Source organism: Heptranchias perlo, chromosome 1 (assembly GCF_035084215.1).
Source record: "Heptranchias perlo isolate sHepPer1 chromosome 1, sHepPer1.hap1, whole genome shotgun sequence".
Taxonomy (NCBI): Eukaryota; Metazoa; Chordata; class Chondrichthyes; order Hexanchiformes; family Hexanchidae; genus Heptranchias; species Heptranchias perlo.
Genome location: NC_090325.1, coordinates 33,101,626 through 33,245,804, shown reverse-complemented (window position 1 = coordinate 33,245,804; position 144,179 = coordinate 33,101,626). Strand labels below are relative to the sequence as shown.

The 144,179-nt window shown below is 43.8% G+C and overlaps 2 protein-coding genes across 2 annotated transcripts; one reads left to right on the top strand and one right to left on the bottom strand.

Moving 5' to 3' along the window:
* Positions 1 to 27,381: 27,381 nt before the first annotated feature.
* Positions 27,382 to 66,702, bottom strand: ska1 (spindle and kinetochore associated complex subunit 1). Its single transcript, XM_067989147.1, has 7 exons — positions 66,575 to 66,702; positions 58,408 to 58,527; positions 57,688 to 57,812; positions 55,095 to 55,189; positions 41,706 to 41,840; positions 33,830 to 33,999; positions 27,382 to 27,744 (listed from the first exon to the last, which is right to left on the bottom strand). The coding sequence occupies exons 2-7, from the start codon at positions 58,493 to 58,495 to the stop codon at positions 27,596 to 27,598; spliced, it is 762 nt and encodes a 253-aa protein (XP_067845248.1). The 5' UTR covers positions 58,496 to 58,527; positions 66,575 to 66,702; the 3' UTR covers positions 27,382 to 27,595.
* A 241-nt stretch (positions 66,703 to 66,943) lies between these two features.
* Positions 66,944 to 127,921, top strand: cfap53 (cilia and flagella associated protein 53). Its single transcript, XM_067989016.1, has 8 exons — positions 66,944 to 67,188; positions 86,625 to 86,851; positions 97,087 to 97,260; positions 103,275 to 103,578; positions 107,251 to 107,469; positions 113,046 to 113,262; positions 117,259 to 117,361; positions 127,487 to 127,921. The coding sequence occupies exons 1-8, from the start codon at positions 67,117 to 67,119 to the stop codon at positions 127,716 to 127,718; spliced, it is 1,548 nt and encodes a 515-aa protein (XP_067845117.1). The 5' UTR covers positions 66,944 to 67,116; the 3' UTR covers positions 127,719 to 127,921.
* Positions 127,922 to 144,179: the final 16,258 nt, after the last annotated feature.

Genomic DNA, 144,179 nt, shown 5'->3' with positions numbered 1-144,179 from the left:
CCATGTTGCAATATTGCACTGATTATTTTCAATCACAGTTATATTACTGTACATAGTAATACTAATATTACATAATATATTGTCTAATATTTTATTCAGAGATTAATAGGTACCTGAGAATGATTACAAGGCGACAACCTTATTGAGCTACCTGAAAGTAACTTTCAGATTACTGCAATACCTGTCATGCAGTGGGAGCATAGTCAACTGCCACAACTGGTGCTTAATATGTTCTCTCTAAATCAAATCACCTTGATTTTGCGACCGTATTGATGGTGCTCAACAAATAATGGTAAGGAAACTAACTTTATTTGTCCTTCAAATTACCAATCAAGGTACTTCTTATACAAGATAACAAACGTGTGGGTATGAGTTAGTCTGCAACCCAATCTCAGGGATTCAGGTGATGTCTGCACACTGGTGAAGCATGACCATCATGCTTTATGGCATCACCTCACTTCACCATAAATTGTCTCTCCCTCCCTCGGGACTAATACCCTATATTTATTCCTTGCCTGAAGCCCTCCTGGACGGGCAGAGAACATTATAGGCAATCTTTCCACACAAAAGAAAGCTATGTGTTGTATTGGTCAACCAATATGCTCCATTATCCTACACCTATTTATCACTGCCTAATACCTATTTATCCACTTCAGCACATCATTGTTTGCCTGCCTCAGTTCATACTCTACCTTTGTGTACATTATAGATGGTTAGGTGCTGCAGGTTAAGAGCAGTCTTTGGATCAGCAACACTTAGGCGGTAACCAGTTATGAAACGGCATTAGCTATACCTCCTTACCTCAGAAACTTACCAGCAAATGCAGGCGATTTATTTACGAAATATACTTACTGTAAAGGAAAACATCCACATGCTCAGATACATACACAAACACTGCAGAACATACTGCACCTGTGTTAATATATTATTTATGCACTTCCAGTTTATGTATGATGCACTAAGAACCCGAACCTATTCTGAACACAGACACAGGTACCAACAGGGACAGAGCCACTCGTTCAGTAATTAAGGGGAGACAAAGACAAAGTACTGAGCAAATATACGTTCTACTCCATCCCTCCCATTAACCAGGACCGATTGTGTATATTTAAATATCCGCGCATCCTTTCTTCTCGCAGCCAGCTTCAAAATTTTTGATTTTTTATTTATTTTAGGAAGCCTGCGTTATACTGCGATCAATACACTGCATCGCTCTTTGCCAACTGAAAATGCTCCAGAAAATGTCTTTGAAGAAAAGGACGAGGTGTCAGTAATTAATTCTCTGGCATTGCTACATGCAATGGGAAATGAAACTCACCATTAAATAAATCTCGTCGGTGTGGTCGGGATGGTTTTTCTGCGGCTGAAGGTAATTGGCATTTGCCAGGTCAAGAGGAGGCTCGGCTGGGGCTCGCTCTGTTGCTGGAGGTGCTGAATGGATGATATCCGAGCTCTGACTGTCCGATCTGATTCCCTTTCTCTCCTGGTTAGAAAATGAAGCCAGTCTGAAGCAGCGAGAGGGAGAGCGAGGGAGCACAGCGCCACGGTACTGACGTCACCGCGGCTGTCAATCACACTACAGCCACCTGATGTACAGCGAGTGTAGGGTGCTAGACCTTCGAGGAGAGGCTTCTGAGGGAGAGACTGCAGCCACCTGATGTACAGAGTGTATAGTGTTATATCCAGAGAGAGAGAGAGAGAGAGAGAAAAAACCCCCCAGAAACAGACACTGCTGCAGCCTGATCTACACAATGTGTATAGACTCACTGAGCAATAGAGAGAGGAGATGCAACAGAGAATGAGTGTTACAGCACAGGAACAGGCTGGTGTTTTACTCTACCAGCTACATAATCGAATCCCACTCATTTGCTCCATACCCTTTAACATTCCTCTTTTTGAAGCTAACATCTGCTTCAACAGCAGTTTGTCACAGAATTCCACATTCTAACCACCCACTGTGCAAAGATTTGTTTTCTAAACTCCCCAATAATTTTTTCTGCAATTATCTTAAGTTTTTGCCCTCTCGATACCAAGTACACGAGACAGGTGGGCAGGTGGACCCAGAGCTGTGTAATATATAGGGAGACACCAGCTGGAGCACCAATGAATGGGTATCAAACCTATTTCAGATGGTTGAGATCAACAACTGGTTGCATAGGATCCAGCTGTAAATTGTTGTGGAGAGGTACTGAATGGAGGCTAGGCACTTCAGTACAGGTAGGAAGTTAAAGAAAAAAATAATCTCTTATGATGGCTCAGTGAGGTTATCCATTCAGTAGCTAAACCATCCAGACTAGAAAAAACTTTTTTAAAAAAAGCTTGGAATGAGTGGTCCATCACACAAGATCCTTCCAGTCTGTGCAGGGAGACCACAACTATAGATTTCCTCTCCACAAGAAGGTCTCAAGATTGATCCCAGGTCTGTGTTGAGTTAGCTAATCTGAGCAGGGACAGTGATAGAGCTGTATCAGTATGCATATTGTACCAAACTTAATGAGAAAATCAGAAAGATTGACAGACAGTGAGTGAGAGACAGAAATACAGAGAAACACTGTTCTCCTGATGTACAGATAATAATGATATACTTGCATTTATATTGTACCTTATCATAGTGAAAAACCTTTGTCACCAGTAGATATTTCCTCGGGTTCAGCATCACTGGTCACACCTATAGGTGGATTTATAATCTGGGGCGCACCTTTTTCTGTCCAAATATCCAATTACACTTATTTTCCCTTCCTTGGCACCGTCATCTTCGAGTAAGAGGGACAGACTACACTAGAGTATGTCTCACCACACATGTTCTCCTGCCTTTGTGGAAGGTTGACTGAATAAGCATGGTATGGAAACAGAGATTTCAGACTTTGAATGACTGGTTAATTTATATAAAGTATATGAACAATCAATTTTCACAATGAGAACATCTATTCCCTGGACTCCTCAGTGTATGAAAACATCAAAGATGTAACTTACTTTCTAAGCGTGGACCTTAAGACAGAAGACCACTTACTCTAATTTAGCTCTTTAAAGCTAAGCTGGCTCAGGCTTTAAAAATACGGACATCATTTTGCTGCTGGCTGCCAAATCCACATAACTCTGTGCCTGAGAGAGACTGAACCTGCCGTAAGAGAGGGAGTCAAGGCCTGTATCCACTGAGCTGTCAATGACAGAGGGCTCCGGACTGGTCCCTATCCTTAGAACTGTGGGTAGACAATATACCTGTCATGATTTAATTAAACCAGAATGTCTATTCATCAATATTGAATGAAAACTATCTCTAATGATGGCCTAAAATGCTTGTCAGTGAATGTGTCCATTCCAGCTAATTCCCACCTGGGGATTTTTCATTGTTCACAGCTCCAGTAACTCGCATAAGTAAGCAGTGTTAATGCCAACATATCTAGAGTTGAACTGCTACGACTGCCCCCTTTGAGAAACCTTGGGTGACATAAATTTACCCCCTTACATACTGATCCTGGCAATACAGAAATATTAAAAGTTTAAAAATCTAACAAAGACAACACAGGCAAAAATCCATTTGGCCACAACCTCAAAGCACTTTATGCAATGAGTAACTTTTGAAATCCAATAACTGTTTCTTATGTATTCAAGAACAAGAAAAGATCACTGGCTCTGAGAAGCCTGGCTAATTTTCACAGATCAACTCCACCTATTCAACATATCAGGTGCCTGCTGAGTACTTAGACAATTTAGGACAGTTGGCAAATGCAGTTCAGTGTAGATAAATGTGAACCAGTACATTTTGGGCAAAATAATAGCAAATGGAAATATAACCTGAATGGTAAAATTCTCAATGGAGTGGAGGAACAGAGAGATTTAGGGCTACGGAACCACAGATTTTTTAACAGCAGGATCGCAGATGGAAAATGCCATAAAAAGTGGTATCCTAGTTTTTTTCAATTAGATGCTGAAATGGGAGACTGTGGGGTCTTTCTGGATGGATGAATTAAGATGGCCCGAATGGCCTTCCTCATCTGAAATTATTTTGTGATCTTGCGAACAGAAAACTGAGTGAGGGGAGAGTGTTTAGAAGGAGGTGATTGAAGGCTTTGTCGAAAAGATGGGTTTTGAATATAAAACCAAGCAGTGGGTGATGAATTTGTGCAAGACTTGGTTAGGCTACAATTGGAGTACTCTGTGCAGTTTTGGACACTCCAATATTGAAACCATGGAAAAGGTGAAATTTTGATTTATTAAGATAATACCAGGAATGAGAGGATATAGTTATGATGATAGACTTTAAAAAATAGTATTGTATTCATTATAACAATGACTTGCACTTATATAGTGCCATTAATGTACAAAATATATATAAGCATTTAAGGGAAAGCTAGATTAAACACATGAGGGAGAAAGGAATAGAAGGTTATGTTGATAGGGTTAGATGAAGAAGGGTGGGAGGAGGCTTTTGTGGAGCATAAACACCGGCATGGGTTAGGTGGGCTGAATGACCTGTTTCAGTGCTGTACATTCTATGCATGTAAAATGGCCCAAGGTGCTATACATTGTAATAATATTCGACAAAATATGTATGTGGGTAAAAGAATAGCAGATGAAGTTTAATGCATTTGCACATGAGAAGGAAAAATAGGCAACATACATAATCCATAAATGGTACTGAAATGGCTAAGGAAGAAGTTGAAAGTAAGCTAGAGGTCTTAGTAGACTTGACACTCAACATGTCCAACCAATGCAGAGCAGCAATCAAAACATCCAAAAGAATGCTGAACTACATAGTCAAAATACTAGAATACAAGTCAGAGTAAATTGTGATTACAAAGAATTATAAAGAATTGTAATCTGCTATTCTTCTGCCCACATATATATTCGGCCCAACAGGTCCATGCCGGTGTTCGTGGTCCATGTGAGCCTCCTCCCACTCTTCTTCATCTAACCCGATCAACATACCCTTCTTTTCCTTTCTCCCTCATCTGTTTATCTAGCTTCCCCTTAAATGCATCTATGCCAGTCGCTTCAACTACTCCTTGTGGTAGCAAGTTCCATATTCTTACCACTCTCTGGGTGAAGTTGTTTCTCCTGAATTCCCTATTGGATTTGTTAGTGATATCTTGTATTTATGGCGTCTAGTTCTGGTCTCCCTTCGCAAGTGGAAACATCTTCTCTACGTCTACCCTATTAAACCCTTTCATAATCTTAAAGACCTGCATCAGATCACCCCTCAGTCTTCTCTTTCCTAGAGAAAAAACCCCAGCCTATTCAATCTTTCCTGATATGTATAACCTCTCATTTCTGATATCATCCTAGTAAATCGTTTTTGCACCTTCTCCAATGCCTCTATATCCTTTTTATAATGTGGAGACCAGAACTATTCAAAGTACTCCAAGTATAGTCTAACCATGCTTCTGTACAAGTTTAACATAACTTCTCTGCTTTTCAATTCCACACCTCTAGAAATGTTTTGTTTGCATTTTTATGGTCCAATTAACCTGCGTCGCTACTTTTTGTGATTTGTGTATCAAACCCCTGAATCCCTCTGCTCCTCTACCCCGTTTAGACTCTTATTTCCAAGGAGTATGTGGCTTCCTTATTATTCCTACTAAAATGTACCACCTCACACTCATCTATATTGAAATTCATTTGCCAATTACACACCCATCTGCAAGTTTATTAATGTCATCCTGAATTTTGTCGCAGTCCTCCTCGGTATTAATTATACCCCCCAATTTGGCGTCATCCACAAATTTTGAAAATGTACTTCCGATTCCCGAGTCCAAATCGTTTATGTATATGGTGAACAGTGGTCCCAGAACCAATCCCTGTGGATCACCACTTCCCACCTTTTGCCAGTTTGAGTAACTACCTTTAAACCCTACACTGCAGCTCGTACAGTGCCTCCATGACCTCCCTTATGCAGCAGTGCACTGCAAACTGCGAGATGTTGCACATATCGCCAGCAGAGGCCTGAAAGGATCCAGAGTCGTAAAAGTTCAGTGCCACGATTATCTTGACAGCCATGGTCAATGCTGTCCTTGCCCTGCTCTGAGGCTGTAGCAGTTGACATATCTCTTTGGTGAACCGCAGCCGTCGGATGCACTGATCTTCGTTCATGTTGAGGTTAGAGTATTGTTCCCTGAAGACCCTAATGGGATATGGCCACCTGCTCTGTGCTCTGTGCCCTGTGCCTCGCCTCCTCCTCCCTCTCCTTGTAGCTTGACCTACTCTAAATGCTCCCAGTCGTATTCTATGCCCAGCGGGAGCCCGAGCAGGCCCATGGTTGTTCAGCAAACTGTTGTAGATGACACCAACAGTAATGCAGGACCTGCCTAACCCTAGAAGGACAAGGGCAGCAGGCACATGGGAACACCACCACCTGCACGTTCCCCTCCAAGTCACACACCATCCTGCCTTGGAAATATATCGCTGTTCCTTCATCATCACTGGGTCAAAATCCTGGAACTTCCTACCTAACAGCACTGTGGGAGAACCTTCACCACATGGACTGCAGCAGTTCAAGAAGGTGGCTCACCACCACCTTCTCAAGGGCAATTAGGGATGGGCAATAAATGTTGGTCTTGCCAGCGATGCCCACATCCCATGAATGAATTTTAAAAAACTCTTTATGTACTATAGCAACTCTATCCAAGTATAGGAAACTTCAACAAACACGTACAATTGTACCGGCAGCCAGTAGCAGTAATCCAGCCACTTATAGGAACATAGGAACAGGAGTAGGCCATTCAGCCCCTCGTGCCTGCTCCGCCATTTGATAAGATCATGGCTGATCTGTGATCTAACTCCATATACCTGCCTTTGGCCCATATCCCTTAACACCTTTGGTTGCCAAAAAGCTATCTATCTCAGATTTAAATTTAGCAATTGAGCTAGTATCAATTGCTGTTTGCGGAAGAGAGTTCCAAACTTCTACCACCCTTTGTGTGTAGAAATGTTTTCTAATCTCACTCCTGAAAGGTCTGGCTCTAATTTTTAGACTGTGCCCCCTACTTCTAGAATCCCCAACCAGCGGAAATAGTTTCTCTCTATCCATCCTATCTGTTCCCCTTAATATCTTATAAAGTTTGATCAGATCACCCCTTACTTAACCTTCTACTTACCACTTACCTGCAACACCTGCAGGATCCTTTTAAATAGTGCAGGTGGGGGATCCTCAAGGCCACCTAAGACATGTTCAACTGCTCGTGGTTAAGAAAGTTAGTTGGCTGGAGTGTTGAGTGCTAAAATGGTGTCTATCCCTTCAAATCAGCGTTTTCCTACTTTACTTGATGATAGCGTTCGTTATCTGGGCTTGTGCAAACGCCTTTACCAAAGTGATATCCGGTGCACGTCACGCTAGAAGCGAGCGCGTGCATGCGGGACGCTACTTTGGGTCCTTAGGAGTGTAGTGCCTGAAAAACGGACGCTACAGGACCCAATTTCTAGTCCCAAGTGTCTACTTCAATGGTATTCCCTAGTAATATATTTCATAAGTCTACTACCCTTTGGGTGACAAAATTCTGCGTGACGTCCCTTCCTACTTGTAGCTTACTAATGTTTAAGTTGTGTCTCCATCATTTGAACTCTTCACCATAATTAACAATACATCTGGATCAATTTTATGAATTCCCTTCGAAAGCTGAAGGTTAGATCCTTGTATTGGGCCTTATTTTAGAATTGTACAAGGAGGAACTCTACTTAGACAATTGGTACCACTTAAACAGGATTTAATTTCCAACAATTTGAGGAAAACATACAGGAAATAACGTGTTTAGCAATCTGTATTAGACAAGTGATTTCCATAACCAACCCAGAACCCATGGAATAGCTGAGTGTTAAAATTAGACATTAAACTGAGTCCCATCTTCCAGGTGGATGTAAAGGATCCAATAGCTCTAATAGAAGACAAGTGGGGGATTTCTTTCAGTGCCCTAGCCAATATTTATCCGTCAACCAACAATACCAAAACAGATCAAGTAGTCATTTATCTCACTACTGTTTGTGGGACCTTACTGTGCTGTACAAATTGGCTGTCACATTTGCCTACAAAACAACAATAACTATATTTCAAAATTAATTTATTGGTTGTAAAGCACTGATGGCATGAAAGCGCTATATAAATGTAAGTTATTACTAAATTGATAGGTAAGCCCCATTTAAATGTATTCACCAATCCTACTGCCTTCCAACTGCAATTTTAATATTAATTGAGCAAGCAGACAGGACCTCACCTTAACATCCCACAACATTACAACGTAGAATGCTTTCAGTACCGGACTGGAGAGTGAGCCTAGATTATTTACTCAAGTTCTGGTGTGAGGTTCAAATTCACAACATTAAAGGCTTGAATGTTTTCCTTATGTCTTCATAAGCAAAAGTGAACACGACATATCCACTTCAAGAGCTAGTCCAAATTGGGGACTGCTGTCTTGAGGTAAGATGTTGGATGGAAAAGAATAAGTATTTGTAGCAACTCCACAGCTGATCGTCAAACACTTCTCAAACTGACACCTTGAGGTTGTATTTCCATAGGTTTACACCATTTCTTCGGATTTTCCGGTGGACCTTCCGTCAAAGTTACGGCAGAAGACCGGGAGAATCCCTGTGGAAATTCAACCCCCAAATTTTTAACTGGAAAAGGCTATTTTGGTCCATCTGGCAAGTTCTAAAGTTCAAAAGCAGAATATGCAGTTCAGTACCTAAATTTGTCAATGCTGAAAGAGAGAACTAGACTGACATTTTCTTCTTTATATATCATTTGCATATAGTTGTAATAAATACTCGGTTGCTAGTATTTATGAGAACAAATGTATCTTAGACGGTATAAAACAATGTTCATCCTTTCCATTAATTTCAGTGGAAAGGAAAATTGGGTGGGGCATATATCGGGCAGCCAATTGGCTACTGCTCATTTTGCACCGCCCACCCCCCCACTGAAGTTGAATTTCACCCCAGTGTCTTGCACACATGAGCCTCTCTAATCTTTTTGATATGCGGAACTGGTGAACACTTGGTAAGATGAGGACAAATAAAAATTGTTAAGCCACTTTATTTCACTGACAGCAAGTGAACATACAAAGCAACAGTTATGATCAGACTCACTTAATTCAATCAGTTCAAATTTCAGGTTAGAAATTTCATAGTCCCCGTGCCAGGACAGGTAGGCCCGAGGCCCGATCAAAATTGGGCCTCGGGCATCATTTAAATTAGACCGACATGCTGCGGACGTCTGCTGCGCGTTACCAGACAACTCGCCAGGGAAGCAGGAGGCCAATTTCAGCCTGCTGCAAAGACTTACCTTTTAGGTGGCAGCCTCCTTTAAGGACCAGCTGGTTAGGACACATGTAGACTTGGTTATCTTGAATGCAGCTGGCCTGGTGCCGTCTGTGTTGCTGTTTATTCTCCACACGAGTAGTAGTCTTAAACCCATGTGCCCGCTCCGTTCCCATGTCCCATTATCCCCCTCTCCATCAACCATCTATCTAACCTATTCTTAAATGTTGATATGGTCTCTGCTTCAATCACTTTCCAGGGATGAGGGACTTTAGTTACGTGGATAGACTGGAGAAGCTGGTGTTGTTCTCCTTGGAAGAGAGACAGTTGCGAGGAGATTTGATAGAGGTATTCAAAATCATGAAGGGTCTAGACAGAGTAGATAGAGAGAAACTGTTCCCATTGGCGGAAGGGTCAAGAACCAGAGCATAGATTTAAGGTGGTTGTCAAAAGAACCAAAGATGACATGAGGGAAAACATTTTTACACAGTGAGTGGTTAGGATCTGGAATGCAATGCCCAAGGGGGTGGTGGAGGCAGATTCAACCATGGCCTTCAAAAGGGAACTGGGTAAGTACTTGAAAGCAAAAAATGTGCAGGTTTACAAAGGATAGGGCAGGGGAGAGGGACTATCTGGATTGGTCTTGCATAGAGCTGGCCTGGGTTCGATGGGCCGAATGCCTCTTTCCGTGCTGTAACCATTCTATGATTCTACTACTCCCTTTTTCCCTGCCCAGCATAACTACTGTGTGTAACCATTTCTAATGGCTTTTGATTTAAAGCCAGCAGCAGTAGCATTTTATTATAGTTGGCATTAAAGTAAAGATTATCTCAGCAGGGTTTCTGAGGCAAGATTTTAAGAAAAGTATGAAGTATCAGTGTTGACTAGGGTAACGTATACTTACCTGCAGCGTGCAATTTGGTGGGTTTTAAGTCAATATAAAAACATTATAATAAATTCAGGTCACGTGGTGCAACATTAAAGTGATAAGTGAAATGTTGGCACTACTTACTCTCCCACAAAAGTATGAAATCAAATTACAAAAAAACAAAAGTTCCATCAGTTAATCGTGGTTTTTCTGGGTATTAACTCTGATTGATTTAGATATTAGCAAAGTGAAAAATAAAAGTGAATGCAATAATCAACGCAACTGCACTCGGGGTAGGGATGAGAAAAATCAGCAAGAATTTGACTTGCCGATCACTGTGCACAGATCCCTGGTGAGAATGGGCTCAGCTGTGATGCCTTCCACTATCAAATAGCCTGTCGCCACTCATTGTCTAGGTTCATGGATGAGGAAGAGACTCCCTGTGAGAAATGCTGTCAATAGGCACACCCTGAGGTCCTTTTGAGGCTTATTATTGTTCCTCAGGCTGAATCACCGTCGAGGCTCAATTATGTCATCGGACCCTGATTAGCACATGTGAATTGGGACCCTGTCGGATCGGAAACAACCGGATCCGAGTGGCTTTCCAGGTGAGTAATAACCCGGGGCATTTTAACTGCTCACCCACCTGGTGGAAACCGGGCAGGTTGGGTTAAAATCCAACGCCCGCCCCCTGTTTTTGTCAGGCTGGACTACAAAGTTTGCAGCCCACAAGAACATGTTCGACTGGGGTATCAGGGCTGTGCTCAGTGACCAAGGGGAGAATCAACTTGTTGTTTACCTGAGCTGCAAGCTTTTACCATGTGAATTGGCACACTTATTGATTGAGAAGTAATATGCTAGCATCGTGTAGGCATTGCAAAGATTGCTGCTATATCTCTGGAGCATTTTTCACAGTATATTCTGATGACAACCCACTGGTTTGGTTGAATTCGACACAGGACAAAAATGCATGATTATTATGATGGAGCATTGTGTTGCAGGTATGACATGCACATCATTTATTGCAAAGGGGTGGCGAATGGTAATGCTGATGTGTTATCTTGCCTTGAGTGACTCATGGGGCATGATTTTTACCTGGAGTCGGGAACTCAGCAATCGAGTAGATAATCATGTGTGAAACCCGGAAGTAAAGTGAGTGCATCGGGATCTGTGATTGCAAGTCAATTGAAGGCACTTAATTTTACTTTCGGGTTTTGTGTCGCCAAGCTGCGCAGCGGGTGTACTGCGCACCCGAATGATGCGATCTGAAGTCCATTATTTAAAGGACCAATGCAAAAATGGATTTTGGAGGAGAAAAAAGGAAGTGAAGGTATGGATTCACATGGAGCAAAGGCAGCACCCAGTTTCAGATGCATCGCTTAAAAGACTGCTGGGTCCTTTGAGAACCAGAGAGAGGTCATTTACCAAAGCAATAGGAGAAAGAAACCTGGTTCTGCCACCAAGAAGGCGTGGATGGAGTTGGCAGAAGAGGTAAGCAGCAGGAGCACAGTGCCCAGGTCTTGGCTGCAGTGCCTAATGACCTAACCAGGTCAGGAAAAGTGAGCACACTTGCTGAATCACCCACTTAAGAACATAAGAAATAGGAGCAGGAGTCGGCCTCATGGCCCCTCGAGCCTGCTCCTCCATTCAATAAGATCATGAATGATCTTCGACCTCAACTCCACTTTCTCACCCTATTCCCATATCCCTTCATTCCCTTAGTATCCAAATATCCATCGATCTCAGTTTTGAAGATACTCAATAACTGACCGTCCACAGCGCTCTGGGGTAGAGAATTCCAAAAATTCACAGCCCTCCGTGTGAAGAAATTTTTCCTCATCGCAGTCCTAAATGGCTGACCTCTTATCTTGAGACTATGACCCCTAGTTCTAGACTCTCCTGCCAGGGGAAACAGCCTCTCAGCATTTACCATGTCAAGCCCTAATAATTTTATACGTTTCAATGAGATCACCTCTCATTCTTCTAAACTCCATAGAATATAGGCCCATTCTACTCAATCTCTCCTCATAGGACAACCCTCGCATCCTGTGTTGTACAAGCGCCCCCCACCCCCCTCACTCTATTTTGGCGAGCCTACTCCATCACATCACTCCTCACATCCACTTAAGTTTCAGCAGCAACCATCCTTCATGTTCTAAACACTTGCTCACCTCCCCATTTATGCACCCACCACTGCCAGTCACCCCAATCCTAATGCAATGTGATGTATCTGTCCAATAGTTACCCTCTGATGCATCTGTATGATAGTCGGCCTCACCCAAAGTAATGCATCCATCGGGTGAATACAGCACCTTCAGTCACTCACAGGTCTGTTCTTTCACCCCTTGTAGGAGAAGAGAGTGCAAAATGCAAGGGAGAGGACGAGGACTGGAGGTGGACCATCACAAGTAGACCAGCTCACAGATGCAGAGGAGGAGGCCATGGAGATAAGTGGGAAAGATGCATCCCTCTCCATCAGAGATGAAGAGACTGGGAACTGGCAGATGTCTGGTCATAGAACTTAAACATCTCTCATACACATGATGAAGTTATTTCCTCAATGACTAAACTCTGACAGATCTCAGTATGGTGATTGGCAAGATTTTTACTTTGCCAATGACTAATTCATATCGCTTTCTGTTGTCCTCCAGGGCCTTCACGTGCACAAGAATGAGGCGAGATGGAAGACATCGATTCCTCAGAGGACCTCATTCCTTCTGAAGATGCACCGTCACAGAACATACAGCCATGCATCAGCACAGATACTCGCACTTTGGTGGGTCCTGTTAGCCAGATAGTTGGGCTATTACCTGGTGATTCACAACTCACAAGTAAACACGAGTAGACACTGGTGGCAGGGTCAGCTGTGGAGGGTCCACGTCAAGGGGGCGCACTCCTCTCCAAGCTCTGCCCAGCTGAACCCCAGGGGCCATTGTTGAGGTACAGCTGCACCTTTGTGAAGTACTGGAAAACGTGCCATGCACACTCTTCACAATAACGGAGAGGATGGGGGCGGGGGGTCCAACTTGAACATTAATGGATTGATACCGCAGGTAATTGCGAGAACGTCTGCTATGGAGAGAGTGGCCGCCTCCATGGAGCTTCAAATGAATCTATGCAGGCCATGACCACGGCCGTGCATACTTTGGAAGTCAGCATGTCTGCGTGTTTGAAAGACTGTTTTATGCAGGGTGGGGTTGGGTGGGGGGGGAGGGGGTTGGTGGTTGTGCTAGGCGGTCTGAGTATCTCTATGCCTTTATTGTGACACTTTTATATTGAGAGAGATGAGAGCATCCCTGGCAGCATTTTGCTTGGATGGTCTGGCGATGGGTGTCCCACCTTCATCTTCCTCCTCTTCTTCAATGTTGTTGCCAATAGAGGTTGATGGACAAGCGCCTTTGTTCTCCTCCACCATAAACTCTCTGCTGTGCTATGTTGTACAGGATGCAGCACACCACAATTTTTCTGGTGTTCCTCGCTGGCAAATACTGAAGGGTGCCTCCAGACCTATCCAGGCACCTGAAGCGCATCTTCAACATGCTTATGGCTTGTTCAATGACACACCTGGTGGTTATGTGGCTCTGGTTGTATCATTCTTGTGCCTCGTTGGTGGCATTCCTCAAAGGTGTCATGAACCATATTTGCAGGGAGTATCCCTTGTCTCCAACGAGCCAGCCCTTAAGTCTGTCTCCCGTTTGGAAGAGGTCTGGAATGTTGAACTGGTACAGAACGAACAGCTGCCATGGAATCTGGCGCACACCTGTAGAAATCTCTTCCAGTGGTTGTATACCAGCTGTGCATTGATGGAGTGATAGGCCTTCCGGTTTATGAAAATTCCTAGCTCATGTGTCAAGACTCCTAACTCATGCCCTACACGCGTGGGAAGCCTGCCAGATGTGAAACCCACTGCCCACTCATTCTGGCTGATGTTGTTGCGAGGGAAGTTCACTTAAGCGGATGCCCTGGCAAACGACCCATCCGTTATCTGCCTTATACACTTATGTGCAGACAATTGAGACACCCTGCAGACGTCACTGGTGGCACCCTGGAAGGACCCAGAGGCAAAGAAATTGAGGGCAGTGGTTACTTTTACTGCCACGGGCAACACATGGCCACCAGGCCCAGCCAGGAGCAGCTCTTCCTGGAGGAGGCTGCAGATGTCTGCGACTACCTGCGGACTCAATCTGAGCCTGCTGCTTAGGCACTGCTCCTCAGAGAGATCCAGGAAGCTCAGCCTCTGCCTGTAGACCCTCTCACATGCGTCGTGCTTCCTGTGGAGTCGGCTCCTGTTGGCCCTCTCTCTGCTGTTTTCCAGGTCCTTGTTGCGCACCGCTGTCTTGTGCACCAGCAAATCCCAATACAGGACAACATGGCTGCCATGGATGGTCATTTTCCTCCTCCTCAGATGTCTCCTAGAATACATTCATTGCGCTCCCCCTCCTGATCTTGTCAGTTTTCCTGGAGCTGTCTCAACACAAGAACTCTCAGCCAAACTTTTGTCTGAGAGAACTGAGAGATCAGCTGCAATGCCTGAGCTTTTATTTATATCTGTCAATCACAGGTTTAAAGGGCCAAATCAACCTTGGCTGCATCTTGTCTCCGATTCAATAGCGAGATTCCGAAGCCATGGGAATCCTGTGCAGGTGAAGTAAAATTCGTTTCAGGTTCAGAATCAACATAAAATTACCTACCTCAAGTATTTCAAGTAGACAAATTGCCCCTTTAATGATCCGCCCACTGGCTTCCGAGTTTTGGCTGTGCGCGCATCCAAACGCGGCCACGTTCAACCCGGAAATGGGCGCGTTGGAGGCAGGTTGTGGTCGCGCTTCAAAAAGCTATTACTTTAACCTCCCACCTGCCCCCCCCAACCCACCCATTCTTTGGGGTTAAAGTTATCCCCGTGAGCCCCTCCAGTAATGAAGCAATCCGAGCCCGCGTGCAGCAAGACCTGGACAACATCCAGGCTTGGGCTGATAAGTGGCAAGTGACATTGGTGCCAGACAAGTGCCAGGCAATGACCATCTCCAACAAGAGAGAGTCTAACCACCTCCCCTTGACATGTAATGGGATTACCATGCCGAATCCCCCACCATCAACATCCTGGGGGGTCACCATTGACCAGAAACTTAACTGGACCAGCCATATAAATACTGTGGCTACGAGAGCAGGTCAGAGGCTGGGTATTCTGCGGCGAGTGACTCACCTCCTGACTCCCCAAAGCCTTTCCACCATCTACAAGGCACAAGTCAGGAGTGTGATGGAATACTCTCCATTTGCCTGGATGAGTGCAGCTCCAACAACACTCAAGAAGCTTGACACCATCCAGGACAAAGCAGCCTGCTTGATTGGCACCCCATCCACCACCCTAAACATTCACTCCCTTCACCACCAGCACACAGTGGCTGCAGTGTGTACCATCCACAGGATGCACTGCAGCAACTCGCCAAGGTTTCTTCAACAGCACCTCCCAAACCCGCGACCTCTACCACCTAGAAGGACAAGAGTAGCAGGTACATGGGAACAACACCACCTGCACGTTCCCCTCCAAGTCACACACCATCCCGACTTGGAAATATATCCCCATTCCTTCATCGTCACTGGGTCAAAATCCTGGAACTCCCTTCCTAACAGCACTGTGGGAGAACCTTCGCCATACGGACTGCAGCAGTTCAAGAAGGCAGCTCACCACCACCTTCTCAAGGGAAATTAGGGATGGGCAATAAATGCCGGCCTCGCCAGGGACGCCCACATCCCATGAACGAATTTTTAAAAAGTCAGTTTCATGAAGCAATTCAATGGAGGTACCCTGTGAATCTTTCCAAAGCAGGGACAGAGGAAGCAATGTAGCAGGACTCAGTGCTCATGTTACTGTAAGTTTAGAAAGGAGTAAGTCTATCCTTCTATATGGTTTAAGTTCTCCATATAAATTAAAAGCTAAGGCAGATGTAGTTTTGTGCCCAGAAACCTTAGGATGGCCAACAGGTACCAGTTTGTCAGGACTATGATAATGCGCTTTAACCAACATCACTAAAACAGATTATCTGGTCATTATCTCATTGCTGTGGGACCTTGCTGTGTGCACATTAGCTGCCGTGTTTCCCTACATTACATCAAAAGTACTTAATTGGCTGTAAAGCACTTTGAGATGTCCTGATGTCATGAAAGGCGCTATATAAATGCAAGTCTTTCTTTTTTGTTCTTGATTTGCAGGCTGGCTTGATAAGTTAACTGAGCCAGCAAGACACCCATCTATGTATAATCCACTCTGAATATGACAATTAAGTCTCTATCTTGGGGACTGTTGGGAGAGAGAATGAATGATAGGAAAGAACAACAGCATCCCTGGAAACTGGAACAAAAGTTTGTGTTGGAATGAGAGACAGCCTCATCGTATAAAAGACTACATACCCTTTACTGCTGAAGGAGCAAAGTGCATCTTGTAAGGTCTGCGGGTTTAATAGCGAGTTATTGTGTAAAATTGTGCTGTTCCATTTGTACTTTTATTTGTGAAAACTACTGTGAATTAAACTTAGCAACTCAGTTTAGAGCTGAAAGGAACCAGAGTGTGGTAAATTGGTATTCCAACCTCTGGAACAAAAATGTTGAATGATTTTGCACTGGCATACTACAATTTGTGTGAGTCCAAAGGGAATTAGATGTTAACAGGTGGTAGAAATGGGAGGGGCTTAAGCTTTTGTAACATGGGGGATGTGTGGTCCACTGAATCAACTGAAAAGCAGAACAGCTCATTAAAATATTCTAAAGCTTTAAATACAACACAAATGCCTATTAGGTAGACCAATGTTTCCCTGTCCACTGCTGATTGTCCAAGAATGGATATTGTGACAACTGACAAGTACTGAGTGCAGTCTCCTGCTTTCTTCCGAAGGATAACATGCCATTTTTTCCAGTTTGGAAGAATAAAATTGTGGACAAACCTGGTCAGGATTCAAACTCAGTACCTTCTGCCTTTGAGTCTAGCACTCAAGAAATTGAGCAACTAATTCTGAACTAATCATAAATAATTCTCTTTTATTCCTGTTTCCTTATTCAGTACACTGAACAGCCACAGTCCATCAATCATCCTCTGCCCAGAAACAACTTGTGTGAAAGATTAGATTTTGAACAAGAGAAGCATTTTGAATTTAGATTCAACTCCACTCTGACTGATTAAATGGACTGTGGTACCAGTATTATTAAAATGGTTATTATTTTCTAAGTAATTTATTGGAATCCTGATCCAAATGAAATTCTGACCCAATCATTAAATCTGCTGATGAACTGTTTATGCATTCAACTCCACCTAACATCAGTAACAGGTAAAATAATCAAACCTATTCTAAGGGATATGCTGGCGACGTATCTGTATATAAGTAACTTAAATAACAGCCTGATCAACCTCCTGGTGGATTCATCAGATGGTGGATATCCATAATGTTGTTTATTTGAACTTTTTGCAAAGATTGTGACAAAATTTCACGTGAAAGACTTCTAATCAGATTAAAACCACAAGAATCTAGGGTAGAACATGGAACTAGTTAAGAAATTGGTTCAAAATAGCTAACAGAATACTTGCAAGAGGTGTAACATCAGACTTGACAGAAGTGTTGAGTCGTTTCTTAAGAGTCAAAACTTGGATCCAAGCTATTTTTAATCCATGTTAAGAACAAGGATATTGAAACCAAATATAAACTTGTCAAATTTGCTAACAACAGCAAAATAATGAAACTAAAGATTTGCAGCAACTGAGCAGATAAAAGAAATTAAATTTAATACTGCTAAACATGAAATATTATAATTGGTCAAAAAATGTGTATCCTAAGTATACAATGCATGAAATGGAATTGGTGATGGAAGACTTAGAGCAGCACCTGGGACTGATATAAGACTTAGTAATTTCAGTGTACAGACAATGTGGCAAAGCAAATTCAAAAAATGAATAGAATACTGGAATATATAGCCAAAACAATAGAGTAGAAATCCACAGAGCTTATGCTAAGGCATTACAATGCAACATTTTGAATACTGTGTTCGGTTCTGTCACCATGCTGCAAAATGTGTGTGTGCATTGGAGAGGGTGGAGAGCAAAACAACATCTCAAACTGTAAAGGGATCACCTATGAGGAAAGATTAGGCATCAGCTTTACAGTTTAGAAAGGAAGTGATTAAGGGTGAACCTCATCAAGGTATATCAAATAGTACATAAGGTAAACAGGATTACAACAACTTGCATTTATATGGCACTTTGCAGAGGCGTAATCAGAAATAAATGGAGCCTGAGCCAAAGAAGATATTAGTAGGGGTGATCAAAAGCTTGGTTCAAGAGGTGGATATTGAGGAGAGGAAGGTAGAAAGGGAGAGGGACATAGGCAGGAAATTCCAGAGCATGGAGCCTAGGCAGCTGAGGCCACAAATCTGGGATGAAAGTGTGTGTGGGGCGGGAACCAATGTAGGTCAGAAGGACAGAGGTAATAGGGGACTTGGTGTGGGATAAGGGGAGCAGATTTTTTAAATGAGCTGAAGTTTATGCAGGGAGGAAGATGGGAGGTGAGTCTGTAGGTGACAAAGGCATGGATGAGAGTTTCAGCAGCAGATGGGCTGAGGTAGAGGCAGAGGCATAAGATGTTAGGGAGGTGGAAGTAGGCAGTCTTTGTGATGGAGAAGGTACAGGTCAAAAATGTCCCAAGGCATTTTTCAGGAGCGTAATCAGACAAAGATTTACACTGAGCCAAAGAAGTAGATATTAGGAGGATGACTAATGCTTGGTCAAAGAGGTAAGTTTTAAGGAAAGTCTTAAACTGCCAGGCAGGGCAGTAGAGAAAAAAAAACACTAGGGATGTTTAAAATGCAACAAGATACTATATTCGGAGACATAGGGTACCTGCGGAATTAGCTTCAATAGGCCAAATGGCTTTTTCTAATGTTCTTATTTGCATTTAGCTGAATGAGGCAGGTTGAGTTTATTGTGAAGATATTTTTAAAACTGCACTTATGAATGTCAGTGGACCTAATCTCAAGTAGGAGACAGATAGAAATTAGATTCTTTATCTATTCACCAATAGTTTAGGAGGACAAAAGCTCAACACAAGCACTAATATAATTGAAATGGTAAAAACTAGAGGAACAGACTCACTAAAAATGGGGAAAAGGTGTGGGGGCTGTTTCACAATTATACAACCCTTTCTTAAGAGAGGTTTATGTGAACTGGGTGTAATTTTGTCGAATTGACAGTCACCCTAAGTTTCCAAATACCTTCCAGCACACTCCCATTGTAATTTGAGCCACAGAGGGCCTGGGAACCAGATGGGTCTTGGCCTTTGCTACCAGTTTCTGTGGGGTCTTGTTTGGGTCAGACCTTCTGTCTGCTCACGTCAGATGGGTGTGGCCAGGTGGAAGAGAATCCAAGACTGTAAGTTTCCTCGACCCTCCGACAGATGAAGTAGTAAATCTGCTAAGGGGACACAGGTGAGCGGGAAGGGGTGGAGATGGGCTACAAGTGGCGCTGGTTTAAAGTGTTAGGCCAATAAACAGAAGTAGTAAATAAGTACTTATTAAGTGTAGTGGTTAGTAAAAAGACTAGCCCAAAAATTGATCAATGAAAATAGAACAGTAACTCACAGGTTGAGCAAAGAGATGTGAGCATAGTTATTTTCAAGGTGCAGAGGTGAAACAAATATTCCTAATGGCATTAAAAAGATGCTTCAGCTTTTAAAAAATAATTAATGATATCACATTCAGCTGAATTCCACTGACTACTTCCCCACAAAACTTACCGTTTTCCTCATACAGCAGACCTGAAAATGGATGGGTTAGTACCATTGAGACTGCCACAGCCAATATAGTGCTGAACTAGTAGCTCTAAAAATAATCTAATTGTTAATGAATGTTGAAATGTGGACTGTAAATCTACATGACCCAGCATGAACAAGTGTAGTGATGGACACTCTATAACTATAGCAGTACTCTATTTAACTCACATTTCCAGAACATGCTCAGAGTGTATGTAGGCAGAGGGCAGCAGGCAGTGACTTCCTTTATTTTCATGGAGGGCTGTTTCTAGAGCAGATCATGTTTTGCAATTCACTAAAAATATATGAAATTAACAACTAGCAACAGTTTTTAAAAGGGGGACATTACTTTTTTTTGATATTTCTACGAAACTATAAAGTATCTCGACATTCTCCCTTCATTCGATCACAGACCACTCACAGCCAAGAGTGTGTCAGCTTGTGAGTGAAAAATGGCCCTTTGAATGGGGTTCCAGAGAGCAACTGGCACCTGTGGATCCAGACCTCAGTCTGAGCCAGCACCTTCAGGAGAGAAAATTTGAAGGAAAAGCACATTTAAAAAAAAAGCCTTCTGCATAGTTCCCTGGTAAAGGCCAGACCATTACTATATTGCGATGTAGGGGGTACCTTCCCAACTTCTAAACAGTGAGCTTTATTTCAGGTCGTTACAGTATTACACTTATATAGTGTACAGACATATAAAAGAACTGTAGTTCTCAGAACACACTAGTGTTGCAGACATGCTGCTTCTTTGCAGCTGAAGAGCAGGATTATTGAAAGAGCATTTTGAGATATTAGGCATGCATTCAATATTTTTCTTGCTGCCATATAAATGCAAAATACTAAAATTCATTTAAGATTAAGTGGCTCACTACCATAGTTCTCCACTCTTCCAGGAAAAGAGGCTATAATGGAACTGAGTGCTATCCTGGCATAGCTGCTGCCAAATGGGATATTACAATTACGTGTTCTCATTTAAAATCAGCTTGGAGAGTATAAATGATTGTTATTTATGCATTTACCTCCTCCCTTCCCTCAAAAGAAAATGCCCACCATGTGCACACTCCATGCAATGATTATGCAAAGACAAATAAAGGAAATGAGTATTCTAATTGCTTTCCTGCACTTTACTTGGTCATTTGAGACCAGCATCAATTAGATACTATTGTAGCTTTCATCTAACAAACAATAAACAAAAGTTGCATCAAAGATGCTAATACTGTATATGGGAATACATAGGAACATAAGAACAGGAGTAGGCCATTCAGCCCCTCAAGCCTGTTCTGCCAATCAATTAGATCATGGTTGATCTGTATCTTAACTCCTTCCACGTGCCTTGGTTCCATAACCCTTAATACACTCACCCAACAAAAATGTATATAGTGCTGCTGACACTGTTTTAGTAATGACAATTGTCTGGAAAAAATGTTTCCTATACTAATGGTCCAGTAGCTAAACGCAACACATGGTGTGGTACTGTGATATACCAGGACGACCTCAGATTCAATTCCTGGTCTATGCTGAGTAATCTGATCTTAAATGGGGTAGTTCTGAGTGGGCAGTGGGCACGGGTTTTGCCTTCAGTATCGTGGGCTATGGAAGGTGGGGGAAAAAAATCCTGCTGCTGATTGTTATCCATTAATCCCCATTGAAAATATGTACGTGTGAAGAATTATGTAGGGGTAAACTATACAAAGCCCTGGTTAGACCACACCTGGAGTACTGTGGTCAGTTCTGGGCACTGCACCTTAGGAAGGATACATTGGCCTTGGAGGGAGTGCAGCGTAGATTTACTAGAACAATACTTGGACTCCAAGGGTTAAATTATGAGTAGTGATTACACAAACTAGGGTTGTATTCCCTGGAATTCAGAAGATTAAGGGGTAATTTGATTGAAGTTTTCAAGATATTAAAGGGGAACTGATTGGGAGAAACTATTTCTGCTGGTTGAGGAGTCTAGGACGAGGGGACATAGTCTAAAGATTAGAGCCAGGACTTTCAGGAGTGAAGTTAGGTTACACTTCTACACGCAAAGTTTGGAGGAGTTTGGAATTCTCTTCCTCAAACGGCAATTGATGCTAGCTCAATTGTTAATTTTAAATCTGAGATTGATAGATTTTTGTTAACCAAAGGTATTAAGGGAAATTGGGCTAAGGCAGGTACATGGAGTTTGGTCATAGATCAGCCATGATCTCACTGAATGGCGGAACAGGCTTGAGGGGCTAAAAGGCTACTCCTGTTCCAATGTTCCGAAGGACAGCATCAGGCTTAGTGCCCCAAACCCGCATCCACCCACCCCTCCCACCACCCAGAACAGACTGCCAACACTCAACATATAGACTCATATGAAGAACAGCATCTTGGCAAGGTACCAAAGCCCTTATTTCTGTACTTCAGCATTAATCACTACTCCTGAAATTAAACCATGGGATAATTGCATAAAAGCACTTAAGAGTTCTCCTGAAATCCCTCTTTCTACTATTTTAGCAGAGATATTAACACAGATTAGCACCTCTACTAGAATAGCAGAAAGTGGAATTTCAGAAGAACGAATCAGGCATTCGTACATAATTATCCCAGAGAGATTTCAGGGCACTGCCTTCAAAAGAAAATCATACAAAGGTTACAGCACGGAAGGCAGCCGGCTCTCTCCAACAGCAATCCAGCCAGTCCCAATCCCCTGTCCCATCCCCGTAGCCCTACAATTTTTTTCCTTTCAAGAATTTATCCAATTCCTTTTTGAAAGCCACGATTGAATCTGCCTCCACCACCCACTCAGGGAGCGCATTCCCGATCATAACCACTTGCTGTGTAAAAATGTTTTTTCTCATGTCGCCTTTGTTTCTTTTGCCAATCACCTTAAATCTAGGTTCTCTGGTTCTTGACCCTTCCACCAATGGGAACAGTTTCTCTATCAACTCTGTCTAGACCCTTCATGATTTTGAATACCTCTATCAAATCTCCTCGCAAACTTCTCTGTTCCAAGGAGAACAACCCCAGCTTCTCCAGTCTATCCACATACTAAAGTCCCTCATCCCTGGAATCGTTCTAGTAAATCTCTTATGCACCTTCTCTAAGGTCGTCACACCATTCCTAAAGTGCGGTGTCCAGAACTGGACGCAAACACTCCAGTTGTGGCCGAACCAGTGTTTTATAAACGTTCATCATGACTTCCATACTTTTATACTTTATGCCTCCATTTACAAAGCCCAGGATCCCATATGCTTTCTTAACTGCTTTCTCAACCTGCCCTGCCACCTTCAACGATTTGTGTACATATACCCCCAGATCTCTCTGTTCCTGTACCCCTTCTAGAATTGTACCCTTTAGTTTATATTGCCACTCCCTGTTCTTCCTACCAAAATGTATCACTTCACACTTTTCTGCGTTAAATTCCATCTGCCATGTGTCCGCCCATTCCACCAGCCTGTCTATGTCCTCTTGCAGTCTATCACTATCCTCCTCACTGTTCACTACCCTTCCAAGTTTTGTGTCATCTGCATATTTTGAAATTGTGTCCTGTACACCAAAGTCTATATGTACATATATATATATACACACACTATATATACACATATATAACTAAAAGCAATGGTCCTAGTACCGACCCCTGAGGAACTGTATACCTCCCTCCAGTACGAAAAACAACCGTTCACCACTACTCTCTGTTTCCTGCTACTTAGCCAATTTCGTATCCATGCTGCTACTGCCCCTTTTATTCCATTGGCTTCAGCTTTGATGACAAGCCTATTAGGCGGCACTTTATCATGCGCCTTTGAAAGTCCATATACACATCAACCACATTGCCCTCATCGACCCTCTCTGTTACCTCATCAAAAAACTCAATCAAGTTAGTTAACATGATTTGCCTTTAACAAATCCGTGCTAACTTTCCTTAATTAATCCACACTTGTCCAAGTGACTGTTAATTTTGTCCCGGATTACAGTTTCTACAAGTTTCCCCACTACCGAGGTTAAACTGACTGGCCTGTAGTTTCTGGGTTTATCCTTACACCCTTGTTCAAAAACAGGTGTTACATTTGCAATTCTCCAGTCCTCTGACACCACCCCCGTATCGAAGGATGATTGGAAGATTATGGCCAGTACCTCCACAATTTCCACCCTTACTTCCCTCAGCAATCTAGGGTGCATCCCATCTGGGCCAGGTGACATACCTACTTCATGTAAAGCTAGCCTTTCTAGTACCTCCTCTATCAATTTCTAGCCCATCCAGTATCTCAACTATTTCTTTTATTATGACTTTGGCAGCCGCATCTTCCTTGGTGCAAAGATGCAAAGTACTCATTCAGTACCTCAGCTATGCCCCCTGCCTCCAACTGTAGATCTTTTTGGTCCCTAATCGGTCCCACCCCTCCTTTTACTACCCATTTACATGTCTATAGAAGACTTTTGGATTCCCTTTTATGTTAGCCACCAGTCTATTCTTATACTCTCTCCTTGCCCCTCTTATTTCCTTTCTCACTTCCCCTCTGAACTTTCTATATTCAACCTGGTTCTCAGTTGTATTATCAAACTGACATCTGCCATACACTCCTTTTTTCTGCTTCATCTTACTTTCTACCTCTTTTGTCTTCCAGGGAGCTCTGGCTTTAGTTGCCCTACCTTTCTCCCTCATGGGAATGTACCTAGAGTGTACCTGAACCATCTCCTCTTTAAAGGCCACCCATTGTTCAATTACAGTTTTGCCTGTCAATCTTTGATTCCAATTTACCCGGGCCAGATCTATTCTCATCCCACTGAAATTAGCCGTTCTCCAATTGAATATTTTTACTTTAGAGTGGTCCTTATCCTTTTCCATCGCTAATCTAAACCTTATGATACGATGATCGCAGTTTCCTAAACGTTCCCCCACTGACACTTGCTCCACCTCATTCCCCAGCAATGCCTCTTTCCTTGTTGGGCTGGAAACGTACACGTCAAGAAAGTTCTCCAGAACACACTTCAAAAATTCCTCCCTCTCTTTGCTCTTTACACTATTACTATTCCAGTCTATATTAGGATAGTTGAAGTCCCCCATTATCACTACACTTCGGCTCTTGCGCTTCTCTGTAATTTCCCTGCAAATTTGCTCCTCTTTATCCATCCCACCAGGTGGTGGCCTATAGAATACACCCAGTAATGTAATGGCACCTCTAACTAAATAGATTGTGTCCTTGACCGCCCCAGGACACCCTCTCTCTCCAGCATTGCAATATTCTCCTTAATCAATACTGCCACCCCGCCCCTTTTTTTCCCTGAACACCTGTGTCCAGGAATATTTAGTACCTAATCCTGCCTTTTTTTGAGCTAGGTATCGGTTATTGCCACATCATAGTCCCATGTAGCTAATTGCGCCTGCAGCTCACCAACCTTGTTTACTACTACTACTACGCTTGGGAATTAAAAAACAATACACACTGCAATTTTATTTATCTTTTATAAAACCTCCCAGTATAAAACAGCTGAAAAAGAGTGGTGAAAAAATTCTAACAGCTACAGTTACATTGCTTACCTGGTAAGCAGTAGAACTGGAAAGATCTAAACATTTGACTGCCATATCTGCACATTATATTAATCCAAACTTCAAAGCCTTGTCTATACTATGACAACATAGTCTACCACCAGAGTGCACTGACACTACCCCATTTTGTCAGATTTTTTTTTTACTATTAGTTGATCTCATTGCTCAGGGACAAAATATATAGGTTTATTATGACAGAGTGGCAGTTACAAATTAATCAATATAGAAATTCTATTAGTTTATAAAGTATATTTAATATGGATTTTTAAAAATTTAGTGACTAGTGCTATAAATTCTTAAATGCAGCAGATAACTGAAATTTAGTTAAACTTAGTTACAGTAACATTTGTAGATGGGAAAATTTTCAAGTAAAGAGCATTAAAATTTAGAATTTTAAAGTTTTCACCAGCTGCAATGAATGAGTTTTAAAATTAAAAATATTTTTTTTTTACAAATGTACCTACAATTGCAATAACTTTATTGAAAAATAAAACTCAGGCAGTTGTAGTGATTGATATACTGAAGCAGATTTTCGTGTTATTGCAGGTGGGTGCATGCGTTGGATTATCTAACTGCAGCGCATCAAGGATAATTGACAGGGAGGATCACACACCAGTAACAGAATTCATCCGATTATCCATCCATTTAAATTTAAGGATGAAAAAAATCAGCAACGTTTTTTATGGGCATGCAATTCTCCCTCCCCAATTCCCTCTATCTGCTGAACATAGGCAATCCAGTACACCCAAGGACAATAACAGGAAAATCTTCCCATTAATTAAGTATATATATTGTGGCATATAGTTACAGGTCACTTTCCCAATACTGAAGTGAAGACTCCAGTTGAGAACATGCGCTGCTGGGTTAGCATCAGCTTCATTGAGTTGGATTTGCCTGTATCTTAACCTTTTGCACGGCCAGGGCCACGTGAAGAATGTTAGCTATGAGCCAGTGTCCCTACATGTCCAAATTGAAGCTTTTGGTCACCCTCATAATCTCTCCTACATGGCTTAGCATCTATAAACCTTTTTTTTCCCCCCTCTACCTCCTCTTGGGGCATTTTCTATGTTAAAGGTGGTATAGAAATGCAAGTTGTTGTTGCAGCTAATAGATCAGCACACTGCACTGTTACATTGTACCAGGATTTTTAAAATCTGCAATTCCTGCACAAGGGTTGGCATGAGGTTACTTTCAAAGATTAGATAGGCAACAAAATAAACCAAGAAAACAAAGTATTAATTGGTGGACCGGGCAATTTCAGAGCCAGGAACACAATTTAGAAAATTATTCCAGCAGGAACAGAAAAATTAAGTACAACATATTATGTACAGACATAAAATCTAAACACACAGCACAGCTGACTCAAAATTTTTTCAGAGAATCACACAATTGGAAAATCAGGTCAGGTACTGTAGATTTTGCTAAAAAAAAAAATCTGGAATCACATTCAAGAGCACAGGCAGAAGAATCTTTTACTTAATTTAGTAGTCTTCCATAGGACTGCTTGTAGACCTCTATCAAAACACAGACAACCAAACATCTGTTAACTTTCTAATGTGGTGGTACTCAGAGGTGGCCATTTTGAATTTTTGTGAAATGCATTTATATTTAAATCTATACACAATAGCAGTATGAGGAGAAATTTTATTAGCACTACAGATGCAACATTTTACCTTTTGTCTATCCTGTATTCCCCCATTCCTCAAGGAGGCTCAAGGCTTACATCATTTGTAGATTGTATCAAGTGGATTCAGGGCACCTGTTCCATACTCTGTCTTTAATGGGGGGAGTTAAATGCAGTAACTTTTAAAGTAAAGGTGCCGAGATAACATGATGGTGTACTGGATTTCAGTTTAGATACATGGGTGGAAGCCTGGGAGCAGCCTATGAAGAAACATGTGTGATATCAGAATATCATGAGGGACGCAGGAGAAGAATTTTTTTTTTAATAAACTTAAATGTTATATGATTCCTCACAATGTAGCACAGGTAGGGTATTGGGAGTAGGCAGGCTGCCATCTCCCACCAGAGGAAAACCATCTTACAGTGAGAGGGTGGACAAAATATAATTAAAGCAAATACATTTTTCCTTGCCTAAAATAACTGGCATACTGTTCCATTAGACTTTAGGATTCATGTGGCCTAAGAATACTGAAGTAATTCACAATCTCCTTAAAGTAGCACATAACGGACAAGGTGACCCCCACGGACCTCCCGCAATCGGTGGCAATGTCGCAGAATACTGAAGATTCCCTGTAGCTTCTTGTCGACCTTGAGACGTGTGAAGTCCTTTAGGTCAGTTTCCACAAAGAAATACTGATCTGCAAAAGACAAACAAAAAAAAAAAAATAGCAAGTAACATTTTCAAACAAGCCCTCTGGTTCCAGTGAGAGAATAGAAAGCTGTAATTGAAATTAGATAAAGCTGGAAATCATAGCAGGTCCATCAGCATCTGAAAAAATAGCTTCGCATTTTTGGTAGAGAGTTTTTGCCAGAACGGAATACGGAATAGATTACATGACTTGCCTTTGTATAGTTACCACATGGACTGCAGCGGTTCAAGAAGGCGGCTCACCACCACCTTCTCAAGGGCAATTAGGGATGGGCAATAAATGCTGGCCTCGCCAGTGACGCCCACATCCCATGAACGAATAAAAAAAGTTAGTTTAAAAGTCTAGCTCAGAAGCCCGAGTAGACCTCAAACTTAACTGTTCATTTTAGGTAGTTTCAGTTTATTTCCCCCCCAATAAACTGTTTTGTGCAGCATGTTCAAGTGTCAGCTTGCTTCAATTGGTAGCTTTCATGTTTGAGTCAGAGGGTTGAGAGTTTAAGCCTTGGTCCAGGACCTCAGCACATAATCTAGGCTGATATTTCAGTGCAGTTACAAGAGTGCTGCATTGTTGTATGAGACATTAATTTCCACCTGAACCACTGGAAAAGATAGATGAGACGTCAGTTCAATGACCCGACCCTACCAAGGAGAAACAATTCAGAGAATTTAAATGGTGTTAATGGTTGGATTGCTTTTTTCTAATAGTTTGTGTAATTGTGTTAAAACAAGAATTCTTTGAATAAAAAATTACAGCAAACCTTTAATACGGTCTCTTTATTGGAGAATAAGGAAACTAACAAATTACAGAAAGGTGCGCTGATACCCTTTCATTTGTGTAGAACTTGCTAGAATAGAGATTTAATACAACCATTGTTACTACTGTTAACCATCACTCTGTACACACTATATTAAAGGAGAGCTCTTCAGTAGATCTTTTAGAATTTAATGCTTCAGAATACACTCCAGTTTACAATCATAAAAGGTGCTGAATGGCTATATAGCATCTCCACTGCTGCATGGAATTGTTTGTTTTTGTTTTTGGCAATTCTTATTATACTAGCACTTTATATACATAAGAACATAAGAAATAGGAGCAGGAGTAGGCCAATCGGCCCCTCGATCATGGCTGATCTGATCCCAACCACAAATCTAAAGAACACAAGAAGTAGGAGCAGGACCCGGCCACTCAGCCCCTGGGCCCTCTCCGCCACCCACAGGGCATTGACCGATCCGAGCTCAGCTTCATGTCCAATTTCCTGCCCGCTCCCCGTAACCCCTAATTCCCTTTACTTCTAGGAAACTGTCGATTTCTGTTTTAAATTTATTTAATGATGTAGCTTCCACAGCTTCCTGGGGCAGCAAATTCCACAGACCTACTGCCCTCTGAGTGAAGAAGTTTCTCCTCATCTCAGTTTTAATTCTAAGATTATGCCCCCTAGTTCTCGTTTCACCCATCTTTGGGAACATCCTTACTGCATCCACCCGATCAAGCCCCTTCACAATCTTATATGTTTCAATAAGATCGCCTCTCATTCTTCTGAACTCCAATGAGTAGAGTCCCAATCTACTCAACCTCTCCTCATATGTCCACCCCCTCATCCCCGGGATTAACCGAGTGAACCTTCTTTGTACTGCCTCGAGAGCAAGTATGCCTTTTCTTAAGTGTGGATACCAAAACTGTATGCAGTATTCCAGGTGCGGTCTCACCAATACCTTATATAACTGCAGCAATACCTCCCTGTTTTTATATTCTATCCCCCTAGCAATAAAAGCCAACATTCTGTTGGCTTTCTTGATCACCTGCTGCACCTGCATACTAACTTTTTGATTTTCTTGCACCCCCAGATCCCTTTGTACTGCAGTACTTTCCAGTTTCTCGCCATTAAGATAATAACTTGCTCTCTGATTTTTCCTGCCAAAGTGCATAACCTCACATTTTCCAATATTACATTGCATCTGCCAAATCTCCGCCCACTCACCCAGCATGTCTATATCCCCTTGCAGGTTTTTTATGTCCTCCTCACTCTCTACTTTCCCCTCCCATCTTTGTATCATCTGCAAACTTTGATATGTTACACTCAGTCCCCTCCTCCAAATCGTTAACATAGATTGTAAAGAGTTGGGGACCCAGCACCAACCCCTGCGGAACACCACTGGCTACTGGTTGCCAGTTCGAGAATGAACCGAGGCCACCATACAAAGCCATTGGGGATTCTGCAGGGCAGATTTGGGTGGCGTGCCAAGATATAGCTGGGATTTTAAATAGCGATTTTGCATCATTCTTCACTACTGAAGATGATGCTAAAATTAGATGCATAGAAGTGGATACAGATATAGTCCTTGATTGAGGTCTTCATTGGTTGAGGGAGAACCTTCACCACACGGACTGCAGCGGTTCAAGGTGGCTCACCACCACCTTCTCAAGAGCAATTAGGAATGGCCAATAAATGCTGGCCTTGCCAACAACGCCCACATCCCATGAACGAATATAAAAAAAAATGAAGAGGATTAGATTTCTGTCCAAGTGGATGGGTTATTTGAGCTTGATCAGCAGGGAACAATTGGAGGCATCAATAAAAATTCCAAACTCAGAGCTAGTTTAGACATCAGTAAGTAATTATTTTCACAACCTCTGGAATAGATTGCCAGTGCATATAGGGCAAGCGTGGATTCTCTGCAGGGAGATGGACAAGTTCCTCAGAGGTCCCGCCTGATTGTTCAAGTGGATGTAAAAGATCCCGTGACACTAGTTACAAGAGGGAAGGGAAGTTCTCCCAGTGTCCTGGCCAATATTTATCCAATATTTACCTCGCTAAGGCCATCCCCACGCCTCCACTACTCGACTTCAAACAGCCACCCAACCTCAAACAGACCATCGTTCGCAGCAAATTACCCAGCTTTCAGGAGAACAGCATCCACGACACCACACAACCCTGCCACGGTAACCTCTGCAAGACATGCCAGATCATCGACACGGATACCACCATCACACGAGAGGACACCACCCACCAGGTACATGGTTCATACTCCTGTGACTCGGCCAATGTTGTCCACCTCATATGTTGCAGGAAAGGATGCCCCAGAGCATGGTACATTGGCGAGACCATGCAGACACTGCGACAACGGATGAACGGACACCGCGCAACAATCGCCAGACAGGAGGGTTCCCTCCCAGTCGGGGAACATTTCAGCAGTCAAGGACATTCAGCCACCGATCTTCGGGTAAGCGTTCTCCAAGGCGGCCTTCGAGACACACGACAACGCAAAATCGTCGAGCAGAAATTGATAGCCAAGTTCCACACCCATGAGGATGGCCTCAACCGGGATCTTGGGTTTATGTCATGCTACATGTAAGCAGGGAAAAAAAGTTATCTGTTTTTAATACAACTGGACATTCTCTCTCTCTCTGCCTTTCGGGTCTCTTTCTCTCTCTGGCTTTGTAACCTGACCCATTGTGTATTCAGAACTGTTTTCTGTGGCTAACCTGTCTGAACACCAACGACACCTTTGATTGGTGTGAGCGTGTCCCAGCCTAATATAAGATATGCGATTTGAGAACCTTTCACTCACTCACTCACCTGACGAAGGAGATAATCTCCGAAAGCTTGTGATTTAAAAATAAAATTGTTGGACTATAACCTGGTGTTGTAAGATTCCTTACATTTGTCCACCCCAGTCCATCACCGGCATCTCCACATCATCAATATTTATCCAAACAGCACCACCAAAAGAGATTAAGTCATCATTAATCTGATTTGCTGTTTGTGGGACTTTGCTGGGTGCAAATTAGGCTGCTGCATTTGCATACATAACAATGGTGATAGCACTTGAAAAGTACTTCAATGGCTGTGAAACACTGGACATGAAGGGCACTATGAAGGTACAACATGCACTTAGCACTGTATTTAACATTAAAAAAATAAGCAGTTAATTGTCATTTAAAATTGTGCATTAATGTTAAGCTGTTATCTGCTGCCCCTTCTTACAAAAATAAGGCTTCAGAAAGCATTTTTAAAAATCTATCTACCCCTTTGTGATGGGAGAGGTAGAAATATCTTAAATGGCTTATAACCATTGATATACAGTGAAACCTGTAAATAACAGCCACCTTAGAGACTAGCATCAGTTGTCTTTTTTTTTGCAGGTATCCTTATTTTCAAAATGGTCATTGTATGTACTGTAAAAATTCTCAGTAGAATGGGGAGTTCTTTACCCAGCATCCATAGCAGCAGAAAACCCTGGGATAGAGCAATGCAATCATTCAATCTCAGAGATAGAGCAGTTTCTCTGCCACTATGGATGCTGGGTAAAGAACTCCCCATTCAACAAAAGCCATTTCTATCACAAAACCCGTTGCCGCCTCGTGCTGACTTTGAGAATTTGGGGGCAGAAAGGAAACAAGTTGCAAGGGGATGTGCCAGTGATCCCGACTCAGTGAAAGTTTCAGATATAACAGGCTATGTCCTCTGATTTAAATTGTAAAAGGGCTTGGTGCATTGAAAACTGTCTGTACTTCGGAATTTGTGAATGCCCGTGGTTTCAGAGTGCCTCTTGTACATTTTACCATGCAAGTTATTTGGGTCTCTCAATAAGAGTATGTTTTTTGGGAGTGTCTGTTTATACAGGTTTCACTGTAGTCAAAAATATAATCCCTTGTTACAAATTGAACAATGCCTGCTCTTAAAAGTATAGAGATGAAAAAAAAAATCAAATGCTGAAAACCTGAAATAAAACAGAAAATGCTAAAAATACAGATCTGTCAGCATCTGAAAGAGGAGGCAGTTCGGATGAAGTGTCACAGCAAAAACGTTAACTCACATTTCTTTCAGATATTGTGCATTTCTACCATTTTCTGTTTTTATTAACTGTACTTAGCTCATGTGTTCTGGAATCATATTTCTGTTAACACTAACTGTTTATCATTGATTTGCCTTCATACTTTAAGTACAGTACAAACATCCCTTCATCTGAGGTCAGGCTATAAATTGAGCATTAGATGAAACATAGAGAAAGACAGTGTTTTGCCATAACCAGCAGAATAAGCTAGAGTTACAGGCTGGAATTTTCTATTTCTGTTCTTACCAGCCTGTGATTTTCCTGTCCATTGAAATGAATTGGAGGTGGTGGGGGGAGAAGATTGTGGGCCGGTGAGTGCACAAGTGGAAAATCCCAGCTGTTGCATGTATTTATGGTATATTTGTTTTGAAGTTGAAGTCTGACTTATCGTCTTCCTTCATATGTTGCACCACCCCATCAAAAAAAGCATTAGCACAATGGGAAGTTAGGAACGTGCTGCTTCCACAAATCATCTACAGTTTACCTTATTACAGGCTCCATTTCATCTATTTAATCTGCTGAGAGAAATTTGTTCACAAATACTTCTTAATCCCTGAAAGGTAATTAAGCAAAACTCTTCAGTATTCATTGATCGCCATATCTACATTTTTCAACTCTGGCCTGTTACTACCCCTCCCCCCCGCCCCTAAAATAAAACCCCATCAAGCTCCACTAGCATAGTAACCATGATGTCCTGTGAAGTTATTTACCATCTCAGTCTATATCCGTCCCTATGACCTTATTTCAGAAACTTAAAATGATTTCCCAAACCATGCCTCCACTTCGCTGGGTTTGACTGTCCTGAACATTGACCAATAGTGTTGCATGTGATAACTAGGCAGTGATTGACTAATAGGACACGGGTCCATTAACTGCTTTCTTTCTGCTCCCCAAAAAAGGGCCACTCCAATGCTCCCATCCATTGCTCACTCAGTCTGTGGGGTAAGAGGTGCCAAATTTCACCATACTCAGCTAGGAACAGGAATGCTGTATGCAGAAATTAGCACCTCAGCTCAAACTCTTGTCAAGATGGAATTAGATTTACTGAAGTGAAAAGCTCTGGAAATTGTGCAAAGTTGAGACTGACTCTCATTAACATTACATCTTCGCCAGAACAGATGGCACTCTAACTTTTAAAAAAAAATGAAATTGAGAGAAACAAAAAAGGATGCAAATAAAGAATTTAAAGTAGAGCATGTCGACTCATCTTGTTTCTGTACATTTATTTGTTTTTGTACCTTTGGTTTCCTTAGTTTCTTGTTCTTTGAAAGCATGGTACTGGTTACGAGTAGTGTTAGTCATGGATTTCAATGGCTGGTTTAGGATCTTGTACTTTGCTTTCACAGTGGCATTAAGCTCCTGAATCACAGCGTTGATCTGATCATAGGTCATGCGACCTTTCATGTACCTAGAATACAAAACAAATAAAAAGGAATCAGGGTCTAAGACTATCTAGTTGAAGTGGTAAAACACATGCATGTGCAAAAATGATCAGACAGTCAATATGATAGTAATTTCTATCCAAGGTTACTCAATGAAAAAGTGAGGCTTTCTTGTGGAGTTGTGGAAGCAAGAGCAGAAACTTACAAAACATGCTGTCCTGAATCTTTAACTGATGTTTTAGCAAGAACCAAATTTTTTCCCCTGCATTTTCCCAAAGCACAAGAGAAAGGAGACCAGTAAATTGCTCCTGGGCCTCCACCAATGCTACTCTGAAGTTGCCGAGGTAGATAATGGTGTCCACTAACAGGACGTGAGAAAACAAGAAAGTAAACACAGACTGCCCTCCCATTCAAAAATAATAATTAATTTAATAATTTCTTAACGTTCATAATATGAAAATGCCTCAGTGGCATTGTGATGGTAGTGGATAGTGATGAAATATACATTGTCTGAATAAAAAACTGTACATCTTGTGATATTTGCACCTAATGTCAACATCAGGTACTCCCAAGATGAAGTTATAGCAAATGGGACTCTTTCTCCCCCCCATCCCACTCCCTTTCACATAGTATGTACTTCAATCTCTCACCTCGAGTACATAACTCAAGGGATATGGGGATCGGGCAGGAAATTGGAGTGGAGGTCGAAGATCTTAATGAATGCGCAACAGGCTCGAGGGGCTGTGTAGCTTACTCCTGTTCCGTATAACAAGGCAGTTAAACAAAAACTCACTTCAATACCTTTTCATGATTTTCACTGGAAACCTCAAGGACTGAGCAATTCATCAAATTGAGGCTTATTGGTCAAGTAGCATATTACATGGGGTGTGGGGGGGGTGGAGGGTGGAAATCAGCTAACGAGCACTTTACACTTGAAACCTCTATAGATTTGTAAGATAATACCCAACATTCATCTCTATTTATAAAATCTTCACCACTAATGGTGAGCGCCTTCTAATTCATCATTTTGTTAAAAAAGATTTATGCAACTACTCAAGATGTAATTGACAGCTAGATGAAAAGCAACGTTCTTACAAGATAGGATTATAAAAATAAAATAAGCAAATCATGAACGAAATATGCTAACGATAACTATAAGTACTATTTTAAATCAACTGTAAGAGGAGTGAAATCTGCTATTAGAAAAAGGAACAGCATTTTTTTTTAATAAAAGCTCTAAATGTAATATGCATTTTCGACGCTTATAAAGAGACTTACACAGACTCAGTTCAAGGGTTTGAGAATGTAAAGATGTGATGTGCAGAATAACAAATACCTCTAAGTGAATTACAAACCTTCAATCCAAACCAAGGAGTTCTGATGAAAGTGAAGTAAAAGTAGTTTGTTTGCCACTGCAATGCATAGATTGGATTTCAATTTTAAATGCGCACATATGATGGTAAATTACTCGTACAATTCTTTTTAGCAGTATGGTTCTCCCTTTCTATTTTTGTCTAAATTTGTATGACACAGGATCTGAAGGCATGTTGGATTTGTGCTAAAAAAAAACATGCTGTACTATAGGAAAGTTGACTATCATATCTATTCTGCAGAGAATATTGTAATATGCATTTAGACTTAACTTTTCACCTCATGATATGAAGCTGAATTGGTACAAGTAAAATTGTGACACCATAATTATTATTTTTGAATGCTTCTGCCCCCCAGTGAAGGTATACATTCTCTCCTCCCCCTGAATAAGATTAGGTAACCCCTTCGCTGAACATCTCCTTTCTGCTGACCCTGACCTGCCTTTGGCTCGCCTCATTAATTCCTCCCCCCCGAACCCAACATCCTGTTCCTGCTCTGACATCTCCCTCTTTGGGTTCCTACACTGTTCCAATGAAGCTGAACACAAGTTCCAAGAACAGTATCTCATCGTTGTGTTGGGCACTTTGCAGCCATCTGGTCTTAACATGGACTTCAATAACTTTAGACCGTAGGTATAACCCCCCCATTTTCTTCACAACAACAGGTGCTTGTGACATGGGGAGGAGGTGGCCTTGGTCAGAGGACAGTGTTGGCAAGGTTCTGAGTCAATGGTGTGGAACGTTTTTTTTTCTCCCATCTCACAATTGGCAAATCTATCATATTTTGCTAGCATTTTCTATTTTCATTTCATATCTGCTGTATCCACAGCTTTTTAAAAAAACTCTCATGCATTGACCTCTTTTGTCTCTGCTCGCCCAACTATTTGAGCATTCTTTTGTCCTTTCTATTCGTCTGCATAATCTCACGATCTTTTATATCACTTATTTTCTATTTAGCAATTTGCAGGTCATTTAACACATCAACTCCTTCTGCTCTCCCCTATCCCTTTTTACTCTCTTTTTCCGGCCTTATTAAAATGCCTATTTATCTCTTAGCCTTTGGTCGAATGAAGACTACACACCTGAAACATAACCGATCATTTCTGTTTACAGATGCTGTCTGACCTGCTGTGTATTTCCTGCATTTGCATTTCTTCCTTTTTAATTAGTCAAGCATCATTCTTTAAAAACAAAAAACATTAAATAACTTTGAATTGAGGAATTAAATTAAAAAGATAATTTATTTTTAGCACTAAATTCCCACTTTGCTGATACCTCAGTGTTTGTCTTATTTGACTCCGAGCCGAGTTTACGAACCCATATCCTCTCCAGGACAAAGAATGCTTACGTTCACTTTTAACATTGCTCACCTCTGCCCTTACCTCAACTCTTCTGCTGCTGAAACCCTCATCCATTTCTGCGATCTCTGGACATAACTATTCCAATGCTCCCCTGGCTGGCCTCCCATTCTCCACCCTTGATAAACTTCAGCTCAGCCAAAATACTGCCGTGTGTATCTTACTCTGCATCAAGTCCCACTCATCCATCTTCACTGACCTATGGGGCTGGAATCTTAGCGAGTTGCTGCAATGCATCCTTTAGACAGAACATATTGCGCAAGTGGTGGACGTTGAGATCAGTGGCAGGGTGGCAATCAAGCCTCTCCACCATCTACCCAGTCTCCGGTCAGGAAAATGATGAAATACTAGCGTTGCCGAGATGGGTGCAGCCAAACTATATTCAAGAATGTCAACACCATCTGGTTACTAATCGGCCCCCGTGCCACTGGGCTCAATATCGACACACTTCATCACTGGTGCACTGTGGCTGCAGTATATACAATTTACAGCAGTCACTTCAGGAACTCGCCTAACTTACTTCGACAGCACCTCCTAGCCTTGTGACGTATACCACCAAAACAGAGAAGGACAGAAAATACATTTGCCACCCTTCCTGTTCTAAGGATTTTTGGAAATTGATTACTACTTTCACCATCTCCTCCCCAACCTCCTTCAGCATTGTGGGAGATGCATACCATCTAGACCTAGTGATTTGTTTCATTTTTAGTCCCATTAACTTTTTATAGTTTACTTTCAAATATTTATCTCCATTAGTGACTGACATTTCCCGCTTTCATCTTCCTCTGTAAAAACTGATGCAAAATACTCAAGCATTCCCACAATTCTCTCTCAACTACAAAGTGGCCCCTTTTGTCTCAATCTAGTTCCATCCCTTTTTAACTATCTTTTTACATTTTAATGTGCTTATGAGAGCTCTTGCTGTTTTAAAAAAAAATTGACCATTTCTCTTTCATGTTCCCTCAAACCTTCCTAACCTCCGTTTTTACATTTTTCAGTTTTCTTCTATATTATCTCCCTTATATTTATCTTATGCTTCTTTTTTAAACCACTATTATCCATGGAAGCCCAGTCTTTGATGCACACGCTTTAGTCCCTGTGGCGCATTTTGGTAGGAAGAATAAGGAGGCCACATGCTGCTTGGATAATAAGAGTCTAAATTGGGTAGAAGAGCAAAGGAATCTAGGGCTACAGATACACAAATCATTAAAAGTAGCGACGGAAGTTAATAAGGCCATTAAAAAAAGCAAACCAAGCACTGGGATTCATTTCTAGAGGGACAGAATTGAAAAGCAGAGCAGTTATGTTAAACTTGTATAGAACCTTGGTTAGATCACACTTGGAGTACTGTGAACAGTTCTGGTCTCCATATTATAAAAAAGATATTTAGGCACTGGAGAAAGTGCAAAAGAGATTCACAAGGATGATATCAGAACTGAGAGGATACACTTATCAAGGAAGGGTGAACAGGCTAGGGTTCTCTTCTCTAGAAAAGAAAAGGCTGAGGGGTGACCTGATAGAGATCTTTAAGATAGTGAAAGGGTTTGATAGGGTAGATGTAGAGAAAATGTTTCCACTTGTGTGAGGGAGTCCAAAACGAGAGGTCATAAATATAAGATAGTCACTAATATATCCAATAGGGAATTCAGGAGAAATGTCTTTACCCAGAGTGATAAGAATGTGGAATGCGCTACCACAAGGAGTAGTTGAGGCAAGTAGCATAGATGCATTTAAGGTAAAACTAGGTAAGCACATGAATGAGTAGGGAATAAAAGGGTATGCTGATAGGATTAGATGAAGAGGGGTGGGAGAAGGCACGTGTGAAGCATATACGTCAGCATAGACCAGTTGGGCCAAATGGCCTATTTTGGTGCTGCAGACTCTATGTAACTATCTTTGAAAGTACTGAATATGTACCTTATTCACCTCATTATTTAAATATCCTTCACTTCTGGTCTGCTGTTTTGATGACTTTTTTTTCTAACCAATTAACCTGGAGCAGATTTTCTTTCATCTAACTGAAATTAGTTAATAACTAGCCCAACGTCTTTACCTTGGATCCCTCTTTTTCGTAACCTGTTTTCAACGTGAACCTAATGAGGTTACGGTCCCGGGGACCAGATGGTTTCCATCCCAGGGTTTTAAAGGAAGTAGGTGAGCACATTGAAAGATTATAGTTAGGGCATCTGCAAAGTTCTCTAGATTCAGGAACCGTCCCTCTAGATTGGAAAATTGCACATGTCACTCCGCTTTTTAAGAACGGAGAGGGAAACCAGGAAATTATAGACCAGTTAGCATAACATCTGTCGTGGGGAAAATGCTAGAGTCTATAATTAAGGATAGGGTGACTGAACACCTCGAGAATTTTCAGTTAATCAGAGAGTCAGCATGGATTTGTGAAAGGTAGGTCGTGCCTGACAAACCTGATTGAATTTTTTGGAAGAGGTGACTAAAGTAATGGACAGGGGAATGTCAATGGATGGTATTTATACGGACTTCCAGAAGGCATTTGATAAAGTCCCACATAAGAGACTGTTAGCTAAGATAGAAGCCCATGGAATCGAGGGAAAAGTACGGACTTGGTTAGGAAATTGGCTGAGCGAAAGGCGACAGCGAGTAGGGATAATGGGTAGGCAGGATGTGACTAGTGGAGTCCCGCAGGGATGTGTCTTGGGGCCTCAATTATTCACAATATTTATTAACGACTTAGATGAAGGCATAGAAAGTCACATATCTAAGTTTGCCGATGACACAAAGATTGGTGGCATTGTAAGCAGTGTAGATGAAAACATAAAATTACAAAAGGGATATTGATAGATAAGGTGAATAGACAAAACTGTGGCAAATGGAATTCAATGTCGGCAAATGTGAGGTCATCCGCTTTGGACCAAAAAAGGATAGAACAGGGTACTTTCTAAATGGTAAAAAGTTAAAAACAGTGGATGTCCAAAGGGATTTAGGGATTCAGGTACATAGATCATTGAAGTGTCATGAACAGGTGCAGAAAATAATCAATAAGGCTAATGGAATGCTGGCCTTTATATCTAGAGGACTAGAGTACAAGGGGGCACAAGTTATGCTGCAGCTATACAAAACCCTGGTTAGACCGCACCTGGAGTACTGTGAGCAGTTCTGGGCACCGCACCTTCGGAAGGACATATTGGCCTTGGAGGGATTGCAGCGTAGGTTTACTAGAATGACACCCGGACTTCAAGGGTTAAGTTACGAGGAGAGATTACACAAATTGGGGTTGTATTCTCTACAGTTTCGAAGGTTAAGGGGTGATCTGATCGAAGTTTATAAGATATTAAGGGGAACAGATAGGGTGGATAGAGAGAAACTATTTCCGCTGGTTGGGGATTCTAGGACTAGGGGGCAGAGTCTAGAAATTAGAGCCAGACCTTTCAGGAGTGAGATTAGAAAACATTTCTATACACAAAGGGTGGTAGAAGTTTGGAACTCTCTTCTGCAAACGGCAATTGATGCTAGCTCAATTGCTAAATTTAAATCGGAGATAGATAGCTTTTTGGCAACCAAAAGGTATTAAGGGATATGGGCCAAAGGCAGGTATATGGAGTTAGATCACAGATCAGCCATGATCTTATCAAATGGCGGAGCTGGCTCGAGGGGCTGAATGGCCTACCCCTGTTCCTATGTTCACTGTTTCCCCATGTATTTTCATACTTTCAGGTGATTTGTCCTGCTTCTTTGCCCAAAATCAGAACTAGCAATGCATCCTTCCTTGTTGGACATGCAATATGCTGATTAAAGAAACTGGTCTGGAAGCATTCTAGAACCCCCTTAGGATAGTTAAAGCTCCCAAGCTGGATGAAGCTATTATTACAACTGTTATTATTGCAAGCCCCTCTAAATTACCTACAAAACCTCATTTACTTTCCCATTGCTTCAGCACTTCTCGGCTTAAGTGACAGGAACTCCAGATGGTCAGCACAATGAATGCTTAGACTGTGTCTTCATTATATCAATTAAAACAAATCAAGCTACATCTCGGCTTGTCTGCCTCTGAACTAGGAATCTCCACACCCTACTTAGAGCAAAATGCATTTGTTTGAAATATTTCTAAACACTGCAGAAGTGACTGACTTTTTTTGAATAAAGTATTGGCAAGTAAAGTCGTCAGCAGTAGCAGCTACCAAACACCCTGCTCACCACTAGCCTGTTTCAAGCCCTTGCACTCCTGTTCATATCACAATCATTTTTGGAGACTTACTTACACTTCACTCTTCTACATTATATTAAAAAAAACACAAGATAACAGAATTTAAATATTTGAATGCACCAGCTATCATCTGGTTATTACTTTTTCTTTTTAAATTGTACAAATATCACCACTGAACCTGTACCACTTGCACAGCACACCAAGTAGTTCAGCAAAAACGGAGCATGTACCACTGAAACCTGGCTGACCCAAGTTCCCTGTTGAAGAGTGGCCTCTAACCGGTTAGTAATACCACCCCAATGTATAAAACTGGGTCAGGCCTTCAATGAATCTGCAAGTACTGAGTAATCTTAGAAAGTGTGTAAATTTTCTATAACTCAATTTATTTTTTAAAAAAAAGTGGTTTCACTGTTTATAGCAAAAGCTGCACTTGATTAAAGTTTGCAGGAAGCACAGCTGGTTTATTTTAATAAGCCCTGTGGGGATGGGGAGCTTAGAAGAATTTGACATCTGGTTGAGAAAGCACAATACCGTTACTAAGTGCATGGTGGTTATATTATTCTTAAATATTATCTACTATGATTGCTCCCATCTTAAGTAGATTTGCAGTGCATAAAATTCCAGAATTTGCAGATTTTTCTATTTATCTAGATGTACAATTCAAGTTTGAGTGGAATACACAAGAACTGAGAATAAAACATTCGATGATACACAGTAAAAACATCACTTATTCACTCTTTGATCCAGTTATCATGGGTGTAAAGTAACCCTACACAAAACGATCTTTAATTTGTTTCAGACTGGAACTGTTTTGTGAAACTTACCCAGGGACATGGTTAAATTCCTCCATCAAGAGGTACTCTATTTCACGAACAAAATGTTTGGGCTTGGCAGAATTCTTTGTAGGTTCAGGTTTAACAGGATCCTCTTGGACCCTTTCATCTTTTGAATCTGCTGTGCTGAAAATATACAAACAAATAATCCCGTCTGTGTTAAATTACAAATCGCACTGGAATAGACATGGATGCTATGCTTTAAACCAAAAAGATATCAACTTTCAAGGGCTTCTCTCAGACTTAATCTAGGGTGATCAATGTCTTTATTTTTATGTGCTATTAATAAATTTGTAGACATCCAAAAGCATCAAATCACAGAGAAAGTTTTTAAGTTAGTAAATAGTATTTTACAACTACTTAGCTGAATTGGAGGAACAAGTGTCCCCACAAATTAGTTGTCTCACACTAACACATTAGTTGCCCAACACTGCCGTCACAGAACTGTATATCAGCTACAAAGAGCACCATAACTTTCCATGCCTTTCAGTTCTCAGTTTCAAACTAAAGCATCCGTGACTGGAACATTCAGTAAAGATGGGCACTAAATTATCCAAGCTCCATTACCTTTTGATTGGGAACAAAAAGGCTGCCAACCTGGGTGGAAAGCTATGGAGCTGAGCTCAGATATGACTGCATGGAGTTAGGTCTCTACCCTGTCCTCTAGAGTGAATGAGGTATGCAGTAGAGGGAAGCTACAGGAGGCAATGAGTTGTGGGTGGTGGGGGTGGGAAGAAGAGGCAAAGAGAAATGCACATTACCATTCCCCCACCACAAAAAAAATTGCCAATATATATTTTAAAACGTCACAATTACTTTCTCTGTCTTTTCCCTTCGGGCATCCTTCATACAACCTTTCCCACTCAGTGTGAAAAATACATTCATGTTTTTCTTAGTTGTATGTACTGCCCTCTCCAAGTGTTTCATTCAGCAAACTTGCACAAAATGTTAAGAGGTCAATGCGAATGATTAATAGAATGGTGATACCACTCTATTGATCAAATAGCTCAGGACATCATTGGTTGATTGAGGCTATTCTATTAGCCATATTTAATAGCCATCCACCTAATCATTATTCCTTAAAAAGCGATTACCATAATTAAATTTGAGCACCACCAGAAAGGTGGCAATGGAATTGTCGGAAAATAAGAGACTAGATTGAATCCAGTCTGAAGGCAACAATTGTAGCTTGTAAGAAAGAAGATTCCATTTATATAGAGTCTTTCACAACATCAAGACATCCCAAAGCACTTCACAGCCAATGAAGTACTTTTGAAGTGTAGTCACTGTTGTAATTTATGGTAACATGGCAGCTAATTTATTTATGCACAGCAAGGTCTCATGAACAGCAATGAGAAAATAATTTGTTTCAGTGATTTTGGCTGAAGAATAAATGTTGTCCAGGACATCAAAGGGACTCCCCTGCTCTTCTTCAAATAGTGCCATGGGATCTTTCACGTTCACCTAAGGAGGCAGACGGGGCCTCGGTTTAAAGACTCATCCAAAAGGCAGCATCTCCAACAGTGCAGCATTGAAGTGTCAGCCTAGAATGTGTGTTCAGGTCTCAGGAGTGGGGCTTCAACAAACATTCTTCCTGACTCAAAGGCGAGAGTGCTATCACTGAGCCAGGGTTAACATTTAAACTTATAGCAGATTACCCTACCTGTTAAGGCATTGCATTGTATGATGGGGAAAATCCCACTGCAGATGTGTCTCGCTCTGGTATGAGATTTTTTAAAAATTGTTCTTGGGATGTGTTTTATACTGGCAAGGCAGCATTTATTGCCCATCCTTAGTTGCCCAGAGGTGCTCCTGGTACTTCTCCTTGAACCTCAGCAGTCCTTGTGGTAGTGGCGTTCCCACAACGGTTTAGTTAGGGAATTCCGGGATACCGACCGGTGACAATGAAGGAATATATTTCACAGTCAGGATGGTGTGTGACTTGAAGGGGAACTTAGTAGACGACGGTGTTCCCGCAGCATTGCTGCACCCATCCTTTTTGGTGGTAGTGGTCATGGGCAGGGGGAGGATGCTGTGGGAATAACCTTGGTGAGTTGCTACAGTGCATCCTGTAGATCATACTTAATGCAGTCACAGTGCGTTGGTGATGGAGATCATGGATATTGAGTCCAATGGCAGGGGCACCAATCAAGCAAACTGCTCTGACCTGAATGGAATTGAGCTGGAGTATTGTTGCAGCTGCACCCAGCCCATTACGCTCCTGGCTTGAGGCTTGTAGATGGTGAATAGGCTTTGAGGGGTCAGGAGGTGAGCTACTAGTTGCACAGTGCCCAGCCTCTGCCCTGCTCTTGAAGCCATGGGGTTGACATTGCTGGTCTAGTTAAGCCTCTGGTCAATGGTGACCTTTTAAGATTATAGATGCTAGGGAACTTGGTTATGGTGGTGCTTTTGAAGATCAAGGGAAATGGCTGGGGTTTCTTTTGCTCAATGTGATCATTACCTTGTATCTATGTGGCTTGAACGTTACTTGCCACTTATCACCCCAAGCCTAAATGTTATCCAGATCCTGTTGTAGGCTGACATAGGCTGCACCATTAACCCATTATCCAACAGTTGTAAATAAATTACCATGCCTGCTAAAGAGGGTTGACTTGGTTTCCAATTTCCATCAAAATGTGGCATCTTGGATCCACCTAGACCCTAAAGAGATCCTGCTTATCTTTCCCTCAAAAAAGAGGATCATCATTCTAGTTTAAGCCATCGCTTGGCCAAAAGCATGTATCGGGAAGTCCTCAAGAACATCACACCATAAATACATGTGTCTTGCCACCATCCTTCTGACCACAGCATGGAAGCTTCAGTTTGATTAGCGACAGAGAACAAATCATTGGCCATACCATCTGCCATCAAGACCATTCTATTGGGAGCCACACCAATCTAGTTCTAGGCTTTTTGGTTAAAAATAGGAGCAGGAGTAGGCCATTCAATATGATCACAGCTGATCCTCTATCTCAATACCATATTCCCGCTCTCCCCCCATACCCCTTGATGCCTTTTGTGTCTAGAAATCTATCTAGCTCCTTCTTAAATATAATCAGTGACTTTGCCTCCACAGCCTTCTATGGTAGAGAATTCCACAAGTTCACCACCCTCAGTGAAGAAATTTCTCTTCTCAGTCCGAAATGTCCTACCCCGTACCAAAGTAATGATCATATTGATACTGGTTGGCAGTATCTTTTTTATGGCCAAGCTCTGTGGCCTCATCACATACAACACCAAGGCTATCGGACGCTTCGACTTGGCAGTCCCCATCATGAGGCATCCAAGAGCTGCCCTTTTGATTAAAAAAAATCACTCAGGATGTGGGAGTGTGTCATGGCTGGCAATTTTTGCCCATCTCTAGTTGCCCTGAGAAAGTGGTGGTGAGCCGACTTCTTCAACCTTTGCAGTCTGCGTGGTGAAGGCACTCCCACAATGCTGTTAGGTAGGGAGTTCCAGGATTTTGACCCAGCAACGATGAAGCGATTTAGGAATAAGTTAGAGAGATGGTTGATGTAGAGGATAAACACCAATATGTACTGATTGGGCTAAGCGTGACAAAGGTAATAGAAGAACATAAGAAATAGAAGCAGCAGTAGGCAATACAGCGCCTCAAGCCTGCTCTGCCATTCAATTAGATCATGGCTGACCATCGACTTCAACTCCACTTTCCCGCCCGATCCCCATATCCCTTGATTGCCCCGGAGTCTAAAAATCTATCCATCTCAGCCTTGAATATATTCAATGACTCAGCATCCACAGCCCTTTGGGGTGGAGAATTCAAAGATTCAGAGAAGAAATTTCTCCTCATCTCAGTCTTAAATGGCCGACCTGTATCCTGCGATTGTGCCCCATAGTTCTAGATTCTATAGCCAGGGGAAACAATCTCTCAGCATCTACCCTGACAAGCCCCCTCAGAATCTTATATATTTCAATGAGATCACCTCGCATTCTTCTAAACTCCAGAGAGAATAGGCCCATTCTACTCAACTTCTCCTCATCGGGCAACCCTCTCGTCCCACGAATTAATCTTGCGAACCTTCATTGCGCTGCCTCCAAGGCAAGTATATCCTTCCTTAGATAAGGAGACCAAAATTGAACGCAGTACTCCAGGTGAGGTCTCACTAAAGCCCTGTACAACTGTAGTAAGACTTCCTTACTCTTGTACTCCAACCACCTTGCAATAAAGGCCAACTTGCCATTTGCCTTCCTAATTGCTTGCTGCATCTACATACTAACTTTGTGTTTCTTGTTCGAGGACACCCAAGTTTCGCTGAAAACCAACATTTAATAGTTTCTCACCATTTAAAAAAATATTCTGTTTTTCTATTCTTCCAACCAAAGTGAATAACCTCACATTATACTCCAACTGCCACCTTTTTGCCCACTCGCTAAACCTGTCTCTATCCCTTTGCAGACACTTTGGGTGCTAAATTGGGCCTTGTAGCACCCATTGTTTCAGCGCTACACGGCCTCTCCAACATCCAAGATGGCATCTTGGATGCGCACGCACGTTTCCTGCGTGACATGCGCCAGACGCCATCTTAGTATAGGAGTTAGAGCAGGCACAGATAACGAAGGCTGGAATCATATGAAGTAGGGAGAAAATAGCTTCAGTGTGCAACACTGATTTAAAGTGCGAGGCACCATTTTGGGGCTTAACGCACAGTCTTAACCCTGACCATCTGAATGTGTCTTAGAGTGCATGGAGGACCTCCCACCAGCGCTATTTAAAGGGACCTGCAATAGTTACAGGTTAGTGGCTGGATTATTGCTTCTGACTGGCAAGACATTTGTAATTGTTTTTGGAGGTCTCCTAGAAGTTTACAACATGGAAACAGGCCCTTCGGCCCAACATGTCCATGTCGCCCAGTTTATACCACTAAGCTAGTCCCAATTGCCTGCACTTGGCCCATATCCCTCTATACCCATCTTACCCATGTAACTGTCCAAATGCTTTTTAAAAGACAAAATTGTACCCGCCTCTACTACTGCCTCTGGCAGCTCGTTCCAGACACTCACCACCCTTTGAGCGAAAAAATTGCCCCTCTGGACCCTTTTGTATCTCTCCCCTCTCACCTTAAATCTATGCCCCCTCGTTATAGACTCCCCTACCTTTGGGAAAAGATTTTGACTATCTACCTTATCTATGCCCCTCATTATTTTATAGACTTCTATAAGATCACCCCTCAACCTCCTACTCTTCAGGGAAAAAAAGTCCCAGTCTATCTAACCTCTCCCTGTAAGTCAAACCATCAAGTCCCGGCAGCATCCTAGTAAATCTTTTCTGCACTCTTTCCAGTTTAATAATATCCTTTCTATAATAGGGTGACCAGAACTGTACACAGTACTCCAAGTGTGGCCTTACTAATGTCTTGTACAACTTCAACAAGACATCCCAACTCCTGTATTCAATGTTCTGACCAATGAAACCAAGCAAGCTGAATGCTTTCTTCACCACCCTATCCACCTGTGACTCCACTTTCAAGGAGCTATGAACCTGTACTCCTCGATCTCTTTGTTCTATAACTCTCCCCAACACCCTACCATTAACGGAGTAGGTCCTGGCCCGATTCGATCTCCCAAAATGCATCACCTCACATTTATCTAAATTAAACTCCATCTGCCATTCATCGGCCCACTGGCCCAATTTATCAAGATCCCGTTGCAATCCTAGATAACCTTCTTCACTGTCCACAATGCCACCAATCTTGGTGTCATCTGCAAACTTACTAACCATGCCTCCTAAATTCTCATCCAAATCATTAATATAAATAACAAATAACAGCGGACCCAGCACCGATCCCTGAGGCACACCGCTGGTCACAGGCCTCCAATTTGAAAAACAACCCTCTACAACCACCCTCTGTCTTCTGTCGTCAAGCCAATGTTGTATCCAATTGGCTACCTCACCTTGGATCCCGTGAGATTTAACCTTATGTAACAACCTACCATGCAGTACCTTGTCAAAGGCTTTGCTAAAGTCCATGTAGACCACGTCTACTGCACAGCCCTCATCTATCTTCTTGGTTACCCCTTCAAAAAACTCAATCAAATTCGTGAGACATGATTTTCCTCTCACAAAACCATGCTGACTGTTCCTAATCAGTCCCTGCCTCTCCAAATGCCCGTAGATCCTGTCTCTCAGAATACCCTCTAACAACTTACCCACTACAGATGTCAGGCAATTCCCAGGCTTTTCCCTGCCGCCCTTCTTAAACAAAGGTACAACATTTGCTACCCTCCAATCTTCAGGCACCTCACCTGTAGCTGTCGATGATTCAAATATCTCTGCTAGGGGACCCGCAATTTCCTCCCTAACCTCCCAAAACGTCCTGGGATACATTTCATCAGGTCCCGGAGATTTATCTACCTTGATGCGCGTTAAGACTTCCAGCACCTCCCTCTCTGTAATATGTACACTCCTCAAGACATCACTATTTATTTCCCCAAGTTCCCTAACATCCATGCCTTTCTCAACCGTAAATACCGATGCGAAATATTCATTTAGGATCTCACCCATCTCTTGTGGTTCCGCACATAGATGACCTTGTTGATCCTTCAGAGGCCCTACTCTCTCCCTAGTTACTCTTTTGCCCTTTATGTATTTGTAGAAGCTTTTTGGATTCACCTTTGCCTTATCTGCCAAAGCAATGTCATGTCCCCTTTTTGCCCTCCTGATTTCTCTCTTAACTCTACTCCGGCAATCTCTATACTCTTCAAGGGATCCACTTGATCCCAGCTGCCTATGCATGTCATATGCCTCCTTCTTCTTTCTGACTAGGGCCTCAATCTCCCGAGTCATCCAAGGTTCCCTACTTCTACCAGCCTTGCCCTTTACTTTATAAGGAATGTGCTTACCCTGAACCCTGGTTAACACATTTTTGAAGGACTCCCACTTACCAGACGTCCCTTTGCCTGCCAACAGACTCTCCCAATCAACTTCTGAAAGTTCCTGTCTAATACCATCAAAATTGACCTTTCCCCAATTTAGAATTTTAACTTTTGGGCCAGACCTATCCTTCTCCATAGCTATCTTAAAACTAATGGAATTATGATCACTTGTCCCAAAGTGATCCCTCACCAACACTTCTGTCACCTGCCCTTCCTTATTTCCCAAGAGGAGGTCAAGTTTTGCCCCCTCTCTAGTCGGGCCATCCACATACTGAATGAGAAATTCCTCCTGAATACACTCAACAAATTTCTCTCCATCCAAGCCCCTAATGCTATGGCTGTCCCAGTCAATGTTGGGAAAGTTAAAGTCCCCTACTATTACCACCCTATTTTTCTTACTAGGAACCGGGGACACAGCCTCACATTTAAAGCCAGGACGTGCAGGAATGAAGTTAGGAAATGCTTCTACACGCAAAGGGTGGGCGACGTTTGGAACGCTGTACTGCAGACAGCAATTGATGCGAGCTCACTTGTGAATGTTAAATCTGAGATTGATAGATTTCTGTGAACCAGGGTATTAAGGGATATGGGGCTAAGACGGGTATATGGAGTTAGGTCACAGGTCCACCATGATCTCATTGAATGGCGGAAGAGGCTCGAAGGGCTAAATGCCACTGCCACTTGCTGCCTCTTGATATGCACCACCTTCTCCTGCAAGAAAGCGGGACGTGTGTCTGGGTGATGTGCCTGTCATGGTTGAATAGCTGTCAGTGTGTGTGTGGCCTGAGAGTTGTGGGTGGGCGGCTTGAAACAGTGGTAATGTGTAAGGGTGAGAGGAAGCATCTGATTGGATGAGTTGAGTACTGATGGAAAGAGTTTATTGGTATGTAGGGTGAAGTGCGTGGTGCAGTTGGTAGGAGACGCCACTTGACAGTTGACCTCACTCACCTTGACCACTCATGTCAAAGCATTGAACTTCTTGCACTGCATCCATGTTCATGATGCTGTGTGCCTGGCATTGACTGCATCCCCCACTGCCTCTTGAGTACATGTCTGGAGAGCCTCTTGCCCCTCCCCCATTGCAGATCTTGGATGACCCTCCTTCTGTCCACCTCTTGCACTCAGCAGAGAACCTTGGTGCATGCACTCTCGCAGGCCTGGTATCAACCAAGATCGGCAGATTGGTGAGGTCTGGTGTGCAGATTGGAGGATGTGGGATTTAGTAGTGTGCAACCTTTATTCAATGTTTTAACATAACTCATCAGTGTGTAAACATAGGGATGAGACCTGCATTACGTTTTACGTATGCGATGTCTGATCTCCGTTCAGAGAGTAGACTGTTATTTTCAGCAAACAACAGGTATCAGCTACCTTTAAGAGATTTCTAAGAAACATCCTCCCTTTAAGAGATTGAGCTCTCTCTGGTGGTGGAAAATGTGAATTGCATTGATTCCACGTGCAAGGCCTGTGAAGGAAGGCTGATTGCAGGTAAGTCCTCGGGTGGGTCGAAACTTGCATCCTGCCTGCGTAGGGTCCATCGGGTGCGGGGTACTAGCGCATCACGCTACCTCCGCTCGAAACGGACCCTTATCCAATTTTTCCCCCTTTGTGTCCTCCTCACAGCTTACTTTCCCACTGAGCTTTGTATCGTCAGCAAACTTGGATACATTACACTCGGTCCCTTCATCCAAGTCATTAATATAGATTGTAAATAGCTGAGGTTCAAGCACCGATCCTTGCGGCACCAACCTGAAAATGACCTGTTTATCCCTACTGTTTTCTGTCCTTTAACCAATCCTCTATCCATGCTAATATACTACCTCCAACCTCATGAGCCTTTACCTTGTGTAGCAACCTTTTATGTGGCACCTTATCGAATGCCTTTTGAAAATACAAATCTACTACATCCACTGGTTTCCCTTGATCTACCCTGCTAGTTACATCCTCAAAAAACTAACAGATGTCAAACACTATTTCCCTTCCATAAAACCATGTTGACTCTGCCTAATCATATTATTTTCTAAGTGCCCTGTTACCACTTCCTTAATAATGGATTCCAGCATTTTCCCCGACGACCGATGTCAGGCCAACTGGCCTGTAGTTCCCTGTTTTCTCTCTCCCTCCCTCCCTTCTTAAATAGTGGGGTTACATTTTCTACCTTCCAATCCACTGGGACCATTCCAGTATCTAGAGAATTTTGGAAGATCATGATCAATGCATCCACTATCTCTGTAGCCACCTCTTTTAGAACCCTCTGATCAACATCCTGGGGGTCACCATTGACCAGAAACTTAACTGGACCAGCCATATAAATACTGGCTACAAGAGCAGGTCAGAGGCTGGGTATTCTGCGGCGAGTGACTCACCTCCTGACTCCCCAAAGCCTTTCCACCATCTACAAGGCACAAGTCAGGAGTGTGATGGAATACTCCCCACTTGCTTGGATGAGTGCAGCGCCAACAACACTCAAGAAGCTCAACACCATCCAGGACAAAGTAGCCTGCTTGATTGGCACCCCATCCACCACCGGCGCACAGTGGCTGCAGTGTGTACCATCCACAGGATGCACTGCAGCAACGCGCCATGGCTTCTTCGACAGCACCTCCCAAACCTGCGACCTCTTCCACCTAGAAGGACAAGAGCAGCAGGTACATGGGAACACCACCACCTGCACGTTCCCCTCCAAGTCACACACCATCCCGATTTGGAAATATATCGCCGTTCCTTCATCGTCGCTGGGTCAAAATCCTGGAACTCCCTTCCTAACAGCACTGTGGGAGAACATTCACCACCCGGACTGCAGCGTTTCAAGAAGGCGGCTTACCACCACCGTCTCAAGGGCAATTAGGGATGGGCAATAAATGCCGGCCTCGCCAGCGACGCCCACATCCCATGAACAAATTTTTTAAAAGTAATCAGGTCCAGGGGATTTGTCGGCTTTTAGTCCCATTAGTTTGTCCAGTACTTTTTCCTCTAGTGATATTAATTGTTTTAAGTTCCTCACTCTCATTTACCCCTTGGTTCCTCACTATTTTTGGTATGCTTTTTGTGTCTTCTACTGTGAGGACAGATGCAAAATATTTGTTTAATGTATCTGCCATTTCCTGATTCCCCATTATAATTTCTCCTGTCTCGGCCTCTAAAGGGACCAACGTTTACTTATGCTACCTTCTTCCTTTTTACATACTTGTAGAAGATCTTACAATCCATTTTGATACTTCTTGCTAGTTTACTTTCATATTCTATTTTCTCCCTTATCAATTTTTTGGTCATCCTTTGTTGGTTTCTAAAACTCTCCCAATCCCCAGGCTTATTACTGTTCTTGGCAACGTTATAGGCCAGTGGTCTCAAATTTACCACTGAATATTGCAATTGACAAGCAATGGTCATGTCAAGTGATTCATTGCGACAGGATCAATTGCTGTGATGCTTTGAACTCAAAGCCAATATCATGTAATTGAGGAATCTCAGAAAGGAAGGAGAGACTTCTGCTGCAGGAGAGATTTGTACCAACTCTAAAGCTCCAGGTCAGACATATTCTAATCACACAAGGAGCCAAGAAATCGTTCTGCAGAGCCATCCAGAGATGCAAACACAGTGTTGAGGGCCCTCCATCGCACAGCATCATGCATTTCCTGAGGAATACACATGGATCTTACAAGCCAAGGCCCAAATCCCTTACGAGCATCTTTGTGCAGAGAAGATTAGTCGCTCACACTCAGACTTCCACTGCAAGTGGGCCCTGGTCAATAGTTCGAGCCATTGTCCAGGCCCATTTGTCTTTCAACTACTTGATAATCATGGCAATCATTGACCAATCCATGTATTTCCCATACAAAAAGGAGAATCCTTTCCTAGGAAATGTCCTATCTCCCAAGTTGATATTGCAAACCTCAGAGAAATCCTTCAATTTTCGAGAGAGTGATTTTAAGAGTTAGATTGAGGATATTGACGGATACAACGCTCAGGTGAAGGCACATACGACTAAATAGATACAACATAGAAACAGGCCACATGCCCACTCAGAGAACTCTATCACCCAAAGTCTGTTGATGCTAGGACAATGGGAGCTTTCAAGACTGAGATTATTGTTAGGCAAGGGTATCAAGGGACATGGAGCAAAGGCACGAAAATGTAGTTGAGATACAGATCAGCTATGATCTAATTGAATGGCGCAGCAGGCCCGAGGGGCAGAATGGCCTATTCCTGTTCCTATGTTTCCAGACAAGGAATGCTGGTTAGGGTTCAGCCCACTTTACAGAGCAGCTTTACCTGCTTCTCCGTAACTCCCAATCCCTCGATAGAAAAAGCCAATACATACTTGATTCTGCAGTGGTGCACTTAACTCAGTTATTAGCTATAAAGCGGTCTCATCTCTTATATAGAAATAACTTTTTCTGCACATTGCCTTGACTCCACAATTGGGTAGAGGTTGAATGGGCAGGCCAACCAAATATGGTGAGGAAATAGGGACCCAAACCCTAGGACTAGGCATGCAACAGGAAGGGCTTCCACCAGACCATGTGTGACGTCCAAACTGCAAGGTGGATTTGAAGCAAAAAGGCAAAACTTTTCAGAGAGGACAGATGAGCTGCAGCCCACACAACCAGACAATGAACACCCTCGAGAGGGAAGTTAGCCTCACAGTGGTTACACATCTGCCAAAATCCCTTACATGAGGATCTGGATTAAACAGTTGGTCAAGAGTAAGCCAGGTATGTGCTACTGCAGTTGGATGTCTAAAACATCAATGTGGCTGGCACTCAGCTATCCCGTGTGGGTCATTCCACTACATTGATAGCAGTGGTTCATGATGCATCATGTAGCAAACATAAGAAACATCAGACCTGGAATGAAGCTGTTGGAAGGCACCACCTGGAAACCAAGTATATGACACATTCCGTGGCCAGAGTTCAATGCACTGGAATGCAAAGAGTGTATAGTAGTTATGGTAATCCTACTATAGCAATTTGTGAAACTGAATTCAATAAATCTTCTAATTAGTAGGCTAACAACAGAAAACGGACATGAAGCTGCTGCACTGCTGTAAAAGCCCAAGTGGTTCACTAATGTCCCTCAGGGTAGGGAACTTACCACCCCATCAAGCCTGGCCTATAAGTGACTCCAATCCTGCACTAAGTAGTTGACTCAGTCCCTTCAGGGCAACTAGGGATGGGCAATAAACTCAAGATGACTTTTCTCCTTGAGGATGAGGTAAGTAGGGTCTCTATAGGGTTCTGGTGGCTCCAAGCTTACACATCTGATGGAAGTTCAAAAGCAAGTGAACCATCTATTGCAGATTCAGTAATCCAATACCTGAACCAGGTAGGTCTACAGTACTGCAGGACATTGACTGACCAACCATTCTGGTAGCCTGTCTCTAGGAGCTGATGGGCTGCACAATTTTAGCCAGTTAAAGAATAACCATGCACACAATATTTATCTGCAAGTTTTCAAAACTATGCTTGTCAACCTCCCGTGGCACTGCACACGGTGAGTCAAAACCATGTGCAGGTGAAGCAGGGTTATAGGACAGAAAATAATTGGATCATGCAATGCAGATGTAATTCAGTCCCTATTTTAAAGTCATATATTGCTTTTATTCTTTAGATTTCCACTATAAATGTGAACATAGCAATTAATGATGAATAATATGAAAACTTGCCATGGTGTAATTACATCATTCTGCCAGTGGTGACTCTGATGCAAGATTTTTAATATATTGTTATGTATTGCATCTCAGACCAGCAAAGCCATAAGGCAAATGTATTAACATATTTTGCCAGTTAAGTTACAGAAGAATACACACCCATTTGAGAAATTTTGATGCACAGCGACAGCCCATAGTGCAACAATATCATGGGAACACCATTCCCTCCAAATTACATATCATCCTGACTTGGAAACATAGAACAATTGCTGAATCAAAATCCTGGAATTCCCCACCTGACACCATCATTCTAGTAGCATTATTACAAAAACTGCAGCAGTTCAGAAGAGGACCAATCACCATCTTCTCAGTCAATAAATGCAGTCTTTTTAGCATTGCCCACATCACGGGAATAAAAGGTTGAAAAGAGCAGGAGAATAAATTAAGTAAACCAAGAATTAGTGGTACTGATTAGATTAGAACTGGAGACAGTGTGATGAATCTTCATTTCAACTCTGAGAAGGAAGAACATTTAAGATGGTGTATCTAGAGCTTAAGAAGGGAAAGTTCAACAAAACAATCTATATCTGAAAAGACGGTTGAGCCCCTAAGCAAGCAAGGCCTGGTTGTTTAAAAAGAAAATGTAATTCTTGTTGGCGGCAGATGAAAGATTCAACAAACCCTTATAAAAAAAGTTAAAATTTCATTCACAGAAACATTTTGTTTTGAATTGTTAGTAGAAATGGTAATGCAAAAGTTGTAGGAATTACACTGTAATGCAATACTTGTTTTGAACCACATAGAAACATCTCTTGGGTAAGGTCAGCTTCACCTACCTGATCTGAGCAGCTTTTCTGGGGAGATGAGCTGGAGTATTTTCCAGTAAATGATATGCTATTTCAGAATTTTTCTGGACAGAGTTTCTCAGATCCTATAGAAATAAATCATTGGAAGTCACAACTAAAAAGGATTTGACAAAATTGCAGAGGCTTCTGACTGTTAAGCACATTAAACCTTTCACAATAATGTAACAGTAGAACATTTAGCAATAAATTCTTAACATAACGAACTAGGTAAAAGCAGCAGATGTTATACTGGCAGAGTGATCTTTCAACAAAATAGGCAGATAAGTCAAAATTCCATTCACAGGAGCACTGATTGATTGATGCCACATGGCATATTTATGACAGTCAGGAATTCTATGTTAATAGAATGAATAGTTGCTTTGCAATTCTATGCTGAATCAATTGTTCTTTTTTTGCAAATTGAACAGAACCATTTAGAAGTTTTTAAAATTTTGACAAAGATTTTAAGTACTGATTCAGCAACATACAGAGGTAGCTGTCATTTTAACCTGCAGATGTAGTTACTGTTGACCCCTTAAAATTGATTAAAATAGAGCACAAAAACTCTTCTGATCGTTAAGTAAGTCTGACACAGAGACTGCGAGCATGATTTTTTCACTCCGAGCTGGGCAGCCCACGAGTCCGCAGATATTCACCTGGGGAACCCGGAAATGAATGGAGTGCGTCGCAATCTGCGATTGCAACTCAATTGAAGGTGAGTATTTGAGCTTCCAGGATTCCCAATCTGGTAGTCAGATTGACAGACAGCGAAAGGAGCTGCAACTCAGAGAGGGGTGCGGGAGGGAGAGTGATCATTGGGCTTGGAAAAAATAAAATCGGGGGGGGGGGGGGGGGGGGGCGGGGAGGTGCAGAAACGGGACGGGGTCGGCCGATCCTGGGGGTCCTGTTGGCCAGGTGAGCTTGTTGGGTCTGGATGAAGCACTCCTGCTCCTCAGGGACCACAAGCAGTGCAATAAAGGCACTCACCTCATGGATCCAGCCATTCCCGCTTGCTTTCACCTGACGTGATTCGGAATCAATGAGAAACCCGAACAGGTAAGATTAAATTTATTTTAATGTTCCAATACACAAGATATTAAGTACCTCAAGTATTTCAATAAGGTACATTGCCCTTTTAAGTATTGGCCCGCCGGCTTTAAGTGGGTGCGGGACTTCCTGCTGTCCGCTTGCATACAAACCTGCCTGGGTTGAATCCAGAAGTGGGTGAGTTGGAGCCAGGATGCGGGCCCACTCCAAAAAGCTGTTATTTTAATCTCCCACCCACCCCCAACTCACCCGTTCTTGGGGATTAAAATTACCACGTGCTTCTGGTTCATTCCCTGGTCAGCGCTGAATTGGCTGATCTCTGCCTGCGTGGTGCTAAGGCTGCAAAAACTGGCCGCAGTTCCTCTGGGTTAGACAGCAGGCCAGGATTCATGCTCCTGATTGCTATCCAGTGACCCCTGCTAGAAGGTGCATGTAGAGATAGGGCAAAAACAGGCACTTGCAGACATAGGGCAAAAACATAGGGCTTGGCTGTGCCGAGTAACTCATGCCATGTTCTGTCAGGAATAGAATATCTTCAGTAAAGAAGAGAACACTGGCAAGAGAAAAAAAACAAACCTAGGATGTAAAAGATGATCTTTGTCATGCCATTATAGAATAGTAAGAGAGGTCAGGTGCAGCCCCACGTGGAGGGGAAAATATTCTGAATGAGTATAGAGACATCTCAGACTGCTCCTCTAATTTGTCAAGGAGCTGTTTGGATTGCTCTCAACTGGAGTAGGTGCATGGACTGTAAGGCTGGAAACATGGAAAAGAGTTGTAAAAAAAGTATAGGGCATTCAACAAGTACAAAGTTAGGAGCGAGGATTGCTAGCCACACTGAGCTAGTTAGAAACACTCCAGCTTTTCCTGATTAAAGATTGCTACCTCAATTAACTAAAGTCAAAAATAGAGGTGGCCCCCAATTCTAAACTATGAGGCAGTCACACTGCAAATTGCAGGGAGGGGGTGGGCAGCAGGGGTGAAGAGGGGAGGGAAGGAACGAGTGGGGTTAACAAACAAGAACTTTTGTTTAAAAAGAGGGACCTTAAATACTAAATGGTGAGGTGAAATTTGGAACATTTAGTTCAGTGATTTTCTGTATTAAAATAAATTTTCTGGGGAGAATTATGAAGTTGGGCTTGAAGCATGCAGAACAAGGACATGTTTTACATCACTCAACAGGTCTAAATTAGATCACAAAACTGATGTCTTATAAAGGGAAACCCAAGGGTGTGTGCATGGCGATACCACACTCTTCCACACCCCCCGCCCCGCCAATAGCACTTAAGAGATCAGAAACTCAACATGTGCAGAGTTACAGCATCTCTGTTGCACATGTTGGTGTTGCATTAAAAATTGATATAGACAATTGCTTGAAATGCTTTTCTTCACTAGACTGAAAATATTCAACTTTATTAAAAATGCTAATGTTCAATGAATATTAATTGACAAAAGCCAAGTGGCCTACATCTATGAAGAAATTCTTAATTTGCAATAGAATCCAATCCCTTTGGCAAATGTAATAGAATGGCTTTACCTTGAGGGATTTCAGTTCAGTTTGCTGCTGTAGTATCTGCATCTGAAAAATATCCAACATATCCCGAATGCCAGACAACTCTAGCCCAATCTTCTGCAGCATTTTCGTAAGAGAAGGGTCATTACCTAATAATAAAAACATGGATAATGTGCATTAAAATAAGCTTGAGAGGGATGAAGAAAGAAAATAGCAAGAAGTATTTCATCACAACAGATAATTCAAAATCCAACAAATACAATTTTGTTCACTAAGGACAGAGCTCAAAATGAAGATGTAAGACCCATAGCAAACATATCAGAGGTCTGCAGTAAATAGAAAATTACCAAAACAGGCAACAAAAATTGAAAACACAAATGCCAGAAATTTTTAAAAATCCCCCGCCCAGAAATGCTGAAAAGTATAACAGGTCAATAAACATCTGAAAGAGAAAGATAGCGTGAGATCTTATTGTCTAAATCTTTCACTTTCAGATGCTGATTTACCTGGAGCGTATTTCTAACATTGAGCTTTTATTCCAAAAATGTTCTTACTGAACTTAAGACTATAGATAGACATATGTATTATACAGATGGACAATATCACCCTTTCCCCTAAACAACCCATATTTGAGGAGTTTTAAGGTAAACTCAGTGTTCAAGTTTTATTAGTTCTAGCTTGACCAATTTCATTAATGCATATCAGAGAGCTGAAAATGACATTGAGCAGGTTTATTCAACTTACCCATGCTCTTCAGCTGCATGGATCTTTTGATGGAAGATATCTTGTTATTCAGTTGAAGTGATACATCTTGCAAGTCCACAGATGTCATCTTTACAAAATTAACATAAAATCCAACGTAATCTAATAACATAAAAAGGAATTTACCTCTTAATAACTGAACAGCCTTCAGAGAAAACCCAGAGTTGTCTTGAATAATGGTGGTGCATAGGCAAATATGCATCCTACATTTATGTGGAACAGTCACAGATGTGACATGACCTTGGATAGACTATGTATTCATAGCACTGATATTACAGCTCAAGAAGTGTTCAACAAAAAATGTATTTCACTGGTACAATGTCATCCTAGCTCTCTTCCAATCGCAATGGGGAAGGGAGGGACATTAAATTGGTATAGATCTTCACTTTTGCCTGCAGATAATAATAACCATACACACTTTAAATCCATTGTCCTAATCTGCAAACAACAACAACAACTTGCATTTATATAGCACCTTTAACGTAGTAAAACATCCCAAGGCACTTCATTGGAACCTTATCAAACAAACGTTCAAATATTTGACACCGAGCCACATAAAGGAGATATTGGGACAGGTGATGAAAAGCTTGGTCAAAGAGGTAGATTTTAAGGGGCATATAAAAGGAGAGAGAGGCGGACAGGTTTAGGGAGGGAATTCCAGAGTTTGGGGTTTAGGCAGCTGAAGGCACGGCCGCCAATGGTGAAGCGATTAAAATCAGGGATACGCAAGAGGTCAGAATTGGAGGAGCGTAGAGATCTGGGAGGGTTGTAGGTTCTGGAGAAGGTTACGTAGGTAGGGAGGGGCAAGGCCATGGAGGGATTTGAAAACAAGGTTGAGAATTTTAAAATTGAGGCGTTCGCAGACTGGGAGTAAATGTAGGTCAACGAGCACACGGGTGATGGGAGAATGGGACTTGGTGCGAGTTAGAATACGAGCAGCAGAGTTTTGGATGAGCTCAAGTTTGCGGAGGGTGGAAGATGGGAGGTCGGCCGGGAGAGCATTGGAACAGTCAAGTCCGGAGGTAACAAAGGCACGCACGAGGGTTTCAGCAGCAGATGAGCTGAGGCCGAGACGAGCGATGTTACGGAGGTGGAAGTAGGCAGGACTGATGATGGAACGGATACATGGTCTGAAGCTCATCTCAGGGTCAAATAGGAGGCCACGGTTGCGAACAGTCTGGTGCAGCCTCAGACATTGGCCAGGGAGAGGATGGAGTCAGTGGCTAGGGAACGGAGTTTGTGGCGGGGACAGAAGGCAATGGCTTTGGTCTTCCCAATATTTAGCTGAAGGAAATTTTTGCTCATCCAGTACTGGATTTTGGACAAGCTGTGTACCAAATCACAGAGTGGAGGGAGCGAGAGAGGTGATGTTGAGGTAGAGCTGGGTGCCGTCACGTGGAACTTGACGTCGTGTTTTCGGAAGATGTCACCAAGGGGTAGCTTGTAGATGAAAAATAGGAGGGGCCCGAGGGGGATTCCAGAGGTAACGGTGCGGGAGCGGGAAGAGAAGCCATTGCAGGTGATTCTCTGGCTATGACTGGATAGATAAGATTGGAATCATGCGAGCGCAGTCCCACCCAGCTGGATGACGGAGGAAAGGCATTGGAGGAAGAAGATGTTGTCAACCATGTCAAATGCTGCAGACAGGTTGAGAAGGATGATGAGGAATAGTTTACCACGGTCAGTCACATAGGATGTCATTTGTGACTTTGATAAGGGCCGTTTCAGTAATGTGGCTGGGCAGAAATCTGATTGGAGGGATTCAAAGATGGAGTTTCGATGAATATGGGCATGGATTTGGGAGGCAATAACACGTTCAAGAGCTTTGGAGAGGAAAGGGAAGTTGGATATGGGGTGGTAGTTTGCCAGGATAGATGGGACAAAGGTGGGTTTCTTTTGAGGAGGGGGGTGATGACAGCAGATTTGAAGGGGAAGGGGACAGTTCCTGAGGTGAGGAAATGATCCACATTATCCACATTTGCCTCTATCTTCAATACTGTCTCTCCAACTGACACTATCACAAGGAACTCCTCCAAACAAATCAATGTTTTCTGAAGCGCACACATTGCAAAAATAGCACATAAAATAATCTTTTTTTTAAAAAAGAGAAACATAGTATTAAACAAGACAAAAGAATATTTTTACTCATGTTAAAAAGTAGCAAAACAGGAAAAAAAAGTAAACCTGCATTATTCTCATAACTGTGCCTTGTAGATGGTGGAAAGGCTTTGGGGAGTCAGGAGGTGGTCACTCGCCGCAGAATACCCAGCCTCTGACCTGCTCTTGTAGCCACAGTATTTATATGGCTGGTCCAGTTAAGTTTCTGGTCAATGGTGACCCCCAGGATGTTCCTGTTGGGGGATTCGGCGATGGTAATGTTGTTGAATGTCAAGGGCAGGTGGTTAGACACATTCTTTTTGGAGATGGTCATTGCCTGGCACTTGTCTGGAGCGAATGTTACTTGCCACTTATCAGCCCAAGCCTGGATGTCGTCCAGGTCTTGCTGCATGCGGGCATGGACTGCTTCAATACCTGAGGGGTTGCAAATGGAACTGAACACTGTGCAATCATCAGCGAACATCCCCATTTCTGACCATATGATGGAGGGAAGGTCATTGATGAAGCAGCTGAAGATGGTTGGGCCAAGGACACTGCCCTGAGGTCCTGAATCTGAATGCAGCAAAAGGCGGCTTTAAAAAAAATTGAAATACAATTAAATCCTGCTGCACAAAGATTCAGCATGTGAGGAAAAGTTATTTATAACTGGATTTATACAAGTGGGATTTGATAAAGGTCTTTACTAAGCTCTGATTACATCATATTTCAGAACATAAATTTTCCTGCATCCTAATTTTTAAAAAATTGTGAAGCACAATGATCTATTATATGAAGTCTGAATATATACATATTTTTGCCCAGCTAGACCCATTCTCTTCCCCCACCCCCACCCCACTAAGCCAGGTGCTTGACATATGCAGAAATGCATCAGCATGCTTTACAGTCTCCAAACCGAACTACTGAGAAATCCATACAAGAAGTTACTGTTTACCTGATATGGAGTGTGCACATTCCCTGGAGGGGGACATACAACTTACCTAAGTTTGGCAAGAACCAAAGCTTGGAGACCCCCCCCCTCCCCTCAGTGTGCACAAGAGTACTACTGGAGTTCAACAGCTAAAATCACACAGCACAAGGCTCTGGTCAGCTTCCCATTGTTTGTCCAGCTAAGCATTTCGGCAATAGTCTTGCAGTTACCTGGAGCCAAGGGGAAGATTACAAGCCTGCAATGACAGGTCTACCCATCCAGATCCCAATGGCCCAGACTAGTCAATTAACATCAGGGAATTCTGCAGATCTGCTGGGCAAAATTGCATTACCTAGTCTGCCACAATCAACTTGGTCCCAATCTCTCAGCCCTAGGTGTTTCAACTTAGAACCAACTTGACCACAAAGAAATCCCACTTACTTCTCCCACCCCACCTAAGTACAATAGTCACTGGTTGGTTATACACCCGACAAGTGCTGGTTTGAGTCCTCACCAGGTGGACAGCAGGTACCAGGAAGTCCTCGAGTGGCATGGCGAGCAGCACAGCTCACCATAAAATGCACAAGTCCACTACCATCATCCTGCTGACTACAGCATAGGTGCACACCATACCCCAAACAGCAGCTCTACCAGTTGGAGATACCAAGCTTCAGCAGCACAGCCTCTCCCAACCCTGGACATATGATCTTAAATTCACTAACCATGCCTCCAGAAACACTTTCCAGCAGGTACCGTCCCAAGTCTCTAGTTTTTAATTACTTACTTAACATTAATTGTTTAACATATCGGTTTTCAGCTTGTCGAAAAACACGGAATGGAACGGCTAATTCTGGCAAAGTCTCAGATCCAGGACCAAAAGGGGAAACTGTTACAGGGAGGGAGGATTCTGGACTACATTAACCGGTTACTCAGCACCTTGATGGGCAACCTCATAGTGAGCACATCTCTTTGCCAGAGTCTATTACATGAGGAGCAATGGTGTAAGTCTTCGCAAATAATTGTGTTCACAGCATTCAACTTTGACTTCAAGAACATCATGATGGCCGGGATGCCACAAGGTGTATTGTATAGATCCTTTCTAGTCCATACAACAGGAGTCAATTATAGTAACATTGGACTGTATAGCAAACTTAGGCACATGCAGTACAAATTCATCACCTTATGACACAAGCAAGATTTGTACCATTCAACAATTATTTTGTAAGGTGCACCATTGCTCTCGAGTGGTCAAAACTAATACTGCAACTAACACACTAAAGAATACACAAGTCTTTACACCTTGGTTACAATGAGGCCCTGTGCCACAATCTGAATTAGGTAGGCAAAATTCACCGGTTGGAGTAATAAAGTTGTCTGAATACATTGCTAACCAGTCCCACTAATGTACATGCATTACTTTTAATTTTGTTTTAATATTCTCAGTATATATGGATTTGTAAATAGCAGATTTATGTTCATACTTACATGACTTACTTATATAGATGTGAATGTGATCAATCAGATCACAGGACTTGTAATTTCAACACTGAGCATTTAAATCAGCAACAGGAAGAGACAAGGGCGCAATCTCTATTAATCAATAAGCAATGCCATAGGAGACTGTTAAAATATTTCCGAAAAAACAATTAAAGATGGCTTGTGGCGCAAGAGCTGACAAATAATGGATGGAAGCACAAAACATAGAAAGGAGGAATATGTTCACAAGTATGGAAAGATCAGCTTCAGCAGGAAACCTATTTTGGAGGTGGTTCTGGTATACAGTGGTGCCAATTCAGAACTCAGTTTGGACAGTTTACAGCAGCAAGTTGAGGTTGAATTTCTGATACAAATACAATCTGTCTACTGCTACAAATAAATAGGGTAGGACAGCTTCAGTTTTATCCAAGAGCTACAGGCAATCTTAACTCATCCATGTCTTGTTTTCAGATAGGCAGTCAGATAGAAGAGAAACATCCTCGGAATCAATGGTGTTGGTGGAGAGATAGATTTGGGTGTTGTCAGCATAGCTGCAGATGTTTCCATGCTTGAGAATAATATTGGCAAGCAATAGCATATACATGAATGAAAGGTTACCAAAGATGGCGCTCTATGTCAGGCCAGATGTGATCACGGGCGATTGAGAGGAGAAACTCTTAGCGTAGAAGTAGTGACCTCATCGGAATTGGAAGCATGAAAGTAGTTTCATTCATGTAACTGACCAGCAGAGTTAGCCATTTTGAAAAAGATAGGAACACAGCACAGAAGATAGGACGTGAACGACAATGTCAACAAGCTTGAGGCTGAGAAAGGGAAACTGGGCTGTCACAAACATGGGGAATGGGGGAGTCAAAGGAGTAGGTGCTGAACTTCTCGCAGTTCTTGAAACCACATTATAGAGCTATGGAAAAGGTGCAACATAGATTTAGTAGAATACCTAGATTGAGCATGTAGTTATAAGACTAAAAAAAACTAGTAAACCCTTACTCTTTCCCAGCCAAGTCATTCCTCCACCTTTGCTCCATCAAGTTCAAGGGGTGCAGACTTGAGCGTATCTGGTGCACAACTGGGTTAACGATCCATTACCAGATACAGCTGGATCACATCAGGTACTATGTGGTCTTGTTCTCCTCTGCCAAAACTGCTTATTAGTGCTTGAAAGCAAAGATAACCCCCATCTCCTTTTCTCCACTACCGACCATCTTAAAACCCTCTCCCCTCACCTCCAACAAATGCAAGGAGCTCATAGATTTCATAGTCACTAAAATTGAGACCATCCATTCAGCTGCCTTTGCCGAATCCCCCCCTTCCACTTGCCCAGAGCCAAACCTCCCCCAAGGTTCCTCCTTAAGCTAGCCTTCAAGCCATGTCTTTTTCTCATTTCTTTCCTATTCCCCCCACTCCCCCGCCACCACCCTCTGAGCTCATCTTGGCCCTGACTCACCTTCTGCTCTCTTGAACCCATTCCCACTAAATTGCTGACCACTCAGTTTTCCTTCCTGGCCTCTTGCTAACGGACATCGTAAATGGTTCCCTCCTTTCAGGTACCATCCACCACTACTTCAAAACCACCATAAAAAAACCCACCCTTGACAACTCTGGTCTGGCAAACTACTGCCCCATCACCAACCTCGCTTTCCTCTCCCAAAGGTCTTGAACATGTTGTCACCTTCCAAATCCATACCCATCTTTCCTGGAACTCCTTGTTTCAATCTCTCCAATCAGGTTTCCAGCCCTGCCACAGCAATGAAGCGGCCCTAACCAAAGTCACAAGTGACATCCTCTGTGATTATGAACATTGTGCACAATCCCTCCTTGACCTCTCTGCAGCCTTTGACATGGTCGACCACACCATCCTCCTAGAATCATACAGCACAGAAGGAGGCCATTCAACCCAGCATGCCTGTGCTGGTTCTTTGAAAGCACTATCCAATTAGTCCTACCTCCCAGCTCTTTACCCATTGCCCTGAAAACGTTTCCTTGTGTTCAGTTCCATTCGCAACCCCTCAGATAATGAAGCAGTCCATGCCTGCATGCAGCAAAACATGGTCAACATCGTGCTTGGGCTGATAAGTGGCAAGTAACATTCGCACCAGACAAGTCCCAGGCAATGACCATCTCCAACAAAAGAAAGTCTAACCACCTCCCCTTGACATTCAACAGCATTACCGTCGCCAAATCCCCCACCATCAACATCCTGGGGGTCACCATTGACCAGAAACTTAACTGGACCAGCCACATAAATACTGTGGCTACAAGAGCAGGTCAGAGGCTGGGTATTCTGCGGCGAGTGACTCACCTCCTGACTCCCCAAAGCCTTTCCACCATCTACAAGGCACAAGTCAGGAGTGTGATGGAATACTCTCCACTTGCCTGGATGAGTGCAGCTCCAACAACACTCAAGAAGCTTGACATCATCCAGGACAAAGCAGCCCACTTGATTGGCACCCCGTCCATCACCCTAATCATTCACTCCCTTCACCACCGCGGCTACAGTGTGTACCATCCACAGGATGCACTGCAGCAACTCGCCAAGGCGTGTTAGACAGCACCTCCCAAGCTCGCGACCTCTACAACCTAGAAGGGCAAGGGCAGCAGACATGTGGGAACAACACCACCTGCACGTTCCCCTCCAAGTCACACACCATCCCGACTTGGAAATATATCGCCTTTCCTTCGTCGTCGCTGGGTCAAAATCCTGGAACTCCCTACTTAACAGCACTGTGGGAGAACCTTCACCACACGGAGTGCAGCAGTTCAAGAGGGCAGCTCTTCAAGGGCAATTAATGCTGGCCTCGCCAGTGATGCCCACATCCCGTAAACAAATAAAAAAATGCTTTCCTACAAACACAATGGGTAAAAGGAATTTTTCACACTAAACGTTATTCATAGGAACAGGAGCAGGACATTCAACCCCTTGAGCCTGTTCCCCCTTGGCTGATTTGAATTCTAACTCCATTTACCCACCTTGGCTCCATATCCCTTGATACCCTTGCCCAACAAAACTTGATGTGGAGATGCCGGTGATGGACTGGGGTTGACATTTGTAAACAATTTTACAACACCAAGTTAGAGTCCAGCAATTTTATTTTAAATTCACAAGCTTTCGGAGACTTCCTCCTTCCTCAGGTAAATGTGACATTTACCTGAGGAAGGAGGAAGTCTCCGAAAGCTTGTGAATTTAAAATAAAATTGCTGGACTATAACTTGGTGTTGTAAAATTGTTTACAATCAACAAAACTTGGATATAGAAAGAAAGACAGATTTATATAGAAAGAAAGACAGATTTATATAGAAAGAAAGACAGATTTATATAGTGCACTTTTTACATCCTCAGGATGTCCCAAAGTGCTTCACAACCAAAATTACTTTTAAAGTGTAGTGACTGTTGTAATGAGCCAAATAGCCTCTTTTTGTATCCCAGTTCATCAATTAAAACCGCTACCACCACCAGTGACCGAGCTGAAATCACCAGTACTTAATCCTGGAGCGGTGCCGCTGAAAAGGGTTTTCTCCAGACACATGGAGGCCGAAAAGGCCCACGCTCATCTCAAGCAGAGAGGCGACGAGTGGGAAGAGCCACACAATTAATTTAAACCATTAATTAAAAAGTAGCGTCAGTATTACCTGTGAATGTAACTTTTTAATATTGTAACCGATTCCTGCCTCGGAACAGAAGCAAAAAAATTAATTATTAAACACTTTTTTAAAGGAAGCTCCATCCACTAACCGCTCCGCTTGTTTGAAATTCATATTTCCCTCCGATCCGGAGGAAATCTCGCGACGGTATGCTAATCAGTTCTCGCGTCACTATAGAAACCGATCGAGCAGATTTAATTTTAAAAACCCTGTAGTTTATGCTTGAATCAATTACAAATTAAAATAACCGAAAAATTGAGCGCCGGTTTATAATTTAAATAAAAACACATTCATTTAAATTCAATACGGTCTACTTCGGTTGCTATGGTGAAGCTGCGACGTTCCCTTGGCAACGCGCCTCCCCTCCAGTTGCGGTGGACGATTGTCTGCTGGTTGCTCTGTTGATCAGACTTGCAGCGCCGGCGGAAGAAAGTTGCTGCTGCTCCTGGGCCTGGTCGTCTCTGAGAATCCCCCTTTTCCTACCTGAAATAGCAGAAGAGGCGTCCCTCGTTTTACCCGAGAAACAGACAATGGCGACTCAATGTCAAAAAGGCCGCTGCTGCAGGGATGTCAAGGGCCCAACTCCCTGCTCTGTGGGTCTGGTAAGTGACAGATTCGGGTTATCAAGAGAGAGAAATGAATCGAGTCTTTCAATTGTTCTGTGATTTTCAAATGCGAAGGATTCGAAAATGTCATTCCCACACCGTTCACCTGAGGAAGGAGGAAGCCTCCGAAAGCTTGTGGAATTTAAAATAAATTTGTTGGACTATAACTTGGTGTTGTAAAATTGTTTACAATTGTCAACCCCAGTCCATCACGGGCATCTCCACTTCAACGAGTTACGTAGAGAATAAATAAACGTTGATGGGGTTAGATGAGGTAGGGTGGGAGGAGGCTCGTATTGGAGCATAAACACAGGCAAGGACCAGTTGGACGAATGGTCTGTTTTTGAGCTGTACATTTCTATAATCATTCTATGTAAAATGGCAATACAAAGGCACTAGGTCAGCCCAGGAAGGTGCGGCCTGCCGCCTGCAATGGATGCCCTCGATTCCTGCCATTTGTGTTTTAAGCTTAGCGTTGTCACTAATGCAGTAAAACATTCTAGGTTCTGGTTAAATGCGGGCCCTTTACTGTGGAAGTTGAATGCATCCTTCACTGTGGGTGCCTAGTCCCTTTGTACGTATGTTTGGCAGTACTCTCGCCTCTGAATCAGAAAGTCTTGGGTTCAAGCCCCACTCTAGAGACTTGAGCACATAATCTAGGCTGACACTTCCGGTCATTCTCAGGTTGGCAGGCTGTAACTAGTGGGGTGCCCCAAGGATCAGTGTTTGGGCCTCAGCTATTTACAATCTATATTAATGACTTAGATGAAGGGACCAAGTGTAATGTATTTTTTTATTCGTTTGTGGGATGTGGGCGTCGCTGCCAAGGTCAGCATTTATTGCCCATCTCTAATTGCCCTTGAGAAGGTGGTGGTGAGCTGCCTTCTTGAACCGCTGCAGTCCGTGTGGTGAAGGTTCTCCCACAGTGCTGTTAGGTAGGGATTTCCAGGATCTTGACCCAGCGACGATGAAGGAACGGCGATATATTTCCAAGTCGTGATGGTGTGTGACTTGGAGGGGAACGTGCAGGTGGTGTTGTTCCCATGTGCCTGCTGCTCTTGTCCTTCTAGGTGGTAGAGGTCGCGGGTTTGGGAGGTGCTGTTGAAGAAGCCTATCCAGGTTTGCTGACGATACAAAGTTAGGTGGGAAAGTAAGCTGTGAGGAGGACACAAAGAGTCTGCAGAGGGATATAGACAGGTTAAGCGAGTGGTCAAGAAGGTGGCAGATGGAGTATAATGTGGGGGAATGTGAGGTTATTCACTTTGGTAGGAAAAATAGAAAAACTGAATTTTTTTTAAGCGGTGAGGAACTACTAAATGTTGGTGTTCAGGGAGACTTGGGTGCCCTCGTACAAGAAACACAAGAAGTTAGTATGCAGGTACAGCAGACAATTAGAAAAGCAAATGGCATGTTGGCCTTTATTGCAAGGGGGTTGGAGTACAAGAGTAAGGAAGTCTTACTACAGTTGTACTGGGCTTTGGTGAGACTTCACTTGGAATACTGCATATAGTTTTGGTCTCCTTATCTAAGGAAAGATATACTTGCCTTAAAGGCGGTGCAACAAAGGTTCACTAGATTGATTCCTGGGATGAGAGGGTTGTCTTATGAGGTTGAGTAGAATGGGCCTATACTCTCTGGAATTTAGAAGAATGGGAGGTGATCTCATTGAAACATGTAAGATTATGAGGAGGCTTGAAAGGGTAGATGCTGAGAGGATTGTTTCCCCTGGCTAGAGAGACTAGAACTAGGGGGCATAATCGCAGGATAAGAAGTCAGTCATTCATGACTGAGATGAGGCCGAATTTCTTCACGCAGAGGGTTGTAAATCTTTGGAATTCTCTACCCCAGAGGGCTGTGGATGCTGAGTCATTGAATATGTTCAAGGTTGAGATGGATAAATTTTTGGACTCTAGAGGAATCAAGGGATATGGGGATTGGGTGGGAAAGTGGAGTTGAGGTCAAAGATCAGCCATGATCTGATTGAATGGATGAGCAGACTCGAGGGGCCTTATGGCCTACTCTTGCTCCTATTTTTTATGTTCTTATGTAGCATTGTGGAAGTGCTGCATTGTTGGAGGTATCATCTTTTGGATGAGAATTTAAACTAGGATTCCATCTGCTTGTTCACGACTTAAAAGATCCCATGGCAGAAAAACAGGGAGTTCTGGAGATCTGAGCCAACATTCCTCCCTCAATCAACATTGTTAAAAACAGATTTAACTGGTCATTCGTTCATTTGAAATTATTCCCTGTATACCCAAGTCCAGGTCATTAATAAAACTCGGGAGTGTAGTAAACAAAGTGGAGGATAGTAACAGGCTTCTGGAGGACATAGACAGACTGGTGAGATGGGCAGACACATGGCAAATGAAACTTAATGCAGAGAACTGTGAAGTGATACATGGAAGAATGAGGAGAGGCAATATAAACTAATTGGTACAATTTTAAAGGGGGTACAGGAACAGAGAGACCTTGGAGTGTTTGTACACAAATCTTTGAAGGTGGCAGAACAATTTGAGAAGGCTGTTAAAAAGGATTGTGGAAGTGCTGCATTGTTGGAAGTGCCGTCTTTCGGATGAGAATTTATGGGACCCTGGGCTTTATTAATAGAGGCACAGAGTACAAAAGCAAGGAAGTTATGCTAAATTTTTATAAAACACTGGTTAGGCCTCAGCTAGAGTAGTGTGTTCAGTTCTGAGCACCACCCTTTAGGAAGGATATCAAGGCCTTAGAGAGGGTGAAGAAGAGATTTACTAGAATAGTACCTGGGATGAGAAACTTCAGTTATGTGGAGAGACTGGAGAAGCTGGGGTTGTTCTACTTAGAACAGAGAAGGTTAATGGGAGATTTGATAGAGGTGTTCAAAATCATGAATGGTTTTGACAGAGTAAATAAGGAGGTCCTTCCAGTGGCAGAAGGATCAGTAACCAGAGGACACAGAGTTAAGGTGGTTGGCAAAAGAACCAGAGGCGATATGAGGAAATGTTTTTTTTACACAGAGAGTTGTTATGATCTGGAATGCACAGCCTCAAAGGGTGGTGGAAGCAGATTCAATAATAACTTTCAAAAGGGAATTGGATAAATACTTGAATGGAAAAAATTTACAGGCCTGTGGGGAAAGAGTAGGGGAGTGTATAATTGGATAGCTCTTTCAAAGAACTGGCACAGGCATGATGGGCCGAATGGTTTCCTTTTGTGCTGTAACATACTATTGTGGGATCTTGTGCCAAATTGGCTGAACGTTTGCAGACAACTGTGACTATAGAAACAATACGTTGATTGTAAAGCACTTTCAGATGTCCTGAATGCACTATATAAATTCAGGTTCTTTTGTAATATTAAAAAATTCTCTGAAAATTTTTTAATTAATTCTTTTATTACATTGCTATCAGGAGTGGGATCTCATGAAGTTTAAGAAATTGTTTCCCTTTCTTGAAGCTTTCTCCAGATGTGTCGATCAAAGAATGGAACTCTAGGCCAGTTGTATGATACCATCAATTTAGGGACAATCATGTTCCATAAAAGCCTATGCCTATAGCCCTAAACTCTATTCCTAACCAAATATTCGTCCAGTTCTTTCTTTTAAAAGTGTTAACTGAAATGGTACATACTGCTTTTGCTACAATTTTATTCCGTAAACCTACATTCTGGAAAAATGATTCCTTCTAATCTTGTATGCTATTCTCTTGTTCTGTTCAAAGTCCAAGTTAAATATCTTACCTGCACCTACATTAACCATTCCTCTTAGCATTTAAAACTAGGATGGGCACTCTTTATTTAGCCATCAAAATTCTGTCATGCCTCTAGGTGGCATCTCAATAGAATTTTTCTATTATAAAGCTACCTATTACACTTCCAATTGCAATTTCCACCACCAGATGGAGCGTCATAAACGCCTGAAACTCAAGATCCCTATACAGAACAATACAGCGTCATTAGTGCACTCAGAAGGAAATTTGTCTTGTTCTGACTTTTTTGTGTCAGTGGGAGATCTACTACTTTTAAAACAAAAGCAAAATACTGTGGATGCTAGAAATCTGAAATAAAAACAGAAAATGCTGGAAAAGCTCAGCAAGTGAGGCAGCATCTGTGGAGAAAGAAACTGAGTTAACGTTTCAGATTGAAGTTCTGACAAAAGGTCTTCGACCTGAAACATTAACTCAGTTTCTTTCTCCACAGATGCTGCCTCGCTTGCTGAGCTTTTCCAGCATTTTCTGTTTTAATTTTATACTAGTTTTAAATAATGGATTATGTCTTCTTTCAGTGTACTTTTTTAGAATGGAAAATAGTTCAATTCTACAAGTCTTTCTTCATTGTTTCCTAAATTTTTAAAAATTATTCGTTCATGGGATGTGGGCGTCGCTGGCAAGGCCGGCATTTATTGCCCATCCCTAGTTGCCCTTGAGAAGGTGGTGGTGAGCCGCCTTCTTGAACCGCTGCAGTCCGTGTGGTGAAGGTTCTCCCACAGTGCTGTTAAGTAGCGAGTTCCAGGATTTTGACCCAGCGACGATGAAGGAATGGCGATATATTTCCAAGTCGGGATGGTGTGTGACTTGGAGGGGAACGTGCAGGTGGTGTTGTTCCCATGTGCCTGCTGCTCTTGTCCTTTTAGGTGGTCGAGGTCGCGGGTTTGGGAGGTGTGGTCGAAGAAGCCTTGGCGAGTTGTTGCAGTGCATCCAGTGGATGGTACACACTGCAGCCACAGTGTGCCGGTGGTGAAGGGAGTGAATGTTTAGGGTGGTGGATGGGGTGCCAATCAAGCGGGCTGCTTTGTCCTGGATGGTGTCGAGCTTCTTGAGTGCTGTTGGAGCAGTACTCATCCAGGCAAGTGGAGAGTATTCCATCACACTCCTGACTTGTGCCTTGTAGATGGTGGAAAGGCTTTGGGGAGTCAGGAGGTGAGTCACTCGCCGCAGAATACCCAGCTCTTGTAGCCACAGTATACTCAAAATGTCATACAATATTCCAAATGTGGCCTCGTTAGAGATCGATCTATACCAGATTAGAACAACAATTCAACCTTCTCAAGGGCAATTAGGGATGGGCAATAAATGCTGGCCTTGCCAGCGACGCCCACATCCCATGAACAAATAATAAAAAAAATTGGTCTTCTTACTAACAGGTTTGTATTGATTGGATGCTTTCAATGAATCGGTCAATAATCACACCAAATTTTTCCATTTTTCACTTTGATAATGACATTCTTTTTGTATTATTTCCCCCAATTTCACTACTGTAACTTAATTCCTTCCATCTTTTAATTTTTTTTGGACTGAGTAGATTGGTCATGCAATCATGTACCCTGCTATTTGCTGTTTACATTGGTCAGTGTTGGCAGGTGTGAATATACAAGAGGGAGAGACTGAGTCAAAAGATCCAACATTTTAAGCGACATTTCGAGGAACAGTTATTTTTAACTTGAGGAAAGAATGCAAGAAACAAGAGTTAAATAGCAAGAACTGGGACGTTGAATATTTTGAAGAAACCTCTCTCATGCAGCAGAAAATAAACATGGAAGAGACTGAGCGTCCTGGGGGAAAAGATCGTATGTTTGAGTGGGCCACGAGAGAGAGACATGCATATGTGGTCCTGTACCTGCTTTAGGAACATAGGAACAGGAGTAGGCCATTCAGCCCCTCGAGCATGTTCTGCCATTCAGTGAGATTATGGCTGATCTGTATCCTAACTCCATTTACCCGCCTTGGCTCCATATCCCTTAATACTCTTGGCTAGTAAAAATCTATCGATCTTAGATTTAAAATTATTAATTAAGATAGCATCTACTGCTTTTTGTGGGAGAGAGTTCCATACTTCTATCACCTTTGCTGAAGAAGTGTTTCCTAAATTCTCTCCTAAGTGGCCTGGCTCTAATTTTAAGATTACGTCCCCTTTTCCTCGACCCCCACCACCGGCGGACAAAATTTCTCCCTACCCTATCAATTCCTTTCAAAATCCTAAAAACCTCAATCAAATCACCCCTTAATCTTCTATATTCCAGGGAATGCAAGCCTAGTTTATGTAATCTCCCTCATAATTTAACCCTTGGAGCCCTGGTAACATTCTGGTGAATCTGCACTGCTCTCCTTTCAAGACCAATATATCCTTTCTAAAGTGCGGTGCCCAGAACTGTACACAGTACTCTAGCTGTGGTCTAACCAGGGCTTTGTATAGCTGTAGTAAAACTTCCCTCCCTTTATATTCTAGCCCTCTAGTTATAAAGGCTAACATTCCATTAGCCTTTTTGATTATTTTTTGTACTTGACTACTACATTTTAGTGATCTGTGTAGATGGACCCCTAAATCTCTTTGGACTTCCACTGTTCCTGGCTTTTCATCATTTAAAAAATACTCGGATCTATCCTTTTTTGGTCCAAAATGGATGACCTCACACTTACCTACATTGAAATCCATCTGCCACAGTTTTGCCCACTCACTTAATCTATCAATGTCTCTTTGTAACTTTATGCTCCTGTCTATACTACTATGCCACCAATCTTTGTGTGTCATTGGCAAACTTGGATATACGGCTCGTCATTGTGTTATCTAAGTCATTGGTAAATATAGTGAATAGTTGAGGCCCCAGCACAGATCCTTGTGTGACACCACTAGTCACTTTCTTCCAATTTGAGTACATACCATTATCCGTACACTCTGTCATCTACCGCCTAACCAATCTCCTAATCAGGTCAATAATTTGCCTTCAATTCCATGAGCTTTAACTTTAGCTAACAGCCTCTTATGTGGGACCTTATCCAATGCCTCTGGAAGTCCATATAAACCACATCCACAGACATTCCCCTGCCAACTACTTTAGTTACTTTCACAAAAAATTCAATTAGGTTCGATAGACATGCCTTACCCTTTACAAATCCATGTTGGCCCTCTGTAATCAGCTCAAATTTCTCTAGTCACTCTGTCCTTAATTATAGATTCTAATAACTTCCCCACAACTGATGTTAGACTAACAGGTCTAAAATGTCCTGGTTTCTCTCTCTCACCTTTACAATATATGTTCTGCTGGAATATTCTACAATAAGTATTTGACTCAAGTTTAAAATTCTAATCCTTGTGTTTAATTCCTTTTATGGCCTTGCCCCTCCCTAGCTCTGTAACCTCCTCCAGCCCTACAACTTACCCCCCACCCCCCCCCCCAAATTCCCCATTCTTCCGATTGTGGCCTTGCATCCGAGGGTCTTAAAGGAAGTGGCTACAGAGATAGTGGATGCATTGGTTGTAATCTTCCAGAATTCACAAGATTCTGGAAAGGTCCCAGCGGATTGGAAAACCGTAAATGTAACATCCCTATCCAAGAAGGGAGTGAGACAGAAAGCAGGTGACTATAGACCTGTTAGCCTAACATCAGTCATTGGGAAAATGCTAGAATCCATTATTAAGGAAGTAGTAGCAGGACATTTGGAGACTCATAATACAATCAAGGAGAGTCAACATAGTTTTATGAAGGGGAAATCGTGTCTAACAATTTTATTAGAGTTCTTTGAGGAAGAAATGGGCAGGGTGGATAAAGGGGAACTAATGGATGCAGTATATTTGGATTTCCAAAAGGCATTCGAAAAGGTGCCACATAATAGGTTACTTCACAAGATAAGAGCTCTTGATGTTGGGGGTAATATACCGGCATGGATAGAGGATTGGCAAACTTACAGAAAACAAAGAGTCAGGATAAAAGGGTTATTTTCAAAATGGCAATCTGTAACTAGTGGGGTGCTACAGGGATCAGTGCTGGGGCCTCAATTATTTACAATATATATCAATGACTTGGATGAAGGAACAGACTGTATTGTGGCCAAATTTGCTGATGATACAAAGATAGGTGGAAAAGCAAGTTGCGAGGAGGACACATACGGGCTGATTTTCAGATGGCCGAGCGGGTGCGTTGGGGGTGGGGGAGCTCCGAAAATGGTGGAATCCTGGAGTGGGTTCGGAGCCCGGCTCCAACCTGCTCACTTCTGGGTTGCCCAATGATGCGTTCGGGTGCGCGCGCAGCTCCCGCATGCGGGACTCCCATTGGCAATTAAAGCCGGCGGGATGATAATTTAGATAGTTATTTAGCTAGTTGAGGTACTTGACAGACCTCATTGAGTGGAGATTTTGGCAGGGGTGCAATTTTGAAGGATCCTCAGCGTGTTTCCCGTGCTGTGGGAAACACTCCCTGTTGGAGCAGATGTGTTTCAGCCAGCAGCCAGTGGGAGATGCAAAGGATTATTTGACAGGTGGGGGGGAATACCTCATTTATTGCAGCAGGGTACTCTGTCACTTCAGACAAAGTTTTGGCTGCATCACCTTTGTCTTTCCATTCAAAATTATTAATTTATACCCTAAACTCTGCTGTGCAAACACATTTACCTACTTTGCAGACCCCCTCAAACTCACACTGTCAGGAGGGGGGGCGCCATAGCGGCATTCATCACTTCATCCGAGGACAAGCAATGTCACCAGCCTCGCTAGGCACGCCGTCCACCTCCGCCACATGGAGCTCCACAACACAGTGCTGCGCCACAGGCACCTGCACAAAATAGTCATGCAACTACACATACACCCACTGTAGGGTGACCCGATGGGTGGCATCAAGTGTTGGTGTTCATGGTGAACCTCATGAAAGGGACTTATTACGCAAGCCAGTCAAGAATGGCCAAGACGTGGCAGTGGTGGTGACAATAATAATATTTAATGTGCCATTAACAATAATCAAATATAAATAAAAAACATGACAAACCGTCAAACACCCTTATGCATCCCCTTTGTGCTCACAAAACCTTTGCCTCAAGCTTCCGACTACTCCCACTTGGTGCTTCCCCTGTGGCTGCAGCAGATGTAGTGGCAGGTTGCTCTTGTTTATGCCCTGACCGATTAGATGCTTTGGGCCTACGCCCTCTGGGTTTCGGTGCCCGTGAGGGCCCCGCCAAAGACTGCTCCACCTGCACCTGTGCAGTGGCAGACTCGACCACCTGGAGAAGAGACAGCATTGCGGGTACTGGTTGAGAGGGGAGGCAACAGGTGAGACGTGGGAGCGCTTTGAGTGACATCCCCATTTCCATGTCCCCTTTCGCCATCATTCCTCTCCTGGACCAGGCCCACATCACTCCTACCACCCTGCTGGACGACAATTTGGAGGACATATGTGAAGCCTTGTAAGGCCAGTGCTAGTGTATCTGCCTGCCTGTTTAAGGCGGCAGAAAGTTGCTCACCCTGAGTCCGAAGGGCCGTTGTCAGGGCCTCAGTGGACTCATTGGTGAGCCGTGCTTGAAGCTCGATGGAGGCTAGCCTTCTCTCCATCGCAGACACTCCCGCACTTACCCGCGACACTATCTCAGAGATTCCCTCACGTCCCTGTGCCGCCATTCCACTCATGCAGGAGTTGGACTCCTCCATCCTCTGTGCAATTGTGGAGAGTGCGCGTGGCACCTGTTCCAGCACCTTGCAAATGTGCTGCTGCCCCTCAATCATTCTCCTTTTCAAGGATGGCCCCCAGGGTTCAGCATCTGTGTCCAGCTGAGCAGAACCTGGAGTGAGGCATCAGTAAATCTGGGAGCACCTTATCCCCTGGGCTGCTCCATTCTATAATTTTATTTCTTTGCTGCAGGAGCAGCAGTGGAGGACAGCCCCTTTAAATAGGGCTCCTCCAACTGACAGCCTGTGATGCGGGTGTGCAGTCCGCCCGCTGCGCAGGTTTCCGAAGGGAAACCCGGAAGCCAAGGTAAGTGGCTTCAATTTACCCGCGATTGTGTGGGGAACGGACGGATTTCATTGGGCGGGTTACCCACGCGCCAAGTCGCCCCCTGCTGCCATCCCGCCTCCCGGGTAGTATCGGGGCCATAGTGTCTGCAAAGGGATATTGACAGGTTAAGTGAATGGGCAAAAATTTGGCAGATGGAATATAATGTGGGAAAATGTGAAGTCGTCCACTTTGTGAGGAAAAATAAAAAAGCAAAATATTATTTGAATGGAGAAATACTACAAAATGCCGTGGTACAGAGGGATCTGGGTGTCCTCGTACATGAAACACAAAAAGTCAACATACAGTTGAAGCAGGTAATCCGGAAGGCAAACGGAATATTGGCCTTTATTTCTGGGGGGATGGAGTATAAAAGCAGGGAAGTCATGCTACAACTGTACGGGGTGCTGGTGACACCAGACCTGGAGTACTGCGTACAGTTCTGGTGCCCTTATTTAAGGAAGGATCCACTTGCATTGGAGGCAGATCAGAGAAGGTTCACTAGTTGATTCCGGATATGGAAGGGTTGTCTTATGAGGAAAGATTGAACAGGTTGGGTTTATACTTATTGGAGTTCAGAAGAATGAGAGGAGATCTTATTGAAACATACAAGATTCTGAAAGGACTCGGTAGGGTAGATACTGAGAGGATGTTACCCCTCATGGGGGAATCTAAAACTAGGGGCATAGTCTCAGAATAAGAGGTCGCCCGTTTAAGACGGAAATGAAGAGGAATTTCTTCTTCCAGAGGGTCGTGAAACTTTGGAATTCTTTACCCCAAAAAGCTGTGGAGGCTGAGTCATTGAATACATTCAAGGCTGAGTTAGACAAATTTTTGATCAGCAAGGGAGTCAAAGGATATGGGGAAAAGGCGGGAAAGTGGAGTTGAGGTAAAAATCAGATCAGCCATGATCTCATTAAATGGCGGAGCAGGCTTGAGGGGCCAAATGGCCAACTCCTGCTCCTCTCTCTTACGGTCTTATGGTCTCTTGTGCATCCCCCATTCCCTTCAGCCGCCGAGGCTCCACGCGCTGGAATTGCTTTCCTAAACCCCTCCACCTCCCCATCTCCCTCTCCTCCTTTAAGACCCTCTTTAAAACCCACCTCTTCAACCAAGCTTTTGGTCACATACGAACATACGAATTAAGAGCAGTCACCCTTCTCCCAATATCTCCTTCTTTGACTTAGTGTCCATATTTCCTTACATTTCTTTGAAGGTGTTAAATAAAAGCAAGTTGTTGTTATTGTTTACATTTATTTTCTCCAAAAGAGCTTCATTTGTACCCATTGTTATGAATCAGACTCTCACCGATGCTTTTCTCCTGCCCAGCACAAAAGTCAGCTCCTATAGGCAAGCCTTCTCACTCCCTGTGAACCAAACAATAACCTTGTCAACAAAATAATCTAGAATAGGGTGCTCTGGTCAGTGCTCTGGATAATATTATTGGCGACTATCTTACTGAGAAGTGTTTGTGTATCTTTTACTTGAACTCAGCTTGTCTCTGGTAAAACACATTAATTATTCAAAATTCAGCCTTCCCTGACATCTTCAAGGAAGAAAATCACAGATGGCTTGCGGGTAACAAGGTATAACCCCTAGATCCCATGGATAATGACCCGACTAAGATTTGCTCAAACAGCAGCATAGGATTGCTACATCGAGATGTATGCCTCTAGCAGAGTGATCATTCAAGAGGACAGTTGCGAACTTAACAACAACAACAATTTGCATTTATATAGCGCCTTTAACGTATTAAAACATCTCAAGGCATTTCACCAGAGTGTTATCAAACAAACTTTGACACTGAGCCACATAACGAGATATTAGTACAGATGACCAAAAGCTTGGTCAAAGAGTTAGGTTTTAAGGAGCATCTTAAAGGAGGAGAGAGAAGTGGAGAGGTATCGGGAGGGAATTCCAGAGCCTAGGGCCTAGGCAGCTGAAGGCACGGCTGCCAGTGGTGGAGCGATTAAAATTGGGGATGCGCAGGAGGCAAGAATTGGAGGAATGCAGAGATGTAGGAGAGTTGTAGGGCTGGAGGAGGTTACAGGAATAGAAAGGGGCAAGGCCACGGAGGGATTTGAAAAAGGATGAGAATTTTAAAATCGAGGCATTCCCGGACCAAGAGCCAATATAGGTCAGCGAGCTCAGGGGTGATGGGTGAACAGAACTTGAACTTAGGATACGGGCAGCAGAGTTTTGGATGAGCTCAAGTTTATGGAGGGTGGAAGCTGGGAGTCCAGTCAGGAGAGCATTGAAATAGTCAAGTCGAGAGGTAACAAAGGCACGGATGAGGGTTTCAGCAGAAGATGAGCTGAGGCAGGGGCGGAGATGGGCGATGTTACGGAGGTGGAAGTAGGCGGGCTTGGTGATGGAGCGGATATGTGGTCGGAAGCTCATCTTGGTCAAATAGATGCATTTCCTTGTGCTCGGTGAATCAGCCGGTGTCATTTCCTCAGTAACACTATCTCATTGCCCTCGGGTGAAAGCATCCTAGCTAGTGTATGGGAGTGAATAAGCAAATGACAGAGGTGTGAGGTAGAGGGGGTTGTGGCATAGAAATGTATGGCAGGATGTTTATCTAATGATTCAAGATTGGGTGTGAGTTTGGCTTCCTTTCTCTCTTCATCTTCATTATTCTCATAGTTGCTGAGGAAGAAGTTCCATCTCTCCTCATCATTATCCTCCTCTTCTGCACCCCCATTGCTATGTTGGATATGAAGGAAAGGAGGGTAGAAGCTAAGAATGTGGTGAGCGTTGCCCTGTTGAGATTAAGGAGACAGAAAGTGGGGTGGAAACTTGTGGCAATATAGTGCTTCAAAGGAATGCCTCATTGACCTCTGCCAAATCGGCCCACTACTCCAGGATCATCCTGGAAAGTAGAAATAACGTCCAACTTCTTTTCTCCATTACTAACTGTCTGCTTAAACCCATTTTCTCTGCCCCTCCACCTTGACCTCCAACAACAAGTGCAAGGAACTCATGGACTTTGTTGTCACTAAGATTGGGACCATCCATTCAGCATCTCTGCTGCTTCCCCCCTTCCCTTTGCCTACGAAGCCAATCCTTCCCCCAGGCTCCCACTTGACCTAGCCATGATCTTGCATAGTTTCTCCCCTATCTCACTTCATGCCCTCTCTGAGCTCACTTTGTCCATGCGACCCATCTCCTGCTCTCTCGATCCCATTCCCACTAAACTGCTGACCACCAAACTTCCCTTCCAGTCCCCATGCTATCTGACATTGTAAATGTTTCCCACTCTTCAGCCACTGTTCCCTCCCTTTCAAAACAGCCATCATCATCCCCCTCCTCAATACCCACATATGACCAATATATCTTGCCTCATCTGCTACCTCTGTTTCCTCTCCAAAGACCTTTAATGTGTTGTCTCTGAAATCTGTGGTCATCTTTCCCACAATTCCATTTCTAAATCTCTCCAATAAGATTTTTGCCTCCCCACAGCACTGAAATGTCCCTATTTAAAGTCACAAATAACATCCTCAGTGACTATGACCATGGTGCATTTTCCCTCTTTCTACTGCTTGACCTGAATGCAGCCTTTGATGTGGTCAACCACACCATGCTCCTCCAACGCCTCTCTTCTGTTGCCTAGCTCACTGGGACTGTCCTTGTTTAGTTCCATTCTTACCTATCAAATCATAGAATCATAGAAGTTTACAACATGGAAACAGGCCCTTCGGCCCAACATGTCCATGTCGCCCAGTTTATACCACTAAGCTAGTCCCAATTTCCTGCACTTGGCCCATATCCCTCTATACCCATCTTATCCATGTAACTGTCCAAATGCTTTTTAAAAGACAAAATTGTACCCGCCTCCACTACTGCCTCTGGCAGCTCGTTCCAGACACTCACCACCCTTTGAGTGAAAAAATTGCGCCTCTGGACCCTTTTGTATCTCTCCCCTCTCACCTTAAATCTATGTCCCCTCGTTATAGACTCCCCTACCTTTGGGAAAAGATTTTGACTATCAACCTTATCTATGCCCCTCATTATTTTATAGACTTGTATAAGATCACCCCTCAACCTCCTACTCTCCAGGGAAAAAAGTCTCAGTCTATGTAACCTCTCCCTATAAGTCAAACCATCAAGTCCCGGTAGCATCCTAGTAAATCTTTTCTGCACTCTTTCTAGTTTAATAATATCCTTTCTATAATAGGGTGACCAGAACTGTACACAGTATTCCAAGTGTGGCCTTACTAATGTCTTGTACAACTTCAACAAGACATCCCAACTCCTGTATTCAATGTTCTGACCAATGAAACCAAGCAAGCTGAATGCCTTCTTCACCACCCTATCCACCTGTGACTCCACTTTCAAGGAGCTATGAACCTGTACTCCTAGATCTCTTTGTTCTATAACTCTCCCCAACACCCTACCATTAACGGAGTAGGTCCTGGCCCGATTCGATCTACCAAAATTCATCACCTCACATTTATCTAAATTAAACTCCATCTGCCATTCATCGGCCCACTGGCCCAATTTATCAAGATCCCGTTGCAATCCTGGATAACCTTCTTCACTGTCCACAATGCCACCAATCTTGGTGTCATCTGCAAACTTACTAACCATGCCTCCTAAATTCTCATCCAAATCATTAATATAAATAACAAATAACAGCGGACACAGCACTGATCCCTGAGGCACACCGCTGGACACAGGCCTCCAGTTTGAAAAACAACCCTCGACAACCACCCACTGTCTTCTGTCGTCAAGCCAATTTTGTATCCAATTGGCTACCTCACCTTGGATCCCGTGAGATTTAACCTTATGTAACAACCTACCATGCAGTACCTTGTCAAAGGCTTTGCTGAAGTCCATGTAGACCACGTCTACTGCACAGCCCTCATCTATCTTCTTGGTTACCCCTTCAAAAAACTCAATCAAATTCGTGAGACATGATTTTCCTCTCACAAAAAACCACGCTGACTGTTCCTAATCAGTCCCTGCCTCTCCAAATGCCTGTAGATCCTGTCCCTCAGAATACCCTCTAACAACTTACCCACTACAGATGTCAGGCTCACCGGTCTGCAGTTCCCAGGCTTTTCCCTGCCGCCCTTCTTAAACAAAGGCACAATATTTGCTACCCTCCAATCTTCAGGCACCTCACCTGCAGCTGTCGATGATTCAAATATCTCTGCTAGGGGACCCGCAATTTCCTCCATAACCTCCCATAACGTCCTGGGATACATTTCATCAGGTCCCGGAGATTTATCTACCTTGATGCGCGTTAAGCCTTCCAGCACCTCCCTCTCTGTAATATGTACACTCCTCAAGACATCACTATTTATTTCCCCAAGTACTCTAACATCCATGCCTTTCTCAACCGTAAATACCGATGTGAAATATTCATTCAGGATCTCACCCATCTCTTGTGGTTCCGCACATAGATGACCTTGTTGATCCTTCAGAGGCCCTACTCTCTCCCTAGTTACTCTTTTGCCCTTTATGTATTTGTAGAAGCTCTTTGGATTCGCCTTTGCCTTATCTGCCAAAGCAATCTCATGTCCCCTTTTTGCCCTCCTGATTTCTCTCTTAACTCTACTCCGGCAATCTCTATACTCTTCAAGGGATCCACTTGATCCCAGCTGCCTATGCATGTCATATGCCTCCTTCTTCTTTTTGACTAGGGCCTCAATCTCCCGAGTCATCCAAGGTTCCCTACTTCTACCAGCCTTGCCCTTCACTTTATAAGGAACGTGCTTACCCTGAACCCTGGTTAACACACTTTTGAAAGCCTCCCACTTACCAGTCGTCCCTTTGCCTGCCAACAGACTCTCCCAATCAACTTCTGAAAGTTCCTGTCTAATACCATCCAAATTGGCCTTTCCCCAATTTAGAATTTTAACTTTTGGGCCAGACCTATCCTTCTCCATAGCTATCTTAAAACTAATGGAATTATGATCACTGGTCCCAAAGTGATCCCTCACTAACACTTCTGTCACCTGCCCTTCCTTATTTCCCAAGAGGAGGTCAAGTTTTGCCCCCTCTCTAGTCGGGCCATCCACATACTGAATGAGAAATTCCTCCTGAATGCACTCAACAAATTTCTCCCCATCCAAGCCCCTAATGCTATGGCTGTCCCAGTCAATGTTGGGAAAGTTAAAGTCCCCTACTATTACCACCCTATTTTTCTTGCAGCTGTCTGTAATCTCCTTACATATTTGCTCCTCAATTTCCCGTTGACTATTTGGGGGTCTGTAGTACAATCCTATCAAAGTGATCTCTCCCTTCTTATTTTTCAGTTCTACCCATATAGACTCAGTGGGCGAACCCTCGGATATATCCCCTCTCACTACTGCCGTGATGTTCTCCCTAATCAAGAACGCAACTCCCCCTCCTCTCTTACCTCCTGCTCTATCTTTCCTATAGCATCTGTACCCTGGAACATTGAGCTGCCAGTCCTGCCCCTCCCTTAGCCATGTTTCAGTAATAGCTATAACATCCCAGTCCCATGTACCCATCCATGCCCTGAGTTCATCTGCCTTGCCCATCAGACTTCTTGCATTGAAATAAATGCAGTTTAATCTAGACTTCCCTTGGTCTTTGCCCTGCTTTCTCAGACCATCTGTCCGGTCATGTTCTGTACACTCTCCCTTACTGCCTTTTGTTTCTGTCACCACTTTACTTCCCACTGACTTCCTGCATTGGTTCCCATCCCCCTGCCACATTAGTTTAAACCCTCCCCAACAGCACTAGCAAACACTCCCCCTAGGACATTGGTTCCAGTCCTGCCCAGATGCAGACCGTCCAATTTGTACTGGTCCCACCTCCCCCAGAACCGGTTCCAATAGCCCAGGAATTTGAATCCCTCCCTCTTGCACCATCTCTCAAGCCACGTATTCATCCTAGCTATCCTGTCATTCCTACTCTGACTAGCCCGTGGCACTGGTAGTAATCCTGAGATTACTACCTTTGAGGTCCTACTCTTTAGTTTAACTCCTAACTCCCTAAATTCAGCTTGTAGGACCTCATCCCGTTTTTTATCTATATCGTTGGTACCTATATGCACCACGACAACTGGCTGTTCACCCTCCCCCTCCAGAATGTCCTGCAGCCGCTCCGAGACATCCCTGACCCTTGCACCAGGGAGGCAACATACCATCCTGGAGTCTCGGTTGCGTCCGCAGAAACGCCTGTCTATTCCCCTTACAATCGAGTCCCCTATCACTATAGCTCTGCCACTCTTTTTCCTGCCCTCCTGTGCAGTAGAGCCAGCCACGGTGCCATGAACCTGGCCGCTGTCACCTTCCCCTGGTGAGCCATCTCCCCCAACAGTATCCAAAACGGTATACCTGTTTTGGAGGGAGATGACCGCAGGGGACCCCTGCACTGCCTTCCTACTCTTCCTCTGTCTGTTGGTCACCCATTCACTATCTCCCTCAGTAATTTTTATCTGTGGTGTGACCAACTCACTGAACGTGCTATCCACGACTTCCTCAGCATCGCGGATGCCCCAAAGTGAGTCCATCCGCAGCTCCAGAGCCGTCAAGCGGTCAAACAGTAGCTGCAGCTGGACACACTTCCCGCAGGTGAAGGAACCAGACACACAGGAAGGATCCCTGAATTCCCACATCCCACAAGAGGAACATGACACGGGTCTGGGATCTCCTGCCATGACTTAACCCTTAAGTTAGCTTAACAACAACTACAATGTCAAGAAAAAAAAAGGAAAGAAAAACTACTTGCCAGTCATCAGCCAATCACTTACCTGTTGGCTGTGACTTTGTGCCTCCAGCAGCTGCAGTAGCTCGATCCTCCTCCTAGTCAACTTGCTTGCCCTCCTCACAGTGCCTCCTTTTTTTTTGGTTAGAGGAGGAGGGAGGGAGGGAAACACAAGTGTAGTGTTTCGGGTTTAACTGCTCCTCGACACCAGTTCTTCTGCTACCCACTGTCATATTCAGAGCATTGCCAGCAATGGCTTCTCGTCCTGCCACCACACTGTTAGCTTAGCCCCCTCCTCTTTCTCATTTACATGTTTCCCCGGTGACTTAATTTGAAGACAGTAGGTCAGCTTTCAGATGTACGCTGATGACACCCAGCTCTTCCTCTCTCGACCCATCCACTTACTCTGTTGTCATACTGCTTGTCCTATTTCTAGTCTTGGATAAGAAGCAGTTTCCTCCAGTTAAACATTAGGCTTTCAGCCACCGCCACAGCCACCATACCCTTGTCACCGATTCCAACCCCTTCTCCGGCCACTGTCCCACTTGAACAAGGCTGTTCGCAAGCTCAGCACCCTATTTGATTCCGAGCTGAGCTTTCGACAACATATCCTCTCCATCACAATGACCACCTACTTTCACCTCCATAACATTATCTACTTCTGCTTCTGCCTCAACCCATCTGCTGCTGAAACCCTTGGCAATGCCTTTGCCACATCCAGACACGACTATTCCAATGTCTGGCCTCCTATCCTCCGCTGTCTTTAAACTGCAACTCATCCAAAATTCTGCTGCCTGAATCATATCATTCACCGGATCCTGCTCACCCATTACTCTTGTCCTTGCTCACCCTACATCGAATTCCAGTCCCCCAATGCCTGCAATTTAAAATTCTCATCCTTGTTTTTAAATCCCTCTACGGCTTCACCCCTCCCAATCTCTATAACCTCCTCTTGCCTTAAAACGCCCTCAGAAATCTCTGGTCCTCAGGCTATGGCCTCTTGTGCCGCTCCCTTTCCTTTCGACCCGGCATTGGCAGCTGTGTCTTCTGCCGTCTAGGCCCCATGCTCTGGAATTCCCTCTCTAAACCCCTCTGCTTCTCCATCTCCCTCTACTCCTTTGAGATCCTCCTTTAAACCTATCTCTTTGACCTCCTTATATGTCCTTCTTTGGCTCAGCATCCATTTTTGTCTGATTACACCTCTGTGAAATGTCTTGGGACGTTTTTATGTGCTAAAAGCGTTACATAAATGTAAGTTGCCATTATTCAGTAAGGGAGAAGGAGTCATCATCCATGAGTTAGGTTTCAGTCAGGCTCAGGATATCAATTAAGTCATCCAGGATGACATTGTAGATGGGGAGGGCTTTGTTTGTAAGGGATCAAACGCTCTGGTCACAGAACACATCAAAGGGTGAGGGTCCACCAGGAGCGGAGGAGGCCATGAGAGGATGTTAGAGAGGTTAGTCTCTTGCGAGTGAACTGCTTGGGATGGTCACTGGGAGAGATGTGCAAGGCAGTCAGGGTTGCTGATATGAGACAAACAATGAAGGGTGATGCAATGTACATGGTGGAAGCCTAGGGTGGAGCAAAGGAATGCTGTGGGCATGTCCAGGAGGGACTTGAACCTTTAACAGTGACATGGAAAAGGCACTGAGTGGGGCGGGAACTGAAAGGAACATTTTGTAGAAGGTCGAAAAAGGAGAAAGGATTATGGATGGCAGAGGCTGGGGGAGATAGGAATTGAGGAGGAGAGCACGAGAGCTCCAATCTGGGATGGCAGCCAGTATCTGATATGTCGACATAGGATAAGTAGCTTCAGATTACATCAGCAAGATGCAGAGGTAACTAAACAGGGCTAAATTCAAACCCAGGCCCGAAAGAACAAAAACAATGTGCTACCAACCCCTCTAATTCCTCAGTCATAATTTGCTTTTTTTGGTGTTGGAGGAAAGTGGAAAGTAACCTTGTGATGAATTTTCAAATGATATTCTGTTATTGTAAATTTTGTCTTTGGCAGATAGGAAAAACTAGAGGAAAAGTCATAACTTCAGATGTGACAAAACAGGTCGAAATGGATTCAATTTATGAAGAATACATTAACTTTGTAAAGGAACACAGAAAGTGCGAAATCAGGAATTTGGCTGAGATAGAAGAGGAGCATAAAATATTGCTGAGCAGCATCAGATTTAGGCACAAGCAGGCCATGGAGTATTACAAAGCCAGCATAGAAGAAAGAAGAGAACGGTAAGTCATAGTAGTGCTGAATGGTTTTTAAACTTAAAATTAAACTGTGTTGTCACCACTATAATTTTTATTCACACGCGTTTAAAAAAAGGGACAGACATGGGTAATGACGATGTGCTAAATGGGATAGATTCAGAACAGATCTAGCAGCTCAAAACTGGGCATCCATGAGGTGCTGTGGGCCATCAGCAGCAGCAGAATTGTATTCCAGCACAATCTGTAACCTCATGGCCCGGCATATTCCTCACTCTACCATTACCAACAAGCCAGGGGATCAACCCTGGTTCAATGAGGAGTGTAGAAGAGCATGCCAGGAGCAGCACCAGGTGTACCTAAAAATGAGGTGCCAACCTGGTGAAGCTACAACTCAGGACTACATGCATGCTAAACAGCAGAAGCAACATGCTATAGACAGAGCTAAGTGATTCCACAACCAACGGATCAAATCAAAGCTCTGCAGTCCTACCACATCCAGTCGTGAATGGTGGTGGACAATTAAACAACTAACGGGAGGAGGAGGCTCTGCAAACATCCCCACCCTCAATGATGGCGGAGTCCAGCACGTGAGTGCAAAAGACAAGGCTGAAGCATTTGCGACCATCTTCAGCCAGAAGTGCCGAGTGGATGATCCATCTCGGCCTCCTCCCGATATCCCCACCATCACAGAAGCCAGTCTTCAGCCAATTCGATTCACCCCACGTGATATCAAGAAACGGCTGAGTGCACTGGATACAGCAAAGGCTATGGGCCCCGACAACATCCCAGCTGTAGTGCTGAAGACTTGTGCTCCAGAACTAGCTGCGCCTCTAGCCAAGCTGTTCCAGTACAGCTACAACACTGGCATCTACCCGACAATGTGGAAAATTGCCCAGGTATGTCCTGTCCACAAAAAGCAGGACAAATCCAATCCGTCTACCCATCAGTCTACTCTCAATCATCAGCAAAGTGATGGAAGGTGTCGTCGACAGTGCTATCAAGCGGCACTTACTCATCAATAACCTGCTCACCGATGCTCAGTTTGGGTTCCGCCAGGACCACTCGGTGCCAGACCTCATTACAGCCTTGGTCCAAACATGGACAAAAGAGCTGAATTCCAGAGGTGAGGTGAGAGTGACTGCCCTTGACATCAAGGCAGCATTTGACCGAGTGTGGCACCAAGGAGCCCTAGTAAAATTGAAGTCCATGGGAATCAGGGGGAAAACTCTCCAGTGGCTGGAGTCATACCTAGCACAAAGGAAGATGGTAGTGGTTGTTGGAGGCCAATCATCTCAGCCCCAGGGCATTGCTGCAGGAGTTCCTCAGGGCAGTGTCCTAGGCCCAACCATCTTCAGCTGCTTCATCAATGACCTTCCCTCCATCATAAGGTCAGAAATGGGGATGTTCGCTGATGACTGCACAGTGTTCAGTTCCATTCGCAACCCCTCAGATAATGAAGCAGTCCGAGCCCGCATGCAGCAAGACCTGGACAACATCCAGGCTTGGGCTCATAAGTGGCAAGTAACATTCGCGCCAGATAAGTGCCAGGCAATGACCATCTCCAACAAGAGAAAGTCTAACCACCTCCCCTTGACATTCAACGGCATTACCATCGCCGAATCCCCCACCATCAACATCCTGGGGGTCACCATTGACCAGAAACTGAACTGGACCAGCCATATAAATACTGTGGCTACGAGAGCAGGTCAGAGGCTGGGTGTTCTGCGGCGAGTGACTCACCTCCTGACTCCCCAAAGCCTTTCCACCATCTACAATGGAATACTCTCCACTTGCCTGGATGAGTGCAGCTCCAACAACACTCAAAAAGCTCGACACCATCCAAGATAAAGCAGCCCGCTTGATTGGCACCCCATCCACCACCCTAAGCATTCACTCCCTTCACCACCGGCGCACAGTGGCTGTGGTGTGTACCATCCACAGGATGCACTGCAGCAACTCACCAAGGCTTCTTCGACAGCACCTCCCAAACCCGCGACCTCTACCACCTAGAAGGACAAGAGCAGCAGGTACATGGGAACAACACCACCTGCACGTTCCCCTCCAAGCCACACACCAAACACGACTTGGAAATATATCGCCGTTCCTTCATCGTCGCTGGGTCAAAATCATGGAACTCCCTTCCTAACAGCACTGTGGGAGAACCTTCACCACACGGACTGCAGCGGTTCAAGAAGGCGGCTCACCACCACCTTCTCAAGGGCAATTAAGGATGGGCAATAAATGCCGGCCTCGCCAGCGATGCCCACATCCCATGAACGAATTTAAAAAAAATGTTTTTGTAAGAAAAATCTCCTTGAAATATGAATATTCTGTACCCAGGACATTTTAAAGGAACAACATTATTGTAGGAGGAAAGTTTTGCCCATATTGGGGAAAATGGGAGTGTGCTCCCCAAAATCTGCTGTTCAATCATTTTAATTTTAGTAGAGGAGAGTGTACCCACAATTTACCACATGTGCTCTCACCGATGAGGCAATGTACAAGGAGAACATATTTGTAAAATAGGAGAGAGAAAACAGGGAACTATAGACTAGTTAGCCTGACATCAGTAGTAGGGTAAATGCTAGAATTTATTATTAAGGACGTAGTAACAGGGCACTGAGAAAATCACAATATGATTAGGCAGAGTCAACATAGTTTTATGAAACTGAAATAGTGTTTGACAAATATATTGAAGTTTTTTGAGGGTGTAACTAACAGGGTAGATAAGGGGGAAGCAGTGGATGTAGTATATTTAGATTTTCAAAAGACATTTGATAAGGTGCCACATAAGAGGTTGTTACACAAGATTTGGGCTCATGGGGTTGGGGGTAATATATTCGCATGAATTGAGGATTGGTTAATGGACAGAAAACAGAGAAGGAATAAATGGGTCATTTTCAGGTTGGCAGGTTGTAACTAGTGGGGTGCCACAGGGATTGGTGCTTGGGCCTCAGTTATTTACAATCTATATTAATGACTTAGATGAAGGGATCAAGTGTAATGTGTCCAAGTTTGCTGACAATACAAAGCTAGGTGGGAAAGTAAGCTGTGAGAAGGATGCAAAGGGATATCGACAGGTTAAGTGAGAAGTATCATACCATGCATTACATTTACCAACTATATACCATGCACTAGAATAACTGAGGACTATGTTCATAAAATCACATCTGCCCTCTCAACTGATTGTATAAGACCCTATGGCACTACTCGAAGAAGAGCAGTGGATTTCTCCCTGTATTCTGGCCAATATTAATCCTTCAACCAACACCACCATGAACAGTTTAACTGATCGTCTATCTTGTTGCTGTTTGTGGGAACTTAATTTGTGCAAATTGGTTGCTGTGTTTGGCTGCAAAGAATGACCACTTGTGAAGGTACTATAACTCTATTAGTGTTTATGGAACTATAATGCAGCATGTATCCTCACCTTAAGGAGAGAAGAGAAAATGGGGAAAGTAAAAATTATGATAGGAGAAATTCTTCTTTAAATTTGCCCGGTGTTACTTCATGGAGACCTGACATTTCAGGGCCATGGATCACTAACTAGAATGCTGCCACGTAAATGTTAACCACATGCTCCATTTTTGGAGATCAGCATCCTGGCTGTTAGCTTGAAGCCATCATTTGTCTTGAAATTTAGTAGTATTTGGCAATTATTCCATACGCTGGTACCTATATTACTGCAGACAGATTCTTGAGAACAGCAGAAGTCGAGCATGCAAGTTTGACTGCTGTCCTTTTCCTGGTTGTAAACAATTTTACAACACCAAGTTATAGTCCAGCAATTTTATTTTAAATTCACAAGCTTTCGGAGGCTTCCTCCTTCGTCAGGTGAACGATGTGAAAATGAAATCCTCGAAATGAAATCGCATTTATAATTCACAGAACAATGCTTGGTGATTACAGACAGTTTTTTCAACTGCCCGTTGCCAAGGCAATCAGTGTGCAGACAGACAGGTGTTACCTGCCAGGTCTCAGAATATACAAATCACCAAAAAAAACAACAAACAAAAAGAAAACAGAGATAGAGAGGTAGAAACATAGAAAAGACAGCAACTGACCCGTTATATTAAAAACAGATAACATTTGTTCGCTGGTGGGGTAACGTGTAGCGCGACATGAACCCAAGATCCCGGTTGAGGCCGTCCTCATGGGTGCGGAACTTGGCTATCAATTTCTGCTCGACGATTTTGCGTTGTCGTGTGTCTCGAAGGCCGCCTTGGAGTACGCTTACCCGAAGGTTGGTGGATGAATGTCCATGACTGCTGAAGTGTTCCCCGACTGGGAGGGAACCCTCCTGTTTGGCGATTGTTGCGCGGTGTCCGTTCATCCGTTGTCACAGCGTCTGCATGGTCTCGCCAATGTACCATGCTCTGGGGCATCCTTTCTTGCAACGTATGAGGTAGACAACGTTTGCCGAGTCACAGGAGTATGAACCATGCACCTGGTGGGTGGTGTCCTCTCGTGTGATGGTGGTATCTGTGTCGATGATCTGGCATGTCTTGCAGAGGTTACCGTGGCAGGGTTGTGTGGTGTTGTGGACGCTGTTCTCTTGAAAGCTAGGTAATTTGCTGCAAACGATGGTCTGTTTGAGGTTGGGTGGCTGTTTAAAGGCGAGTAGTGGAGGTGTGGGGATGGCCATAGCGAGGTGTTTGTCCTCATTGATGACATGTTGAAGGCTGCGGAGAACATGGCGTAGTTTCTCCGCTCCGGGGAAGTACTGGACGACAAAGGGTACTCTGTTGGTTGCGTCCCGTGTTAGTCTCCTGAGGAGGTCTATGCGATTTTTTGCTGTGGCCCGTCGGAACTGTCGATCGATGAGTCGAGTGTCAGTCCATCACCGGCATCTCCACATCTTTTCCTGGTAGCATATCCCATCTCGGCAGTTCAAATTTCCCAGCTCCAAGTTATAAACCACTTTAAAATTTGAAGGTAACGGGCACTAATATGCTGACTATTACATAGAATTACTTAGAATGTACAACACAGAAACAGGCCATTCGGCCTAACTGGTCCATGTCAGTGTTTATGCTCCACACAAGCCTCCTTCCACCCTGCTTCATCTAACCCTATCAGCATAACCTTCTGTTCCTTTCTCCCTCATGTGTTTAGCTTCCCCTTAAATTAATCTTTGCTATTCACCTCAACTACTCCTTGTGGTAGCAAGTCCCACATTCTAAACACTCTCTGGGTAAAGAAGTGATTGTGGCAGGAGATACAGCAGCATACAAGTAAAGCAAAACTTGGCCAACTTCTTCAAACTGATGCTATATTGAGTTGGTAAAGAAGGCAGTCTGTCACACAAGTTGAATGAAATGGCAGTGCAATATACTCAATAATCAACCTAAATTGAATTATTGTACAGCCTACTCCTCTTAATCTAAACTCCCTAAATTCAAATTATCTGATAATTCAAATTTTTTCGCAATAACTTCTTACTTTCCATGTTATCTACATTGCTTGGACGTGTTGACCACGCTCATCTTTCCCACAACTCCATATTTGAATCTCTCCAATCAGATTTCCCCCCCCTTCCTCAGCACTGGGACAGCCTTCATCAAAGTCACAAATGGCATCCTCTTTGACTGTGACCATGGTGCATTTTCCCTAGATAGGTTAGAATCTTAGAAAGGTTACAGCACAGAAGGAGGCCATTCGGCCGATCGAGTCCGCGCCGACTCTAGGCAAGAGCAATCCAGCTGGTCCCTCTCCCCTGCCCTATCCCGTAGCCCTGCAAATTTTTTCCTTTCAAGTACTCATCCAGTTCCCTTTTGTAGGCCATGATTGAATCTGCCTCCTCCACCCCCTTGGGCAGTGCATTCCAGATCCTAAGCATTCGCTGTGTGAAAAAGTTTTTCCTCACGTCACCTTTGATTCTTTTGCCAATCACCTTAATTCTATGTCCTCTGCTTCTTGACCCTTCCGCCAATGGGAACAGTTTCTCTCTATCTACTCTGTCTAGACTGTTCATGATTTTGAATACCTCTATCAAATCTCCTCGCAACCGTCTCTGTTCCAAGGAGAGCAACCCCAGCTTCTCCAGTCTATCCACATACTAAAGTCCCTCATCCCTGGAATCATTCTAGTAAATCTCTTATGCACCTTCTCTAAGGTCGTCACACCATTCCTAAAGTACGGTGCCCAGAACTGGACGCAAATACTCCAGTTGTGGCCGAACCAGTGTTTTATAAATGTTCATCATGACTTCCATACTTTTATACTTTATGCCTCCATTTATAAAGCCCAGGATCCCGTATGCTTTTTTAACCACTTTCTCAACCTGCCCTGCCAACTTCAATGATTTGTGTACATATACCCCCAGATCTCTCTGTTCCTGTACCCCTTTTAGAGTTGTGCCCTCCAGTTTATATTGCCTCTCCTCATTCTTCCTATCGAAATGTGTTTCTTCGCATTTTTCTGTGTTAAATTTCATCTGCCACGTGTCCTCCCATGCCACCAGCCTGTCTATATCCTCTTGAAGTCTATAACTATCCTCCTCACAGTTTACTACCCTTCCAAGTTTTGTGTCATCTGTAAATTTTGAAATTGTGTCCTGTACACCCAAGTCCAAGTCATTAATAGATATCAAGAAAAGCAGTGGTCCTAGTACCGATCCCTGGGGAACACCACTGTACATCTCCCTCCAGTCCGAAAAACAACCATTCACCACTACTCTTTGTTTCCTGTCCCTTAGCCAATTCTGTATCCATGTTGCTACTGCCTCCTTTATTCCACGGGCCGCAATCTTGATGATAAGCCTACCATGTGGCACTTTATCAAACACCTTTTGAAAGTCCATATGCACTACATCAACTGCATTGCCCTCATCTACCCTCTCTGTTACCTCATCAAAAAACTATCAGGTTAGTTAAACACGATTTGCCTTTAACAAATCCATGCTGGCTTTCCCTAATCAATCCACACTCATCCAAGTGACTGTTAATTCTGTCCGGATTATTGTTTCTAAAAGTTTTCCCGCCACTGAGGTTAAACTGACTGGTCTATAGTTGCCGGGTTCATCCTTACACCCTTTTTTGAACAAGAGTGTAACATTTGCAATTCTCCAGTCCTCTGGCACCACCCCGTACCTACAGATGTTTGGAAGATTTTGGCCAGTACCTTCGCATTTTCCACCCTTACTTCCCTCAGCAACCTAGGATGCATCCCATCCGGACCTGGTGACTTATCTACTTTAAGTACAGCTAGCCTTTCAAGTACCTCTTCTTTATCAATTTTTAGTCCATCCAGTATCTCAACTATATCTTCCTTTACTGAGACTCTGGCAGCATCTTCTTCCTTGGTAAAGACAGATGCAAAGTACTCATTTAGTCCCTAGGCCATGCCCTCTGCCTCCATTGTTTACATGTCTGTAGAAGACTTTTGGAATCCCTTTTATGTTGGCTACCAGTCTATTCTCATACTCTTTCTTTGCTCCTCTTATTTCCTTTTTCATTTCCCCTCTGAACTTCCTATATTCTGCCTGGTTCTCACTTGTGTTATCTGTCATGCACCCCTTTTTTCCATTTCATCTTACTCACTATCTCTTTTGTCATCCAGGGAGCTCTGGCTTTAGTTGCCCTACCTTTCTGCCTCGTGGGAATGTGCCTAGACTGTACCCAAACCACCTCCTCTTTAAAGGCCGCCCACTGTTCAATTACAATTTTGCCTGCCAATCTTTGATTTCATTTTACCCGGACAGATCTGTTCTCATCCCATTGAAATTGGCCCTCCTCCAATTGAGTATTTTTACTTTAGAGTGGTCCGTGTCCTTTTCCATAGCTATTCTGAACCTTATGATACTATGATCGCTGCTCCCTAAATGCTCCCCCACTGTCACTTGCTCCACTTGGCCCGCCTCATTCCCTAGAACCAAGTCCAGCAATGCCTCCTTCCCCGTTGGGCTGGAAATGTACTGGTTAAGAAAGTTATCCTGAACACATTTCAAAAATTCCTCCCCCTTATTATTATTATTATTATTGTTATTCCCAGTCCATATTAGGATGGTTGAAGTCTTCAGTTATCACTACTCTATAGCTTTTGCACCGCTCTGTAATTTCCCTGCAAATTTCCTCCTCTACATCCTTTCCACTAGTTGGTGGCCTATAGAATACCCCCAGTAGTGCAATGGCACCTGTTTTATTTCTTAACTCTAACCAAATAGATTCTGTCCTTGACCCCTCCAGGACATCCTCTCTCTCCAGTACTGCAATATTCTCCTTAATCAATACTGCCACCCCCCTACTCCTTTCTTTCCTTCCCTATCTTTCCTGAACACCTTGTATCCAGGAATATTTAATACCCAATCCTGCCCTTTCTTGAGCCAGGTCTCAGTTATCGCCACGACATTGTATTCCCATGTGGCTATTTGTGCCTGCAGCTCACCAACCTTGTTTACCATGCTTCGTGTGTTTACACACCTGCACTTCAAACCAGTCCTAGACTTTCTTGTACTCTCTCTTTTTCTGATCCCACCTAATACTGGACTATTACTTGCTCTAGTGCTATCTTTCTCCCCTGATCTTTTGTGCCCCTTGTTTCTCCTTTCCAATGCTACATCCTGGTGCCCACCCCCCTGCCAAATTAGTTTAAACCCCCCGCCCCCCCCCTCCACCCACAGCACTAGTGACCCTCCCTGTGAGGACATTGGTCTCAGCTCCGTTGAGGTGCAACCTGTCCGGTGCGTACAGATCCCACCTTCCCTAGAACTGGTCCCAATGCTCCAGGAATCTAAAGCCCTCCCTCCTGTACCATCTCTCCAGCCACGCATTCATCTGCTCTATCCTCCTATTTCTATACTCACTAGCGCGTGGCACCGGGAGTAATCCAGAGATTACTACCTTTGAGGTCCTGCTTCTTAATCTCTTTCCTAACTCCTTAAAATCATCCCTCTTTCTACCTATGTCATTGGTACCAATATGGACCATGACCTCTGGTTGTTCACCCTCCCGCCCCGGCGCCCCCACCCCTCCTCCCCAGAATGTTCTGCAGCTGCTCAGTGTCATCCTTGACCCTGGCCCCAGGGAGGCAACATACCATCTTGGAATCACGTCTGCGGCCGCAGGAACGCCTGTCTGTTCCCTTAATTATTGAATCCCTTATCACTATTGCTCTCCTGACCTTTCTGCTCCCCCCTCCCCCCGTACAGCTGAGCCATCCATGGTGCTGTGGACTTGGCTCTGGCTGCACTCTGCAACTGAATACTGGTGGGAGAGTGAGATGCACTCAGGGGACTCCTGCACTACCTGCCTGGTCCTCCTTGCCCTTTTGGTGCTCCTCCATCTTACTGCAGTTTTGACACTGTCGACCACACCATCTTCCTCCAACGCCTCTCTTCTGTTAACCAGCTTACTGGAACTGCCCTCGCTTAGTTCCACTCTTACCTATCCATTCGTAGCCAGAGCACCTTCGGCAAGGGCTTTTCTTACTATTTATCTCTGGAGTGCCCCAAGGATCTATCCTTGGCCCCCTCCTCTTCTTCATCTACATGCTGCCTCTTGGTGACAACATCCACAGACATGGGATTAGCTTCCACATCTATGCTCAAAACACTCAGCTCTACCTCTCCAACACCTCTCTCGACCCTTCCACTAACTCTGTGTTGTCAGATTGCTTGCCCAAAAACTAGTCATGGATGAGCTGCAATTTCCTGCACTTAAACATTGAAAAGATCGAAGCTCCAGCCCCCATCACAAACTCCATACCCTTGCTACCGATTCCATCCCGCTCCCTGGCCATTGTCTCACATTGAACCAGCTTGTTCACAACCTTGATGTCGTATTCAACCGAAGCGGAGCTTCCAACCCCATATCCTCACCATCATAAATATCACCGATATTCACATCCATAACATTGCTTATATCTTCCCCTGCCTCAGCACCCCTAGCTTTGTCACCACCAGACTCAATTTTTCCAATGCTCTCCTGACCAGCCTCCAACCTTCTATACTCTATAAACTGCAGCTCATCCAAAACTCTGCTGCTCGTATTCTATCTCGCAACAAGTCCCACTCACCATCACTCTTGTGCTTGCTGACCTACATTCTCCAATTTAAAATTCTCATCCCTTCGTGGCCTTGTTCCTCCTTATCTCTGTAAACTCTCCACAAAAAATGACTTCGAATTATCAGTAGTAGGCTATATATGGATGTAAAGCTCTTCATTAATCGATACATATTTCTTTTTGTGGAATCTCTTTTTAATGGCACATATAATGGTCAATAACTGCCCTTAAATGTAATTTTGTTTCAATCATTTGAGGCTGCGGGAGCTTCTGGAAGCTGAAGAGAAGGAATACATGAACCAGCTGGCCTCTTTGGGGGAAACGCTTTTAGAGCGACAAGCAAAAATGAGGCAGCAAGTAAGAGACATGAAGATAAGAAGGGAACAGGACCGACAAAAACTGGTTGCAGAAAAACTTGATCAGCAGTTCAGGTAACATTTTATATTGTGCTTTGGGACTGAGTAATTCATCCTTATTTTTTCAAAGCAGGTTGTGTGCAACCTCAAAAACCCAATTACAAAATGGAATGAAATGAAGAGAATAGGACAAATGAGAATGCTGAGCCTCAGTGAAATAACTTGTGTAACTTATTGGGGTTATTAATGCAGCCGAGTACCTGCCTAATGGTGGGGGCACTGCAGTTGCTCTGTATGCATCTAAACTGAGTTTGTTGGATAAAGTGAGATCATTCCATATTTTACTGTTGCTCTGGACACGCCCCTTATGCCAGAAGCACCAGGGCTGCAATGTGGGGCACCAGCAGCCAGTGAAGGGTTGTGCACTGGGTGCTTTACTGGCCAGAGGGAGAGATGCAATGAGGGTGCACTGGTGCAAGGGAGGCACAAAGGCAGAGGTGCCCAAATTTTAAAAATATTTACAGGTGACCTCCCCTTCAATGCCCATTCCAAATGTGCGCTATGTGGCGGGAGCACTGATAGGGTGTATGCCTCATTTTACTACAACTCAGTGGCCTAGAAAGCTTCACACACAACTAGTGCACTGGCTTCCAGCCTCTTTTTTGCCCGCTGCCCACATTGGAGTATGATGAGCACGTTTGGCATGTTCCTCAGGCTTCCGTGCCCAATTCTTTGGGGAGCAGTTGCCCAAGTTGCTTCAACACATGGATGCCCACTATCGTATTATCGTCACCATTGTTGCATTGCTAGAGGCATATTAGTAGGATATTTTATTTTCAAATGTTGCCTTTTAAATAGCCCAAGAACAGGTCACATATCTGGGGAGATCTCTTCTAGCAGTTCTTTCAGATTTCTAGACTAGATGCCAGAAAAAAGATTTTTGTCTGATAACTGATTCTTCTTTCACCTCTAGCCTCCAACTCCTCTCCTTTATCATTTCCTCTCTTTTATTACTTTTGCGATGATCATTGCTCCTATAAACTTTCCTGTCTTGTTCTGCTAAACTCCAAATTTTGAAATCCAAGTCTGCATCACCAAATCATTTCTAAACTGATTTTGCTCACCTTTTCTACCCTATTCAATCTTGGTGTCATGCATTGTGGACCTTGGTCCTTTTATCTTAGTTTGTGAATTTAAAAATGTGTAAACTAGAAAAAAGCATTTGATTGAATAGAAAATCTCCACCTGGCTGAAGAGTTCAGTGTTCTTCCTCCAATTGCCAGTATAAATGAGATAGCAGTATATATTTTCCAGAATGCACAATGCAAACACACCTCTGCAGGTTGGTTTTATGTAATAAATCTGGTCAAAATCAGTCATAAAGTAAGGAGCTGGTAAATTCAAGGCTATATCTTTCCACTTTCTGTAACTCCTTGGCTTGTCATTCATTCTGACAGCTGTGCATTAAAAAAACAAGGGGATGGGGGTTAGGCATATGTGCAATGCATGCACAAACAGAACAAAATGGTGCCACAAAGCTTCCCCAGTCATTAATGGCATCAGGAATTGTGTTAAATAGCAGCTACATCATTAATAGGACAATTTCTTTGTGCCAGATTCTATTTTTTATACAATCTGACCAGGAAGTGTGAAATAAACAACTTAATTACATTCCAGACATAAACTCCCTTAAATTATGCACCATCAAAGTACATTAAGGTATTAATCTGCCTGAATGAGAAGCATGGAGGAAAGAAACACAAATTAAGTAGTATGCTGTATACTAGATACTAAGTAGTATGCTAAATAGTATATGGTGCTGCACCCGTTTTTCGGGCGCTAAACGGGCGCATAAGCTTCCAATGTGGCTGGCAGGAAGCGAGTGCTCATTACAAGGTGTAAGTGCTCGGATTTGAACTCGTTCTCTTGACAGACGTATTGATATAGGCAACAAAAAGGTGTACAGGGCCCGCACTTGAAACAGGCATCAGGTCCCTTATTTGCAAATAAGGGGCCTAACGCCTGTTTGAGGCCCCATGTGCAAAATTGGGTTGCTCTGAAAACCAGATCCACATGCGGCCTAACCAGCGGTCCTTAAAGGGACTGCTGCAGCCCGCCAGGAAAAACCATAAGCTTGTAACAAAATACTTTGCTAACTGTGGAGCTGGGAGGTGCACGAGTGTTGCTCCGCATGGCTCCACATTAAAACCACGGGCTGCTGCCGGCCATCATTGGCGTGGGATTGGAATAATGTATGGGTCAGACCAGGTTTCCTTCCATGAAAGACATAGAGGGAGAAATTTGTCTCGGGCAGTAGTGCAAAATGGGCGGTATTGCATCTTCCGTCTGGTGACTTAAATGGAAATGAATCTCGAGGGGGGTATATAACTGCCGTTTTGCATTATCAGGACGAATTTCTACCCCATTAGTTTTTATGACAATCTGGTAGTTTCACAGTCACTTTCATTGACACCAGCTTTCATTTTCAGATTTTTAAAGCTGAATTCAAATTCTCAAACTGACATGGAGGGATTTGAACTCACATTCTCTAGATTATTAGTCCAGGCCTGTGGATTACTAGTGCAGGATTTCTTTTCTCTCTTGTTTAGAATACAAAAGGTCGAGGATCAAGCAAGACGCTGTAGTTATTTTCTAACTTTAAAGAATTTAATTTGACATACAGACACAACAAGTTTTTACCAGAAAGAAAGTAGTAGCTTCTCATACAACCCTTTTCTAGCAAGTGCAACTCAAGACAAAGAATTGATCAAATTCTTTGTTCTTGGGAGAATAAGAAGGCTCCGCTCCTACGTTATCTTGTCCTGACATCACACGTAGTTCTCCTGAAAACTCTTGTAGAATGGGCTGTTTTATATGTATTTCTCTTCAAAATCTGCTGTTTAACCATCATTCGATTCAGGAACTGTCCCTCTAGATTGGAAAATTGCACATGTCACTCTGCTTTTTAAGAAAGGAGAGAGAGGGAAACCAGGGAATTATAGACCAGTTAGCCTAACATCTGTTGTGGGGAAAATGCTGGAGTCTGTAATTAAGGATAGGGTGACTGAACACTTCACGAATTTTCAGTTAATCAGAGAGAGCCAGCATGGATTTGTGAAAGGTAGGTCGTGCCTGACAAATCTGATCGAATTTTTTGAAGAGGTGACTAAGTAGTGGACAGGGGAATGTCACTGGATGTTATTTATATGGACTTCCAGAAGGCATTTGATAAGGTCCCACATAAGAGACTGTTAGCTAAGATAGAAGCCCATGGAATTGAGGGAAAAGTACTTCATCATTCGATTCAGGAACTGTCCCTCTAGATTGGAAAATTGCACATGTCACTCTGCTTTTTAAGTGTGAGTTGGTTAAGAAGTTGGTTAGGAAGTTGGCTGAGCGAAAGGCGACAGAGAGTAGGGATAATGGGTAAGTACTCGCATTGGCAGGATGTGACTAGTGGAGTCCTGCAGGGATCTGTCTTGGGGCCTCAATTATTCACAATATTTATTAACGACTTAGATGAAGGCATAGAAAGTCTCATATCTAAGTTTGCCAATGACACAAAGATTGGTGGCATTGTAAGCAGTGTAGATGAAAACATAAAATTACGAAGTGATATTGATAGATTAGGTGAATGGGCAAAACTGTGGCAAATGGAATTCAATGTAGACAAATGTGAGGTCATCCACTTTGGATCAAAAAAGGATAGAACAGGGTACTTTCTAAACGGTAAAAAGTTAAAAACAGTGGATGTCCAAAGGGACTTAGGGGTTCAGGTAAATAGATCATTGAAGTGTCATGAACGGGTGCAGAAAATAATCAATAAGGCTAATGGAGAGGACTAGAGTACAAGGGGGCAGAAGTTATGCTGCAGCTATACAAAACCCTGGTTAGACCGCACCAGGAGTACTGTGAGCAGTTCTGGGCACCGCACCTTCGGAAGGACATATTGGCCTTGGAGGGAGTGCAGCGTAGGTTTACTAGAATGATACCTGGACTTCAAGGGTTAAGTTACGAGGAGAGAAATTGGGGTTGTATTCTCTCGAGGTTAGAAGGTTAAGGGGTGATCTGATCGAAGTTCATAAGATATTAAGGGGAACAAATAGGGTGGATAGAGAGAAACTATTTCCGCTGGTTGGGGATTTTTAGGAGTAGGGGGCACAGTCTAAAAATTAGAGCCAGACCTTTCAGGAGTGAGATTAGAAAACATTTCTACACACAAAGGGTGGTAGAAGTTTGGAACTCTCTTCCACAAACAGCAATTGATACTAACTCAATTGCTAAATTTAAATGTGAGATAGAAAGCTTTTTGGCAACCAAAGGTATTAAGGGATATGGGCCAAAGGCAGGTATATGGAGTTAGATCACAGATCAGCCATGGTCTTATCAAATGGCGGAGCAGGCACAAGGGGCTGAATGGCCTACTCCTGTTCCTATGGTCCTATACCAAATATGGGTAGTTTTGGTACTCTTAACACTAAAGAATCTCTTATCAGATGAGCATGCCTTGCTTCCTTATCTCTGCAACTGTTAGCATTGTTTCTTTTTACCAAGGTCAGTCTTGCTGACACATCCTTTTTAGCAAAGCCTTTGACAAGGTACCGCATGGCCGGTTGTTACATAAGGTTAAATCTCACGGGATCTAAGGTGAGGTAGCCAATTGGATACAAAATTGGATTGACGACAGAAGACAGAGGGTGGTTGTAGAGGGTTGTTTTTCAAACTGGAGGCCTGTGACCAGTGGTGTGCCTCAGGGATCGGTGCTGGGTCCGCTGTTATTTGTTATTTATATTAATGATTTGGATGAGAACTTAGGAGGCATGGTCAGTAAGTTTGCAGATGACACCAAGATTGGTGGCATTGTGGACAGTGAAGAAGGTTATCTAGGATTGCAACGGGATCTTGATAAATTGGGCCAGTGGGCCGATGAATGGCAGATGGAGTTTAATTTAGATAAATGTGAGGTGATGCATTTTGGTAGATTGAATCGGGCCAGGACCTACTCCGTTAATGGTAGGGCGTTGGGGAGAGTTATAGAACAAAGAGATCTAGGAGTACAGGTTCATAGCTGCTTGAAAGTGGAGTCACAGGTGGATAGGGTGGTGAAGAAGGCATTCGGCTTGCTTGGTTTCATTGGTCAGAACACTGAATACAGGAGTTGGGATGTCTTGTTGAAGTTGTACAAGACATTAGTAAGGCCACACTTGGAATACTGTGTACAGTTCTGGTCACCCTATTATAGAAAGGATATTATTAAACTAGAAAGAGTGCAGAAAAGATTTACTAGGATGCTACCGAGACTTGATGGTTTGACTTATAGGGAGAGGTTGGATAGACTGAGACTTTTTTCCCTGGAGAGTAGGAGGTTTAGGGGTGATCTTATAGAAGTCTATAAAATGATGAGGGGCATTGATAAGGTCGATAGTCAAAATCTTTTCCCAAAGGTAGGGGAGTCTATAACGAGGGGGCATAGATTTAAGGTGAGAGGGGAGAGATACAAAAGGGTCCAGAGGGGCAATTTTTTCACTCAGAGGGTGGTGAGTGTCTGGAACGAGCTGCCAGAGGCAGTAGTAGAGGCGGGTACAATTTTGTCTTTTAAGAAGCATTTGGACAGTTACATGGGTAAGATGGGTATAGAGGGATATGGGCCAAGTGCAGGCAATTGGGACTAGCTTAGTGGTATAAACTGGGCGACATGGACATGTTGGGCCGAAGGACCTGTTTCCATATTGTAAACTTCTATGATTCTATGATTCTATCCTGTCCACTGACTCAGCAAAATAACATCCTGCCAATATTGTAGCAATCATATCCATGATCCTTTGTGGGACGTGTCAGTGGCTGAATTTACCAGCATTCTGATTTTGCTCCAGTTGACAATCCCAAGTAATCGAGAGTTTGAAGTCCATTATTTTGGTCTTTTAAAAACAAGTATTAAAAATCCATATTGAAAAGTTCAAAATTCTTCACTAGTCCAATAACATAACCACTACACGACCATACCAAGTCATTTATATCAGATAGTTTAGATTGTATCATTATAACATTCCTGCCACTCCACCTGTGACTGATTTCTGTATATATTTTAGGGAGCAGTGTGAGGAGCTACAGTCAAAGCTATATCATCAGCGAGAGATGGAGTTGATCAAGGACAGGAAGGCACAAATAGAGTTCAAGCAGAAGCTGCAGAAGCGGGAGGAGGATGAAGAAAAGATCTTTGATGAGTTGTGGGAGAAGGACCGGCTTGCCAAAGAAGCGAGGATAGAAAAAGAAACGCAAGAGCAAAAAGAGAAAAACCAAGAAGTTCTGGCTGCTCAACAGGAGCAAATGGCAGAATCGAACGCTAAACGCATGGAAGAGAAGCGGCTGAAACAAGAAGAGGCACAGTTGATGGTAGGAAAAGAATATCAAATGACTGGGCAGAGTTGCATGTGTTTTTCCTTATTTTTGGTCTTGCTGTCAGCTCAACAAACTGCATATTAATGTCGCCTACAATTCTTTAATTTATTTTTTCTTGTTCCCCATGTCAGTTTTTTTTCCCTCAAAGATGGTGGCCTAGAAATTCAGTTTGGGCGTGTGGGGTTGCAGAGTATAGTCCCTGCACCTGAATGGTGAGGCCCATTATATTGGAGGCTCAAGATGTCTTCGCGGCCGAATTTCTAGGTCGGTGAATCCTTGCTGGATATGGTTCCATGGATGTTGGGTGAACTTTGTTACCTCACCTTGGTAGCCATTATTCAAGTGTGAGCCTTGTTGGAGAGTTGGCAGGCTATTTGACTGTGGGAGAGGTTCACTATTGTGAGAAAGAGGTGCACTTGAGTGCTGAGAAGAGACGACTTGTAAGAGGTTTTAATCTCCTTCCAACTCCAAGGCAAGAAGCTCAGACTGGCAACACTCTGCCTCCCAGAGAAGCCTGAATGTGAATATCATTTGAAACTGGGATTTTAAACTCTGGTTTCCTGAAACTGTAGTCCAAAAACTAGATTTTCCAATATTGCTGCAGTTTAGATTGGAATAGTTAATGACAAATTTTAGACAGACTCAAACAGAAGTGCACTGTTTGCAGCCACTGGTCTGAGATTAGCTCATTTGCACAGCTTCACATACCGATTTGATTGGTGCATGGAGTATACTATAGGCCTAGATTTTGCTAACAAAATAACGGTGAGGTTAACGACGATTGCTGTTATTTATGCGCAAATGGTACAGCAACATCTAGTGAGTGGCAGATGTACAGTTAAACTCAAATTTTCAAAAGTTGCTGTCCGAGTTGCGCCGCTCCGCCGTTAGCTTCACGAAAATAGCATCTCGCTGTCTGACTCACCATTGACATGCATCGAATCGCGTGAAGTTGCTGTATTTGCACGGTAGATATGAACTAAACTCGCCACAGAAAGTTAGGTCTTGTCCATTACAGTCTAAGTACCCTTTTAATGACGTGATGAGTGTTAATTTTGCCGATCAACCTCTCTGACACTGAAAATTAACTATTACAAGTGTGGAATCTCATTCCTTCAGGTTTTAATTGTTGTTGAAGATTTTAAAAATGTAAAATTTAACATTTAAATTTTTTTTACTTTTCCTTTCTGTCTTTTTTCTCTCTCTCTTAATCCGATCTTTCTTTCCTTCTCTTTATTTCTCTTTCTGTACCTGATTTGACATTGAATTCACCCATTCTAATTTACACTTATTTCTCAAATTAATATGTAAATGAAGCACCCACCTGTTTGAGGTGGGCACTCCTAGCTTCTCTGGTCCCTGCCACCAGAAATATGCTGCGGCACAAAATGGGCAGAGTTTCAGCAGAACAGATTCCTGTCCATCTTTGTTCCCAGTAGAACACCAGTAGAACATGCGGCTGAAGTGGAAAATCTGGGCACGACACTCTAGTGGGTGAACCGATCAGACAAGTTTCATAGAGTGTGAAATTCAGGTTGTTTGAACAGAAGGAATTCCGTGATATTTGTTTCTTCAAGGTATCATTATAGGAGAAAGGCTGCTAATGGTTTTCTTCTAGGAGAATAAACAAGCTTACAATAAAGGGTAATTTCTAAAATAATGGCCCTGAAAATGCTTGGGCTGCAGTTCCGGCATTATTGCTTGGATCGTGTGTACTAGTGACCACCAGCTGGTGTTTGTGGGGTTAGTGTCCAAGTTTCCCATTCATTGCCCTCCAACGCCCCCCCCCCCACCCCGCCCCCCACCGATCCACAAAAAGCAGGACAAATCCAATCCATTCACTTACCGCCCCATCAGTCTACTCTCAATCATCAGCAAAGTGATGGAAGGTGTCGTCGATAGTGCTATCAAGCGGTACTTATTCACCAATAATCTGCTCACCAATGCTCAGTTTGGGTTCCACCAGGACCACTCGACACCAGACCTCATCACAGCCTTGGTCCAAACATGGTCAAAAGAGCTGAATTCCAGAAGTGAGGTGAGAGTGACTGCCCTTGACATCAAGGCAGCATTTGACAGAGTGTGGCATCAAGGAGCCCTAGTAAAATTGAAGCCGACAGGAATCAGGGGGAAAACTCTCCAGTGGTTGGAGTCATACCTAACACAAAGGAAGTGGTTGTTGGAGGCCAATCATCCAGAACATTGCTGCAGGAGCTCCTCAGGGTGGTGTCTTGGGCCTAACCATCTTCAGCTGCTTCACCAATGACCTCCCCTGCATCATAAGGTCAGAAGTGGGAATGTTCACTGATGATTGCACAGTGTTCAGTTCCATTCGCAACCCCTCAGATAATGAAGTAGTCCGTGCCTGCATGCAGCAAGACGTGGACAACATCCAGGCTTGGGCTCATAAGTGGCAAGTAACATTCGCGCCAGATAAGTTCCAGGCAATGACCATCTCCAACAAGAGAGAGTCTAACCACCTCCCCTTGACATTCAACAGCATTACCATCACCGAATCCCCCACAATCAACATCCTGGGGGTCACCATTGACCAGAAACTTAACTGGACCAGCCATATAAATACTGTGGCCACAAGAGCAGGTCAGAGGCTGGATATTCTGCGGCGAGTGACTCGCCTCCTGACTCCCCAAAGCCTTTCCACCATCTATAAGGCACAAGTCAGGAATGTAATGGAATACTCTCCACTTGCCCGGATTAGTACAGCTCCAATAACACTCAAGAAGCTTGACACCATCCGTGACAAAGCAGCCCGCTTGATTGGCACCCCATCCACCACCCTAAACATTCACTCCCTCCACCATTGGCACACCTTCGCAGTGTGTACCATCTACAAGAGGCACTGCAGCAACTTGCCAAGGCTTCTTCGACAGCATCTCCCAAACCCGCGACATCTACCACCTAGAAGGATTAGGGCAGCAGGCGCATGGGAACAACACCACCTGCATGTTCCCCTCCAAGTCACACACCATCCTGACTTGGAAATATATCATCGTTCCTTCATCGTCGCTGGGTCAAAATCCTGGAACTTCCTACCCAACAGCACTCTCGGAGTATCTTCACCACACGGACTTCAGCAGTTCAAGAAGGCGGCTCACCACCATCTTCTCAAGGGCAATTAGGGATGGGCAATAAACTCTGGCCTTGCTAGCGACGCCAACATACCATGAATGAATTTTTTTTTAAATCCTAACATTTTTTTAAAAAAAGCATCTTCGGGAGTCCAGGATGCTTCCCTAGATGCTTCCCTTCCGCCCTTCTAGAGACGGATACAGCTCAGTAGGCGTACTGGCCTCCAATCTTATGTTGGGTTTCTTATAGGCCAGGGAAGCAGGAATTCCCAGCATAGGGATTCCCCACCCCGGCCCCATCCCCTTTGACATGGCTGGCCTTGTAATGGGCAGCCAGAGTCTCCGCCCCTTACAAGTCTGACTGGGACTTCCAAAACAAGTTGGCGCCTGGTGTATCCAGGTCCTGGCCTTTTATCACCCCGTTCCATTGAAGTTACGGTGGAAATCTACTCAACCAGCTGAGTGAATTTGGCCTCAATGTCTTTACGTTTTTTCAAAGATTCTTAAGAATGTCTAAAAGCAAAGAAAATCTTAGAGCTCAGTAATCTCTCTTATTGGTGTGGTATACTTGTCACAGAAAGAAAAGCAACGTCTTTCAAAGTTGGAAGATGAACGGCTTGAGAGAGAGAAGGCTCAGAAACAGAAGAAATTCCGTGATGCTATGAACAAGTCAATGGAGCTGAAGGCAAAACGATTGGCGAAAGAGCAGGAGGAGGAGCGGGCACTTGATACAAAGATAAGGGAGCAAGCATTGAAGGAAAGTGCTGATGATACCAAGGACCAGATGCAGAGAAAGGTAATAGAGCTGATTCATCTTGTATCCCATTATTTATAGAAAGCAATAGTTTGTATGTCTATAGTACCTTATCATGTCCTCATGACACCCAAAGTGCTTCTCAACCAATTAATTATTGATAAATGCAGTCACTCTTTTAATGTAAGAAACTGCAGACACCAATTTATGTACAGTAAGGTCCCACAACAGCAGTGGGATGAATAACCAGTTCATCTGCTTTTTATGGTATTGGCTGAGGGAGCAATGTTGGTCAGGAGACCAAGAGAATTTTCTGTTTTTCTTTGAGAGTGTCATGGAATCTTTAATATCTGCCTCAAACACTAAAACAAGCAGATGAGACCTTTGTTTAACATTTCATCTCAAAGAGGACACCTTTGGCAATGCAGTACTCCCTCAGTAATGCACAGAGATATTAGCCTAGATTATGCTCAGGTCCTATATTACAGATATCTTCCAACAGAATCAGTTTCATAATAGAATCTAATTCTTGTCGTGCCAAATTTGTCCCCTTTATATGCCAGGATAGATTTAGCATCACCAGAATATGTGCATGCAATGGGTTTGCAGATGTCTAGTTGCTCAAAAATCGTAAGCATGACTTGAAGTTAAATGAATATTCAGGATGTTACACATGTGCAATTACTATAGAGTCTTGTCCATAACTTCCCTATTCTAGCCACAGAATATCCCTAATGTTAGGAGAAAGTCCATATAGGCCAGGAATGTAAAAATCACATTATTGGTATATATGAGTAGGCTGGGAGCTTGGCTCACCTGTGGCCAGAAAACAAGTAGCAGACCTGACAGCAAATGGCACTATTTGCATTCATTTACTTTTTGCTATGGCACTTTGCCCTCATATACAGTGAACTTTGTGAGATGGTATTCCCTGCTTCTGGATTCATGCAAGGCACATTGTTTATAATACTGGCCCATCACCTGTGGCATTGCATACAGGGAATTAAGACCAGTGTAGCCTTCAGGTGAAGCAGCATTAGAGAGCAGGGATAATTGGACCAGGGTGCATAGAGGTAAAATGTTTAATAAGATATTTGGGAAGCAGAGAAGTAGAGTTGACATTGGACTGCCTCAGCAGTACAGTCTGAGGAAATGGGTGATGCAAAACTGAGGAGCTACAGTGCCACCAATAGCAGGACATTGTAATTACAGCATGATAAGTTTACATAGGCAGTTTCTATTACAAGTTTGGATGTAGGAATTTATAATCGGAAAATGGCAAAATCTCTCCTAGTCTTTGGCGCTCAAATGAACTGCATCCACCCAAAGATCAACATTGATATTCATGTCAACTCATTATTACAGAGTCACCAACTACTACAGGAATACTCATTGCACACAAAGATTTCAAGAACAGTTATAATTGTAATGCCACATACTAATTATCACCTTGGTGTGAGCCCCTAGTGCCTGTCTGAAGCGCTCTGTTACTTACTGTAGTGTTCCTATGAGGTGCTTCCCCAGTGGCTGCAGGATAGGAGGTTGAAGGTTGCTGAGGCTCAAATGAGGGCTCTTGAGATGGTTGTGGTCAATGACTTCTAGCAGCTCGAGCCTGAGACGATCTGTCCACAGACAGCAACAACTTGGTGGCTGCTGGGGCAGTGTGGCTCAGCTGGCTTTCTGGGACCAGGGTGGGCATTGGTTCAGTGATGGTGAGGGTTCAGACATGCTGACATCCTGAGAGATGGCAACATATTCCCATCCGACCCTTGATCGACTCAACCCCTATCCATTCAATTTCCCAGAGGAGATGGTTGAGCCCAGAGCCTGCATGGCCTCAGTGTGAGCATCCCTGAGGGACACTATTACTGGTAACAGACTCCTGCAGGAAGGGCCTAATTGCAGCATTCATTGAGGTGACCACACAGTCCATGGTTGCCTGCAGAGTGTTGATGCCATGCACCAGTGCACGGAAGTATAAGATTTTTAATCTATTCTAGCTTTGTACATAGTGCTGTCTCCATGCAATGCTCCCTCCAATGAAAGTCCTGTAATATAAATGGGAAATAAGCCTCATAAACCTTTTCAGATACAATTTACAAATGTGTTTATCAAGGTGTGCGATATCAGTGTTCGTAATTAAACACTTGTCCACTTTTTGTGGCTAGTTGAGCACTAAATCATCCCAGATGAGGTGTAACGCAGGTTAAGAACATAAGAAATAGGAACAGGCGTAGGTCACACGGCCCCTCAAGCCTGCTCCGCTATTCAGTAAGATCATGGCTGATCTTTGAACTCAACTCCTCTTTTCCACCCAATGCCCATATCCCTTAATTCCCTTAGAGTCCAAAAATCTATCGATCTCAGTCTTGAATATACTCATCCACAGCCCTCTTCGGAAGAGAATTCCAAATGTTCACGACCCTCTGTGTGAAGAAATTTCTCCTTGTCCTAAATGGCCAACCCCTTATCCTAAGATTATGTCCCCTAGTTCTGGACTCCAGGCAGGGGAAACAGCCTCACAACATCAACCTGTCAAGCCCTCTCAGAGTCTTGTATATTTCAATGAGATCACCTCTCGTTCTTCTAAACTCCAGAGAGTATAGGTCCATTCTACTCCATCTCTCCTCAAAGGACAACCCTTTCATTCCAAAAAATCAATCTAGTGAACCTTTGTTACACCGCCTCTAAAGCAAATATATCCTTCCTCAGGTAAGGAGACCAAAATTGTGCACAGTACTCCAGGTGTGGTCTCACCAAAGCCCTGTACAATTGCAGCAACACTTCCTTACTGTTGTACTCCAACCCCTTTGCAATAAAGGCCAACATACAATTTGCCTTCCTAATTGCTTGCTGTACCTGCTTGTTAACTTTCTGTGTTTCGTGTACAAGGACACCCAAATCCCTCTGAACACGAACCTTTAATAGCTTCTCACCATTTAAAAAATATTCTGTTTTTCTAATCTTCCTAACAACGTGAATAACCTCACATTTCCCCACATTATACTCCGCCTGTCACCATCTTGCCCACTCAATTAATCTGTCTATATCCCATTGTAGACTCTTTGTGTCCTCCTCACAGCTTACTTTCCCATCTAGCTTTGTATCATCAGCAAACTTGGATACATTACACTTGATCCCTTCATCTACGTCATTAATATAGATTGTAAATAGCTGAGGCCCAATCACCAATCCCTGCGGCACCCACTAGTTACAGCCTGTCAACCTGAAAATGATCTGTTTATTCCTACTCTGTTTTCTGCCCGTTAACCAATCCTCTATTCATGCTAATATATTGCCCCCAATCCCTTGTGTAACAGCCTTTTGTGTGGCATCTTATCGAATGCCTTTTGAAAATACAAATATACTACATCCACTGGTTCCCCTTTATCTACCCTGTTAGTTACATCCTCAAAAAAACTCTAATAGATTTGTGACACGATTTTCCTTTCATAAAACCATGTTGACTCTGCCTAATCATATTATGATTTTCTAAGTGCCCTGTTACCACTTCCTTAATAATAGATTCCAGCATTTTCCCAACTTCTGATGTCAGGCTAACTGGCCTATAGTTCCCTGTTTTCTTTCTCCCTCCTTTCTTGAATAGTGGGGTTACATTTGCTACCTTCCAATCCGCTGGGACCATTCCAGAATCTAGGGAATTTTGGAAGATCACAACCAATGCATCCACTATCTCTGCAGCCATCTCTTTTAGAACCCTAGGTTGTGGGCCATCAGGTCCAGGAGATTTGTCGGCTTTTAGTTCCATTAATTTCTCCAGTACCTTTTGTTTACTAATATTAATTACTTCAAGTTCCTCCCTCTCATCAGGCCCTTGGTTCCGCACTATTTCTGGTATATTTTTGTGTCTTCGACTGCGAAGACAGATACAAAATGTTTGACGTCTCTGCCATTTCCTTATTCCCCGTTACAATTTCTCCTGTCTCAGTATGGGTTACCATCATACATTCTCAGTTTCTCCAACTGATGGACAGATAATACTGTGACTGACCTTGTATCTCAGGTTGCAACTATGAATCAGATTTATTTAATAGTGAACTAAACAGAAACAGGAACAACATAGTAAATTGAGTAAAGTAAAAGAATGCTTGATTTCTTATTCATATGTGAACATACCCATAATGACGGACAGGAAAAGACCATCTAGTCCATTCAGCCTGTCCCACACCATTGTGATACCTTGTGTATCACAATATATACACTCCCCACCCCACCCAAAACCATGTGATCTCCTGGGAGAGGCAAAAAAACAGATAAATACCCAGGCCAATTTGGGGAAAGAAAACATGGGAAATTCCTTTCCGACCCCATTAGGCAATCGAAACTAGTCCAGGAGATCACTCTGACCCTGATAATTCTATGCAATACCTACCTTTTGAACGAGGTGATCTCCGCCCCAGCCACAAACGGGTCCGACTCTCGCTAGAAGGAATTCAGTGATTCGGTGTCCACCACACAAGTTCGCAGCCTGTTCCAGACTCTCTGGAAAAAGGAACCACCGCCTGACATCTAACCAAGATCTGACCTTCTACAACTCAAAATTGTGACCCCTGGTCCTCCCTAACCTATTTAATTGAAACAAACTGTCAACTTGAACACAATCTATTCCCTTCATCATCTTATAAAGTATTTTAATCATGTTTCAAAACAATAAAAGTCCCAAATCTCTAGCATTTCCTGATATCTTTGATGTGAAGTTTAGTGTGAGAAAGACATCTCACAAAGTCCTTTGCTAGCTTCCATTATATAATGCTTGAGAGAGAGGTTAATTTTGGAAAAGCGTGCCGCACTCAGTCTGGACTGTATTTGAATCTACGCCCCATATGAAAAAGCAGTTTTCTTAATCAGTGCAACCTGTCCCACAGCTCTGCATTTTCTAAACTCTCTTGGTATCATTTTATTTAACATCATGTTAAGAAAATTGGTGTTAGTGAACAACATGGGACCAGAGGAATGGTAGGATATTGGTTCAATCACTCATTTTGCTCTCTTAGTGATCATTGCAGAAGCAATGAGCAGCATATAGGTAGGAAGTGAAGATAATAGGCAGTCTCTGCTGAATTGCTGTCATGCATCTACTGATGTCTGACCAAGATCAGTGCTGCCAATGGCCCATTTTCTCAGCTGCAGGAGAGTATTTGGTCCTGAAGAGATCAGCAACGAGAAAAAACTTGGAGAATATGTACAACCCCTAACAAATATTGCTGTCAACATTCAGCCTGCAGATATCTCCACTATCAATATGCCTTCTTTGTTGACGCAGTAGGAGGAAAAATTGGGTCGTGCAGAAAAGACTCCCTTGGTCTGTTCCCTTCCCACAGACAAACCACAGACAACTAAACCGACCCTTTGGAGCAAGCCGATATGAAAGTTCAGTGGAGACTGGGAAATTGAACTATGGTTATCCAATGGGATTCTTCTGACCTAGCACTGTAGGACTACCCCTGTCATTGAATCTAATGGCAATGATTATACATATACCGCAAGTCGGCTTGTGTTGGCTTGATCATAGCCCGCCGGAGAGGAAGAAGAAAAGCTAATTTTGCTCGCAATCCTGTTAATTTTAATAAAAATCTATCTTTTCTTTCTGTTCTTAGCTGGACCTTCGGAGAGAACAGCGGGTATATCGCGATTACTTGACCCAGAAGGCAGATGTGCAAAAAATTCAGGAAGAGGAAGCAGACCGGCTGATTGAGGCAGATATGGAGAAAACTTGGGCCAAACGCCTTGAGCAGATGCGCCTAAAGAAAGCAGCTCAAGATCTCCTCAAGAAGGAAGTGATGGACACACGCAAGCTTCAGGTTCAGGAGAAATGTAAGAAATTTGTTTAGCCTTCTCCCAACCATTTTTATTCTCTTGTCAAATTATATTCTTGATTCTGTTACCAGGCAAGGCATTCGAAACTCAGAGGTATAACCCCACCCCCACCACGAATCCCTTTGCAGGGTAAAGTTATATCATCCTTTACTCTCTGGCACCTGTTTCCATGCCACAAGACCACCAAAGTCACATGTAGGCCAGACCTGGAAGGGGTGCAGGTTTTTCTCTCTAAAGGACATTACTCATTTTCCCCCTGGTGCCAGCCCACAAATTACCAGATTTATTGAATTCAGTTTCACAACTTGTTGCAGTGGGATTTGAACTTACTAGCAATGGGTTGCTAGTCCAGTACCATAACTTTTACACTACCTTGCCCCTCCATGGGTGTGTTAAAATCAAAAGTTTTAAATTTCCCAGGCCAAGGAGCAATAGTGACTGTTTTCTACTGGGTGTTCGTGGTAGCAAAGCAAGTTGAACTCATTGATGTTAATCATCATTTGCATGCGCTACATGCAAACAGTCCTGCTCTCTCCGACATTACTGCTCTCCGCTTTCCAAAGAATTATGTTTTGAGCTGAAGCTCAATCAAAAGGAGATAGAGTCTCAGAGATCTAATTGGGACTTTGAATGAAGATAAGAAGAATCCCGTGACGGGTAATTCTTTGTGTTATACATTACATTATCCAGGGGAGCATGACACAGTGGCCCTGATATTTACTGAGAGTGCGGGGGAACGCAGTAGGGCAAGGCCGGGGACATGTAGGTCCAGCTGAATTTAATGGCAGGACCAATTAGAATTTTTTATTTGTTTCCTGCCTGCCAGCCGGCCAAATTGGAGGAGGCTGCAGCCGGAGACCTAAGGGGACGTTCCCCAGCAATCGGGAGTGGGAAGGCTGGAAATCAGGACTTGGTGGGGAGAAAAGAGAGGCTATCGCGGGAGGGGAGAAGGCCGGACATCGGTGCTAGGGGGAGGCAAGGTCGGCCTCGATCAAGGCGTGGAGAGGACATCGGTGCTGGCGGGGGTGGAGGGTGCAGGCAGGGGGGACTATGTTCGGGGCAGGAGGGAAGCCGAAAGGCTTCCTTGAGGGGCTGGGGGAGCACTCTTGATCCTTTGGGTCCACAAGGAGTGCTGTAAAAGGCACTTACTTTGAGGTGCCGGCAGCTCCCGCCTTCCTTTCAGTGCCGGGTTTCCCGAGCCCTGGGAAACCTGTGCAGTGACTGTTAAATTTAAATCAGGCTCCAAATTGCACTGTGGGAGCCTGATTTAAATATGTTAACAAAGTGGAAATGGCTGAAGGGAGTACATAGCAGTTTGAGGCCACTTTCCCTGTTTTTTCATTTTTAACCCCCTCCTCTCCCGCTCGTTATGGGGGGGGGGGGGGTTAATATTGAGGCAAGGAGACCATTATAGTATATGAAATTTTTGGGGAAGGGGTCTTTCTAAAATCCTTGGTATGCCCCTCATTGGGCTCCTACACCATGGTAATCAAAGCGATAACAATTTTGCAGCTTTTGGTCTCGAAATTAGTCTGGGCCTGTTTTCAGCTCAGACTCAACACTTGCACAACACTGCACAACACTGTGTTCGGGCCTCATTGATATACACGAGATGAGCTGCCTGGGCTGGTCGCACCTCCACAGCAGTTCGCCTAAGCAAAGACATCAATGTCTGGCTGCCTGCCTTGCCGGCAGCGGCCTTCGGAAAAGTTCCAGGAGTGGGGATTGCAGCAGGCTGTTGGGGTGGGGCGATCACGACTTCTACAGAATTGGAGGAGCACTCTTGTCCCACAGGATGGGATTATTAATGATAAAAAAAAAGATTTTTAGGTTACCTACAGTTGTGGCCCGCAGGGGTGGCTGAAGAATCCTGAGCGGAGCAGGCCCATCACCTGCCCTGCTCATCACTGGCTAATTTCTCGATGGAGGCCTTCAACTGGCGTTAGGTCTCTAATTTATATAATTAAGGGGTCAAAGGCCTATTTTAGCTGTCCACCCGGGACGCCTAAAAATAGGACCTCACAAATTTAGCAATGGGAACAATGCCTGTGCCAACTGTGTACAGGCCGTCTCACTGCTAAATTGGTATACTTTGCACCTGTTTTACAACAGGTGCAAAGTAAAAACAGGTGCAACACATACCAATTTCTACCCCAAAGTATTTTTATGGAAGTACAGTGGCAAAATGTTAAAAAGTTTTATTCAGTCAACCCCAATATTTTCCATTGTGCCTTAGTTTTGATATCCATAGTCTGTTGTTTGTAAACCTGCTTACAGATTAGTTAAAACTGTTGCCAGCTAAAAATTTTCAGGGAAAACACTTATGACGGACTACCACTTCATTGTAGTTCCCTCAATATATCACTCAAAGTTATTTTTAGAATTTGAATCACAATATATACACTCCCCACCCCACCCAAAACCAGGTGATCTCTTGGGAGAGGCAAAAAAAAGATAAATACCCAGGCCAATTTGGGAAAAGAAAACATGGGAAATTCCTCTCCGACCCCATTAGGCAATCGAAACTAGTCCAGGAGATCACTCTGACCCTGATAATTCTATGCAATATCTACCTTTTGTACGAGGTGATCTCCGCCCCAGCCACAAACGGGTCCGACTCTTGCTTGAAGGAATTCAGTGAATCGGTGTCCACCACACGAGTTCGCAGCCTGTTCCAGAGTCAACTATTCTCTGGAAAAGGAACCACCGCCTGACATCTAACCAAGATCTGACCTTCTACAACTCAAAATTGGTCCTCCCTAACCTATTTAATTGAAACAAACTGTCAACTTGAACACAATCTATTCCCTTCATCATCTTATAAAGTATTTTAAGCATGTTTCAAAACAATAAAAGTCCTAAATCTCTAGTATTTCCTGATATCTTTGATGTGAAGTTTAGTGTGAGAAAGACATCTCACAAAGTCCTTTGCTAGCTTCCATTATATAATGCTTGAGAGAGAGGTTAATTTTGGAAAAGCGTGCCGCACTCAGTCTGGACTGTATTTGAATCTACGCCCCATATGAAAAAGCAGTTTTCTTAATCAGTGCAACCTGTCCCACAGCTCTGCATTTTCTAAACTCTCTTGGTATCATTTTATTTAACATCATGTTAAGAAAATTGGTGTTAGTGAACAACATGGGACCAGAGGAATGGTAGGATATTGGTTCAATCACTCATTTTGCTCTCTTAGTGATCATTGCAGAAGCAATGAGCAGCATATAGGTAGGAAGTGAAGATAATAGGCAGTCTCTGCTGAATTGCTGTCATGCATCTACTGATGTCTGACCAAGATCAGTGCTGCCAATGGCCCATTTTCTCAGCTGCAGGAGAGTATTTGGTCCTGAAGAGATCAGTAAAGGGAGAAAACTTGGAGAATATGTACATACCGTGTATAGGTATGGGATCTAATGGTAATAATGAACTGGAATGTATATCTAACATTACTTGTATAATAATTACCTAGTAAGTAGCAACAAATATGGCTTCAGAAGATTGCCTGACCCACCTTCTTGATCTGAATTCCCTCTCTGACTATTTGCATGTACGTTTTGGCTGTCCAGTACTTCTGTCTCCCATTTTTTTTGTTCGCTTGACCCTTCTTGGGCTCCACTTTCTGTTACCCAGTCATGCCACCTTTCATTTCTTCCCCCTTGGGTACTTTACCTCCCCTAATCCCTACACTAACCTATCTTCTGTCTTCCTATTGCCACTATCCCAGCATTGAATCTCCCTTGGATAAGCCCACAGCTACCCTCTGTGCCTCTCTCGGCATTCTTCGAAAGGCCCCATTGAGGCACCCGTTGCTGACTCCTTACAAGCAGCAATCCCCCAATTGCCCATCCACCTTTCTCACTGATCTTCCTGTCAGCATGCCTGCTGGATGCTAATCTCCCCAACCTCCTTCCTGTCCAAGTCAGACCACTGCCCCTTTGGACATAGTTTCAAGGTGATGAAAGATGTTCACAACAAATATTTGCTTTCTGTTTTCAGTGGAGAAAAATACAAAGGACCCGCAACGCATGGCAGCGGAACAAGCAAAACTGGTTAAAGTCATTGAAGATCAGAAGCAAGTGGAAGAGGAGAAGCTGGCCAGGTATGCGTTTGTGAGATACGTATGGTTTGCTTTAACTTTCGCTTGGTTAAAGCAGTCTCCAAGGTGTATCAATTATACTAAATTGGATGGGTTGAACTTCACTCAGGCTGAAGCCAACAGTACGCAACCTGTGTCCTGCTCGATCCTGAGCTGAGCATCAACCCTCACATCTGCTCCATCACCAAGGCTACTTACTCCACCTCTGTAATATTTGTCGCCTATGTCCCTATCTCACCCCAACCACCACTGAAACCCTCACCATGTCTTCAACACCTTGTGCTTGATTACTGTAAGATCTGCTCACAGGCCTCCAGAATTCCACCCTATATAAACTCTAACTCATCCAGAACTCTATAGTTATGATCCTATCCCATGCAAAGCCCTACACTCCCATAACTCCTGTCCTTGCCAACCTTCATTGGCTCCCACTCCCCAAGCGCATTGACTTTAAAGTTCTTATTCCTATTTTCCTAGCCTCTCCATGGGCTTGCTTCAGCCTACCTCTGCAATCTTCTTCAGTCCTAAGCCCCAACACATACCCTCTGTTCTTCCAATTTTGACCTATTAAGTGTGTGTGTGTGTGTGTGTGTGTGTTTGGTCTGTGTGTTCCACTCCTCACCCTCTTCAACCACAGATGGCAGAGCCTTCAGCCACCAAACTCCTTCACTCTGGAACTCTCCCAAAATCTCCCTACTTTGCCACTTCTCTTCCCAACTTTAAAAGCTTCTTCAGAACCTGTCTCTTTCACATTATCATTGATCACCTCCTTTAACTTGTGCTAGGTGTCATGAGATGTCCTGTAAAACACCTAGGAACATTTATTAAGTGAAACACATTATATAAGTGTAAATCTATTCAGCCCTCCAGTCCTGTCTCATGTTGTCAGTCTGGCTCAATGGTAAGTACTCCCACCTCTGAGTCAGAAAGTTGTAGGTTCAAGCCCCACTTTACAACATGAATACATTACCTAGGCTGAGAATTCAGTGCAGTATTGAGGGAATGGTGGATTGATCAAGGTGCTGTCTTTCAGATAAGATATTAAACCAAGGCCTTCCTGCCTGGTCAGTGGTTGTAAAAGGTCCCATGGTACTATCTGAAAAAGAGCAAGGAGTTCTCCCACTGTCCTGCTAACATTCATCCCTCAACGATCAACACCAAAACAGATTAACTGGTCATTTGTTTCATTTGTTGTTTGTTGAAGCATAAATTGTCTGCCCCATTTGCCTATGAAATGCAAATACTGATTGGGTGTGAAGTGCTTTGGGACACCCTGAAGACATGGAACATGCTATAAATGTAAGTTCTTTCTTTCTTTCTTTCTTCCCTCTCTCTCTTCCCTTCCATCTGCTATCTCATAGAATCACAATGTTGAAGTACAGAAAGAGGCCCTTTGTCCCATCAAGTCTGCACTGGTGTCTTTCTCCACAAGCGTTAGATGTCTAATTGATATCTCCTAATCACTCCCCTTACGTAATCCTTCAATGGACGACTGAGAATGTGTTTGGGAATGCGCCTTCCATCAAGTGTTGTTGCAAACCCTCTAATGCCACACGATCGCATTTGGTCTTCCAAAGTGGAACATGGTCCCTCGCCTGGACCAAAGCGACTACACTGGCCCCATTTTATCACAGCTGGAGCACTGTGATTTCTTGTGTCAACCTTAGGGTTCAATTCTGTGGTGCACCCACAACTCTTGGGGCTATAGAAGTATCTAAGTTTGCAGATGACAGCAAGTTAGGAGGCACAATAAATTGTATGGATGGGGGCAGGAAGTTACAAAGGGACATAGACAGACTAAATGAGTGGCCAAAACTTTGGCAGATGAAGTTCAGTTTGGAGAATTGTGAGGTCATCCTGATCTGAGAAAGACAAATCAGAATATTTTCTTAATGGTGAGAGACTAGGAGCTATTAAGGTGTCCAGGTACACAAATCACTAACCCGTGACCTCTACCACCTAGAAGGACAAGAGCAGCAAGCACATGGGAACAACACCACCTGCACGTTCCCCTCCAAGTCACACACCATCCCGACTTGGAAATATATCGCCGTTCCTTCATTGTCGCTGGGTCAAAATCCTGGCACTCCCTTCCTAACAGCACTGTGGGAGAACCGTCATCACACGGACTGCAGCGGTTCAAGAAGGCGGCTCACCACCACCTTCTCGAGGGCAATTAGGGATGGGCAATAAATGCTGGCCTCGCCAGCGACGCCCACATCCCGTGAACGAATAAAAAAAAAAGCTGGTGCATAGGTACAAAAAGTAATGAAAAAGACGAATAGAATAGTCTTTATCTCAAGGGGGTTGGAATTTGAAAGTGAAGAAGTTATGGTTCATGCTTTACAGCATGTTGGTCATACCCCATCTGGAATACTGATTTTAGTTTTGGGCACTGAACCTCAGGAAAGATATATTGGCCTTGGAGAGGGTATAGCGCAGATTAGCCAGAATTATACCAAGCCACGAAAGGGGTAAATTATGAGGACAGGTTGCAAAAACTTGGCTTGTATTACCTTGAGTTTAGAAGCTTGAGGGATGATCTAATCGATATGTTGAAAATTATAAAGGGTAGACACAATGGCCCGGAAATTGTGCTGAGCAGCGAATGAACCTTGCCTGTCACTCGTTAGTTATAAACCCACCCATAACCTATTCGCGGCCTTCTGGGCACCAACTTGCTTCAATGGTGAGCTGAAAAAAGTGCAGCGGTCTTTCCCAGGATCCTGTGAGCTGTGAGAGCGGGGAAAGGATCTGTCTCTCTGTCTCTCTCTCTCTCTCTCTCTCCCCTCAACCAATCAGCCTGAAGCATCCTTGATCAGCTGCACAATCAGAACCAGGAAGTGAAAGCTACAACAGTGAACTCAATGTAAAATCAGTTAGAGGAAGCAAAATAAAGAGAGGGTACGGTAGCATAGTGGTTATGTTACTGGACTAGTAATCCAGAGGCCTGGACTAATAATCCGGAATCATGAGTTTAAATCCTGCCACTGCAACCGGGGAATTTAAATTCAATTAATTAAATAAAAATATGGAATGAAAAAAAACTAGTATCAGTAATGGTGGCCATGAAACTGTTGGATTGTAAAAACCCATCTGGTTCACTAATGTCCTTTTGGGAAGGAAACCTGACGTCCTTACCCGGTCTGGTCTATATGTGACTCCAGACCCACAGCAATGTGGTTGATTCTTAATTGCCCTCTGAAATGGCCGAGCAAGTCACCTCAGTTGTAAAATCTCGCTACGAAAAGTCATAATAAGAATAAAACCGGACGGACCACCCGGCATCGGACCACTAGGCACCGGACACGACAAAGGCAAACCAAGCCCAGTCGACCCTGCAAAGTCCTCCTCACTGACATCTGGGGACTTGTGCCAAAATTGGGAGAGCTGTCCCGCAGACTAGTCAAGCAACAGCCTGACATAGCCATACTCACAGAATCATACCTTTCAGCCAACGTCCCAGACTCTTCCATCACCATCCCTGGGTATGTCCTGTCCCACCGGCAGGACTGACCAACCAGAGGTGGCGGTACGGTGATATACAGTCAGGAGGGAGTGGCCCTGGGAGTCCTCAACATTAACTCCGGACCCCATGAAATCTCATGGCATCAGGTCAAACATGGGCAAGGAAACCTCCTGCTGATTACCGCCTACCGCCCTCCCTCAGCTGATGAATCAGTCCTCCTCCATGTTGAGCACCACTTGGAGGAAGCACTGAGAGTAGCAAGGACACAGAATGTACTCTAGGTGGGGGACTTCAATGTTCATCACCAAGAGTGGCTCGGTAGCACCACTACTGACTGAGTCCTGAAGGACATAACTGCCAGACTGGGCCTGCGGCAGGTGGTGAGCGAACCAACACGAGAGAAAAACCTACTTAACCTCATCCTCACCAATCTACCTGTCGCGAATGCATCTGTCCATGACAGCATTGGTAGGAGTGACCACCGCACAGTCCTTGTGGAGACGAAACGTAGAAACATAGAAAATAGGAGCAAGAGTAGGCCATTTGGCCCTTCGGGCCTGCTCCGCCATTCAAAATGATCATGGCTGATCGTCTAACTCAATACCCTGTTCCCGCTTTTCCCCCATATCCCTTGATCCCTTTAGCATTAAGAAATATATCTATCTCCTTCTTGAATACATCTAATGACTTGGCCTCCACTGCCTTCTGTGGTAGAGAATTCCACACGTTGACCACCCTTTGAGTGAAGAAATTCCTCTTCATCTCGGTTCTAAATGGCATACCCCATATCCTGAGACTGTGACCCCTGGTTCTGGACTCCCCAGCCATCGGGAACATCTTCCCTGCACCTTGTCTGTCTAATCCTGTTAGAATTTTTTATGTTTCGATGAGATCACCTCTCATTCTTCCAAACTCTAGTGAATACTCTCCAGTGGCTGGAGTCATACCGAGCACAAAGGAAGATGGTAGTGGTTGTTGGAGGCCAATCATCTCAGCCCCAGGACATTGCTGCAGGAGTTCCTCAGGGCAGTGTCCTAGGCCCAACCATCTTCAGCTGCTTCATCAATGACCTTCCCTCCATCATAAGGTCAGAAATGGTGATGTTTGCTGATGATTGCACAGTGTTCAGTTCCATTTGCAACCCCTCAGATAATGCCCGCATGCAGCAAGACCTGGACAACATCCAGGCTTGGGCTGATAAGCGGCAAGAAACGTTCGCACCAGACAAGTGCCAGGCAATGACCACCTCCAACAAGAGAGAATCTAACCACCTTCCCTTGACATTCAATGGCATTACTATTGCTGAATCCCTCACCATCAACATCCTGGGGGTCACCATTGACCAGAAATTTAACTGGACCAGCACATAAATACTGTGGCTACGAGAGCAGGTCAGAGGCTGGGTATTCTGCGGCGAGTGACTCACCTCCTGACTCCCCAAAGCCTTTCCACCATCAACAAGGCACAAGTCAGCAGTGTGATGGAATACTCTCCACTTGCCTGGATGAGTGCAGCTCCAACAACACTCAAGAAGCTCGACACCATCCAGGACAAAGCAGCCCGCTTGATTGGTACCCCATCCACCACCCTAAACATTCACTCCCTCCACCACCGGCGCACTGTGGCTGCAGTATGTACCATCCACAGGATGCACTGCAGCAACTCGCCAAGGCTTCTTTGATAGCACCTCCCAAACCTACGACCTCTACCACCTAGAAGGACAAGGGCAGCAGGCACATGAGAACAACACCACCTGCACGTTCCCTCCAAGTCACACACCATCCCGATTTGGAAATATATCGCCGTTCCTTCATCATCGCTGCATCACAATCCTGGAACTCCCTTCCTAACAGCACTGTGGGAGAACCTTCACCACACAGACTGCAGCGGTTCAAGGCGGCTCACCACCACCTTCTCAAGGGCAATTAGGGGCCGGCAATAAATGCTGGCCTTGCCAACGACGCCCACATCCCATGAACGAGTGAAAGAAAAGAAATAGTGAATTAAAAGACAGAAATAAATGAGTCAGAAAGAAAAAGGTTTTAAAAAAATATAATTTTTTAAAATAAATGTCCAACAACAATTAAAATCAGAAGTAATGAGACTCCACATTTTTAAAAGTTAATTTTTGGTTGCAGAGAGTTTGTTTGGCTGTCATTAAGATTTACCAAGCCCTTAAAAGTTAGTTTAGACCTAAAAAACCCAGGGTACCTTTTTTATGGAGAGATTAGTTTGTTTCCAGGTGGGCAGTGTGCAGCAAGTTCGCTCTGATCCATTCATTCAGCCAGCGAGCTGTCCTTCCCACGCAGCTTTCAAACAAGCAGGGTAAATAGTAGAGCAATTTCCGTATTTCCACGTTTGACTGCGAATGTCTGCTCACCGGAACTTGCTCTTCCATTTGCCCTGAAATAACGGCGAGCCCTGTCAGCCTCACCGTTATTTCATGAGCAATTTCTGGGCCGATTTCTTCTCATGGGGAAATCCCGAACAAGAGGGCATAATCTTAAAATGAGATCTAGGCCATTTGGGAATGAAATCAGGAAGTGGTTTTTCACACAAAGAGTAGTGGAAATCTGGAACTCTTCCCCCAAAAAGTCTGTGAATGCTGGGTCAATTGAAATTTGCAAGACTAAGATCGATATATTTTTGTTAGGTAAGGGTATTAAGGGATATGGAACAAAGGTGGGTAAATGGAGTCGAGGTACAGAGCAGCCATGATCTCACTGAATGGCGAAACAGGCTCAAGGGGTTGAATGGCCTACTCCTGTTCCCGTGTGCCTATGCAAAAGGTTGGAATGTAGGAAAATGTAATCAGAAATAATTTTGTTTAAGTCCAGCCAGATAACCTGCTGATGTGAGGAAGTGTAGCATGTTCATTATTTTATCAAAGATAAGTTGTAATAATTGAACAAAGTGGATCTGTTCAAATCTGTTCACTCACTGTTAAATAAAGCTGTTCGCCTTCGAAGAGATTGAAGAAGCACATGTACAAAAAACATGAATATTCACTTCAGATTACTAGGGTCACCATTATTACACCCTTCAGTTATGCTGTTGTACAACTATATAAAGAGTAGTGCGGGTCAATTCCCATAAAAATAAGACACTCAAATCACTTATGGGAGCAACTAATGCCACTGAACCCAAGAAGATATGTAGGGCAGACCCAAATTTGTAATACCCCAGAAAGCCCGCTGGAGTCAATGGCAGAGATTTCTGATGTAGTTGCTGGGATCATAGGCCACTCATTTTCAGGAGCAATGTCTTTATTCTGCAGCCATTGTATCAAAACAAGCTGAGACGTTTTCTGTGAATGCACCTAGCTTTTGAGTGCATAGGCACTGTGATAGAAAGAAAAAAGCTAACGCTGTGACCCTTGTACTCTTAAAGGGACACCCACCAGCCTAATTATTGGAAAATTAGGAGCACTGATAAATTGAGGGCACTGATCTCCATGCCTGATTCTCTAATCTGCTCTCCCATCAACCAAGGTGCCTTACAGCAGTCTTGAAAAAGTTGTCCTGCAGTGTCTTCCTAATAACAGGTATAAGTGGAAATAACTCTATTGTCGAGGTGGATTGTTGAGGAGAGAGGATTGAGGAGGATGATGAGAGATTAGTCAAGGCTGCAGTCACACAGGATGTCATGTGACTTTGACCACTGCAGTCTCAATGCTGTGGGTGGGCTCAAAGCTACATCGGAAAGTCTCAAACATGTAGGGGTGGGAGAGATGGTTACATAGTTGTGAGGCATGACCCAGAACAATGGAGATAAAGCAAAGGTTGGATAGGCTACTAACCGGAGAGAAGGGAGGGCTCGAGAGTTTTATTTCGGAGAGTGGTAATGTTTTACAATGATAATTAGAAATAAATGCAGTGTATCTGAATGGTCAGTAGATGGGGCCAAATGACTATCAATAAGATCAAATCTCACCCACCGAGTTGACAAAACGTCTCATTACAGCAATGTTTCAGTTTGCAAAATGTGACCCCGAATTTCCTCAGGGATTCTGCCAGACTCTCACTGCATCTCCCCCCTGACTGTAGGGGTACTCACCAGGTTGTACCAGGTCCATGTCAATTCTGGTTGCTCTCAGTTGGCTTTGTCAGGGGGCCTGCCCTTTAAAAAGTGACCTATGGGGATGGCCCCAGAAATGGGAGGGGGGATTCTGTATGCTGGCTCATTCATCTGACTCTGCATACCAGCCTCCAGATGGGCACAAAAGAGCCTCATCAAGTGGGTACAGGCAAGGGGCGTGCCCTCAAAAAAGGATAGGTGTTTTTAAAAATACTTTTATTGGATCCGGCCCCTTGCACAGGGGTCCAAAGGGGGCATGACTGGGCTTTTAAGGCGGGTCTTGGGCAACTTCCCCTCCCCCCACCGTCATGGCAGGCAAGCACTAAATTTTCCGGCTGGCAGGCGCCTACTAGCCCCGTGTAAATTCGGTGCCTTCTTGCTGCCCCTGCCAATTCTGGGGGAGGGGGTGTCAGGCGCTGGAGGACATCGGTGGGTACAATCCTAGTTTAATTGCCAGGATTGCGACCCGTGGATTTTCTGAGCTTATTTTTCCTGAAGGTTGAGTACATTAAGACTGATTGTAGCAGCCCCCAGATTCTCCTGATTTTGTCCTCTTCTTTGGGGGGAATTTTAATCCCCGAGGATGGGCAGGGAGGGGTTAAATTTTCAAAAATCGGAAACCCGATCCCAACGCGCCGACTTCTGGTTTTAACGGAGGCAGGTTGGGGCGGGTGAGTAACCTGCTCTCGAGAGGCGGGTCAGTAATTTAAATGTTTTTATGAGGCTGCGTGCTTCAACATTTTACCAGAGCTTTACATTGAACGGCTGCGGGCCGGGCTTCTTACGGCTCTGGAAACCCAGCAAATGAAGAGGTGAGAATGGCCGGATCCAGCAGGTAAGTGCCTTTCCAGCTCTGCCTATGGGCCAGGACGAGCAGGAGTGCTTCTCCCCGGCCCCCCGAGCAAACCACCCGCGATCAGCCTCCCTCTCCGCGATTCACAGACCTCCCCCCTCAATATCACTCCCCCGACCGTCCACAATCTCCCCCCCCCCGACCGTCCACGATCTCCCCCCCCCCCCCGCCCCCGACCCTCCACAATCTCCCCCGCCCCCCCCCGACCGTCCACAATCTCCCCCCCCCGACCGTCCACGATCTCTCCCCCCTCCCCCCCCGACCCTCCACAATCTCCCCCCCCCCCCCCCCACCCCCGACCCTCCACAATCTCCCCCCCCCCCCCCCCCCGACCCTCCACAATCTCTCCCCCGCCCCCGACCCTCCACAATTTCCCCCGCCCCCGGCCGACCACAATCTCCCCCCCCCCCACCGACCCTCCACAATCTCCCCGACCGTCCACGATCTCCCCCCCCCCCCCCCCCCCACCGACCCTCCACAATCTCCCCGACCGTCCACAATCTCCCCCCCCCACCCCCCGACCGTCCACGATCTCCCCCCCCCCCCCCCCCCGCACCGACCCTCCACAATCTCCCCCCCCCCCCCCCCCCGACCGTCCACAATCTCCCCCCCCACCCCCAACCGTCCACAATCTCCCCCCCGACCCCGACCGTCCACAATCTCCCCCCACCCCCCCCCCGACCGTCCACACTCTCCCCCCCCCACCCCCCCCCCCGACCGTCCACAATCTCCCCCCCCGACCCCGACCGTCCACAATCTCCCCCCCCCCCCCCCCCAACCCCGACCGTCCACAATCTCCCCCCCCCCCAACCCCGACCGTCCACAATCTCCCCCCCCCAACCCCGACCGTCCACAATCTCCCCCCCACCCCCGACCGTCCACAATCTCCCCCCCCGACCGTCCACGATGTCCAACCCACCATCTGCCCGCCCCCTGCTGAACCCACGATCCCTCCCTCTTCCAGTTCGTCTTCCTGCTGTACAACCCCGCAGTATCTAAAATGAACAGGATGCTGAGAGGACATACGTGGATGGGAACACCCTGCAACAACAGATCAATGCTCAGAGTTACTGCAGGCTTGCCTCAAAATAACCATAATAAATTGTGTTATCAATGTGGTCTATCTGAGTGTCAGTTTTATAGCATTTTTTATTGTGAATTACCAGAATTTTATTGTAATTAGAAAATCCATGCCTTATTCTCAAGGCCAGTGGCATGGTATCACTGCAAACCAGGACATTCATTGGCAGGCTTGCAAATAAGCTACTCAAAAGAAAGATCATAAAAAGGATTTGTTTTTGGCACAAGATGACGGTAAAGATTTAGGTTATTATTCAGTGAGACAAGGCCTAAAAGCCAAGCGTGCCTGCCTTGGGCCTTCACTGCTGTCCACCAAAGCGCACAGGGTAGGGGGAGGTCCCATGATTTGCATGCCTTTGATGGGCAAGGGGAATATCTGGGGTGCCCTCCCCCCTCCCTGAAGTAGCATTTAGGTACCCCTTACAAAGGGACCACTTTAAAACTGCAAAAACAAATTTTCCAGGACACAATCCTCAGATGTACCACACATCTGCCCCCTTAGTTGGCTGTACACCTGGTCTCACCAGCTATTTCTAGTCACAGAGCAATAGATCTGCACTATCGTATAAAAAGCTAAACAGAATAATGAAGGGATCTGCATTGGTAACATACATGAATCCTATGAATTACATTCTTTTCTTGACCACAGAGAAAAGCAAATGAACAAGGCGTGTCAGCAGGACCTCCTGGCTCAGATAAGGTACCAAAAGCAGCAGCGTGAGATAGAGAAGGCAGAAGAACAGCGAGAGGCCGAAGCAGGAAAATTGGAAGAGGAAGCTTATCAGAAAAAGCTTCAGGACGCCCTTTCTCGACCTCATACAGGCACTGAGAAAATTCATCCCTGGAGGAGAAATTGCACCATCCCCAATGAAGTGTGTTAGAAATATTATTGCTGCACTATGGACAGATGCCGTAGTTTTGTTTGATTTATAATGACAATTCAAGTGGTATTTAATGTTCAGTAGAACATTTTAGAAATAGGTATACAGTATTTTATGATGCAGCCTAGAGTGTATTGTATGTTGCTCTATAACATAACTAGTTTTTATTGTAATTTTAGGCAATTAAAATTGAGCCAGAAAGATGTGTAATTTTTTGTGCTTATTTTGTCTCCTCCAACGTTGCAAAGGCAAGGCACAGCACGGACTTTGACCTTGGTCAAAGTCACTAATGTTAACTTTTGTAACTGTAACTATAGTACATTATCTTTCTTTTGCCCTCCTTGACCTCTCAATCCCGTTCGATACAAGCCACCACTCCATCCTCTTCCATCTTCTGTCCTACATGGCCCACTCCTGTGATACTGACCTCACTGGGTTCCCCTCCTACCTATCCCAATGCAGGCAGAAAATCCCCATCTCTCCTGTCCTGCATAATCACCTCAGAAATGCACCAGGGTTCTGTCCTTGGCCCCTTTCCTTCCTCACTACATGCTGCCCTTGGCAATATCAACGCTAGTCTTGGAATAGGCTTCCCATCAGGGGTAGCTGATATTATAAATGGTTCACTCGCCTAAGGCACTGTCCCCTTCCCGTTCAAAACTATTGTCACCCCATTCTCCTTGCTACCTCCCTAACCTCCCTTTCTTCTCCAAGGTCTTTGAACATGTTGTCACTTCCAAGATCCACACCCGTCTCTCACAACTCTCTCCGTGTTTGAGTTCCTCCAGGGTTTCTGACACAGCCCTAACGAAAGTCACAAATGACATTTTCTATGACTGTGACCATGTAGCATTATCCCTCCTTGATCTCACAGGAGTCTTTGACATAGTTGACCACACTATCCTTCTTCAACACCTCTATTAGGGGAGCGGGCTGTGGAGCCATTAACACTCCTGATCTCTCTCTTGCTGCCTTATATCTTTTGTTCCCAATTTCTATTCCAGTATCTCTCCCAATCTTCCTGTCTCTCCACCAATTTCTGCAACTCTTGATCACCAATAACCTATTCACTGATGCTCAGTTCAGGTTTCACCAGAACCACTCGGCTCCAGACCTCATCACAGCCTTCATGTAGATATATGCAGAAGAACTGAATGCCAGAGGACAGGTGAGAATAGCTGCTCTCAGCATCAAGGCGGCAATTGATTGAGTCTGGCATGAAGGAGCCCTAGCAAAACGGAAGTTAATGGGGGTCAATGGTAAAACCTTTCAGTGACTGGACCCAAACCTATCGCAAAGGAAGATGGTTGTGGTTGTAAGAGGCCAGTCTTCGCAGCCCCAGGATCACTGCAGGAATTCCTCAGCAAAGTCTTTTCAGCCCAAACATCTTCAGCTGCTTCACGAATGACATTCCCTCAGTCATAATCTCAGAAGTGGGGCTGTTTGCTGATGATTCCACAGTGTTCAGCTTCATCCACAACTCCGATAATGAAGCAGCCTATGGCAGCCTGTAGCAGGACCTGGATGATAATTGGGCTTGAGCTGACAAGTAGCAAGTAATAATTGTGCCACATAAGCGCCAGGTAATGACAATCTTCAACAAGAGAAAACCTAGCCTACTCACCTTAACCTTCAACGGCACCAACATTGCCGAGATTCTCAATACCACCATCTTGGGGGTCACCACTGACCAGAAGTTTAACTGGACCAGCCATATCTACCCCATGGCTACTAGAGCAGCACAGAGGGTAAGCTGCAATAAGTGGCTCACCTCCCGACCCCTCAAAGTCTCTCCTCCATCTACAAAGCGCAAGTCAGGAGTGTGATGGAATGCTCACCACTCACCTGGATGGGTGCAATACTCATGAAACTTGACACCATCAAGGAAAGAGCTGTTCACTGGACTCAATTTCCAACCTCCACCACCAGTGCACTGCGGTTGCAGTATGTACAATTTACAGGATGCACTGCAGCAACTCACCAAGGTTACTTTAACAGCAACTCCCTCCCCCTTGACTTCTACCACTGAGAAGAACAAGAGCAGCAATGTCAAGGAAACACCATCACCTTTAAGTTCCTTCCTAATTACTCACCGTCCTGACTTGGACATATATCGCTGTTCTTTGATCGTTCCTGGGTCAACATTATGAAAATCCCTACCTAACACCATTCTGGGACCATCATCAGCACAAGGACTGCAGCAGTTCAAGAAGAAAGCCCACCTCCACCTTCTCAGGGCAATTAACAATGGGTAATAAATACAACCTTATCAGCATCATTGCCACTTCCCGAGAACAAATTTAAAAAGTCCCTCTTAACCAACATCTGAACCACATCCATCCTTCTGGATTTGGATACAATGATATGTACGCTGACGACACCCAGCTCTACCTCACCACCACCTCTCTTGACCCCTCCACTGTTTCTCATTTGTCACATTGCTTGTCTGACATCCATACTGGATGAGCAAAAATTTCCTCCAACTAAATATTGAGAAGACCGAAGCTATTGTCAAACAGAAGAAGGAGGCATATGACATGCATAGGCAGCAGGGATCAAGTGGATCCCTTGAAGAGTATAGAGATTGCCGGAGTAGAGTTAAGAGAGAAATCAGGAGGGCAAAAAGGGGACATGAGATTGCTTTGGCAGATAAGGCAAAGGAGAATCCAAAGAGCTTCTACAAATACATAAAGGGCAAAAGGGTAACTAGGGAGAGAGTAGGGCCTCTTAAGGATCAACAAGGTCATCTATGTGCGGAACCACAAGAGATGGGTGAGATCCTGAATGAATATTTCACATCGGTATTTACGGTTGAGAAAGGCATGGATGTTAGGGAACTTGGGGAAATAAATAGTGATGTCTTGAGGAGTGTACATATTACAGAGAGGGAGGTGCTGGAAGTCTTAACGCGCATCAAGGTAGATAAATCTCCGGGACCTGATGAAATGTATCCCAGGACGTGATGGGAGGTTAGGGAGGAAATTGCGGGTCCCCTAGCAGAGATATTTGAATCATCCACCGCTACAGGTGAGGTGCCTGAAGATTGGAGGGTAGCAAATGTTGTGCCTTTGTTTAAGAAGGGCGGCAGGGAAAAGTCTGGGAACTACAGACCGGTGAGCCTGACATCTGTAGTGGGTAAGTTGTTAGAGGGTATTCTGAGGGACAGGATCTACAGGCATTTGGAGAGGCAGGGACTAATTAGGAACAGTCAGCATGGTTTTGTGAGAGGAAAATCATGTCTCACGAATTTGATTGAGTTTTTTGAAGGGGTAACCAAGAAGATAGATGAGGGCTGTGCAGTAGACGTGGTCTACATGGACTTCAGCAAAGCATTTGACAAGGTACCGCATGGTAGGTTGTTACATAAGATTAAATCTCATGGGATCCAAGGTGAGGTAGCCAATTGGATACAAAATTGGCTTGACGACAGAAGACAGAGGGTGGTTGTAGAGGGTTGTTTTTCAAACTGGATGCCTGTGTCCAGCGGTGTGCCTCAGGGATCGGTGCTGGGTCCGCTGTTATTTGTTATTTATATTAATGATTTGGATGAGAATTTAGGAGGCATGGTTAGTAAGTTTGCAGATGACACCAAGATTGGTGGCATTGTGGACAGTGAAGAAGGTTATTTAGGATTGCAACGGGATCTTGATAAATTGGGCCAGTGGGCCGATGAATGGCAGATGGAGTTTAATTTAGATAAATGTGAGGTGATGCATTTTGGTAGATTGAATCGGGCCAGGACCTACTCCGTTAATGGTAGGGCGTTGGGGAGAGTTATAGAACAAAGAGATCTAGGAGTACAGGTTCATAGCTCCTTGAAAGTGGAGTCACAGGTGGATAGGGTGGTGAAGAAGGCATTCGGCATGCTTGGTTTCATTGGTCAGAACATTGAATGCAGGAGTTGGGATGTCTTGTTGAAGTTGTACAGGACATTGGTGAGGCCACACTTGGAGTACTGTGTACAGTTCTGGTCACCCTATTATAGAAAGGATATTATTAAACTAGAAAGAGTGCAGAAAAGATTTACTAGGATGCTACCGGGACTTGATGGTTTGACTTACAGGGAGAGGTTAGACAGACTGGGACTTTATTCCCTGGAGAGTAGGAGGTTGAGGGGTGATCTTATAGAAGTCTATAAAATAATGAGGGGCATAGATAAGGTCGATAGTCAAAATCTTTTCCCAAAGGTAGGGGAGTCTATAACGAGGGGGCATAGATTTAAGGTGAGAGGGGAGAGATACAAAAGGATCCAGAGGGGCAATTTTTTCACTCAAAGGGTGGTGAGTGTCTGGAACGAGCTGCCAGAGGCAGTAGTAGAGGCGGGTACAATTTTGTCTTTTAAAAAGCATTTGGACAGTTACATGGGTAAGATGGGTATAGAGGGATATGGGCCAAGTGCAGGCAATTGGGACTAGCTTAGTGGTATAAACTGGGCGACATGGACATGTTGGGCCGAAGGGCCTGTTTCCATATTGTAACTTCTATGATTCTATTGTCTTTGGTCCCCGCCTCAAACTGCGTTCCCTAGCCACAGACTTCATTTCTCTCCCTGGCCACTGTCTAAGGCTGAACCAGACTGTTCGCAACCTTGGTGTCCTATTTGACCCTGAGATGAGCTTCTGATCACCAAAACTGCCTACTTCCGTAACATCGTCTCCGCCCCTGCCTCAGCTCATCTGCTGCTGAAACCCTCATCCATGCCTTTGTTACCTTTAGACTTGACTATTCCAATGTTCTCTTGGCTGGCCTCCCATCTTCCACCCTCCATCAACTTGAGCTCATCCAAAACTCTGCTGTCCGTATCCTAACTCACACCAAGTCCCGTTAACCCATCACCCTGTGCTCGCTGGCTCCCGGACCAGGAATGCCTTAATTTTAAAGTTCTCATCCTTGTTTTCAAATCCCTTCATGGCCTCACCCCTCCCTAACTCTAACATCCTCAAGCCCTACAACCCTCCAAGATCTCTGCACTCCTCCCGTTCTTGCCTCTTGCGCATCCCTGATTTTAATCGCTCCACCATTGGCAGCCGTGCCTTCAGCTGCCTCGGTCCTAGGCTGTTGAATTCCCTCCTACACCTCTCTACCTCTCCCTCCTCCTTTCAGATGCTCCTTAAAACCTACCTCTTTGACCAAGCTTTTGATCTCCTGTCCTAATATCTCCTTACGTGGCTCGGTGTCAAATTTTGCTTGAAAATCGCTCCTGTGAACCGCTTTGGGGTGTTTTACTACGTTAAAGGCACTATAAAAATGCAAGTTGTTGTTGTAGATAGCGAGTTAGAGGGAAGTGCAGTGGGTGAAAAGCAGAGCAAAAATTTTTGTCTAAGATTTAGCATTGCTTCTTTAATCCTAGCTTCACTCACAGAATTCATGTTCCAGCATAATATAATACTGTTGCTACAGATTTTAGTCTTTTTATCTGTGCGTGATGTCTGAGAGAGGGTCCAAACCATTTAATTCAAATGTAAACATCTTGTGGTATTTGTTCAGATATGTGTTTGATTGGCAACTTTTCAAAAATGAACACACAGTTATTTAAATCGGCTTGTTCCTAATCACTTTTTTGAATCCATTATGGGTATCAACCCATTTTATTCAAATCAGCGAGTCTGTCTGAAGCTCTCAAAAAGAGAGAGGCTGGAAAGCTCCTATAGGTGGTGAAAAAAAAGAACTGCTGCACAAAAATATTACTTACAACATTGTTTTGCACTATTTATTATTTTCCACTAGTGACCTATAATGTTGCCAAGATGAGTAGTAAGCCTGAGGATTGGGAGAGTTTTAGAAACCAGCAAAGTAAGACCAAAAAATTGATAAAAAGGGAGAAAATAGAATATGAAAGTAAACTAGCAAGAAATATAAAAACGGATTGTAAGAGCTTCTACAAGTATGTAAAAAGGAAGAGAGTAGCAAAAGTAAACGTTGGTCCCTTAGAGGCTGAGACAGGAGAAATTATAATGGGGAATAAGGAAATGGCAGAGACATTAAACAAATACTTTGTATCTGTCTTCACAGTAGAAGTCACAAAAAGCATACCCGAAATAGTGGGGAACCAAGGGGCTAATGAGAGTGAGGAACTTAAAATAAGTAGAGAAAAAGTACTGGAGAAACTAATGGGACTAAAAGCCAATAAATCCCCTGGACCTGATGGCCTACATCCAAGGGTTCTAAAAGAGTTGGCTGAAGAGGTAGTGGATGCATTGGTTGTGATCTTCCAAAATTCCCTAGATTCTAGAACAGTCCCAGTGGATTGAAAGGTGGAAATGTAACCCCACTATTCAAGAAAGGAGGGAGAGAGAAAACACGGAACTACAGACCAGTTAGCCTGACATCAGTAGTTGGGAAAATGCTGGAATTCATTATTAAGGAAGTCCTAACAGGGCACTTAGAAAATCATAATATGATTAGGCAGAGTCAACATGGTTTTATGAAAGGGAAATTGTGTTTGACAAATTTATTAGAGTTTTTTGAGGATGTAACTTGCAGGTTAGATAAAGGGGAAATAGTGGATGTAGTATATTTGTATTTTCAAAAGGCATTCGATAAGGTGTCACATGAAAGGTTATTACACAAGGTAAGGGCTAATAATATATAAGGGTAATATATAAGGGTAATACATTAGCATGGATAAAGGATTGGTTAACGGACAGGAAACAGAGAGTGGGGATATCAGGTTGGCAGGCTGTAACTAATGGGGTGCCACAAAGAATGGTGCTTGGGCCTCAGCTATTTACAATCTATATTAATGACTTAAATGAAGGGACAGAGTGTAATGTATCCAAGTTTGATGACGACACAAAGCTAGGTGGGAAAGTAAGCTGTGAGGAGAACACAGAGAGTCAGCATAGGGATATCGACAGGTTAAATGAGTGGGCAAGAAGGTGGCAGATGGAGTATAATGTGGGGAAATGTGAGGTTATTCACTTTGGTGGGAAGAATAGAAAAACAATATTTTTTAAATGGTGAGAAACTATTAAATATTGGTGCTCAGAGACACTTGGGTGTCCTCATACAAGAGAAACAAAAAGTTAACATGCAGATACTGCAAGCAATTAGGAAGGTAAATGGCATGTCGGCCTTTATTGCAAGGGGGTTGGAGTACAAGAGTCGGGAAGTCTTACTACAATTGTACAGGGCACCTGGAGTACTGTGTACAGTTTTGGTCTCCTTATCTAAGGAAGGATATACTTGCTTTAGAGGCAGTGCAACGAAGATTCACTAGATTGACTCCTGGGATGAGAGGGTTGTCCTATAAGGAGAAATTGAGTAGAATGGGCCTGTACTCTCTGGAGTTCAGAAGAATGCGAGGTGATCTCATTGAAACATATAAGATTCTGAGAGGTCTTGGCAGCGTAGATGCTGAGAGGATGTTTCCCCTATCTGGAAAGTCTAGAACTCGGGGGCATAGTCTCAGGATAACAGGTCAGCCATTTAGGACTGAGATGAGATAGAATTTCTTCACTCAGAGGGTTGTGAATCTTTGGAATTCTCTACCCCAGAGGGATGTGGATGCTGAGTCATTGAGTATATTCAAGGCTGAGATAGATAGATTTTTGGTCTCTGGGGGAATCAAGGGATATGAGGATCGGGCGGGAAAGTGGAGTACAGGTCGAAGATCAGCCATGATCTTATTGAATGGCGGAGCAGGCTCAAGGGGCCATATGGCCTACTCCTGCTCCTATTTCTTATGTTCTTAAAGAATGAGGTAAGTAAACAGCTATACAGTTTTGAGGTCCAGGGGAAAAAAAATAATCAGAGTAGTACATGATGCGATGAGCCTAGATTTAAACCCTCAAAAAAAGGATCAGATGCTGGAGAGTGATTTCAAGTCAGTAATGTGATCTTGCATATTCAAATGACTGTTGTAAACTGTTTGAGTTTCATCCTCATGATTTGTGACTGTCATCTGAGCTCATTGATCAGATTGCAGTCCTCGAATCACTCCCATATATCCATTGCTCTCCAGCTAGATGTTTGGCGATGAAGAAGATCAAATTTATGTTGTATAACACACCAGAGAAATATAATACCTAAACAATTCATAGTGTAGCACAGTATTTGAGATACTCCCTTGAGTTCTTGTAATGATTTACCACATTATTAATGGATGGGGTGTTCCGAATGAAACATAATACTATACATGTATGTGTGACTAGTGTAGAGAAAAAGGTAACAAAATTATGTTTAGCCTCATATATCCCAGAGTGCCCAGGTTATCTAATTAATAAGATTCTTGAGAGACCTTAATCTCTGCTCCAGTACATTTTGTTGTATTCTATATGGCCCCTGTCTCTGAGGCCAATATTTCTTTTTCAAATTATTGCTTTTACAGGTAAATACATGAGGTAAAAAAAAACATGAAATGCAATACTTCATGATGCATTACCACAGTTTCATGTGTATATGTGTGTTTCATATGCCTTGGCTCAGTGGTAGCACTCTCGTGTCTGAGTCAGAAAGTTGTGGGTTCAAGCCCCACACCAGAAAACTGAGCATGTAATCAAGGCTGATAATGAAAGGTATTACTGAGGGAGTCCTACACCGTCAGAGGTGCCTTCTTTTGGATGAGAAATCAAACCAAAACCCTGTCTGTACACTCAGGTACATGTAACAGATCCCATGGCACTCTTCAAACAAGAGTGCTTTATGCAAATTGGCGGCTGCATTTTCAAAAGTACTTCATTTGGCTGTGAAGTGTGTTGGGACATCCTGAGGTCATGAAAGGCACTACATAAATGCTTTCCAACAAGGAAAAGAGAAAATAATCAATTTGGCTGTGCACACTTCCTGTTTGTCACACATTTCCAATGTCACAAATTGGTCAGACCTTGTATCACAATTTTCTGACAATTTTCACACCGGGATAATGTCTGGCGAGTAATACCTCAGGTAGCCCCTTGATACCTTCCTTTTCAAAGTTACATTTCTTTTTACTTACCTTGCAATGCAGGCCTCCCAACAGTAGGCGTATGGTTGCGCCTTCTCTCTATCACCCAACCAACCTGGTCCTGACACCAGTCCCGATCCAACACCTATATTTCTTTATGGCCTTGCCATTCAGTTTCCACTTCCACCTCACTCCTCTTTCTCACCCTGCCATTTTAAATTTGTCACTCCCTGACCCAAGGCCCATTTGACCCTGGCCTCTCATTCTACCTCATGTTGCCTGCCTACCTTCTCAGATGCATCCAAGCCTCTGTCTTTGGTCTTTGCGGCCGTTCCTGCTTCCGGATCTGCGTCCCACTCCTTCCCGCTGCCTGCCCTGTGCTTTTATGTCCACTGTTTTTCTTCAGCCACATCCTGACCCAAGTCCCACTCCTTTTCAATATTCGACCTGCTCTTTGGCCTTTTATCCCTGGCCTCCACTCATCTTTGACACAGCCCTCCCCTCTCCTTCCTCATTCCCACACCAGCTGATGTTATTCCTCGGTTACTTGTGTCTTTTCCTCAGACAATTTTGTTTTGGCCATTTCAGCCATTTTTAGGGAAACAAATAGAGAGATGGGGGAGGCAGAACAGAGAGGTCAAAAGAAGGACAAAGAGATGGGAGGGCGAAAAGGCCGCATTAGATTTACCCTGTTTTGTTTTAGCTAGGGCATGGCTAGGCAATCTTCCACATTGTCGGATCGGTACCATTGTCATAGCTTTTACTGGCAAAGCTTTGCTAAGGGAGCTGGTAGCTCTGGTGCACAGGTGTTCAGCATCCCAGCTGGACCCATAGCCTTTGCTGTGTCCAGTGCATTCACCCACTTCATAATATCACGTGGAGTGAACCAAATTCATGTTCCGTCGTAGGCAAATGGGCTCCACGGAAAATTTGGGTGTAAGTTCCCGTTGGCAAGATTGGCCTCGAAGATGGAGTAAATTTCGGCGTCATTTCCGCCGAAGTGCGAGCCGGAAAATTCCAGGCCACTGTGTCAACACATTACAGGTCACTCAGGTACTCTTCTCTCATCGCCACACTTCCAATCAGACTTAAGCTTAATCGAAAAATCTAGGCTACGGTGTCACAAACTCAGAAATGTTTTTATTAATATATTTATATATTACATATATAATTGCATAAAATTTACAGCACTGAAACAGGCCATTCAACCCATCAGGTCTATGCCAGCGTTTATGCTTCACATAAGCCGCCTCCTCCTAACTTACTTCATCTAACCCTATCAGCATAATCTTCTATTCCTTTCTCCCTCATGTACTTATCTAGCTTCCCCTTAAATGCATCTATTTTATTCGCCTCAACTATTCCTTGTGGTCATGAGTTCCACATTCTAACCACTCTCTGGGTAAAGAATTTCTTCTGAATTCCCTGTTGGATTTATTAGTATATGTTATTATTATATACTGAAATATACAGAATTGTGAAAACTGACAGACAGAAATCTGCAAACCCCAGTTTGAAAACTTGGGCTTTGGTTAGGTGGGTTTATCAAAGACTCAACAAGCACTTGGTGTCAGCTGTGGTTTAGTCGGTAGTTCTACTCACCTGACTCAGGTTGTGGGTTGAAATCCCACTTGAGCACAAAATCTAGGCTGATACTTCAGTGTAGTATTGAGAGAATGCTGCACTGTCAGAGGTGCTGTCTTTCAGATGAAATGTTAAACTGAAGCCCCATCTGCCCTCTCAGGTGGACATAAAAGAATCCATGTGCTACTATTTTGAAGAAGAGCAGCAGAGTTCTCCCCGGTGTCCTGGCCAATATTTATCCCTTAATCAACACCTAAAAACAGATTATCTGGTCATTGTTGATTGTGGGACCTTGTTGTGCAAAAATTGGCTGCCACGTTTCCTACATTACAACAGTACTTCATTGGCTGTAAAGTACATCCCAAGGTGATGAAAGGTGCTATATAAATGCAGGTCTTTCTTTCACTTGCAAATCAGTTCTGACCTCTCAATCTCACACTTCCATTTCCTGAGCCTAGAGAGGTTCACACTTCTTTTCTTTAACCAGCAGCTAATATTGTGTAAATATAATATAAGTGTGATAGTTACTGCTGTACTTTCTTGGTAAAATAACTTTCCCATCACTTCTTGAACTGGTACTTGGAAAAATAGCAACTCAGTGATTGTTCCCCTGCCTTTTAATGCATCAGTGCTCTCTGTGACACTTAACAAAAAACCTGCTTGAAATACAGTTTGCACATATTGTCCGATGGTAAACTGCTTTAATTTAGATTAAATTGCTGCATGAATGATTAAATGGGATGAGGTATAAATTGCAGTTTACAGAAGTCCTGATCCAAGCATAAATTTCAATTTCTCATGCTTCAGCAACCTGCTAAATAAGTATACCGATGATAAAATGAGTAACTATTGATAATGGTGTCACTGTAGAAAATCTAAAACCCATCTACTACCCCATATGCTTATTCTGCCTCTCCTCTTTCCGTTCTTAGCCGTGCACTATCCCATGTAGGTACATCTTCTCCCTTTTTCTCCTAAACTCACTGACTCATAGGGTGCAGTTCCATGGGTACCTGAAGCCCACCAGTGCTCCCCCAGGGAACCATTATTCATCTGTGAATCGAAATAGTGAGTATTTGGGGAGGCGATTCCATGGCATCATAGAATATTACAGCACAGCAGGAGGCTATTCAGCCCATCGCCTGTGCCAGCTCCCCGAAACAACTATTCACAGTTCCACTTCCCTGCCCTTTCCCCTTGCCTTTTTAATTTTTTCCTTTTTCAAATATTTATCCACTTCCTTTTTAAAAGCTATTATAGATTCAGCTTCCACCACTGTTTATGGTAGGGCATTCCATATCCTAACGCCCTACATTAAAAAAAAATCTCCTAACCTCACTTTTTGGGGGACAAATTCAATGGGGGCCGTTTTTGGGCGCGGGTAGCGTAATATGCTATTACCCTGCGCCCAATGGCCCCTGCGCAGACAGGAAGCAAGTTTGGACCCACCGGAGCACTTACCTGTTCCTCTCCAGAGGTACGTGGAATCAATGCAATTCGCACTTTCCACCACCAGAGGGAGCTCAATCTCTTAAAGGGAGGATGTTTCTTAGAAATCTCTTAAAGGTAGCTGGTACCTGTTATTTGCTGAAAATAACAGTCTACTGTCTGCACACAGTCTGAACAGAGATCAGACATCACACATATAAAACACAGATGCAGGCCCCATCCCTATGTTTACACACTGATGAGTTATGTTAAAACATTGAATAATGGTTGCGCACTACTAAATCCCACATCCTACAGTGTGTACGCCAGACCTCACCAATCTGCCGATCTGAGTTGGTACCAGGCCTGCGAGAGTGCATGCCCCAAGATTCTCTGCTGATGCACTAGAGACCTTGGGTGCAAGAGGTGGACAGAAGGAGGGACATCCTATATCCGCAGGGGGGTGGGGGGTGTGGGGGTCCAAGAGGCCGTCCAGACATATACTCAAAAGACAATGGGAGGCACCGGGGGACGAAGTCAATGCCAGGCGCACAGCATCATGAACATGGATGCAGTGCAGGAAGAAGTTCAATGCTTTGACATGAGTGGTCAAGGTGAGTGAGGTCAACTGTCAAGTGGCGTCTCCTACCAACTGTACCAGGCAGTACACCCCCCATCACCCACATACCAACAAACTCTTTCCATCAGTACTCAACTCATCCAATCAGATGCTTCCTCTCACCCTTACACATTACCACTGTTTCAAACCGCCCACCCACAACTCTCAGGCCACACACACACTGGCAGCTATTCAACCATGACAGGCACATCACCCAGATACATGTCCTGCTTTCTTGCAGGAGAAGGTGGCGCATATCAGGAGACAGCAAGTGGCAGTGGCATTTGGCCCGTCGAACCTGTTCTGCCATTCAATGAGATCATGGTGGACCTTTGACCTAACTCCATATACCCGTCTTAGCCCCATACCCCTTAATACCCTTTGTTCACAGAAATCTATCAATCTCAGATTTATCATTCACAATTGAGATAGCATCAACTGCCATCAGCAGAAGAGCGTTCCAAACGTCTCCCACCCTTTGCGTGTAGAAGCATTTCCTAACTCCTGCACGTCCTGGCTCTAAACGTCAGGCTATATCCCCGCGTCCTAGTATTCAAGTCTAGGAGACCTCCAAAAGCAGTTACAAATGTCTCGCCAGCCAGAAGCAATAATCCAGCCACTAACCTGTAAATCCTGCATGGCCCCTTTAAATAGCGCTGGTGGGGGGTCCTCCAGGCACTCTAAGACACATTCAGATGGTCGGGGTTAAGACTGTGCGTTAAGTCCCAAAATGGTGTCTGTCACTTTAAATCAGTGTTGCACACTGATTGAAGCCATTTTCTCCCTACTTTACATGATTCCAGCGTTCGTTATCTGTGATTACGCTAACTCCTATACCAAGATGGCATCTGGCGCACATCATGCTGGAAACGTGCATGTGCATCCAAGACGCAGTCTTGTATGTCGGAGATGCCGTGTAACGCCGAAACAACGGGCGCTACACGGCCCAATTTAGCGCTCTTTGTTCTCTTGGTGATAATCATTAAACCATGTCCTCTAGTTACTGACTCACCTACCAGAGCAAATAGCTTCTCTCTATTTATCTTATCAAACTGCAGGCAAAGCTGAGATAACATCATTCACTGCAGCACAGAGATTGAATCTGGGGATTTCCTGGTCTGTATGGTTTTCATTATTCATTGGATAAAGTCAATGAGCCATTGGCAGAGCCAGCCAATATAATTTTCAAATGGTAACATTTTTAGGATAAATAATATTTCGTGAAAACTCTATCCCTTTAAATAGTGAGTGCCAATCGCCGTGGGAGTTGGCTTGGAACAATTATTGTGCCTGCCATTGTAAGGGAGCTACACTGCCAACAAACTGCTTTAATACATTTCAATCTGACATTAATTCAGTTCCTTTGTGACACACTACCAAGGACAAATTCCACATATATTAATATTATAATAAATTTATATCAATATATCTTTCCAGATGATTGGGCAGAACGATGAAGGAACGGTGATATATTTCCAAGTTGGGATGGTGTGTGACTTGGAGGGGAATGTGCAGATGGTGTTGTTCCCATGTGCCTGCTGCCCTTGCCCTTCTAGGTGGTAGAGGTCGCGGGTTTGGGAGATGCTATCGAAGATGCCTTGGCTAGTTGCTACAGTGCATCTTGTAGATGGTACACACTGCAGCCACTGTGCACCGGTGGTGAAGGGAGTGAATGTTTAGGGTGGTGGATGGGGTGCCAATCAAGCGGGCTGCTTTGTCCTGGATGGTGTCAAGCTTCTTGAGTGTTGTTGGATCTGAACTCATCCAGGCATCACACTCCTGACTTGTGCCTTGTAGATGGTGGAAAGGCTTTGGGGAGTCAGGAGGTGAATCACTCGCTGCAGAATACCCAGCCTCTGACCTGTTCTTGTAGCCACAGTATTTATGTGGCTGGTCCAGTTAAGTTTCTGGTCAATGATGACCCCCAGGATGTTGATGGTGGGGGATTCGGTGATGGTAATGCCGTTGAATGTCATGGGGAGGTGGTTAGACTCTCTTTTGTTGGAGATGGTCATTGCCTGGCACTTGTCTGGGGAAAATGTTACTTGCCACTTATCAGCCCAAGCCTGGACGTTGTCCAGGTCTTGCTACATGCAGGCATGGACTGCTTCATTATCTGAGGGGTTGAGAATGGAACTGAACATTGTGCAATCATCAGTGAACATCCCCATTCCTGACCTTATGACGGAGGGAAGGTCATTGATGAAGCAGCTGAAGATGGTTGGGCCTAGGACACTGCCCTGAGGAACTCCTGAAGCAATGCCCTGGGGCTGAGATGATTGGCCTCCAACAACCACTACCATCTTTCTTTGTACTAGGTATGACTCCAGCCACTGGAGAGTTTCTGGAAAGTTTATGTTCTCATGCATGCTGTCTTTTCAACTGTTTTTGAATGTATGAATCCAAATTTGTGAGACCAAAGTTTCTGTTGGCTGTAAGGCTCCTGCATTCTGAGTTAGGATGGCATTGGTGAGATTAGTGTTATATTTTGTTTTTTTTTACTCCAGATGTTTTTCTGGGGTTCAACATCTCAGGTAATTCCCAAAGGCGAGCCCAGCTCCCATAAACTGCAGTGTATATTTACCTGGCGAATATCTAGGCAATTTGTAGCAAGCTAGGGGTCAAACAGAAAACCTTTGTCACTGTATTTTTGCTCACTTGTTATATAACATACCCTTACATGAACGTCCTTGACTTTGGAAGGCAGTAGAATAAATGCTTCACTAGACTGTGTCTCAGGCTATAAATTGCCAAACAGATTTATTAACTAACAAACGGATAAGCGAATAGTAGCAATGACTTACAGTTGTTAGAGCTTGAACTATCCTGCTTTAGAATGATAGAAAATAACAATTAATTGTGTCTGCTATGCTAAACTTCAAAGTGAACTGGACAAGTCACAAGGGCGTTGACTTTAACTTACCTAAATCAGCGTTAACAAGGCGGCAACGGCCCCAAAATGGTGTCAATAGACTTACGCCGACACTCCTCCTGCTGCCAGTTTTACAGAGACCTACCGCTGGGTGGCTGAAGTGCTTGCCTGTTTCAGGTGTAGGCCCCTTTTAATATGCACATCAGTGTTCTATGACATACACAGGGCCACAATTTCCATTTTAGGAGAGAACGGGTCAGAGCGGGCACTGTGCACACTCCAACCGGTTTTACGAACGAAAGAGCTGAAGAGGCCACTAAGAGGTAAGTTTTAAATGATTTTTATGGGGTCAAGAGGAGCAGGATGACCTGGGCCGCTGCATCCCTCTGCGATCGTGTCACCTCCCCCTTCCGGACTTACCTTCCGCTGGGCCCCAATATTGCATTGACCTGAATCTGCCCATCTGCATTGGGATGCCCATTTCAGGCGGGCAGTTCACCAGTTCCAGTTCAATGAGGTGCAGGCCTCTGAATGGCTCTGGCCTCCTCGCTGCCAGAATGAGCGGGTTGCCAGCGCACTCAGCCGCCGGTTGCCCAGAAGTTAAAATTGACCCCAAGGTCCCTGAATAGTAACCTCTTGTGGAGATTCACTATTGACTATTGATGGAGTCTCTCTGGCCTACCTCTGTCTCAGATGGTTTCAGATGGACTGCCTAATTAGCACACGACAGTGAGATGCACGATTGAGATTTGAAAAGTGCAAAGGAAATTTAAAAATGTATCTGTAAAACTGAAATAGAACTGTCAATCAAACATATATTTAAACAAAACCCACAGGGTGCTTATATTTCAATTGACTTGGCCACTCCCTAGATTACCTGTCGCAGATATAAGGGGTGAAATCGATCTTTGGTGATCGCGCAAAACAGGTAATAGTGGATTGGCGGCCCATTTTACACCCTGCCCTATTTTCTTTCCCATTGAAGCCAATCCCTCTAATTTGGCACCAAACTCACAATGACATTCAGAGAGGTCACAAAGATAGCTGACCCAGAATATGGAAATGTCATACTAA

Bases quoted from the DNA above. Each gene is read 5' to 3' on its own strand.
- ska1 (XM_067989147.1), bottom strand. From the start codon at position 58,495: ATGACATCTGTGGACTTGCAAGATGTATCACTTCAACTGAATAACAAG. The intron at 57,813-58,407 runs GTAAGTTGAATA...TTTTATTATTAG, and splicing joins CATGCAGCTGAAGAGCATGG to GTAATGACCCTTCTCTTACG. The intron at 55,190-57,687 runs GTAAAGCCATTC...TTATTTCTATAG, and splicing joins CTGAACTGAAATCCCTCAAG to GATCTGAGAAACTCTGTCCA.
- cfap53 (XM_067989016.1), top strand. From the start codon at position 67,117: ATGGCGACTCAATGTCAAAAAGGCCGCTGCTGCAGGGATGTCAAGGGC. The intron at 103,579-107,250 runs GTAGGAAAAGAA...TACTTGTCACAG, and splicing joins AAGAAGAGGCACAGTTGATG to AAAGAAAAGCAACGTCTTTC. The intron at 107,470-113,045 runs GTAATAGAGCTG...TTCTGTTCTTAG, and splicing joins AGGACCAGATGCAGAGAAAG to CTGGACCTTCGGAGAGAACA.